The sequence below is a fragment of the Budorcas taxicolor genome, chromosome 1 (assembly GCF_023091745.1).
Source record: "Budorcas taxicolor isolate Tak-1 chromosome 1, Takin1.1, whole genome shotgun sequence".
NCBI classification, from domain to species: Eukaryota; Metazoa; Chordata; class Mammalia; order Artiodactyla; family Bovidae; genus Budorcas; species Budorcas taxicolor.
In genome coordinates, this window is record NC_068910.1 from 1,554,182 (window position 1) to 1,658,189 (window position 104,008).

At 56.1% G+C, this 104,008-nt stretch overlaps 5 protein-coding genes across 7 annotated transcripts in view; 3 read left to right on the forward strand and 2 right to left on the reverse strand.

The window, feature by feature from the left end:
* Positions 1 to 3,180: 3,180 nt before the first annotated feature.
* LOC128044546 (basic proline-rich protein-like) lies at positions 3,181 to 4,035 on the forward strand. Its single transcript, XM_052636826.1, has one exon. The coding sequence runs from the start codon at positions 3,181 to 3,183 to the stop codon at positions 4,033 to 4,035; it is 855 nt and encodes a 284-aa protein (XP_052492786.1).
* A 6,984-nt stretch (positions 4,036 to 11,019) lies between these two features.
* Positions 11,020 to 12,415, forward strand: LOC128047507 (histone H1.10). The gene has a single exon (XM_052639737.1). The coding sequence runs from the start codon at positions 11,348 to 11,350 to the stop codon at positions 11,990 to 11,992; it is 645 nt and encodes a 214-aa protein (XP_052495697.1). The 5' UTR covers positions 11,020 to 11,347; the 3' UTR covers positions 11,993 to 12,415.
* A 7,872-nt stretch (positions 12,416 to 20,287) lies between these two features.
* Positions 20,288 to 33,275, reverse strand: HMCES (5-hydroxymethylcytosine binding, ES cell specific). Of its 2 annotated transcripts, none has more exons than XM_052642756.1 (7): positions 33,262 to 33,275; positions 32,790 to 32,995; positions 27,515 to 27,658; positions 26,721 to 26,846; positions 24,861 to 25,042; positions 22,074 to 22,266; positions 20,288 to 20,906 (listed from the first exon to the last, which is right to left on the reverse strand). In XM_052642756.1, the coding sequence occupies exons 2-7, from the start codon at positions 32,970 to 32,972 to the stop codon at positions 20,670 to 20,672; spliced, it is 1,065 nt and encodes a 354-aa protein (XP_052498716.1). In that variant the 5' UTR covers positions 32,973 to 32,995; positions 33,262 to 33,275; the 3' UTR covers positions 20,288 to 20,669. The 2 variants fall into 2 exon arrangements, with proteins under 2 accessions (XP_052498716.1, XP_052498710.1); XM_052642750.1 differs by lacking the exon at positions 33,262 to 33,275 and adding an exon at positions 33,217 to 33,235.
* A 1,377-nt stretch (positions 33,276 to 34,652) lies between these two features.
* COPG1 (COPI coat complex subunit gamma 1) lies at positions 34,653 to 52,670 on the reverse strand. Its single transcript, XM_052636445.1, has 24 exons — positions 52,541 to 52,670; positions 51,582 to 51,634; positions 50,932 to 51,012; positions 50,621 to 50,692; positions 50,414 to 50,493; positions 49,395 to 49,470; positions 49,201 to 49,293; positions 48,715 to 48,801; positions 47,736 to 47,893; positions 47,511 to 47,644; positions 47,091 to 47,158; positions 46,711 to 46,899; positions 46,013 to 46,108; positions 44,708 to 44,951; positions 44,091 to 44,166; positions 42,916 to 43,019; positions 42,443 to 42,568; positions 42,085 to 42,153; positions 40,303 to 40,445; positions 39,860 to 40,031; positions 39,143 to 39,240; positions 37,363 to 37,501; positions 36,813 to 36,911; positions 34,653 to 35,138 (listed from the first exon to the last, which is right to left on the reverse strand). Exons 1-24 carry the CDS (start codon positions 52,575 to 52,577, stop codon positions 35,008 to 35,010), a joined length of 2,625 nt encoding a protein of 874 aa, XP_052492405.1. The 5' UTR covers positions 52,578 to 52,670; the 3' UTR covers positions 34,653 to 35,007.
* A 49,381-nt stretch (positions 52,671 to 102,051) lies between these two features.
* CNBP (CCHC-type zinc finger nucleic acid binding protein) overlaps positions 102,052 to 104,008 on the forward strand; it is a 9,480-nt gene continuing 7,523 nt past the window's right edge. For both annotated transcript variants that reach the window (XM_052635644.1, XM_052635652.1), the window contains exon 1: positions 102,052 to 102,207. The gene's annotated coding sequence lies outside the window, so the exon portion shown is untranslated. The remainder of the gene's footprint in view (positions 102,208 to 104,008) is intronic.

The following is a 104,008-nucleotide window of genomic DNA, read 5'->3' on the forward strand; positions in this document are numbered from 1 at the left end:
TGATGAGACAGCTGTCACCATACAACGGCACAAAATTGTTTCAAATGAGGTTGAAGACGACTTCAGCGCAGCACTATTCGCGGCGGCCAAGACAAGGACACGGCCTGAACGACCACGGGCAGACGGACAAAGAAGGTGTCATGGGGCTTCCCGGGCGCTCCGGTCGTTGAGCATCCGCCCGCCGACGCAGGGGACACGGTTTCTATCCCTGGTCCAGGAACTACGATCCCACAGGCTGTGGAGTAACCCGGCTCACGCACCACCATTCCGGAAGCCCGGGTGCCTACAGCGTCTGCTCCGCCACGAGGAGCCCCCAGTCGCCGCAAGTGGAGGGCTGCCTGCACAGCAGCCAAGACCCAGCGCAACCAGAACGAAAGACAACTTTCAACCCAAAGGATCCCAACTACGCACGAGCTCTCCTGATCGCCACCCCTCGCTGGCACCCTGCTCGTATTCCGTGGGTCCACTGCCCCTACATGCATCCCACCAGCATTTTCCAATGTGCACAGTCCAATTCTCCAGCTGCGCCTAGTGGCGGCCCCAGCGCACGTGCCTGGCTCCGCGCATGCGCCTGCTTGCGTGAGCCGAGAAGCGTGTGGCTGGAAGCCGGTGCTGCCGGAGCCCTGGCGTGCCTAGAGCTGATGTGGCTGCCCTGCCCGGCTTCCCTCCGACCGCCGGGTTTCCTGGCATCCAGAAGAGACGCGAGTGTCAGCCCGGCCCTCCGCCCTCCTTCCCCCGGCGTTCTCGAGGCGCTGCGGGAGGGGTCCCTGTCACCGGGAACTCGTCACTTTGCTGGAGCTCCAGGGGAAGGAGCCGGTGCTGGAATGCCGTCCCCTACTCAGGGTCTTGTCTAGTCCGTGGGTTAACGGCGAGTCCAGGGAGGAGGAGGGGTGAGGGGTGTAATAAAGCCCCAGCTTTAGGAGAGCAAAGGCCCACTGACCGCAGGAAGCCCGCACAGCTGTCAGCCCAGAAAGGCGCCCTCCCTCTCCCCCCAGTCACGCCTCCACCCCTGGAAGGGCTGTTCGGGGGTCGTCTTGTCCCGGGGCTGCTGGCTTCACCCCCCCCCCCCCCTCCAGGTCCCTTTTGGGACGAGAGGACCCTCCAGCTCTGGCACCCGCTCAGCTTGCCCTGGGCATCGCCGGAGTCCTGTCAGGGGATCGCTTCCCTGCCTCTTTCCCCTGAAAAGAAACCGCTAGAGCATCCTGAAAAGACGATGCACTGTGGCCAAGCGGCGTTTATTCCTGGAATGCATCTGCGAAGTCTGCCAGTGCAGGACGTTTAGAGGGTGAAGATGAAGGCCCAGCGTGACCATCTCAAATGGTGCAGAAAAAGCACTCCAAAGAATTCAACTATGACGTTTCCGCAGGGGACTTCCCTGGGCGCCCAGTGGTCAGGACTCCCGAGCTTCCACCGCAGGGGCCACCTGGTGGGGGAACTAAGATCCCGCCTGCCAACTGGGGCAGTGAAAAATATAATGAATTTCATAAATAAAATTTTTAAAAGTAAGCCAAACTCAGACACACGGAGCAGACTGGATGTTGCCACAGGTAGAGGATGAGGGTGGGTGACGTGGGTGAAGGGTGGAAGGCCTCCAGCTCCTGGGGCTGCAGCGCCCGTGATGGCGACTGGCGTTAGTCACGCTCAGCTAACTGCATATTGCAAAGCTGCTAACGCCACTGAACCAAGCTCTCTTACCTGACACGGAGCAAGCCACACTCCACGGAGATGCCTGAGATGCCGAGGTTTGAGGGTTTATTCAGAAGGTAGCCAAGCATGGAGACAGGAAAATGAACCTCCGGGCAGGCAAGAGGCTGGGGCATGATGGGATCAGGAATAAGAAATAGGGAGAGGTGGTGGGGAACGGCGTCCCATCGTGGGTCTGTGCAGGTGGAACCAGGGCCTGGCGTCTGCACCTTCCAAAGGTCACCCTGTGGACACCCGTGCCGGCCCAGTTGGAGGGGCCGTGGTCCCACAGCTCAGCTCACACCAGGTGCAGCTGAAGCCGAGTTCCTGGAGGACAACTCGCGCAGACGTGTTGTTTAGGCTGAGCTGCGTCGAGGACACGTGGCTCTTTACGCAGCAATGATTACAATGAGCTTGAGGCGTCAAGGCAGGTTACAGGTGAAATGGATTTAACTACAGACTCCATACAGTTTCACAGTGAGGGTAGGTCTTAAAAAGTCCTCATCAGGACAAAAAAAAATCCTGAAACTGTGTACGGTGACGGACTGTGCTGTCTCACAGTACATACAAACATTCAAGTACCTGGTACACTTGAGAGCTTCCCAGGCGGCTCAGCCAGTGGTCAGGAACCCGCCTGCCACTTCAGGAGACGCAGGTTTGATCCCTGGGTCGGGAAGATCCCCTGGAGGAGGGCATGGCAACCCACTCCAGTATTCTCGCCTGGAGGATCCCATGCCAGAGGAGCCTGGCAGGCTGCAGTCCCTGGGGTCACAGAGCCAGACCCGACTTAGTGACTGAACAACAAGCGTTTAACCACAAGAGATTACATACTAAACAAGATCATTTTCCTACTTGTCTTCAGAGTGTTTTGCAGCCCTGAGCCTGCCCTCCGCCTGGCATAGCAGCAGGGGCCGCTATCAGCTGCCCCCTTATGGACCCACCAGGCCTTGCAAACCACCTCATTCACTGGTATTTTCTACCTGGTCAAGTAGGCCTGTATGTTTGTGGACCCTGGGATAGATACAGTTGGTGCTTTTGTCTGTGGTTTTCTTGTGGGGTTTTTGGTTTCCTGGGACAAAATGTGAATAGACAAGCATCCAGACAGAAGAATGGGGAGCAGGGAGAAGGCAGCACAGAGGTGTGGGGGGGGGGGGACCCCCGTGAGGACGCAGCTCTGGTGGCTCACCATCAGGTGAGCCTGTGACGCCCTGCTCCCCGGGGCCCACAGTCCCCACCGGGGCTGGGGGCACGGATTCCCGACTGGCCAAGGCCAGCAGGTGCCGACAGTACGTCCTTGAAGGCAGCACCAGGGAAGGGCGGAGAGGACGGTTGAGAGGTCACTCTGGAAGCCAGCTCTGCCGGCTGGGGTGGCCGCAGGTCAGGTGCGCGCCAGCTGTCACCTGCCCAGGTGCCTGGAGAAGCCAGCCTCCAGCTGGGCCAGCCTCCACTGGGGCTGTGGACATTACGCGTGTGTCTGCGGGGGTGCAGGCGGCAGGGATGTCCTGTGAGGATCGCGCGCTGGTCTCCTGGCCCGAGGAGAGGGGCCCAGGCTGCTCTCTGAGACCGCAGAGCCCGGAGACCGCGGTGGGGGCCGGCAGGACGGCGTCCCAGGCGGCCGGCCCAGGGCGCGGTCTCCGCACGGACCCGCACCGCAGAGCCGCCTCCAGAGCGGCCCTGCACGAGCGACCGCCAGCGAGGGTCCAGATCGCCGGCTCTGGGTCAGCTCCTCTCGCAGAGCGGCTCCCCCGGCGGCCGCGCGAGCCCGCGTCGCCCGGGACCCCCCGAGGCCCCTCCTCCGCCGGCCCCGCCCAGGGCGCGCGCGCCCCCGCGCCGCGGGAGGCCCAACGCCCGCCGGCGTGCCGGTTGGGAGGCGCGCGCGGTCTCCATGGAGACGGCCGCGGGGACGCGCGCCCAACGCCCGCCGGCGTGCCGGTTGGGAGGCGCGCGCGGTCTCCATGGAGACGGCCGCGGGGACGCGCGCCCAACGCCCGCCGGGGCCCGCAGCCCAGACCTCCGGCGCAGATGGAGGCGGGCGGGCGCCAAGGGCCGGGGGCACTTGGGGGAAACGCGGAGGCTGGGCGCCCGCTCCCGCGTCCCTGGGACAGAGACGAGCGTCCCCACCCCGGGGACCCTCCCCCTTCTGTCCCCAGAGGCCTCCGCCGACCGACCCCGGCCGCGGCCGCCACCCTCTCCGGGGGTGATGACTGTGCTTGCCGAGAACCTCCCCGCTGCCCACACGGAAGGCTGCCCCCAAGTCCTCGGAGCCCCCCGCCCAGGGCTCCAGGCCACAAGCGTCCCGCTGGAAAGGCTCCTTCCTCGCTTGGGCCCGCTGCTAGCCCCTCGCAGGCCTAGGGTGTGTGTGTGTGTGTGTGTGTGCGCGCGGCAGCGGGAGATGCCGCCTAGCTCCCTGCACTCTCAAGACAAGCAGCCAGGACTGGGGGCCGAGAGGAGAGGCCGCATCTCGGAACTCCTCCTAGTCAGGGCCCTTTCTCCTCATTGATTCACACAGACTTTTACTGAGCACCTACTGTGTGCCGCCTACAAAGGGTCCGGTGACCCACACGCCAGACAAGCAGAAGCTGGGTGGGGAAGAGAGACTGCAGAAGCTACAGCAGTGACGCGTGCTTTGAAGAACCAACCTGGGAAAGGGAGAGACGGTGGGGGGTGGATGGCCCTACTTCAGATGGGGTGCTCAGGGAGGGCTTCCCGGAGGAGGTGGTATTCACCTGATTGGCAAGAATGGGAGGCGAAGGAGGGCTCACCAGCACTCAAGCCCCAAGTGGAGGGGCGGGTAGGGGCCACGGGGCAGGGCAGGACACCGAGGCAGCACGCTTAGATGTGATTCTAAGTGCCATGGGAAGCCGCCCGAGGGTTTAAGGAGGGATGGGCAGGATCTGATGGGGTCCAGTGGGGGCTCTGAGAAAACGGTGGCTTCTGTGAAGATCTGGCCACAGGGAGGCCCACTCGGAGGCGCTCTCTGTCTTCTGGGGCTGGTAGTGCCTGGCGGACAGGTCCAGGGTGAGCTCAGAGGCCAGGAGACAGCTCGGGCTCTCCCCCGGGTCCCCTCCCGATGTTCCCAAGCTCTGGGGCCTGGCCCCAAAGGACAGCCTTCTCACCCAGACAAGGCGGGCACATGGCCAATGTCCGTCCTCATCCAGGGGACTGGCCTGGCCTCCCCATCCCTTCCCCATCCCCAGCTAACTGGCCAGATGAGAGGTCAGCAAGGGCAAGAGCACTGGACTGGGAATAAGACTTGGAGACAACCCAGAAACCCCGGGTGGGCTTGGCCCCTTCCCTGCACCTGGCACCTCAGCTTCTTCAGGTCCCAGGGGGTCCCTTCCCCTGAACCTATCGAGGATGCTCCCAAAGCATTCAGGGGGTCACCTCCTTCAAGAAGCAGTGGCTGAGAGGGGAGGGGCGGAGGAGGGCTCAGTTTTGGAGAGCTGTGTATGCCAGGCTCTCGAGTTAGGAGGAGGTGTTGTCTCCTGGGCTTTGCTGGCCTCTTCATTTTCAGAAGTGGGTCCCCTTGCACCTAACTTCTGAAACAGCAGTTAGAGCCCCTTCTAGAGTCTCATATTTGAGGCTACACAAGACAGAAGGGTCTTGGGGGCAGATGTTAAAGCAGAAGATAATTTAGCTAAGGAAGACTCAATGAGAAGAAATTGGGATGGCCAGGGTTGAAGGAGCTGGGGTGGGAAGCGGGCTGCGGAAGGGAGGGCAGGTGAGCCGGGGGAATAAAGTCAAAGACGTCAGCAGGGCCTGGATGCTGTGGCCAGGGCGGGCACCCTGAGTGGGAAAGTGACAAGCTCCCACTCTCCTCTTCAAAGGCCTCTGAAGCGGGCGATGGTGGGCAGTGGTGGGCAGGAGGAGGCGCACCCCCAGAAAGTGGCAGTTAGGGAGCTTTCAGGGCAGCTGGGTTGGTTCTAGATCAGGAAAGAAAGTCAGGACCCCCAGGACTGGGCGAGCCGAGCCTGATCGCTCTGAGATGAGCTTCTCTGAGCCTTGCAGGCCCTCGTGCTAACCCTAAGCCTGCCCAGCTTTGACTCCCATTTCATTCATTCAACAAATATTTATTGAGGGCCTACTATGTGTCAGGCCCCGTGCAGCGTGGCTTGAGCGCATCCCTGCTCTCGTGGGGGTGACAGGCACAAGACAGGACAATCTCAGAGAGCAATTAACGGTGTAAAACCAAGTGCTACTGCTAGAATCGGGGTGGTGCCGCTCCTTGAAATGAGGGGAACAGCAAATGCTTTGTTGTCTTCCCCGGCCGGGGGGGCCTTGCCAGTGCGGTCACACTGGAAGATGGTTTCTCTGCTTGTCAGGCTCTGCCCTGGCCCCAGCGCCCCTCCCAGAACAGTGTCTGGATGCGACCTTGCCCCAGCCCCTCGGCCTTGATCCCTCGGGCCCCATGGAGAAGAGATATCAAACTCTACCACGGCCGAGGCCGGACAACAGTTCCGACCTTGGCCTCCCCGGCGCATGGGCCAGCTCACCCCCCAGGAGACCCTGCCGGAGGAGGGAGGCAAACAGGCAAGGGGTCAGCCTCTCCCAGGCCTCCCTGTCCATGGAACACGGCTCGAAGTCCACTCAATGCCACTGTCCCCCCAGAGCCTGCCCCCCTCTGCTGGGCAGCGATCCTCCTGCAGGAGAGGCCCTTCGGGGAGGCAGGGGCAAGCCTCTCCTAGGCCACTGTGCCCACAGATCACGGCTCAAAGGCCACTCGGCGCCATTGTCTTCCCAGAGCCTGCCCCCTTCCCTGCCCCTGGCTGGCAGAGATCCCCACAGGGGAGGCGGGGCTGTGGCTGAAGGAAGAAGGAAGAAGGGGGGGCAGAGCCAGGCTGTGAGGGGGCAGAAAGCCAGGCCATCCAAGCCTCCAAAAGCCTGAATTCGATGGGGGAGCCAGGAAGGCTCGAGGCTGCGGCCAGGTCACCAGGGGTGGCCTGATGGCTGTGCCTGAAATGTGGGGTGGGGATGGAGTTGGGAGACACACGCAGGCCAAGCCAGGTGGACTCACAAGGCCCAGGATGGGTGCTCATGGGGGACGTGGGTTGGGGGGCACACTTGGAAGCCTGCCGGGTCACAGGGCATCAACACTTAAGTGGATCTGTAAGAGTGGTCTGGAGGCTCGTTCTGGGCTGGTGTACAAAGGACAGTCAGGGAGACACATCAGGAACTGACCAGCCTGCCCCGAGGGCACGACCAGACGGGCACAGGCCCCCGGACGCGGACTGGTGTCCAGGGCCGAGACGCGCCCCTCGGCTGTCACCTCACAGCCTTGTTCCCCCAGTCGGGTTTTATACCACAAATAACTTCACTAAGAAAAAGGGCTCTTAAAGGAAAAAGACGTAAAAGGCCTGGAGAAGGCCATGTGGCCGAGCGGGTCCCCAGCTCTGGCAGAGCCGGCTGCGGGAAGCTGGGGGGGACGCTCCAGACACGAGCCTCTGCTCACGTCCAAGCGAACAGCACCACCTGCCAGGCCCCGTGTCAGCTGTCGGCTCCGGGGCTGGGGGGGCACTGTCACTTCGTGCCCCTCATCCACAGGCCCCCCACCCCCGGATGAGCTGGGACCCCAACACATGGCGCCCGGCAGTAGTGGGTCCTTGCACGCTGAACAGCGCCCATCCCTTCTTTACACACTGTCTTCTAAGCACAGCTGCACTTTGGGGGCGTCTGCAGCGGGGAATCGGAGGTGGATGGGCATCGGGGCTCCGGGCTCGCTGCACTGCTCCCTGGGGACAGGGCGTGGTGGCCTCTCAGTCGCTAGTCCTGCCTCAGCAAGGGGCCCGCCCGCTGCTGGCGGGGAGAGGGGAGACCAGAGGCCCCCAGAGCACCCCCATTCAGGGCTTCACAATACACATTTGCATCTTAAAGGCGACCTTTCCCCACCCTTACACCTGGTGAATTCCCCCATTTCCCTTTACATAGTAAAAAGCACCTAAGGCCTCTTACTTCCATTTTAAACCCCAAACCGGGCCAGGCTGGAGCCAGCCTCGCTGTCTAAATCAGTGTGGGAGACAGAGCTTCCTGTCAGCTCCGGAGCCCGCTGGGCCTTCCCACAGGGGCTGCGGCCCCTCAGACCTCTCGGCCTCGCGCCTGGGGCCCCATCCCAGGCTGTCTAACTGTGAGTGTGTGAGTGGATCCCTACAGGGGTGGGGACAGGGCTGGCCCAGGGCCCAGGCAGGTGGCTCGCATGGGGAGTGTGTGGGCAAGCGGGGGTCCAGGCCAAGCCACATGTCTGCTGCAGGGCCGGTCCAGCTGGCGCTCAGAGGGCCCCCTCGCCCCGCTACAAATAGGCAACCTAAGGTCAGATAAGGATAAGTGCTATGAGGAAAATAAAGCGGGGCGGCGGGCCTGGAGGCAGCTCTGAATGGATTCTGGAGGAAAAGGGCCGGCCACCTGGCTGTGCCAAGGCCCCAAGCGGGAGCCCCGGGCGTGGCGAGAGCCTCGAGCGTCGCGGGAGCCCCAGCAAGGAACAAAAAGGCCAGAGCCAGGGGGTGGGGCGGCGGAGGGGCGCGCGGCCCCTGCTCTCTACAAGTGTCGGGGAGGGCGGGATTGCAGGGGAAAGTGGGAGACACAGAAGAGGCACTTCAGACACCCCGGAGGGGAAGGCGGGCGCCGCGGTCTGCTGCTCAGGAGAGAGACATGGGTGTCACCAGCGTATGGGTGGTGTTTGGAGCAGCAGGACCCCAGGACCTGAGGAAGGGGCGGCCGTCCCTGCCAGGCCCTGGCCAACTGCAGAGGCCTTTCCCCACGTTTCGCCATCCTTCCATTGGCCACGGGAGGCCTTCGCCACCTGTCCTGTCCTTACAGGGGGGCAGGCGGCTCCCTGGGAGTGGGGGGTTCACGGGCCACGCCTTCCCGAAGGCATAGGCCCAGTCCTCTGTTTGCTCATCTGTATGCTGAGGTCAGTGAGAGGAAACTACTCCATCCCACCAGCGCCCGAGCCCACCGGGCTGCAGGGGCCTCGGAGCGTGTGCACCACGTCCTCCTGGTGGTCTGGGCTGCGCTGCCTGGCCTGCACGTGTGCACTCTGCTCTGAGTCCTTCGCTCCTCCCGGTACGGCCAGGCCTACCCCTGGCCACAGGGCCTTCCCCCTACTCCTGCTGACCCCCTCCTCGCTGGTCAGGCGCTGGACATCAGCCCACTGTTCCTCAGCCCCCACCCCGCTTCTGCCCCGACCCAGGTCCAATCTGCAGATTTTTTTAAAAAGAGAAATGTGAAATCTGGACTGCATTTTTGTGTGACATGGCCTGATTTTTAAACTTCACCTTTTAAAATACACTGGGCTGAACAGGCAAAGTCCAGGCAGAGGTTCTGAGAAGTCGGACGCTGGCCAGTCAGCTCATTCAACCAGTTTCCTGAGGGGCTGCCCTGGGTAGACAGGTCCTCGGTTCTAGGAATTCTCTCAATCTGCAGGGCCCGGGCGGGTCCCCTCCTCTCTGACGGTTCTTCCTCTGTCTCCAGAGGACAGCCACTGTCTCCTGCCAGCCCACACCCTCCCCTTCCAACCAACGTCCGGCAGTGGAGACAGGGCCCTCATCCAGCCTCGCCTGCAGCTGCAAGCGGCTCCAGATTCTCATTCACAGCCCATCCCCCGCCCCCACAGGAGGAGCAGATTTCAGTCTGGGGTCCCCTCGGGGGCCTCGCCCTCTGTTCTCCCTTGGACCTGAGTCCCTCTCGCCAGTCACCGGGTTGCCTGGGCCAGCTGTCTCCTGGGCGTCCCTGCTCACTCTCCAGCTCCGTGCATCCTGAGGGGCAAGGCGTCTCCACCCCGCAGCTTCTCGCCCTGCACACACCTTGCATCTCTGGAACCCGAGGTCTTCGCTCAAGCCCTGTGTGTCCGCAGGCCCCTGACCACTGCTCCCCATCTCCCCCTGGAATCGGGGCTCCAGGCCGCTGGGCTAGAAGGGGCTCCGCCTCTCCGCAGGAGCCTATGCGGAGACTCCTCTCCTTCTCTCTCCTGCTGCATGTACTCAGTGGCCCCTTTTGTGGCTCCCAGCCCCTGACCTCCCCCATCCGCCTGCGAATCCCAGCAGCCTCACACTTCCCTGGGTCAAAGTCCTCCTCTCCTGGGGCTTATTACAACCGCAGCTTGTTGGAGAGCACGCCGGGCAGGGCAAACGCTGTGGCAGGGGTGCGAAGACCTCTGAGAGGCCGGCGGTTCTGCTCTATGCCCCCACTCCGTCCCGCCAGCCCCTCCTCCATGCTTGGGCCTCAGGAGACTGTAGGGAGCAGGATCGGGCCTAAATCACTCACCCTAAAGAGGATCCACCCTCCTCCTGGAGCGTCTCTACGTGTCTCAGCTTATCCCAAGTGACGGCTCCTTTGGCTTGGAGAAAGATGGTCCGACGCCTCCTCCTCACCCCCAGTACTGGACCCAGCGGCAGGGCCACCAACTGAAACAAGCTTCCGCCTGGTACCCAGAGTGTCCCCGCTCTCAACTGCGCTCCCCACACGAAGGGGGGGGGGGGTGCTGCCCAGAACGAGGAGCCGCTCCCCTCCCTCATCCTCCTTGGGAAATCCTCCCGGGGCCAGCGCCTCCCCTCGCCCCCGCCGGAGCCACCTTGTGGCTTTGGGGTAAGGGTAGAAGCTACTTCGCACCGTAAAATGGGGGCACTTGTAGCATCCGCGGCGGCGGTGGGGGGGAGGGGGGACGCCTAGGGAATGTCCCCAGAGAAGCACCTACAGTCCTCCTCGCCGCCTCCCGCGTGGTGACCTGGGCCCTCGAGGCCTAAGGAGGCCTCGGGTGCGCAAAGGAAGGCGCCTGCATCCGCCCTCCCCTTGCACGCAGGCGGAGACCCCCCTCGAAGCGTCCCGGCTCCTTCCACACTGCCCCAGCCGACCGCGCGAGGGCGTGCCCTGTGTTAGTTCGGACAAATTAAAGCTCGTCCAGCGGGCAGGCCCGGGGTCCCCTGGACGCGATCTGCGCTTGGGGGCCCGTGGAGCACTCTTGGCTGTCGGCTGCGGAGCTCTGGGCTGCGGGGTCTCCCTGGGGGCGCGCGCTATTCGGCCTCAAACGGGGTGCCCCCCTCCTCTCGCGCTCCCTCAGCCTAGGGTGCGCCCCTCCGTTCCCCTCTCGCGAGCCCTCCCTGGGCGCGGGCCGCCTCTCCATCGCGCCGCGGGCTCGGGCCCTGTCCAGGGTGCACAGCGGCGCGCACAGTGGTGCCGGGGAGGCCGGGTCTGGGAAGCCAGCGGCCGGGGAAGGGGCTCCAAGAAGCACAAGTTGGCGCCGGCCCCGGACCAGGCTGTTGTTGTTCTCAACGTGGTCCGCCGCGGAGCCTTAAAAGGGGAGCGCGGCGCCCTCCCCGCCAGAGCGCAGCGCGCACGCCCGGCGAGTTCCGGTGTAGGCAGCGGTGGCGGCAGCTCGCTAGGCCGACTTCCCGGCTCCCAGGCGGTCTTTGCTCTGGCCAGCTCGCGCCGGACTCCAGCGTTCCGATCGCTCCTGCGCCGGCCCCGCTTCCGGTCCCGATTCGGGACCCCCGCTCCGGCCGGCCCGGCCCCCACCCCAGCCCTGCCGCCCGGCCCCAGGCCCGGCCGCGGCCGCTCCCGCCTGGAGCCGCCGCGCGCCCCCAGTCCCCCGGCGCCCCCGCGGCCCCTCGCCTTTCTCTTCCCGGCGCGGCCTCCGGGTTTCCGCGCCCCGCCCGCCACCAACCCGCTCGCCACTATGTCTGTGGAGCTCGAAGAGGCCCTCCCGCTGACGACTGCCGAGGGGGCGGCCAAGAAGGCGGCGAAGGCCGGAGGCTCGGTCGCATTGTCCCCGTCCAAGAAGAGGAAGAATAGCAAAAAGAAGAATCAGCCGGGCAAGTACAGCCAGCTGGTGGTGGAGACCATCCGCCGGCTAGGCGAGCGCAACGGCTCATCGCTGGCCAAGATCTACGCGGAGGCCAAGAAGGTGGCGTGGTTCGACCAGCAAAACGGGCGCACCTACCTCAAGTACTCCATCAAGGCGCTGGTGCAGAACGACACCCTGCTGCAGGTGAAGGGCACCGGCGCCAACGGCTCGTTCAAGCTCAACCGCAAGAAGCTGGAGGGTGGCGGCGGCGAGCGGCGCGGAGCCCCGGCGCCCGCCTCTGCCCCGGCGCCCGCTGCGCACAAGGCCAAGAAGGCGGCCCCGGGCGCGGCCGCCCCGCGACGCGCGGACAAGAAGCCGACTAAGAGCCCACAGCCCGAGAAGCGCTCACACAAGAAGGGCGCCGCTTCCAAGAAGGACAAAGGCAGCAAGGCCAAGAAGGCGGCGGCCGCGGGGGGCAAGAAGGTGAAGAAGGCGGCCAAACCCAGCGTCCCCAAAGTGCCCAAGGGCCGCAAGTGAGCGCGGGGCCCCGGCGCGCACTTTTCCACCCCCCAGTGCACGTAGGTTTTGCGCGGAGCCCGAACCGCCGTGCGCGCTCCGACATCAGTGGGCCCGGGCCCCGCCGGCCTGCCCATCCCCCAACGTGGGAGCGTTTTTTTTTTGTTTCGTTTTTGGTTATTGTTTGCTTTAGATTTTTGAAACGGCCCTGGCGACGCCCTTATTGGCTCTCGCCCTTGGCCCGGGCTGTCGCCTTGGTTACCGGCTCCGGGGCGCCAATGGCCGGGCTGCGCCTGCCCGCCCCGTCCCTGCGCACGAGGACGCCACGGCGGCGCAGCCCTTCCCGCCTCCGGGCGCGCGCCGGATAATGGCGCGGGAGCGCGCGTGGCTTTCCTCTCTCCGGTCTCCATTTTTGGGGCAAAATAAATTGTTTAAACCTTTCAACCGCTCTTGTCGTCTTCGAGTGGAGTAAGGCTGGGCGCGGCCGCCGCGGGGCTTGAACTTGGGCTGGATGGGTAACGGAGGGTCCCTTCCGCGCTGAGTCCGTTAGAGATGCAGGCGGGGAGCTGGGCGGTTCGTCCCAGAAGCTGGCATGGGTTTACCTGGGTAGAAGGGCAGTTTCGCCCCGGGGCTGGGGGAGCAGGGGCTTGGCGAGGGTCTGCTCTCAGTCGCTGCAGGGTGGGTCTTCACAGAGCTGAGTGAACTCGAGTTGAGTGAGGCTCCCTGTTGATGTGATGGACAGCGGACCCAGGCTCACCCACCGTGATGCAAGTAGCGGTCTGAGCAAGGCTGACCCTCCTGGAGCTTGTCAGTCTGCAGCCTACGTGGGATCCAGAGTTAAGGGTAAATGGGCAGGAATGAGACGGCCCGGGGAGGTCCCTACCCGTTTGTGTTCAGCATATGAAATAGTTGTTCGTCTAGTTGGGCAGTAAACAGGCCTATTTTAATGTTTCTATGAAGAGACAATCCTGCAAAACGAGAGAACTCTGGAGCGATGGGGAAGCCAGCGAAGATTCCAGAATAATGCATATATATGTACAGACCAGGCTGACCAAGCCTGGGGCTAGATGAGAGCGCGGAGAATCCTGGTACAGCAAGTTTCCTGAGTGCTGCCTGGCAGCCACTGCCCTCAGGAACAGAGGGAGGAGTAACAGCGCAGACCCTCCGCACGGTGGGCAAGCGGCCACCCAGACCCACTTCACCTCTCCCGGCCCTGCTGGGGGTCCTCACTGCCTCCTGCTGCAGGGAACTGCGGGGCCAGCTGCCAGTGCTGTTGCTCAGCCTTGTCCTGGGCCAAGACAGCTCAGGTGCCGGCCCTGCCCACGCTTTTGCTGGGGGTGGGAGGGAACCACGTCATCCTCTCTGAAGTGACCAGGCCGCTGGGGTGGAGGAGGAATGCTGGACTTGGCAGTGGCTGTCTGGATTCTTGGGAAAAACACCCGCCCTGCCAGCCCAGGTTTTGGCTACAACTTCATCTACTTTGCAGCTCTGATTGGGGGGCAGTGTGCCCAGTACCCTCCTGCAGGGCCACTGTGCCAGAGTGGGCCAGTCCCAAACTGTCTGCAGAGCTAGCCAATAGGCCGCCAGCAGCTAGCAGCCCTGAGAGATCTTGGCCTCCCCAGGGTCCAAGGGATGGTGCTCCTGACCCACTAAACGTGAGCCCTCAGATTCCACCCTCTTTCCCTGAACCAGATGCCACCTGGGCTCACCCCAGCTGTCCAAGTCAGCCTCGGGCTGGGGCCTGGCTCTCTGGCCCTCTCCCAGGTGGCCCGGGGAGGGGGGGGGGGTCGGGGGGAGGGGGGGGGCGGACCGGCAGAGAAGTCTGCCTCTTCTGGCCACGCTCTTCACACCAAGCAGCTTCCCCTTGCAGAGCTCCCCCGACCCAAGCTCCTCCCCTTGCTAACTCCACCCTTTGACAACCGACCTCCAGCTCCACACCCCCAAGTGGGCCTGCAGGCCCGCTGTTCTGCACGGTCTTTCCAGACTTCCGTCCTGAATTAGCTCTGCGCTGCTCACCACCCAGTTCTCCCAGCAGCCTCCAGCTCTGATGCCGCCTCCACCTCTCCTGGCACCCCTTCCCCTCTGCTCTTTGAAGGCTGGGCCCCTGGCTTGTTGCCTTTTCCAGGCTAAGGCCTGTTTCTCCAGGAGCACTGGTGCGCCTCTTGTGATGATAAAAAGCAGTTTCATTTTCTCCCAGGGACAGTCATGCCCCGTGTTGTCCAGCCACAATGCTCTGGGGTCTGGCCCTTCCAGTCCCAAGGGTGGTCACATGGCCGGAGAGCTGGCTGATGCCTCTTGAACCTGTTGCCTGGCCATGATCAGTGAAATGAGTTCTTGACCTCAACGAGTCAATTTGGAAGTAGTGAGAAAGAGGTGCTCTTCCGCCCAGGACCACTAAGGGTAGGGACATTGGGCCAGAGCTGCTGGTGGCCACCCTTGTCAACACACGGAGAAGGCCCACCTGAAAAAGAGGCCAAGGCAGAGAAAGCTGGAGCCAGTACACAGAGAAGCAGATCCCTAAGGATATGAACGCGAGGTCCAGGTCCAGTTGTGCCCGAAGCTGCTTAGACCCGGCTGTTCCAGGAGTCGATGCTTGCTTTTCACATAAGCTAGTCTGACTTGCGTTTCTGTTACCTGCAATCCGGTCTCACTCCTTCAACTCATTTTATCCTCCCATGCCCACATCCTGGACCTTGTCATCCATTCAAACTGCTCTTCCTCAACCCCCCGCCCAGGACCTCCCTGGGTGTCCAACGCAGGAGATGCAGGCTCTCTCGCTGGTCCAGGAAGATTCCGTGCGCCGTGGAGGAGGTGAGCTCGCGGGCCACAGCTGCTGAGCCTGCGCTGTGTAGCCCGAGCCCTGCGCTACAGAGCGGCTCCTGCAACTAGAGGAAGCCTGCGTGGCCGCAGTAAACCCGTGAAGATGGACACGCGCTCTCCCAGGGGCCTTCACTCCACCCACAGGCCCCTCCTCAACTCTGCCCAAGTTGCCTTCAGCCGAGCGTGGCTGGGTCCCACGCCCTGAAGTTGAAGAAACACCCTTTGTGTGCCCGGCACCCTGAGGAAGACTGCAGAGACCTCAGCCTCAAGAGAGCCCTAGAGGGAGGTGTTCCAACACCCACCTCACTGGTGCGGGAGGTCTGTTTTCTGCTCCTGCACAGAGCAGGGGGCGGATCTACTTACTGTGTCTCTTGGACTTGGCTTCAAGCGGCCTCAATTCCAGGCAAACACTGAAGGCACGGGATGCCGCGGGGCCCTGGAGGAGGGCTTCCTGGATGAGGTGAGCGTACTACAGCAAGGAGGCAAGTGACCACGGGCACGGCCACAGCCCAGGCCTACATCCGCCGGGCAGAGGGGCTGGGTGGGGGTGGGGGCCCACAGTGGCCGGGCAGGGCTCTGGACCTGGCTCCACCATGGTCTGATGTCTGGGGCAAGACTGCTCTCTCCAGGCCTCGGTGTCCTCATCTATAAACAGAGCCGAAAGAGGTTCCTTTTGCTCACTCATCTGCTGAGCAGGGCTGTCTGACCCTCTGGCCAGGGTCTCGCGTTTTCCACCACCTCTGGGTGTACGGCCCTCTCTGCCGCGAGGCTGCCTGTGTCCTCTGCCTGGGCTGGGACCTGCCTCTCTGGGAACCTCCTCAGACCTCAGGTCTGCCTCTGTGTTCCGGATCCTGCTTCTCCCTGGGCCCTGGATGGCTCCACAGACGCTGCAAAGGCCCCTTTTAAGGCCAAACTTCCCGAGCAACCCGTAGAATGCGGTCTTGACCCAGTCAACTCCAGCTCAAGCTGTCCTCCGCCAGGACAGGACCTGGTGCTGAGCACAGGACTGAAACCCAAGTCCATGTTGCATCTGACCCTGGCGACGGGGGTATCCTAGCCTGCAGAGCTGAGACTCTTCATCCAGAGGTGAACATGTCCACATCTGGCCCGGGAATCAGGAACCCTGAGAATCCAGGGAGAGCAGACCACCAGCTGCGGCGCCACTTCCCACCGAGGAGGTAAGCGGGCAGCCCGGCAACCACAGCGGCGGCTTCCACCCGAATCCGGCAAGAATCTGCCCATGGCTGCCCCGCAGGGGCAAGTGAGGGCGGCCCTGTGCGGCCCAGCCACATCCGCCATGCAAAGAGATTGCCATTCCCCCCCACAAGGTGGGTGCATGCCAGCCGGAACTAGAGTCTCAAACAGAGGTGCACAGACCCCAGAGCCCTTCTGATGGTGTCCAGGCAACAGGGGGACAGAAGGGAGCCAGAGCTTTCTCAGACACGGCAGAAGCACCTGCAAGTTTCTGAGCTGCTCTCTGGAGGCAGGGAGGGGAGTGGGTTATCCAGGGAGGCTGGCAGGAGGGTCCCCCAGCTGCCTGTGGTCCCACAAGGTGCTTGGTCATCCGAGGCACCTCCTGAGAAGTTTTTATGTGGAGATTACACATTTTGTGTGTGTGTGTGTGAAACCTCTCACTTTCAAAATGTGGGCTTGAAACTGGAACTTTGTGCATTGATGGCAGGAATGTAACGTGATGCAGCTATTGGAAAACAGTATGGAGGGTCCTCAAAAGATCCAACATAGAATTGAGCCGTCAATTTTACTTCCGGGGACACAACCGAAAGAATTGAAAGCAGTGACTCGGAGACCCGCGCAGCCGTGCTCAGGGCAGCACTCACCACCGCAGCCACCCGGCGGGAGCACCCAGGGCCCATCGGTGGCTGACGGATGAACACACCGTGCACTGTTACTCAGCCTTAAAAGGAGGTTCTGACACTGCGACATGGATTAACCTGAAAAACGCTGCGCTCAGTGAAACAAGCCCGTCAAAAAGGGACAAGCATTGCATGATCCCACGTATGCGAGGGCCGACAGGAGCCAAGTTCCCAAAGACAGGAAGGGGGATGGTGGGTGGCAGAGGCTGGGACAGGGACGGGGTCAGAATCTCCGGTTTGCAAGATGGAAAGTCTTCTGGGAGCGGATCCTGGTGATGGCTGCACAACAGTACGAGCCTCTTTCATGCCACTGGAGTGTGCACCGAAACACGGGTGTGACGGCACCCTTACATCCTGTGGGTGTTACCAAAACAAATTCCGTTAACAAAATCCATAGCAAAATAAACTCCTAAGCCAAACAAAATCACGTGTGACGTGGTGTGGCCTGCAGTCCCCACCTGTGTGATCACTCATTTTGATCTCTGCGGGTTGTTCTGGCTGTTTCACGAGACAAGCAGCTTTGGATGGCGGTCTCCTGATGGAACAGGAGGCAGAGGAAAGCCCCGCGGTGGTGACGCCCTCAGCCTGCCGCTGCTGAGGGCCTGCACCCTGGGTGACCAGCTCCCCCCAGAGCCCTGCGCTGTGCACCTCCGGGTATGTGCTTCCCTGTTCTCGCCCAACTTCTCTTGCCTCTCCCAAGTGTTCTCTTTCTCCTGGCCACCTCCATCAGGGGCTAAGAGCAGAGCAGTGAGGCCCTGTCCCAGCACCCCCTCCAGCGCCTCCACTGGGAGTGTTGCCCCTGGAGTCTGCAGCACGGCTCCCTGGAGCCCGGGACCCCTCTCCACAGGAGCATCGCCGTGACAGCGGCAGGTGTTGGCTCTCCCAACAACCAGCACCTGTTGCTGTGGGCTCCTGGGAGTTCAACTGTGAGCACCCACTGTCCTGATTCAGAGATGGACAAACCACACCTCACGGCAGCTTTGTATGTACTGGGGGCCTCCCACGAAGCCCAAGCCAGAGCTCCTTCCCCGAGGACTGAGGCTCTACCCTCCCCCTGGCTGAGGTCAGCCATCGCCCCCTCTGGTCCCCATCACTAACCTACCCTCTGGGCTTTCCCAGTGGAGAGCAGGGTGCTGCCCTCATCCTGCAAGCTGAGACCCAGGCCAGGAGCCCCTCCATCTGCCCCTGTGGGCGGAGTCTCTCCCCTGCCTGGGTCTGTTCCGCTTGGGTGCGCAGAGCTTTTCAGGTACACAGCTTTCCAGGAAGCTGTGAAGCCAGGTGGACTGCACACAAGAGTCGGGGAGCCATCTGTCCACTGCAACAGAAATCTGGAGTCTAGGGGACCCTCTGCTTCCTCTGAGGCCTGGAGCCAAGCCTTGTGCCCGCAGGGAGGGTGGGCTGAGGAGAGCCTGCGGGCTGGGAGCCCAGTGAGGGGTCAGAGAGCCTCAGGCAGGAGCTGGTTGCCCTTCTCCTGAGACTTATTGGCAGAGAGGAGAAAACGGCAGTCCAGCGAAAATCTGGAGAGCGACCTGGCAACGCCTAGAAACGCTGAGGATTCAGACAAGAGGCAACTGCAGAAGGAAATGCCTATGACGCCGTTTACGTAGACCTGAAAATCACAAAACCATGTTCTGATATGAGAATGCGCCTTTAAACATCACATTTATGTCGAGGTTATAAGAACCGGAATGAAAAGCACGCACACTCTGGGAACATCACATGCTGTGTGGTGAAAGCCCCCATCAAACTGCCAACTCCGGAAGAAAAGAGTGCGGAAAACCAAGGAGATTTCCCTCTTGCTGCTCTGCTAAACGAAGGAAACGTGACAAGTCTTCACAGTCGACATTCCCGCACGTTCAGTGTATTTGTAAAGTCTCTCACTCCAAGCAGAAGAGCCCAGAGGAGACGGAAGCCGGAGCAGAGCGCCCGCCCCTCCGCGGGGCCGGCTCCAGGACACCCTCCGCGGCCCCGGAAGAGGAACCGGGGAGCCCGGGCCGCGCGGGCCCCGCCCCCCGGCCCCGCCATTGGCAGGAGCAGCGCCGGGCCCCGCTCTGATTGGCGGCGTTGCGATCCCTGATTTGCATAGACCCGGATCGGGCTGGCGGGCCGGGGCTCGGCGGCGGAGGCGCCGGTCTGCAGCAGCGCCCGGGACACCTGCGCGGCGGGGCGGACGTCCTGGGGGCTCGCCCTGGAGCCGACGGGTCCCTCCGCCTCGGCGCGCCCCACCCCGCGTCGGCGCCCCCCCATCCAGACGCGGCGCCCGGGTGAGCCTGCAGAGCGGCGCGCAACCTGCCTTCGCGGATCCAAGCATCTGGGCGAGGGGCGGCCGGCCACAGCCACACAGAGGGACATCTGCCTGCAGAGCAAACGTGGGGGCGCCGGCCAGGCTGGGCGGGTGGCCGCCTCCGACGCGTGTCCCGGTCCGTGCGCTCCGCACCTGAGCCGGGGCTGGGCTCGCGCCCGACCTGCGCGCCCGCCCCCGCAGCCCCTCCTGCCCGGCAGGCGCTCCGTCTGGTTGCTTTAAGCCAGTGGATTCAGACAACTTCCAGGTATTAAGAGTGAAAAAAGACTCAATAAAGAGCCCCTTAGCCAAGTCTTTATTGTTTACCAAAAAGCAGTTTTGCCAACAAAAACCCCAGCTGCCCCCCTACTTGTGACAAAATCATTCCCCAGGACCGTGGCCAGGAGGAAGCAGATCAGAGTTCTTCCCACCGGCTGCATTTTCTAGACAGGTTATCAAATACAGTTTATTCAGAAAACAAGACAATGTTTTAAGAACCTAACTCCCAAACACTGAAAGAGCCCATAGGCTGAGCAGAATACAGCCTCTGCTGAGAACCGCCAGTAGGGACAGGCTCCGAGGGAGGGCCCACCCGGCCACCCGGCCACCCGGCCACCCGGAGAGGGCTGTGGGCCAGCGCTCCCTCCCCTCCCTCGGAACTGATGGGGGTGGCCCGCGCCTCTTCCCGGGCTGCCTGCCCAGCCCGCCGGGCAGTCCTGGTCGCAGCCAGCACGCACTGCCCGGGGAGGCCGAGACCCTGAACCAACATCGGGCTATGATGGCAGCCAGTCCGCCGCCCGCCAGCCCCCACAAGTGCGACCCGTGATCCCAGCAGGATTGAGCACAGCACTCCCCCAACACACACACACACACCCACACCCACACACACACACACCACATACCACACCACACCACACCACACCACACCAGACACACACAACCACACCACACACAACCACACCACACACACACACGACCCGTGATCCCAGCAGGATTCAGCACAGCACTCCCCCAACACACACACACACACACACACACACCACACCAGACCCACACACACACCCACCCACACACACACACACCCACCACATACCACACCACACCACACCAGACACACACAACCACACCACACACACACACACCCACCACATACCACACCACACCACACCAGACACACACAACCACACCACACACACACGACCCGTGATCCCAGCAGGATTGAGCACAGCACTCCCCCAACACACACACACACACACACACACCACACACCACACACCACACCAGACACACACAACCACACCACACACAACCACACCACACACAACCACACCACACCACACCACACCAGACACACACAACCACACCAGACACACACAACCACACCACACACACACACGACCCGTGATCCCAGCAGGATTCAGCACAGCACCTCTGGGCTTGGAACTCCCCCACCACCACACCAGACACACACACACCACACACACACACACCACACAAACAACCTGTGATCACAGCAGGATTCAGCACAGCACCTCTGGGCTTGGAACTCCCCCCCCGCTACACACACACACACATGACCTGTGATCACACACTATTCACAGCACACCTCGGCCTGGGAACTCCCTCCCACACACACACACACCACACACACCCACACACATGACCTGTGATCACGCGGTATGCAGCGCTGTGCCCCTCGGCCGCGGTCTCCGGAAAGCCTGAGCTACTGCGTGTGAGGCCGCTTGGCCACAGGCTCTTCCTCCTGACCCCGCTTCAGCCATCGCTCCAGGAGGCTGGCGCTGCCTCTCTTGGGGGTTACTGGGCTCTTCTGCAGGAACTGGCTGGACCACTGGGGCGCATCTGACTCTGCCTTTTGGGGTGTTTTGGGCTCTTCCTTTTTGGGTGACTTCGTGGCCAGCCACTGCAGCATCTTCTGGCTGCTGGCACTCACCTTGAGCTCCTAGGAGAAAGCAGCAGCAGCTCAGACCCCCAGCTCGAGCTCCCGGTAAAGTGGGGAAGAGGCGCTGCGTGAGGGACCGACCTGGGCACGAGGAGGGGAGCAGGGTGGGTTCCCAGGGCCGGAAGGGAGAGGGGGCAGCTCGTGGTGGGCGAGACCGGCCACAGAAGATAGCGGGCAGGCTCTCCAAACCGGGGCAGAGGAGGAAGCAAGCGCAGGAGAAAGAGCGTCACTCGGCCTGAGAAGGCCGTGCAGGGAGCAAGCTGGAGGGCGAGCACCCCTCAGACAGAGGCTGGGCGAGAGGGGCCTGCTGCCCCCTGCGCCCGAGCCCAGCACAGGATGCCAGCTCTCCAGAGCGCGAATTCTGCAGAGAAGACGGTGGCAAACGTGGGGGCGGGTCTGGTGCAAAATGAGTATCTATAGTTGCATTTTTTGAGAGACAGGTAACGAAAAGCGCTACCAGGGATACAAGGCTTTGAGAGAACCGAGAGAAAAAGGCTGATGCTGACTGCGAGTGTGAAAACGTAAGAGGCTTTGAGGGAGACAGGGCGGGGGCCGTGGTTCCAGCTGTCCCCGTCCTCTGGCCCCCGAGGAGCAGCTGCCGCCCCCACGCCTCACCCCAGGTGTCGGCGGGGCCAACTGCTGCTCTGGGGCTTATCACCCAGGCCTCTTGTCTGTCCACCTTCCTTTCAAAATACAGCCCCGCGATCCCCGCCAACCCTAAAGCCTGTGCTCCTCACAGGAACGCTCTCCAGTCTCCTGAAGGAGAACGAGGACTGAAATCCCCCCATCCTGGAGCTGGGAAAGCAGAGAAAACAGACGGAAACACATCTCCCATTCGGGTGGCAAGAGACGGTTCTGGTCAGGGCCCCTCTGTCCTTTTCACAGTCACCCTCCAGAGGAGGAGTGCTCAAAGGGGGCTTATCAGACCCACCCGAGCAGCCTCGTGAAGTCACAGAAGGCCCGGCCCAGCCTGAACACGGACAGGCACGCACCGGGCCGACCCGCAGCCCGCTCTGAGGGTCACACCCTGGGCCGCCTTGCTGTGCACAGGGGGACGAACTGTGGGTGCTTTGGATTCAGTGTCTGGCGGTAAAGGTCCCAGGGTGCACTGAGAGGCCCCTCGCAGCAGGCGGAGCTTGGCAGGGACAGTGGGCGTCCGGGCCCTACCTTTCCGGCCAGCAGGTGGAGCGGGAACAGACACTCGGGAGTGTTGTTCCAGGAGCTGTTCACCACGGACGAGACCGGGTGGAAGGCGATGTTCTCCGTGGGGCCGATCAACTTCAGAGCTTCCTGAGCTGAGACCTCACCAAAGTCCAGCCACTTAGAGACCGCCTCCTCGCCATCCAGTATGGCAGGCATCCTGGGGGGTGAGCGCAAGACAGGGGTCGGGGGCACCGGGGGGAGTCTAGTCAGCTGAGGCACAGGCTACCCCCCTCTCCACGCCTGCACCCTGCACGCTGCCCCGTGCCCCCGGGAACAACAGGGCACGGAGCTCAGCACAGGAGAGCCAGCTCAGAGTGTGGTGGCGAAGACCGTGCCCGGTGCTGCAAGTGGGTGCCCTCCTGTGCAAACGCTGCAGACTGGCGACCTTTACGGCGCCCCGGCCTAGACTCCAAGGGGAAACAAAGCCTGGAAAACCTGTCTGTCATGAAGACCCCAGCCTTCCCACCCACGGCAGGCTTATGTAAGGAAGAGCTATTTATAAAACTGTGACCGAAATGGCTCAGAAAAGTGAAGAGGCCTCCCCAGACGACTCCTGGTACCCACAAGACGTTAGGAAAAGAGCTCTTGGTTAGCTTCCAATTTTATGCTCTAGGCCAGTGCAAAGCATGTACACACTTTATTGGGGGATGGTATGGTTGAATTTAGGAGAGAAATGCATGAATGTTACTTTTAATAATTATTGTTGCTTCAACAAATTAAACACATACTTGCTTTACTATTTTATTTTTTGGCTGCACCACACAGCTTGTAGGATCTCAGTTTCTCAGGGATCAAATTTAGGCCCTCAGCAGTGGCGGCATGGAGTCCTAACCGCCGGCCTGCCAGGGAATCTTCCCAGGATATACTTTTAAGCAGTATTTTTAACCCTCTGCCATCTGGATTTACAATGGATGGCACCTTTGCACTGAATCACAACTTCATTGGCAATACTTGGCAGCAGTTTACTTTTCTTAACTGTATAACACAGTGGAACAGAATCTTAGATTTGATGAAATAGGACTTTATTTTAAGGTGAATTAGCAAGACTAGAACTATTATATCCCAGGAAAGCATCATTTCAGACAGAATGCTTAGGACAAAGGGGTTAAAATAGATAACCTAATATGTGCCATACTGGATTCTTCTCAGCAAAACATCATAAAATTACCCCTGAGGGCACTGAGACCTGGCAAAAATCCTGAAATCATCACACAAGTATGTCAGTTCTGCTAATGCTTGTTTTTAAAATGAAAACTTATTCCAGTGGGATTGGCTATTAGACAGCAATTCAAGCATAATGCAAATTTTGCATTTGCTTATACACTGTTTCATCTGTGAGGAAACCCAATGTGAACACAGAACGCGTCACGCTGCTGAGCTGAACCTTGCAAGGGCACGAAGCCTGCGCCTCAGACGCTGCTGGCCGCCTCGGCTCAGCGCACGGTCTCCTCCAAAGTGGCGGTCTGCTCTCACTTTGCCCTTGTAAACGCTTCTGTTCAAAAACCTGCTCGTATAACACCTCAAACACGTCTAAGCTTCCTGGCTCAGACATTCTAAGCAGTGCACGAAAACGGAAAACGTGTAAGTCTTGGGGAGAAGGGTGAAATAATAATAAACCATCTTGAAAGCCAGACTTCCCAGGTGGCTCAGTGGTAAAGAATCCACCTGCCAGTGCAGGAAACGTAGGTTTGATCCCTGGGCTGGGAAGATCCCCTGGAGAAGGAAACGGCAGCCCACTCGGTACTCTTGCCTGGGAAATCCCATGGACACAGGAGCCTGGCGGGTTACAGTCCACAGAGTCGCAAAGAGCTGGACACAACTGACAGACTAAACGACGCTCCTGAAAGCAGGGAGAGAGCATGTGGTATCTCCTGGGCAACAGATACACAGGACCCACAGCAGTGAGGGGGCTGGAGAAAGGAATACCCACGGCCAGGACAGGTGCCAGCAGCGTGGAGAGGCGCACCGACCAGGCTCGAAGGGACAGACGCGGCGGGAAGGTTTCTCAGTATGCCGATAAAGCCAAACAGTGAGAAAAAGGGGGCCTTTCCCACAAAGAGAACGCGCTGTCTGTACACAAAGAGCTTGGCGGCGGGGGGCGCCTCTCAGGCCTCTGACGGCGGTCTGCGCGGCTCCAGGCGGGGGGCTGAAGCTAACTGGGGGAGGCGGCCCATCGCCTCAGTTCGGTTCTGATTAAATATGCATCTACTCTGAAGGCCAGCCTTGAAGGAACAGTTCAAAAGCAGAAGAACACACCCCAGGATTTAAGACCGGAAAAGACAATCACTCCATCACCTTCCTCCCACCACGCCACAGTAAGTCGCAAACTGCGACTCCTCCAGCACAAGCTGACCTCAGGCCTTTCTGAGGTGTGGCGCCATATTCACTGTAGCTTCTTGGTACTTCTTAACCACAGAATGCGCGCATCTGTAGTACGGGTTGTATTAGATTCCTGTTATTTTTTTAACTGGGTCACTGACAAAATGTTTAAGTGTTGTCCCCTTATTCCCACTTTTCTGTAAGTTCTCTGGATTTCACTGTGCAGTTTTGCATAGCGTGGCAACTTCCAGGAACGGGTGTCATGTTAGCCTCACGCAGACTGTACCTGTATCGTGTGAATCAGGCTTCGTTTCCGACTCTCTAAATCTGCGCATGCAGAAACTCTGAATGCCAAAAGCTGCTTGTTTAAACCGAAAGACGACACCCCCGCCCCGAGCCCCTCTGAACGCAGGCGCGGGGCGTGCGGCTTGCCTGTTGTGGATGTCGCTCAGGACTCTGCAGGAGTCCACGGTGATGATGCTGTACGAGTAGAGACCGTCTCCGCCCGCCGGCGGCTCCCAGCAGTCAAAGATCCCGGCCATGGTCAGCGGCCTCCAGTTGTCCCAGACTTTCTCCCAGTCCTCGGGGCTGGACACAGCGCCCACCTGCTCGGACTGGAAGCAAACCCACGGCAGGTCAGGCAGTCCGCGGCCGCCCTCCCCTGCAGGCGACACCACGGCCGTCATCTCAGCACGGAGGCCCTGGACCCGCCGTCAGAGGACCGAGGCTTGGTGGCAGAGCCTCCCCGAGGCAGTAGATTGATGGCCCCGGAATGCTTTCAGCATACGGTCTAACACCTCCCGTGGGCACTCAGGCCTTCCGGGGTCTGGAGCCTCACTACAGCTTTCACGCCCAAGGGGAACGTGTGACCCGCCCAGCTGTCTGTAAACAAAGCCTTCAGGTCGGGGAAGTAACTTTCCTCTTCCTGCCCGAAAGGTCTTTTCTGCCCGAGCTCAACGTGCTAACTCCCACCTGCCTTCAAGATTCAGTTCCCAGCTTCCAAAGGCTGGAGAGTCGCCTCCAGCCTTCCCCTTGACAAGAACAGGTAGAGACTCTCCATAACCGTAACTTTCCTTAAACTCATCAGAGAACGCAGGTCATAGGGCAGCCACTTAGCCTCAACTGTAAAGCAAAGACGGGGTCATCCAAAGGGAGAGGAGACCCTACTGCGGGCTTCCCAGTGGTGACAGGAGGCACACGAGGCCTCCTTTACGCCGCAGCTAAGCGTTCAGATAAAACAGTCATCCAGCTGCTCTCTGCAGAGCGCAGGCTTGCCCGAGAGGGCTGCAGGCGTCCGCACCAGCCTCCGCGGGTGCTCACGAGACAGACAGGGCCCGGGACAGAGGAAGACTCCCTGCCCGGCGTGTCCAGGTGCTCGGGGACAGCAAGAAGCCTCACTCCACCCTTCTCCTCCAAGTGGCACAAAGCTTAAGGAGCCAGGGGAGAAGGGATAAAGCCCCTCACTCCTAAGAGTCAAGGGAAGCCCTGCTAAGGCTGCAAAAGGGCCACAGGAACAGCTCTCTGCTCCCCTGGGGAGCAGCAGGCTCACCGAGAAAGCTCGAGAGCTGGGGCCACAGTTCCGCTTAAGACGAGGCTGAACCGGGACAGCAGACAGCGCTCTGCAGCCTCTGTGGACGAGCAGGCCCCGGGTGACGGGCAGCAGCGGGTGCCTGGGGAGAGCGTCCTGAGGGCTTCAAAGCGTGGGGAGCAGGGCTCTTGAGGAAAACCCTCCGGAAAACCAACCCTCACCCTGAACACAGGGCAACACCAGACAAACAGCTGAAGCGTCTGGTGTGCGACGAAACCCAAGTCCAGGCCAGCTCCCGGCAAGACCAACGGAGCCTAAGGGCAGACACACGTGTCCACGTCCAGCGACAAATATGAGCCGTCTCAGTCTCTCTCCTACCTCCTGTGTCTGGCAACCAGTGAAAAAAAATCTAAGATACACAAAATAGCCAGATGGCCAAGGAACTAAGATACACAGAGATCAACAGGACCAGACTCGGGAGTGAATAAGAAGCAAGAGCGAACTTGAAAACAGATCAGTAAAAACGGCCCTGACTGAGACGCAGGGAAAAGAACGAAGTTTATGAAACACCTGGGAGCTTGGGACAGCGTCACACCAGTCACACGTGTGTAACGAGACTCCCAGAAAGAAGAAATAATGGGACAGAAGGGAAATCTGAATAGACAGTTTATGGCTGAGAATTCAGAAAAAAACAGGAAAGACACCCAACCGAACGTCCGAAAAGCCCGAGAGCCAGACAGAGGACGCGCCGCCGCCGCCGCTACCTGCTCGGTCCTGATCTGCGGGAAGTAGATGAAGTAGGGCTGCCGATGGTTTGAGGCCTGCCGTCGCTGCCACTCGTAGAACCCGTCCGCCAAGACGACACACCGTCTCCCCTTGACCAGAGGCACCTGGGGGAAAGCACGGGCGACCTCAGGGCGGCAGCTCCTCTGCAGGTCGCGTTTCATAGGCATGAAGGCGCCCGTGCACAGGTGTTGGGAAGATTAAATAACGTGCCTAAGAGGAAACAGGCGCTGTGGAGCCAGTCTCCAAAGCTGGCCGCCCCCACAGCGAGCCCCACCCAGCAGGATTCACATGCGATGAGGTGCCCTCCCTCAGTGACCTCAGGCTGGCTCGGTGAAAACCAAGGAACACAGCAGAGGTGATGCTTGGGACTTCCGAGGAAGGGCCATAAAGCCCCGCGGCTGTGCCCACTCCCTGGAGGGTGGGCAAGATGCCGCGTGCGATGCCTGACTGCCCACCCTCACGAGACACGTGGGCAGGCCTCCCACTGTCCCCGCATCCCGGCTGAGGGCGGGACACGTGGGTTAGAAGCCACCTGGACCACCAGCTGTCCTGCGACGCGAGCGCTACCCAAGAATCTCTGGTTGGGCACCACGTGTCCAGCTGGGCCCGGCAGCCCACGGTTGAGTGGGAGGAAAAGCCCCGCTCCGTCCACCGGGGCACGGAGAACAGCACTCTACAGCGCCGAGCGGGGCACAGCCTGGAGCTGCTTCGCAGGCGCCCAAGGCGCCGCAGCTCTGCCCGAGCGCCCGCCGGCACGCGTGCCTTCTCCCACCTTGAAGGACCGCTTCTCCATGATGGTGTCGCTGCGGCAGTTGCTGGTGTTGATCTGCAGCTTGGCAGGGTCCTCTTCCCTGAACCAGAAGGGGACCAAGCCCCAACGCATGGGCGCAATGATCCGCTCGGACGGGTCGGCGTCCTGCCACGAGAAAGGGTGCGGTGCAGCAAGGAGACGGGAGGGGCCCGCGGACGTTACGGAGGGCTGGCGGCACGCCACGTGGAGGAGGGCATGGCCAGCCCCTCCGGCGCTCTCGCCTGGAGAGCCCCGGGGACAGAGGGGCCTGGCGGGCCACAGCCCAAGGGGTCGCGAGAGTCGGACACGCCTGAGCGGCCTGCCCACCACCACCGCCAGTGCCGAAACACAGAGGCGGCGGCTGTGGACAGGGAGAGCTCCTGCCAGCAGTTCTGAAGACTTCTTTCTCACGACGTGCGTGGCTGGCGCTCTCAGGCAGCCGTGCTTATCAGGACGGTGACATTCTGCCCGGGGGGTGGGGGGTACAGAGAGGTTCAGCTCCTTAAGCTGGGAGTCAGTGCCGGCCACAGGAGAGACAGGCTCTGAGGCCCTGCACCTCACGTGGCCCAGCTCTGACAAGGCACACACGACAGGCATCCCACGGAAGGTCCGTGCGAAGACGGGGACACACCGAAGACGTGCCCCATGCCTTGTGAGGCCACACAGACGCTGAGCAACACGGAGCAAGGCGATGCCACGGGCTACGGCCCTGTACGTGGTGCCACAGGCGTGCTGGGAAAGTTCAGCGGACAGTGATCTGTGAGAGGGGGCCAAGCGGTCAGCTCCTTGGGAGGGGCAGAAGGGGGATCGGGTGAGGGGGTTCTCGGATTGGACCCCAAAAGAAGAACAGGACTGGGACAGAGAAGAGATGGGAGGAGGGACCATAGGGGAAATCAGAGGCCGCGCCAAGAATGGGCAGGAAGTGGTTTCGCGCAGCAAGCATATAGCAAGCCTAGGATGCTATTTTTAGGAGGCCCGTTCACAGGGCTGGCCCTCAAGCAGCATGTGAGAGCTTGGCTTTTGAGAGCGCCCCTCTTCCCCTAACTGACTGGGATGGCATCCTATGCCCGCTTCAGGCAGGAAACAGGTTCTTGCTGAGCACCAGCTTTCCTTCTGGGCGTCTGGGAGGCTGCTGCGTGCTGGGCAGAGCGCCCACGTGACCAGCCCCAGCAAACCTGGGGCCTGTGTCTAACGGGTCTCTCTGGGCAGAAACGCTGCACACGAGTTACTACCTCTTTCACTGCTGGAGAAAGAACTTGCTCGGTGTGTCCCCTGCCAGGGAGGGAGAGCAGATTGTAAAGAAGCCTGGGCATGAGCTTCTCCAGATCTCTACTTGCTTCTCTTCCCCTGCTGACCCGACTGTGTATCCCTTCACCGTAATAAACCGTAGCCACGTTACATGCTGCCTTCTAACCAACCTCCAAATGCGAGGGTAGTCTTGGGGCCCCCGCCCTGAACGTACGGTTGCTAAACTTTTCTGGGGTACCTGGCCCCCTGAGAATTTGACGAGACCGACAGATTGAAACGCACACACTATTCTCTCGGTACACACGCTGGGCTGGCACAGGCTGAGCAGCGCGTGCGTGCTGGGCTCTGCTGCAGTGGAACGGTGGGTCTGGTGAGAGAGGGGAGAGGCCTCTACAGCAGATGCGCGCAGACTTCTCTCTGGAAGGCTGAATACTAAGTCTTGCCGACTCTGCAGATGCCACGGTCTCTGGCGCGTTAATAACCACTATGACAGGGGCAGAGCAGCCACAGGCAGCAGGTAAACAGGTGCTGCTGCCCCAGAAAACTCCATGCAGGGAAATGACCAGAGGACCCTGGCTTTCTGCCTCCTGAGACCCTAGACTCCAGGGAAGAGACAAACCGTACCTGCAAGGCCTTGCCCTAATTCCTCACAGGTGAACGAAACAAAAAGGTGTTCTGAGTCACCAGAATGAAATCCACAGAGAGATGCTTCCTGCGTCGAATGAGCATGTGGAGCTAAAACTGAGGAGATGGCGGCCTGGCAGAGGAACAAGCAGGCTCTCCTGCGATGGGCCAGACAGTGGGCATCTGTGGCTTTCTGAGAAAAAAGCTTTCTGCTCTTGCCTGGAGAACCCCAGGGACGGGGGAGCCTGGCGGGCTGCTGTCTATGGGGTTGCACAGAGTCGGACATGACTGAAGCGCCTTAGCAACAGCGGCAGCAGAGCCCATACAGTCTCTGCTGCCGCTCAGCTCAACTCTGGCACCCCTGGCACGTCAGAGCAGCCGGGAGCAAGTGAGCGTGGCTGCCTTCTAATAGAGCTGTCTTATAAACTCAGCGCACAGGACTTGATCGGAAGACCATGGTTTGCTGAGCTCTGGAATAAAGGCAACAATAAGGTCTGGTTAGACGTGTGGCAGGGAGTAGGCACACGCGTGGTAGTTTAATATTTTTCGAGGTTATGACTAAAAAGAATCTGCAAAATCTACATAAAGGTGACTGGTGAAGCCATGAGGATAAAATTTCTTAGAGAGTAAATCAACCATGGGATGAACCTGCGGGAGGTGGTGGGGGGGAGGGGGTGGAGAAAAAGGAAAAAAGAGAAATGAGAGGAAAGTGCAGTCCAAGAAAGAGTATCTAGAAAGGATGGCAGGATGGAAAGAGCTGAGAGCAAGGCGCTCCAAGAGCACAGGAAATCATCTAATAGGATCGTAGGAGGCTTTCCCTTTTTGTTCCAAGCTAATGCATCACTGACTCCATGGACATGTGTTTCAGCAAACTGCAGGAGCTGGTGATGGACAGGGAGGCCTGGCATGCTGCGGTCCATGGGGTCGCAAAGAGTCGGACACGACTGAGCGACTGAACTGAACTGAATGCCCCAACTGTGCTCTTCACAAGATCCCGTCTCATTTCTTTCAAAACCTTGCCTGTATTAACGAGCCAACCCCTCCCCCACACACCACAGAGGCCATGCTTGTCCCACATGCAGTCAGCTTTCGCAAAGTCACTGCGAACAGCAAGTCAGGGAAACCCAAGAGCTGCTCGGGGGAAATACAGAGTTAGGTGGCCAGGAGCCTGTAGTGATGTTTTCATTAACTGGTCCGTATACAACCGTGCCTTCTCTCTATTTCTGTGCACCATATTTAGTATTATGTGTTAGACTTTATTTAACATATATTGTTGGTTCATTAATTTTGAACTCATGACCAAGTCACAGTAACTCATGCCTGAGTGAAGCGTCTGACACACGATGTTCTCTGTAAGGCATGTTACCTCCTTCTTGCTTTTAGGAATCCTCGCCTGCACTTTACCACTACGCCTGGAGACAATTTTAAACAGTGAGATCGCCGGCAAAAAGCACAGAAATGCAAAAAAACCCAGCAATAAACAGACCTCAAGAAAGACATTTGTTTATAGTATAAAAGCCGAAACGAGAAGGTGGAGCTTTGATCTCAGCTGGGAATGTGTATTTGGGAGGCATATTTCACCACTCTATGTCCACAAGGGACTCGAAAGCAACATGAGTATTATTTTGGGGGGTTCCAAAGTAGGCCAGTGATGTTGCTAAACAGTCTACAATGCAGACAGGTCAGCTTCCACAACAAACATTTCACTCAGGGTGTCAGCAGTGCCGAGGCTGGGAAACCGTCCTCTTAGAAATTCCACGCATCGCCTTTTAACTTGAGTCGTTCACTCGACAACTGTAAACCAAACCCAGGTAAGGGGCTGCCCCACGGGGGGACATGATGAATAGAAAGTACTTCTAAGCCAAAATGCTGAGAATACTGCTCAGTATTACTCATCTTCTCCTCTGCCCTCTCGGACCTGTGATCAGAACAGCTGGTAGCACTGGGGTTGGACAGGAAGAAGGGGAAGTAGGGTGCAAATCGGCGGTTTCAAATGCAAATATTACAATCTGAACAGCGCCGGTCTTTGATGATGTGGATTAACAAGCTGAAATGATTCTATTTGGCTTTACGATTCCACAATTTTTCATTTTCACATAAACGAACACTATTTATCAAAATCAGGAAATCTAGTGATCTTTATAAAATTTATGAGAGGTGACGTCAAAACACGACATCAGGAAATGCGCAGCACTCACAGGGGAGGAGGGCTGTGTGTGCTCCGGAGCCCCACCGTCCCATTCCTGGTTCCAGGAAGCATCACCGGAGCGGAAGGGTGGACTGGGCCTTCGTACCAGCTGCCCCTCACCAACTGGGCAACCTGGGACCCCTCACAGTCTTTCTGCACTTGTCTTCACACCTGTTAAGTTTGCTTCCAGCTAACATTCATTCGATAATGACATGGTACAAAGAGAACCGTGGCTAAACACTGAGACGCCACATACAGTCGGTCCTTGTCTACAGACTATGCTTTCTTCTGAAATGTTTTATTTTTTCCTTTCCCAGTCAAGGTTTCCCATAGTATTTATTTTGATTTTCTGCTCATTAAAAAGGTTTTTTAGTTTCAACAGGGAAGTATGCCCCGACTAAAAATGGCTCGAGTAACTATTTCATGTAAATGGCTTCACTCAACCAAAAAAATCAGTTATCTCGTATGTTGATTTCAAAATATGATCTTCCTAACGTAAAGATGAACCTGTTGACTACCACATAAGCACAACACTTCTGAAGAGCACGCAACAGGGACTTCCCTGGGGGTCCAGTGGCTAAGACTCTGTGCTTCCACTACCGGGGGCGCAGGCTCAGTCCCTGGTCACTGAACACTTTCCCTACATGCTGCACGCTGGGGCCTAAAATGTGAAAAAGAAAAAAGTGAGCAACAGGGGTTCAGGCAGCTTCATGAAGTGTCTCCTGCGTTAGGGACCAAACTGAAGAAGGAAACAAGCAGGACTTTAAAACATATCAAAGATATTCAAAATATCTAAGACATGGAGAAACTATCACTCTCCGGAGTGAAGCACTTTTACTACACTGCACGCATACAGACACTCCCCCCTCTCTCTCAGGACATAAAGCAAGGAAGCAAAACATTATAAATCGCTGACCGCTCCAGCACTACAGATGTAGATTCTAGAAACACAAGAAAGCAATGGAACTCTGGAATACCAGACCAAACACCTCTGTTCCTAGCTTCAGTTAGAGATAAAACAGGCAGAAAGGGTAGAAGCTTCCGCGTTCAAGAAACATCAGAGGCGTTGTAGGCTAGTGTTAGCGCTGCCCTAAGCCTAGAGAATCTGATAAGCGGGACTCCTCAGGGGCATAGCGATCCCCTTGCTCCTTCTTTTCTTTAAGATCCCTAAACGACCCAGATCAGGCCGGCGCTCACCTTCTCCAGGTGCAGCCGGGACAGCAGCACCGGGCTGCTGGACCGCGGGCTCTTGTTGTACGAGGGGCAGTACCGGTCGGCGTCCCTCCACTCCGGGAGCCGCTGGTGGCCCTGCCGGTCCCGGTAGGCGCAGGCCCGGGCCAGGACCTCCTTGGGCAGGTGGCAGGACGTCCGGCCGCACATCCTCGGCGCCCCCACCGCGGGCCCTGCGCGCGGGGACGGAAGGAGTCGGACTCGGGCCTCGCCCCACGCGGCCCGCCTCTCCCCAGCCCCGGCCCCGGCCCGCGCGCCCGGCTCCCGGGGACGCCGCCCGCCTCGCGTTCCGGCCCGGCCCGTCGACAGAAGGGAGCCCGCTCCGCCTGGGCCGCCTCCCGCCCAGCCGCGCCGCCGCCCCCAGCCCCGCTCCGCCCGCTCCAGGACCGCTGACCCTGAGAGCCGAGCGCCGCCGCCGCCCGCGCCCGCCGCGACTCACCCGCAGCTCACCCGTCGCTCTCGCGCGCCCGCGCCTGGCCCCGCCCCCAGCGCCCGCCCGGCCCCGCCCCCAGCGCCCGCCCGGCCCCGCCCCCAGCGCCCGCCCGGCCCCGCCCCCAGCGCCCGCCCGGCCCCGCCCCCAGCACCGCCCGGCCCCGCCCCAGCGCCGCCCGGCCCCGCCCCAGCACCGCCCGGCCCCGCCCCAGCACCGCCCGGCCCCGCCCCAGCGCCGCCCGGCCCCGCCCCAGCACCGCCCGGCCCCGCCCCGTGACAGGCTTCGCCCCAGCGCCGCCCGGCCCCGCCCCAGCACCGCCCGGCCCCGCCCCAGCGCCGCCCGGCCCCGCCCCCAGCACCGCCCGGCCCCGCCCCAGCGCCGCCCGGCCCCGCCCCAGCGCCGCATGGCCCCGCCCCAGCGCCCGCCCGGCCCCGCCCCCAGCGCCCGCCCGGCCCCGCCCCAGCGCCGCCCGGCCCCGCCCCAGCGCCCGCCCGGCCCCGCCCCCAGCGCCCGCCCGGCCCCGCCCCCAGCACCGCCCGGCCCCGCCCCAGCGCCGCCCGGCCCCGCCCCAGCGCCGCCCGGCCCCGCCCCAGCGCCGCCCGGCCCCGCCCCGTGACAGGCTTCGCCCCAGCGCCGCCTGGCCCCGCCCCAGCGCCGCCTGGCCCCGCCCCAGCGCCGCCTGGCCCCGCCCCAGCGCCGCCTGGCCCCGCCCCAGCGCCGCCTGGCCCCGCCCCGTGACAGGCTTCGCCCCGCGCGCGCCGGCGGCTCCTCCCGGCCCGCGCTGCGCCCAGGGACTCCCTGGGAACGTGGCTCTCCTGAAAGCGCCCGACAAGGAGACAGTCTCGGGGTCCACGTCCTCCGTGTTGGCCGTGCCCCTGCGGGGTGAACTGCCTGCATGGCTAACCTCGGGGAGGGGCCGGGAAGGGCCCGAATCACGGGTCACTCACACTTCAGTGGGCACCGGAATACTTTGCAAGGCCTCCACCTTTACCCCCACCCCAAATACCAGTCTTTAACGGTCGACGCCAAGGTTTTTAAAAATAGGCAAAACACATGTATTGGCAAAACCACCACACCTGGGTTTAAAAGCCCAGCTGCGGAAACCAGGGCCTTCCGCTCTGCAGGGCTGTTCCTGGAGCCACAGGAGTGCACCCCCACCTCAGACCTTGCACTCGGCCCACCCAGACCCCCAGACCTCACCCATCTCCTACAGGAGGGTGGTTGTGCCCGCCCACGGCTGTCATCCCCTCAGCAAGCCCGTGCTGCTCCCGCTCCGGGGTGTGAGGCACAGGCAGAGGCCAGTGAGAGGGTCCTGCCTCCTGCAGGTACTGTGGCAAAGGGCTACGGGCAGCAGAGAAGACGGACCCCTAAGTACGAGTCTGCAGAAGTAGCAGTCATTCAATAAATACATGCTGATTTATTTGTAGGGATAAGATGATGGTTCAGAAGGGGATAAACTCAGGTGGTGCAAGCGCTTTATTCATTTGCAATGCCCCTTCCCTGGCAGGCAAGGCAGCAAGTTCTAGAATGAGCTAAAATCATGCCGTTTAAAGAGTCACTGTCAGCAGCGGGGTTTGGGGCGGGGGGTCAATTTAAGAAAATGAAAAACACAACAAAAGACCCTCAGTGATTCCTAATTGCTTTTCAATACACAGGCTTGGAAAGGAGCTTCCACTGGGTTCAGGAGGAAGGCGCGACTCCTGCGTAGTGTTCGGGGAAAGGGGAGGACGTGATCCGATGAAAGCTGGCCTCTTAGCCCACAGACGCCAGGACGATGTCCACGGGCAGCTCCTCCGAACTTCTGGCTGTCACCTGCATAGTGACCGTGTCCAAAAGCAGCAGCCGGGAGCGCACCAGGATGTCATGGCCGCCCCGGAACACGCCTGCAGGGGAGGAGAGAAGGCAGGCGCGTAAGGCCGAAGCGGGGCTGCGGGGCTGGGCTGAGGGCAGCGTGCCACAGCTGGCAGAGGCAGCTCTGGGGTGAGACGGGAGCTGTGCGAGGCGCTGGGCACGTCACTGCACCTCTCTGAGCTGCAGCGTCATCAGTGACCTCGGCAGAGATCAGTCTGCATGTCACGCTGCTGACAAGCCCCGATGCACTACTGGACGTGTATGGTTCTGTGCGACATCACCGAGGCTCTCAGACCGCATCGAAGGTCACAGGCCGAGGGAGAGCCCCACCAGGGCAAAATCGCAGTGCAGGCGTCTGCAAAGCCCAGGGGATGGGGTGCCGCACTGCAGGCTTGGGGGCGGCCAGCTGTGAGCGGGGCGCTGGAGCAGAGCCACTTCCTAACCCTGTTTATAAACACTCAGCAAACAGAACTTCCCTTTGCTCATAGTTCCAGGTGCAGCAAGCGCATTGGCTCATTAGCTTTTGGAGAACCAACGGGTCAGAAACATTTACATACGAAATATCTATGTATGGGGCTTGCCCTAAAATAATCTGGGGGTGGAGACCGCATCTGGGTGGAGATGCTCGCTGCTACGGCTGGAGGAGGAGTGCACGGGGGTTCCGTGTGTGTGAGTTTGAAAATTTCCAGAAGTGCTTAAAAACCCCATTCCTATTAGAAAGGAATAGCCAACTCAGTGGAAAATATAGAAATAAATAGAATGCATGCGCTGTTTCACATCAAAGGGTGTGAGAATGACTATGGCAGTTCGCATCTGAGGAGATGCTGAGCGCCAGTCAGTGTACAAGACACGCAAAGTGAAGCCACACGAGACACCATGAACACGCCTAGCACAGACCGCACAGACCGCGCAGACCACACAGGCCGCGCAGGTTGAGAACACGCTGCCCGGTTGGAAGTGTGGGAGAGAAGACACACGATTCCTATGGAAGGCAGCTGGAGATATTTACCGAGATGAAAGATGCACTTTGACCTGGTAAAGCCTTGAGAAACTCACCCTACAAATACCCAGAGTGCACACATCCAAAATAAAGTGCCTAAGCAGACATGTGTGTGCGGGATTGTTCCCTGCAGCGCAGTCTGTAACGGCAGAACACCAGAACCACCTAGGTGTCCCTCAGTCCACGTGCCGGTTCTGAGAGACAGTACTCAGCCATGAGAAACAACCAGAGCTCGGTCTGGGAAGATGTCTGGGAAGACGGGAAAGTTCTGGAGGTGGGTGATGGCGATAGTTGCAAAACAGCGGGAATGTACTTAACGCCGCTGAGCTGATGTGAAAATCACTACATTGGTAAACTTCATGTTATTAAAAAAAGAAAAAAAAGGAAGAGGAAGCTCTCCAAGATGCGCGGTGAAGTAAACACCGAAGTGCAAAGCAGCGTGCCCGCCATCTGCATGTGGCTGCCTGACCCCGCACGGGGCAGCGTGCACGTTCGCTCTCACGCCCTTAGGATCACAGGGAGGTGCTGGCGTCCTGTGCAGTAGCTCACTGGCTGCCCGTGGGCAGGGACACTGACTGGCAGCAAGCACTGGGGGAAGACGGCGCTAGCTGGCCTCCTCATCCCTTGTGATGTTCAGCGCTGCGAGCTCTAAATCCCCGGGTTCCCCAGGGGCACCCAGGCCCTTCCCACGAGAAACGCCACTTACCGGCCAGGAGCAGCGTGTGCGTGTTCTTGTTGTCCGGCACTTTGTCAGACCGCTCACAAGGGTGCATTCCTAAGAACTTGACAATATTGCCCACAGCCTCTGCAGGGAGAAGTCCCAGAGTTATTAACCCACTTAGCTCATCTCCACGTGGTGCTATCACCACTCCCCCAGCCCCAAATTCCACTGTATGCAGCTTTTAATGAGCAGCATCTGAACTGTCCCTTGTGGCTCAGCTGGTAAAGAATCCGCCTGCAGCGTGGAAGACCTGGGTTCGATCCCTGGGTTGGGAAGATCCCCTGGAGAAGGGAAAGGCTACCCTCTCCAGTGTTCTGGCCTGGAGCATTCCATGGCCTGCATCGTTCATGGGGTCGCAAAGCGTCAGACACGACTGAGCGACTTTTTTTATTCTATGTATCTGAACTGTATGCTCTAGACTTGGCCCTGGATCTTTGGGGGACGGGGGCGGGGACGGGGGGGAGGAGGAGCACTTCAACAGTGGCCAAGGGTCTTGAAAGGCAGGCAAACCAGAACCGGCACCCGCAGCATTTACCCTCGAGTGTCTTGATGGTGGACAAGGTGAACGTCTCCTCCTTCTGGAACTCATCCCCCACCTCGTCCCAGGCTGCCTCGAAGTTCAGCTTCATGACCTTCTGGATGTGATCCGCTATTGTGACTTCCAGGTCCTCCAGCTGGGGGGGCGATAGGGGGGTCCTGAGGCACACAGCTCCAGGAGAGACGGCGAGAGCCTCCGCTCCGCTCTGCCCACCCGCCCCTCCCACCGCGCAGGCTCCGAGCGCTGGGCTCCGGGGCCGGGCCCCAGCGGACCGGCGGCCTGTCCTCAGCAGCTCGCGGCCGGGTGGTGGCCCCTCAGCGGGACGCGCCCTCAGACACCGAGCTCCTGGGGGCTCCGGTCCGCTACGTGGAGCAGGGCCGTGTTTGCGTTTAAGCTGTGCACGTTTCCTTATGCTCTGCGCCACCTCTCAAGCATTTATAACGCCCGATATGATGTAAACGTTATGGAAGCACATGTAAGTACAGTGCAAACGCTAAGTAAATAGCTGCCTCGTGTGATAAGCTCAAGTTTTGCTTTTGCGAACTTTCTGGAACCCACTCTATTTTCCGTCTGTTGGCTGGATCCATGGAGGCAGAACCCACAGATACGGAGGGCCCCCTGTCCTCCTCTCGGGGTGTTGGCTGTGAGAGCGCACCCTCCGAAGCCGCCAGTGCCTGACTCGATGGGGCGGGGAGTCGCGGGGGAGGAGTGCTCAGAGGCTGCCCCGAGTCAGCCGGGCCCGCTCTGGACGCGCACCCTGGACCGACTGTGTGGAAAGGCTCCCGCTCATTCGCCAGCAGCTCTCTGCTGAGCCCCTGCTCCTGTGCACGGGGAGGGCGTTCACAGGTAGGACACAGCCCCTGTGGCAGAAGCCGGGCCTCATACCCAGCCCTCCTGGCCTTGGCCGCGCTCACTGCTGGCTCAGGCCTGGACCCGGGAGGACACAAGTGCCCATCGGGTGTGCCCCAGCGACTGCCCCTCTGGCCACGAGGGCCCTGGCCGTCTCCATCCCAGGCTGCCTGTCAGGGTCTGCACTCAGACGGCAGGGAGCCGCCGTGCACCGGGCAAATCAAGAATGACCCTGCCCTCGGCTCCGTGCTAGCCCCGCGAGCTGGAGCCAGAATGGGGCATCTCACTGCGTCAGAAGGTCGCCGACAGATACAAACTGACCCCGTCTCTCTAGAAAGCGACCGACAACAGGAACCAAAAAGCCCTGAAACCGTCCTGCGTCTCTGACCCAATTATCCTACTTGTGGAAAGAAATTGTTAAAAAAATGTTTTTTTAATTATTCTACTTCTAGTCACAAGAAGACAGATCTGAAACACAGGTACAAATTTATACTGAAAGGGGTGTTTAATGTAGCACTCAAAAACAGTGAGAATTTGGAATCACAAATGCCCAATGTTAGTGGAATACAAAGTGAGGTGAATTAGGATATGTCAATAGAAGGGAGTATTGTAAAGTCACTAAGACTTGTGTTTCTGAAGTATTTGTACTGACGGGAAATTACACCCTGGTTCTAAGTGAAACCAACAAGATCTGTAATGTACGTAATGACATCAGACACAGCTTCTCTCCCCGCAGTCATTCCCAAGGGCTACGGGGAACGGTTCCCTGTCTGAGTGTACTTGTTTTTGTATTTCCCAGGTTTTCTTGTGACACTTGAACATGTATTTCTTAAGTTAAAAACAAGAACTCTTTTGTGACGTCTAAACCGAAACCAGCGCAGATGCGTGCAGGCTGGCCGTGAGCCCTGCAGGCCCCGCCGGCGCTTACCACATACTCATCCTCGTAGCCCTCATCGTCCGCCTCCCCGGTGGTGGGGTCGCAGTCCTTGACAGTGAACTTCATCATGCAGCTGAACGTGCAGGCCACTGCGGGAGGGAAGGCACACCGTCGGGGGCCTCTGCGGGTGGGCGGCCTCTGCGGGTGGGCGGCCACAGCCTGCCCTCCAGGCCTCCACCGCACCAGCGGCCCGGGCCAGCCCCAGGGCAGCGGCGTGGGGAGGCAGGAGCGCCCTCAGGCAGGAGCCTGAGGAGCTGCCCTCACGAGGAAAGAGGAGCAAGGGTGGCAGAGACGCTTCAGGCTGGCCACACCCACGAGCCACACAGGCCCGCCGCCCCAGGCCCGGAAAAGCCCCTGCCTCTCTGGGAGGAGTGGACTCGGACGGTCACGTCTGTGCCTCTCTCTGGCTCTTTCACGGCCAAGACAGAGTCCTGCCTGAGGGCCGGGGCTCGGCCTCGCAGCCTGGTGAACTCAGACAAGCTGTTTACCCCATCTCGGTCGCCCTCTCAGACAGAGAGAGCAGTGCTGCCCGCAAGGGTGTGTGAGAAGGAAACGAGCTGCTGTGTGCAAAGCCCCAGGGTGGGCTGGCCGGCCTTCTGCTCTGGACCGACCTCGAGGAGCTGAAGCTCTGACCAGAGACGAACAGCTGGCACACAGGCCGCCCTCCCCACCCCGAACCAGGGGCTCCCGGGAGGCCAGGGGGCTCACCTGCCGTGGGGTCCTCCTTGGGCAGGGCCACCAGCGTGTAGCAGGTCCCGGGCTGGTTGTAGGGCAGGCTCCGGGCGGGCACGTAACACAGCACCTCGTAGGCCTCCGTGGGCTCCATCTGCACCGTGACGTTCTCCAGGGTCTGATCGTTGAGGGTGTTCGTGCAGTCAAACTGGACCAGGGAGCAGAGGGGCCGAGATGCTGAGCCGGGGGTGGGGGCCCCCGAGCTGCAGAGGAGGCGTCGGGAGCCCTGCCTCCCACCCCAGGGCCACCCTGACTCCCAACCCAGGCCCCCTGCCCAGACCCCCTGTCTCCATGTGGACACGCGGGAGCCGCACAGGCCCTGAGTCAAGGACTCGACTCGCAGCAGCTGGAGGCAGACCCGGCATCGTGCCCGGCTCCAGCCACTTGGCATGGGGGCCCCCTGGAGGCCCCCCGCTCACCTGGAAGACCATGTGGTCCACGAAGGTGTGCTTCGTGCAGCGGACGACGTACTCCGTCTCCGACTCGGTGAGGGCCACGGGCTCAGGCGAGGACTTGAAGAGGGGCCCAAGCCCCTGGAACTCGGGCACGGCCGCCAGCTGCTCTGAAACCCATAGGCCGCGCATTCACCCAGCAGCTCAGCGGGGTCTCTGATCAGTCCTCAGGCCTCTCACTCCCGGTTCCCCGACACACCCGAGCACTCCCTCCCTGCTGTCCCACATGGGACGCCAGACCAACCGATGGACGTCAGGCCCACGGCCCGGCCTCATCCATCCAGAGACTCCCTCAAGCTTAGAAGCTCAGCAAGGGTGCTCAGAAGAGGGAGACAGGGAAAGACAAAGAGGAAGCGAACGCTGCTGGCCACGGAACCAGGCAGAAGGACAGACTGCTCTCAGACACGTGGCTGCTGGGACAAGTGGCCCCAAAGGAGAGGGAGCAGATTCAGAGTGTTACAGAACGCCCAGCTCAGAGTGGCCGGCGGGCATCTGGTGCAGGCCAGCTTCCGGCCCTGGTATGCCTGGGAGAATGAGGCACTGGCAACCGGCCTTGCTCTCCCAGCTGTGCTCAGGAGTCACTGCTCCAGAAACACCAGGGGCTGCGGGCATGGCGACAGTGCAGACCCTCAGGCCTCCCCAGACCCGCCCGTCAGAGACCCCCCTCCTGCATCTCGAACAAGCTTCCCCTCGTGACTCTGACGCACACGGATGCCTGAGGACCACTAGTCAAGATCCGTCACTCACCTTCCCGGCTACACTGACCTTCACGTGGAAAAGAACGCTACCTGAGGCGGTATGATACTCTGCCCTAGACTTAGGATTTCAGGGACAGAGGGAGAAGGCAGGCAGTATCATCATTATTCTGCTCTTTCCGCCCATAACGAGGCTGAACTCAGACCTCAGGACAAGGGGTGGAGCAGCGTTGAGTGAAACCACTAAGTTCGTGCTGATCTCTGCCGGCAACAAGAGGGAAGGAACACACAGGGAAAGCCTGCGGGGAGAGCGACGCCAGCCAGCTCAGGGTCCCGGTTCAGCCACACCTGAGAGATGGTGTGTTGGTGGAAGACAGGTTCGGGAGCGGAAAGGACAAGGCGGACTTGAAATGAATCCCACAGTCACCGGGAGCCTGCTAGGAGGAGGCCGGCACCAGCGCAGTGACGGACAGAAAACAGGTCAGAAGCCGCGAGAGCACGCGGCAGGGCAGCAGAGGCGGCGAGTCGGGGTGTCGGGCTGGGGCCACCCGGACGGGAGGCTGCTGCTGGGCCTCGAAGGCAGGAAGCTGGTGGACAACGTGGTCTGCCAACTAGACACACAGCCTCTCCCCTTAGAAACGCGGGAGCAGAGGGACAGACGGAATCCTCACCAAACCCTGCCAGACAAGGTGGCCGGAGCACATTTGGAGCCCGAGACACAGGACTGTGTCGTGCCCTCAGCTCCGCTGAGCAGTGCCAGACGTCCCGAACCGACTGGGCCCAGGGCCTGCAGCACTCAGAACAAGGCCAAAGCGGCTCTAAGCCAGCTGGAGCTGGACTTTAATTGTTTCTGCCCTCCCCCTGGTGCTGTGCAAACTGGGGCAAATCACCGTGTCTCTCTGAACACCCAAATCCTCAGATCCCAAATGGGTGCGCCAACCTCCACTGAGGGTCAAGCACGCTGTCTAAATACCCTCAGAGCCAGCACGCAGGGGAGGCCCGATCTCGGCTCCTGGGGGAAGAGTCGCCGCGGCCTGCGAGCCCCCTCACTCACCCTGGAAGATCTCCTGCCGGGTGGCGGCCACCTTCTCGGGCTGCTTGGCGGCGGTGACCGGGGTGCTTTCTGCGGGAACAAGCACACATAGCTCAGAGATGGCCAGGGCACATGGACCACAGCGCCGTTACTCAGGAAGTGTGATCCCCACCTCCCAGTGTGAAGCACAGAGCACGGGACAGTGCGAGTGTCTGTGTGCAGGGGGCTTCCTCTCCAGGGCAAGAGGCAGGCGGGGTGACTCCCCCCACCCAGCACAGCCCCTTCTACCCTGGGCAGCTGCGGTGGCCTTGCAGGCCAGGCAGACCCTCCAGAGGAGGCCTGGGCCCAAGGGCCTCTGAAGGACACAGGTGCGCCTTACCTGTCCTCTGCTCTGCCATGGGCGCAGTGGCCAGGGGCACGGACTTGAGGTCGAAGGGCTTCTCCGACGGCTCCAGAGTGTACTGCTGCAGTGCCCTCTCCAGACCTGGGATGGACACGGTCAGACCTGGAGGCCAGAGCGAGACGGGGCCGGGGGTCAAGGCTGTAGGACCCTGAGGAAACCAGCGAGACTGCCGAGCCCCGACTTCGCAGGACGCCCTCCTCTGCAGGGCTGTTGCGAGGAGCGAATGGACACGGGACAGGGGCTTGGACACAGCGGGGAGTGCTCAGCAGGTTCCTAGGACTGGCGAGCGGTTCAGCTCTCTGGGCTATTCCCACCCTTGGGGCCCCGGGCCTCCTGAGATGACAGTGATGCCCTGCAGTTGCCAGGGGAGTCCAGCGGAGGGCACGTCGCCCGGGAAGGCCGCAGCTCGGGAAGGGGGCAAGGGGAGTGGTCGGGCGAGGAGGACTCACCGTTCAGGATATAGCCTGCGTTGAGGGCCTTCTGCTTCTGCTCCAGGACGTTGAGGTAGAACGTGGCCCGGTCCCTGACCTCATTGTCGTCATCCATCACACACCTGTGGCCACAACACGGAGCTCCTGACGGGGGCCCATGGGGGGCAGGGGGGCGCTACAGGGCCCCAGCAGAGGGCGGGCAGAGGTGGCAGGGTGCTTCCACCCCCATCACCAGAGGCAGTGCCTGGGTATCAGAGGCACAGGGGTGGCAGTATTCACTCTCCCGGGACCCTCTCCCAGAGCCCACCCAGGGAAGGAGCCACGCGCCTGTATCCGGCAGCACACGTCAAAAAAGACTTGAACGCGACTCCCCAACCCCCTCCTGGGTGCACACCCCAGAGAACTGAAAGCAAGGCATGTGGAGCCTTGTGCACGGATGTTCACAGCAGCACGACCCACGCAAGCCAGGAGCCGGAAATGACCCAGACGCCTCCCCACCGGTGGCCAGACAAGCACACGGGGGCTCTTCACGCCACGCAGCAGTGCCTGCCCATAAAAAGGCATGGAGTGCCGGCACACGTGACTATGCGGGTGAGCCCTGGAAACCCCGTGAAGGAGCCGGACTCGCGAGAGGCGCCACGCTGAACGCCTGCAGGCGCGTGACAAGGTGCGTGCAAAGGCAAATCCACGGCCGGGGGGCTAGCGAGGGGCGGGGCAGGGCCGGGGCAGGGCTCGACTACTCGCCAGTACACGGTTTCTCTGGGGTTGCAGAAGTGTTTTCAAGAATTCCCTGGTAGTCAAGTGGATGGGACTCTGCGTTTCCACCGCAGAGGACCCAGGTTCGATGCCTGCTCAGGGAACTAAGATCCCAGAAGCTGCACAGCGCAGTCAAGAGAAAAGTTCTCAACTTAGATGGCGGTAATGGTTAAACAACTCGGAATGTAACAAACCCATTGTGTGTGCATTTAAGATGGGGACACTGTGCGCATTGCGAGTTATAGCTCAATAAAGCTGCTTCTTAAACAGAAAATACCCCGAGCTAACACCCAGGCAGAGGCGCTTCCGCACAGCACCGTGTTTCACACTTTCCTGTGTCTCCACTGTTTTCCACCATCAATAGCTGTGCATCTTTCTCGCCCTTTCCAGCTACAGGGACGGGGGGCAGCCGCCAGCTGAGGGGACGCCGCACGCACCTCTTCAGCAGCACCAGGATACTGGGCAGCATCTCTTCATTCTGCGCCCCGAACTTGGCCAGAGCACTCACAGCGCCTGCGGGCACAAGGCAAACACGGCTCAGGCCAGGGCTCAGAGCGGGCTGGCCAAGCAGCCTCCAGGCCTTGCTTCTCCTGGGGGAGGTGGCCCTGTCCTTGGGCCCAGCAGCCCTTCTCAGCTCTGACCACCACGGGGCCACGAGAGCTGCCCTTGATCTCTGTATCCTAACGGCCTCAGGGGCAGCGAAGCCTCACCTGACCGCAGATGAGGGAGAGACTGAGCTACAACTGAGGGAGCAAGAACTGCTTGGGGCCCGTCTGTCCAGAGCAGCAAGAGAGGGCAACAGCAGTAAGTCTGAGTGAAATGAGGGGCCGGATGGCCGCACGTGAACATGTACACTCATCGGACAGAGTGTGTTACGTGAGTCACATCTCAAGAAAGCCGCCATGAGAAAGAAAAGTGAAACACTGAGGAGAAAGGAAGGAGGAAGGTGAAGAAAGGAGAAAGGCACAGGACTACGTGCAATGGAACAGGAGGGAGCGCCCGCCGGGGCCGCCCTCAGGCCTGCAGGCCCCGGGCCCGCGCCGCGCCCACGCACCTGCACGGACCTCCGCGTGCTCTAGCACCACGCGGTTGTAGATGAAGCGGATGTACTTGGAGGGGTTGCTGGTCTTGGGCCCCTCCTGGCCCAGCAGGTGCAGGATCCGCGTGGCCAGCACGGTGAACTCGCAGTCCTCGATGAACTCGCACAGGTGGGACAGCCCCGTCTCCTTGCTCTCCGCGTTCTCCTCGATGATGCTGATGATGCAGTCCACGATAGCCCGCTTGTACTCAAAGCCGCCCTGTGGGCCAAGGCCACAGGAAGCTGAGCACCAGGCGTCTGCGGAGCCCGGCGGCAGCCCGGCCCAGCAGCCCAGCCGGAGTCTGCAGGCGAGGGCCTGGCTCCCCCACTGCCACCTCCCTTCTGTGTGAAAGCTAAAGGCTCAGGCTGAATGCTCGCCGGGGCCATTCCAGACTAACTGAAGACGCTTTAATAGAAACCTCTGGGACTTGATTTTCTTCCCACCTTTGAAACAAAGGAAGAATGGGCGATACAAAGACTGGAGGAGTAGAGAGTAGGGGGTTATCGTTAAATGGGAACAGAGTTCAGTTTTGCAGGATGAGAAAGTTCTGGAAATCAACTGCACTCCTGTGTGAAGGTATTTAACAATACTGAACAATATACAAGGTGATGAATTCTACTGTGACAGTCACTCGGTCTTTGTGACCCCATGGACATCAGTCCATGGAATTCTCCAGGCCAGAATACTGGAGTGGGCAGCCTTTCTCTTCTGCAGGGGATCTTCCCAACCCAGGGATCGAACCCAGATCTCCCGCACTGCAGGCAGATTCTTTACCAGCTGAGCCACCAGGGAAGCCCAAGAACACTGGAGTGGGTAACCTATCCCTTCTCCAGCGGATCTTCCCGACCGAGGAATCGAACCGGGGTCTCCTGCATAGCAGGCGGATTCTTTACCAGCTGAGTTACATGGGAAGCCCTTGATGAATTCTATGTTGTGTGTATTTTATGACAGCGGTCTCCAACCTTTTCGGCACCAAGGACCGATTTTTGTGGGAAAATTTTTTTTATGAAACATTGCAATGGCTAGAATATTTCTATACTAGGTGACACCAGACAGACCGTTATTCATCTTCTGCTTAAGCATCGCCTTGGGCATCTGCTGAGTCCATATGGCCAGGGGGGCACGTCGTCAGTTACGACTGTAACCACAGTGACTGGGGCATGTTTGCACTGCCTGCACACAAGGAGCCAAACAGGCTGCGGGCACCAGAAGCCAGCCAGCTAACAGGTGGCTCCAGGCCCACCTGCCCGGGAGCCAGCAGCCAGGCGACCCACGCTTACCTCTTCCCGCAGCATGGAGAACAGGAAGTTCATGAGCACGGTGTGCTTGCGGGGGTACTTCTGACACAGCGCACTGATGGCCTGCACGACCACGACCTGTGCCAGAGACAGGTGTGAGCCGCGGCCCAGTCCCGAGGGCGGCTCCTCCAGTCCCTGGGGCCAGTAGAGCCCCTCCTCAGGTGGGGCCGGGCCGCGGCGCGGCAGGCCAGGGGCCGAGGGGACCTCCGAGCCCCCCCGGGCAGAGCAGCGAGCACTGCGGTCCAAGGCCCCGATCCACACTGTGGGTGGGTCCCCCCCCCCCCCCCCGTCTGCTCGTCTACTCAGAGCTCAGGGCAAGCGTACACATGCCCTGGCTGGCCCTTCCCAGGTCCTCCCGGGCGGCTCCCCCGGGAACTGCTGCCCTGAGAGTCTCCTCGCTGCACCAGCATGTGGGACAATCCTGTCCACTCCGGAGTCAGCTCCCATGGTCCCGCCCCAGAAAGCGAGCTCCGAGGGCAGGCCGGCGTGCGCACCGCTCTGCTCGCCCCTCCAGACTCTGCCCAGCACAAGACAGCGCGCACACGGCACGCAACAAAGGGCTTGACAGGCCTGGAGCTGCCCGCCTCGCCGACGGAGGCCGGGAGCAGCGCCTTGCACAGCGCCACAGCGAGGCCCGAGGCAGCCCCCAGCCCGCCCCGCGGCGGGCGCAGCCTGTGCACCTTGAACTCGTCCGAGATCTCGGACATGAAGGAGGAGATCTGCTTCATGAGGCGGTCGATGCTGCCCTCGCTGCCTGTCTTGAGCAGCGTGGTGATGGCCAGCGTGGCGATGCTGCGGTTCGCGTCTGTCACGAGGTTCTCCAGGTCCAGGTTGCAGGCCGTCACCGCGGACGGGTGCTTCATGGCCACCTGTCCGGGAGCAAACAGGTGACAACACGGACGGGCCATGGGAGGCCTCCCACTGTTCTGCTGGCCTTTCAGGTGGGCTCACGCCAGCACCCAGGGGATAGAGGCCAGCGCGGGCTGCACCTCCTGCCGCGGGGGCCCCCGCCCCCAGCCCTGTCGGAAGGCCGGCCCCACTCTGTCCACTGCGAACTCACCTTGTTAAGGGTGCGGACGGCGGCGTAACGGAGGGCGGCCTTAGGCGAGCTGCAGAAGAGCTGGAGCACTGCGGGGGGAGACGCCGGTGAGGGCTGCCCCCGCGCGGCAGCCAGGAAACCCAGGGGCCCCGGAAGGGGCAGGGGCAGGGCACCGGGCACAGTTCGGGGACCAGGGCTCAGAGACTGTTCAGACCCAAATCCCCCACTCACCTATTCCCCAACTGGCATGGCCACCCCAAATGAGGAGAGCGCACCTGTCCACCCCAGGCAGGGCCTCGCCCCTGGGAGACCCAGCTACACGGGGCAGGAGGGGGGCGGGGCCTGGGCCCCTGAGCTGGGCGGGGGGCAGGGCCTGGGCCCCTGAGCTGGGTGGAGGCGGGGCCTGGGCCCCTGAGCTGGCCGGGGGCGGGGCCTGGGCACCTGAGACAGCTGGGGCCAGCTCCTTGGCGCTGCACCCGGGCAGGTTGACAATGGCTGAGGCGGCCTCGTACACCACCATCTCGTGCTTATTGCGCAGGCAGCTCTCGATGAAGTCGAACAGGGGGCTGTCACGGCTGCAACGACAGGCGGCAAGAGGACACTGGGGGGCCGCCTGGGGGCTGGGCGAGGGCTCGGGGGGGCATGCGGCGGGCGCGGTGCCACTACCTGCCGTCCTCGTCCTCCAGCTGCCGGCTGGCCACTCGAATCATCATGCAGTAGGCGAAGGGGGATTTGAGGCCGTGCCGTGTGAACTTGCTGATCATCTTGCTGACGGCCAGGCGGTCGTTCTTCCGCACGTGGTACAGGAGCCCCAGCGCGTGGTACTGGGGGGTTGCAGAGCAGTGCGAGTGAGGCCTGAGGCCACGGGGCCCGCTCCCCACCTCTGGGGTGGGCACGGAGCCCAGGTGTGGGCCACACCCACCGAGCCACCTGGGACTCTGCAGGCCTCCATCCCCCGACCCCGCCAGGCGCCGCGCAGACGGAGGAACTGGAGACCAGGGGTCTCCGCCCAGAAAGAGGAAGCGGGAGCCGGCCTGGGCTGAGGACATGTCGGGGGCCATGCAGATGGGTGCCCTTACAGCAGGCCCTCGGCCCGCCGGCCCTGCCCCAGGATGCGTGGCTGCTGCTGCGAAGCCAGCAGGGGGAGGGGAGGCACACAGACCATCCCCTCTGCCCTCCGGAATCCTTACTAGGGTGGCGCTCAGGGCCTTTTACGTGGGAAGAAGCCTCTGTGATCCTGGAGGGTTTGAGGGGCCAGAGTGGGCCCTGGAAACGAGATCCAGCACTAAGACGTGGGGAGAGGGAACAGATGCCCACACAGGGGGCCTGCAGGTCTGGGCAGGAGGGCACAGGCTCCCACTGAACCCTCACCAGGCACCAGGGAGATGGCATCACACACCCAAAATAATACTCGCTGGTTTTTAAACCACGCCAGTATTTTAGCATGAGCCCATCAAGTCTGTACACCAACTCTCCCTGCAAGAGATGACCTGAATTCTTTTCCTCAAACCCCCAAGTCTCCCCACCACGAGATAAGGACTGAAGCCTGCTCCGGCCAGGGGCCGCCAGGACCTCCGTGATGAAAGCCCATCCTGCTGGCCAGCGCCTGAGTATTTTCAGCATCCCTGCCCCGTTCGAGGCTCACCTGGACCATGATGTTGTCACTGGACGCGGCCTCCTGGGCCTCATTCACCCAGCGCTTGACCACGTCGAAGCTGCACTTGAGCAGGTGCTGTGGGGCACAGGGCATGCTGAGCGGGGCGGGCAGGACACCCTGCTGTCGGGGTCCTCCGAGAGGGCGCAGACTCAGCACGGCTCCCACCCTCACTCCTCCTGCCCTGGCGGACTTCCTGCCAGGCTCAAATCCCCAAAACCTGTCACCCCAGGGCATGGGTCAAGGCCGCCAACTGGGCCCTCAATCCACCCAGAGTCCCCTGGGCACTCTTCACAGAGCAGGGGGTGGGACTCTCACAACTGGGGCCACACAGCTTCGGTTTTCCTTGTGAAAGCGATCTTTGATGTCTCCTCAGCCTCCCGAGCAGCCCCAGCCCCAGCCCCTGCCCCTGCCCCCGCCCCCGCCCCGCCCCACCCAGGCCCCGCCCCAGCCCCGCCCCAGCCCGAGGCTACACACCAGCGAAGACACGAGAGCGGAGCTGGAGACACTGGGCACCTTGTCCACGATGGCCTGCTTCATGTAGCGCTCGATGGCCTGCAGCATGGTGCTCTGTGGGGGCGCAGGCGACAGGATGTGGGGCGGAGGCCCGGAGGAGGGGAGCAGGTGTGCGCCCTGGGGACCCCGCGCCCCTCCCCAATCGGGGCACTCACGTCCGTGATCTGGCACAGGGCGCGCACGGCCGGGCCCCGGTAGCTGTCCTCCTTGCCGGTCATGTCTTTGGTCAGGCTGCAGGGACACGGCACAGGCCTCACGCGGGGGCCGGGCCTACTCCCACACCCCACTCACCCCAACCAGGTCAGCAGGCCCGTCTCCATTATTAACGGGTGTCCGCTCTGGGCTCTTAACCCTTCATCAAGAGATCTCCATGAAACTCCACACTGCCCGGGTCACTGCCCTGCTGCGACGGCAATATCCCCAGCGGGGCTTCCTGCTGCTCTCCCTGTCCAGGGGTCGCGGAGAAGCCCCAGACTGCCCCCAGGTCCTGGCAGCTTCGCTCCACCCACCCCACCTTTGTCCTGCTCTGCCTGCCTTGCCCTGCAGGACTCCACTCCCCCAGTTCCAGGAGGCCTTTCCTGACCCAGATTCAAGCTGGCGGTCCTCCTGCCCTGCTCTCACAGCCGTCACACACCCCCCCTAGTGCCGGTCTGTGGGGTTACCTCCCGGGAAGCTCTGGGGCTGCGGGAGCCATGTCTGCCACACTCTCTAAGTGAACCTACACACGCGTGTGTAGCAAACCCCCTCACGGCGTCGAGGAGAAGCACGCGAATGGAGCCCGGGGATGGCCCGGAGCCGAATGCCTCCCGAGCACAGCAGTCCTTCGTGGGAAAGTCTGCCTGTGGGCTTCGTACACCCCACCGCCCCCCCGTCCCCGTCACTTCTTCCTGGGCTCTCCTGGGAAGAGCCGGAGTCGCCATGGAAGCTCCGGGCTGCCTCAGCGGACCAAGAGGAAGCAGGGAAGGGACGGTTTGTGCCTAACTCCAGGCCAGAGAATTACAAGCAGAACCGCCCCCCCTGGAGGCGCCATGGCTGGGCAGAGTAACTGAAGGAGAGGGCGAGGAGAGAGCAAAGGAGGCAAGGGCGCTGGCAACACGTGGCCGAGGACTGAGCGGCGGGAGCTCGGAGAGGACGGGCTCGGCGTGGGTGCGGCCATCAGGGACCTGGGACTCGCCTGCTGGTCACGATGATGACGTCCTCTGCGATGCACGACATCTCTTTGATGGTCAAGTAGCACATCCGGCGGAGGGTGGGCTGGGCAGGAGAGGAGAGAGCCCGGTGACCCCCGGCTCAGCCGGACACAGGGGCCGCCTCTGACGGGGGCCCTCCCACCACCCTGAGAGCTGTCCCCCCGGAGGAGGGCAGGGGTGGCGGCACTTACGTCATTGGACTGGAAGAGTTTGGTCATGGCGAAGAAGGCCTCGGTCGCTTCCGTGGTCCCCAGGTGCTCCCCCTGTTGCAATTCAGAAAGAAGCCTCAGCTTGGGACAGAAAGGCCGGAAGGCTCTTCCTGCTAAGACAGCCCAGGTCGGAGCCTCAGACCCAGCCGAGGCTGCATCAAGGGCAGCACCTCAGAGTGGGACCGTGAGGGCACCCGGAGATGGGCCGCTGGCTGCAACCACACAGGGGCTGTGCCCCTGCCCCCAACACACCCCAGTACCATTTTCCGCACCCCCAAGCCTCACCCTGTTACCTGGTTTATGAGGTAAAGGATCTTGGTAAGGATGTGGGCACATTTCCGAGGGTTGATGGGCGTTTCGTTAAACACACGGGCCTGAGAAGAAGTGATCAAGGATATTTACCTTCTGGCTGAGTTTACTTCCCTTCCGTGACTGTCCTCAAGCACTTCAGAGATCTGAGCAGGCCCAGGGTAAAGAAATACACTTGTCCTGCCTTATTTTCACATGAAAGGAGCTTTGTTTTCCTTTTTTCTTTAAATTCATCTATTAACAACTCCTGAAATCCTCCCTAGATATTACCTGGAGATGTGCTGACTTAGAGACTAATGAACACTCAGTAAAGGCTTTTTTTTGGTGGGGGCGGCTCACACCCTGTGGCCTGCATGCAGGATCTTAGTTCTGAAAACAGGGCTGGAGCCAGTGCCGAAGTGCAAGCGCAGAGCCCTACCCACTGGACCGCCAGAGAAACCCTCAAAGCTTATTAATTAACTGGCAGGAGAAACAAAGACGAAGAAAAGGATCAGCATGATGAATTCCCCATCTTTCCACGACCAGATTTCTCCCCTAATGTCCTACAAACCAGCACTCTGAATGTGCTGGCGTTTCCATCACACTGACTGTGATCATTCTCAGTGGAAGACCCAGGGGAGCAAAGGACACTTGCCTCCTGCAGCACCGCACTCTTCTCGAGGTGCTGGAACGGGTTGGAGCCTCCACCTTCCATGAGAGAAGAGACGGGACTGAGCAGACGTTGTGACCCTGAATTTCAAAACTCTCCCAGTTGTAGACGATGGAGAAAGACGTCCCTATGGCTCGGAGGTTCAAGCTCCAGCTGCTCTGAACAGCAGTCAAAGCTCTGCAGGCTGCCAGTAGATCCTGCCAGCCTCCTCCAGGGAGCTCCCCTGCCCCCAAACCACTAACTCGCAGTCACCCAGCAGCCCTGGTACAGTGTTCGTGTGCTTCTCAGAGTGTCCTTTCATTCATTTATGCAACTGGTACCTAGCTGAGCCCCTACTGCGTGAGGGACCACCTTCTCCAGTGACTAGGGTTTCTGCACACAGCAGAAATCACACTTGTAATTAATGACACACTTGAGTATCTGACTGACGTCTGTTTCCTCCACTCCGCTGCAACCATTCTTATATTCTCAGCTTGCTCACGAGCGCGTCTCACTAGCTCTGCTGCAGAGTCAGGGCGCAGAGCAACCTGGCACGCACCGGGACCTCGAAACGTTTGCTGGATAAATGAACCGGAGTCAGGGTTCTCAAGCACCGATCCGGGCACTACCGACTAGGCCGCCCCAGCACGGGCGCAGCCCCAGGGAATCCCCAGAGGACCACCGGGTCTGGCCCCCTCCCCTGACAGGCGGGGAAGCAGAGGCCCAGAGGCGCAGACCCGCCCAAGGTCACCCAGCGAATCGCGGCCCGAGCTGCCGGGTGAGGGGCAGCGGAGCCCGCTCGGGCGCTCCGCGGCCGGCCGCGGATGGGCGCTGCACCTTCGCTCACGTCCCCGGGGCCTCCCGGGGCCTCGCGTCCAGACGGAGGTCCGGGAGGAGGCCTCCCGGGGAGGGCGCGGAGGGCTTGCGCGGGAGCCCGGCCTCCCCCAGGGCCTCGGCCCTCTCACCCGATTCCTCGTCCTTCTTGTCGAACTTCTTCAGCATGGCGGCGTCGCTGCGGGAGCCGAGCGGCAGCCGAGGACGGACGCGGCGGCCGGCGGCGGCGGTTCCGCGCGGGCTCCTTCCGGCCGGCCACGTCGCCCGGCGCCGCGCGCAGGCGCACTCCGCGCCCGGCGCACGCGCACCCGGCGCCCTCCGCGCCCGGCGCACGCGCACCCGGCGCACTCCGCTCCCGGCGCCCTCCGCGCGCAGGCGCCCTCCGCGCCCGGCGCACGCGCACCCGGCGCACTCCGCTCCCGGCGCCCTCCGCGCGCAGGCGCCATCCGCGCGCAGGCGCCCTCCGCGCGCGGCGCACGCGCACCCGGCGCACTCCGCGCCCGGCGCACGCGCACCCGGCGCCCTCCGCGCGCAGGCGCCCTCCGCGCGCAGGCGCCCTCCGCGCGCAGGCGCCCTCCGCGCGCAGGCGCACGCGCACCCGGGCCGCGCCGCCGCGCGAGGCGCTACCCCCGTGCGGGCTGCGGGCGGCGGGGCCTGCGCCGCCGGGCCGCGCGCTCCCGTCCGCGCCGCCGCCCGCGCCCCGCGGGGCCCCGCGGGAGTCTGGGCGGGCGCTTCGGCGGCAGCCGCGCGCTTCCCGGGGCCCCCGATCGGGTCGGCGCCCCCGGCGGCCTCGCCAGCCGCGCCCGCGCCGGCCTGCCCTGCCCGCTGGCGGCGCCCGGCACCTGTGGCACGCTCTCCCGCGCCGGGCAGTGTGGGCGCCCGGGAGGCGCCCCGTGGGCGGCTGCGTGCCCGGACGCCCGCCGCTCGCCGCCGCCCGGCGCTCCCGGCGCGCAATGTCGGGGGCGCGGCTCGGCGTTCCGCTCTGGGAACGCGCGGGCGCCGGTGGAGCGCCCGCTGCACGCGCCGCCGGGCGCTGGGGGCGGGCAGGGACGCGAAGGGGACACGGGCGTCGCCCAGGGCCACCCCCGCGGAGCCGGGAGGCCACCCCGAGGCCGAGGTGAGTCCGGGCGCCGGCAGGGCCCCAGGGGCGCGGGGACCCGGGGAAGCGCACGGCCGCGCCCCCGGGCGCTGGCTCTGCGAGGGCCGAGGCCGCGGTCGGGGGGCCGCAGGGGGCCGGGGCCGTGGGTCTTGCGCCGTCGGGAGATAAGGCAGGAGTCAGAAAGATGCGCCAAGCCTTTAACCAGTAACTCCACCCCTTGCCCCGAGGAAATCCGAAAGAAGAAATTAAGTTGCTCGCTGCGGCGCTTTGCGGCAAGAAAATTGGAAGCATGGAAACATCCTAAACGTCCAGCAATAAGGGGGTGGTTAACAGAATTGTGGGGCACCCATTGGTTGAAAGATTCCACATCCCTATATAAAGGGATATTTCTGATGGCTTGGGAGGCAGCAATCCAAACTTCTTAAACAAAATGAGACATTAACAGGGAAAAGCAGACTGTAAAAGTCGCCTTAATTCAGTTGAAAGAAGAACCCCTCTTGGTTAAAAACCAGGAAAGAACCCCAGGGATTTGCGTCGTTGGGTTAAGACCATGAAATACGGATAAGTTATGTAGAGTAAAATACAAATAAATACAGAATACCGTTTTATGTTATGATATTAGTTCTATAGAATTATATACTACTACTACTACTAAGTCGCTTCAGTTGTGTCCGACTCTGTGCGACCCCATAGATGGCAGCCCACCAAGCTCCCCCATCCCTGGGATTCTCAAGGCAAGAACGCTGGAGTGGTTTGCCGTTTCCTTCTCCAAGGTATGAAAGTGAAAAGCGAAAGTGAAGTCGCTCAGTTGTGTCCGACCCTCAGCGACCCCATGGACTGCAGCCTTCCAGGCTCCTCCGTCCATGGGATTTTCCAGGCAAGAGTACTGGAGTGGGGTGCCATTGCCTTCTCCAATAGAATTATATACCAAGGGCAATTTTGATAACACCTCATTTTTACAATGAGAATGGTGGGTTGTGACTCCAACCCTGAGTATGAGGTCGTATATCATTGTGGGGGTTTTACTGCTTTTAAACAGTAATGTACATTCTTTGGATAATTGCTAAATCCTTTGTAGAAACACAGGGTATGGGGAAGTACAGAGGAAATTAGGGAAATCTGAGTAAGATTTGTGGGTTGAGCCAATATCAGTGTTATCCTAGTTGTGGTATGCTCTCTCTCTCTCTTTTTAAATTTTTTTAATTAATTTCGCTAGTTAAAAAAAATTGAGATGTAATCCACATGCGTTAAAATTCATTCTTTGGGACTTCTGTGGTGGTCCAGTGGCCAAGTCTCCCAGCTCCCGATGCAGGGGGCCCGGATGTGACCCCTGATCAGGGAACTAGATCCCACGTGCTGAAGCTAGGAATTCACAGGCTGCAACTAAAAGATCCTGCGTGCCGCAGTGAAGATGGGAGATCCCGCGTGCTGCAGCTGAGAGCCGAGCAGCCAAATAAACATAAACGTTTTTTAAAAAAACAACTCTTCTGTAAGTGTAGAATTTGGTGGTTTGTAATAAATTTTAAAACATTGGGCCTCCATTACCACTAATTCCAGAGCATTCTCATTATCCCTCAAAGAAATCCATCTCCTTTAGCAGTCACTCTCCATTTCTCATTCCCTTCCCCCCAACCATTACCCTCCTTTCTGTCTCTGTGGATTTGCATGTTTGGGTATTTCATGGAAATAGGATCATAGAACATGTGGCCTTTTGTGTGTCTGGCTTCTTAGCATAATGTTTTCAAGGTTCATGTCATAGTATGAATCAATATTTCATTCTTTATTGCTGAATAATATTCCATTTAGGGACACACACGCACACACACACACACTCACACGCACAGAGACACATACAGACACACACAGAGACACAGACACACACACACACATTTTGTTTACTTAACTTTCACCAGTTAGTGAGCGCTTGGGTTGTTTGCGTTTCTGGCTCCCCAGTAATGCTGCTGGGAAGGTTTCTGTACAAGTCTTTGTGTGGCATATGTTTCCGTTTCTCTTGAGTACAAATGCTGTGTGGTGGTAACTATTTTCCCTAGCTGCCTGATTTCCAGAGCATCTGCTCCCCCTGTGTTTTCCCACCAGCAGTGTGTTAAAGGTTTCAATTTCTCCAGGTCCTCACTTACACTTACTCTCTTTTTTATTACTAGTCACCTTAGTGAATGTGAACTGGGATTTCACTGTGGTTTTCATTTCATTTCCCCGATGGTTAATGATGTTGAACATCATTTCTGGTACTTTTGGCTGTTAGTACATCTCCTTTGAAAAAATGTTTACTCAAATACCTTGTCCATTTTTAAGTTGAGTTATTTATCTTTTTATCATAGACTTACGAGTTCTTTATAACCCCAGCTAGACCCTTATCAGGTATATGGTTGACAAACTGTCATAGCAACACCCTTATCAGGTCTATGGTTGACATATACTCTCGTTCGTTCCGTGGTTGTCTTTTTACCGTCTTTACAGTGTACTTGGAAGCACAAGCATGTTTTACTGTGATGAGATGCAATTTATTCACTTGTTGCTTACGTTTCTACTGTCTTTCTTATACATAAATCATTGCTTGATCCAAGGTCATGAAGATTCACCCATATGTTGCCAAGAATGTTATAGTTTTACCTCTTACAATTAGGCCTTTGGCCCATTCTGAGTCAGTTTGTGTATAACGTGTGAGCCGGGGTCCAGCCTCATTCTTTCGCATGCATCCAGTTGTCCCAACACCGTTTGTTGAAGACCGTTCTTTCTCAACCACAAATGTATGGGTTTATTTCTGAACTCTCGTTTCTATTCCACTGATCTTAGTTTTGCAAGATCTTACCATTGGGGGAAATTGGGCAAAGGGCATGAAAGGTCTTTCTGTATTATATGTTACAGTCGATAGTGAGCATACAGTTATCTTAACACAAATTTACTTTAAAAAGGCAGATATTATTTTCATGATAACGTTCTCACCACCACCACCACCCTGACACCACACCCCACCCCAAATAAAATAACTGGTCTGTGTTGAGAATTTCCCCAGCCTTCCTCGGTGGTCCCTGTTCTTCACCACTAGGTGGCACCAACTCTCTCTTTGTTCAGAAGCTACCGCTGGAGGAGGCAGTGCCAGGACTTCTTGCCAAGAGCAGGGCCCTTTGCCAGGCCCTGGCTGCCACCATCATGATTCAGGGCAGTCCTGGCCGCCCTGACTGTGCCGAGATAACAGGGACACTCAAGGCTGCCTCTGCTTCGGGCTGCTTGTCACTTTGTGAGATGAGCTCTCCCCACGTCTCCTCTGCTCAGGCTTCGAGAGCGTTCCTTCACTCACTCATTTGCCGTTCAGTCGGCCACTTGTGTGCAGCTCTTTGCAACCCCGTGGACTGCAGCACGCCAGGCTTCCCTGTCCTTCACTGTATCCCAGATTTTGCTCAAACTCATGTCCACCGATGATCACATAATGCTCATGAACACAGCCGGTACTCTATCCAGGTAAGTCATTGTTAGTCATAAAAATTAGACCTTTGGGGAATTTCCTGACAGTCCAGTGGTTAAGACTTGGCAAAATCACTGCTGAGGGCCCAGGTTCAGTTCCTGGTCAGGAAACTAAGGTCCCACAAGCTTCGTGGTGTGTGTGGGGGTGGAGAAGGCCAAAATAACTCTAAAATATTGGATTTTTCAAGGATGTGATAAAGAATATAACCACCTCACACACCTTTGTAAACTATAAAGGACTACTCTTTAATAAGCTACGATTATTCCTGGAGCTAGGAGATCCCAAAGAAAGTTCAAAGTAAATATCATTGTGCCTTTATAGTCATAAAAAGGAATCTCAGAGAGGCTTGTGTACAGCGCTGAGGTACACGGTAGAGAATCCGCCTGCAACGCACGAGACCCTGGTTTGATCCCTGGGTGGGGAAGGTCCCCTGGAGGAGGGCACGGCAATCCACTCCAGTGTTCTTGCCTGGAGAATCCCCGAGGACGGAGGAGCCTGCCGAGCTACTGTCCACGGGGTCGCAGAGAGCTGGGCAGCCGAGCGACCAGCGTACAGGGCGTGTGGAGGCTACGTGGCTGTGGCTCCCCGTCTGCACTGCCGCATGCTACCCGGTCGTGAGTAAACCACAGCAGACCCATCTGTTTTCTTATTGCTCGGCATTTACATTGTTTCCAGCCTTTTTTTTTTTTAAATCACCAAGAATAAATGCTACTGTGAACATTCTTGTCAAGGCTATGGTTTTTCCTGTGGTCATGTATGGATGTGAGAGTTGGTCTGTGAAGAAGGCTGAGCACCGAAGAATCGATGCTTTTGAACTGTGGTGTTGGAGAAGACTCCTGAGAGTCCCTTGGACTGCAAGGAGATCCAACCAGTCCATTCTGAAGGAGATCAGCCCTGGGATTTCTTTGGACGGAATGATGCTAAAGCTGAAACTCCAGTACTCTGGCCACCTCATGCGAAGAGTTGACTCATTGGAAAAGACTCTGATGCTGGGAGGGATTGGGGGCAGGAGGAGAAGGGGACGACCGAGGATGAGATGGCTGGATGGCATCACGGACTCGATGGACATGAGTCTGAGTGAACTGCGGGAGTTGGTGATGGACAGGGAGGCCTGGCGTGCTCCGATTCATGGGGTCACAGAGTCAGACACGACTGAGCGACTGAACTGAATGATTAGTGATTTTGAGCATCTTCTCAGGTGCCTGTTGGCCATCCTGGCATTTTCTTTGGAGAAATGTCTGTTTAGACCTTCTGCCCATGTTTCGGTTGAGCTGTTTGGGTTTTTGTTGTTACACTATGTTGAACGACACAGATTTATGTTTTCTTCCAAAGATTTAAAATTTTGCCTTTCGCATTTATGTTCTGACTTCATTATACGTTTTTTAATGGTGTGAGGTAAGGAGTTGATTTTGGTTTTTTTTCCACTTGGATAATCAGTTGACCAGCACAGTTCACTGAATAATCCTTTCCTTCCACACTGACTTGCAATGCCATTTCTACCTCATGTCAGACTCCCGTCTATAGCCCGTGCGGCCTGTGGATCTGTTTCCGAGCTCCCATGCCGTATCGTCAGTCTCTCTACTCCCGTTTATAGCCCGTGCGGCCCGTGGGTCTGTTTCCGAGCTCCCACGCCCTATCATCGTCTGTCTCTCTACTCCCGTCTATAGCCCGTGCGGCCCGTGGGTCTGTTTCCGAGCTCCCACGCCCTATCATCGTCTGTCTCTCTACTCCCGTCTATAGCCCGTGCGGCCCGTGGGTCTGTTTCCGAGCTCCCACGCCCTATCATCGTCAGTCTCTCTACTCCCGTCTATAGCCCGTGCGGCCCGTGGGTCTGTTTCCGAGCTCCCACGCCCTATCATCGTCAGTCTCTCTACTCCCGTCTATAGCCCGTGCGGCCCGTGGGTCTGTTTCCGAGCTCCCACGCCCTATCATCGTCAGTCTCTCTACTCCCGTCTATAGCCCGTGCGGCCCGTGGGTCTGTTTCCGAGCTCCCATGCCGTATCGTCGTCTGTCTGCCCCTCTGTTGGTTTCGCATTGTCTTAATCATCACAGTCTTAGGTTAAGTGTTCACATTAGTATCTTGGAGGGTGAATCCTTCCGTCTTATTTTTGGAGCATGGCTTGACTTTTTTTTTTTTGGCCTTTATTCCTGCATAGAAATCCTCTAAATAAAGCTTGTTTCATAGACAAACCTGTGGGATCTTAATCAGAGTTGAATTAAATCTGCAGGTCAGCTTGAACACTCTCGTGTAACCGTCGCTGTGTTCCACCTTTTTAAAGTTAACCTTAGCACTTGAGCGTCCCCGCCGATGGCTCTGACGGGTGCCAGGTAGTTATGATCTGCGCAAGCTGTCTAATTTAATTCTCACAGTCCCCATTTCCCGAGTTCACCAAGCCTTGCAGGATTTGATGATTTGCCAAAGCTCGCTTAGGGGAGGCAGCAGAAGAGCCAGAGTTTGAGCCCGTCTATCTGACCCACAGCTCTGGCTTTACTGCTCAGGGTTTAACTGGCTCCAGTCTCTCCACGTGTAAGCGACACATGATGAGTGTCTCTGGTGTACATTTTGCCCCCGTTCCCAGAAAGTTCATGCCACTTCTACTTCCCCAGCTTGTTCCAGTGTCAACATTTACAGTCGGAACCCACGGTGAATAGCAAGCCAGAGAAACCGACGCTTCCTGAGCCGCTTCTTAACGCCAGACAGCACTAGGTCATTCTCTCGTGTTATCTCATTTGATCCTCACAGCACCACCGGGAAACTGAGGCTCAGAGAGACACACCCATTTGCTCAAGATCTCACAGCAGGCGAGGGACACAGAGGAGCCCGAGGGGGACGTCCAGAGGCTGCCCCTCACCTGGGAGTGAAATGCAGACTCCTCCCTGCAGCCTGTGAGGCCCTAACGCCCTGCGTCCCGCCCTGCTCCCGCCTCTCCGGGATTCTCCCTGTTCCCCCCACTCTCTGTGGCCCTGCCCTGCAGGCAAGGCCTCTGCCCAGCTCGCGCCCACAGTGTGTAAGTGGCTGCGCTCCCCCGTGCGGTCGGCTAAAAGGCCACCTCCTCAGAGAGGCGTTCCAAACCTCTGTAGCTGAAGTCCCGCCGCCTCTCTTTTCCATGGAGTTGTTCGGCTTTCTCATGGCAGTTTCTCACTGTCTGGGTTGATCATTTGTAGTAAAAGTTCTCCAAAAGGGAAAAATAATAGGATGTGTTAGCGTGTGTGTGTAGACAGACAGGGAGGTTGAGGCTCATTGTAAGGAACTGGCTCAGGCACTTATGGGAGTGGGCGGGCCCCAAGACCTGCCAGGTGCTCAGCAGCCTGGAGCCCCAGGGGAGCCGATGACTTGGTTCCAGCCCAAGTCCAAAGGTCTGAGGAGCAGGGGAGCTGATGGTGTGGTTTCTGTCTGAACACTGGCAGCCTCAAGACTCAGGAAGAGCGGACATTTCAGTTTGAGGACGAAGGCAGAGAAAAAGCCAATATCTTAGTTGGAAAGGCTGTCAGGCAGGTGTAGCTCCCTCTTATTCAGTGAATTTTTTTTTAAAAAACACAAGCCTTCAACTGATTGGGCGAGGCCCACCCACATTGAGGAGAGCCATCTTCTTTACCCAGTCTGGTGTTTAAAATGTAATCTCATGCAAAGCACCATCACAGACACACCAAGGTGATGAGTGAGCAGATATCCAGGTGCCCCATGGCCAGTCAAGTTGACGTATAAAGTTACCATCACACTTGTTGACTGTCTCTCTCTACCTTCAGCTGCTAAGGCAAGTCTGGCATGTTCCTGGCGCACAGTAGGGGCTCAGTAAATAGCAGTGGAATGAATGAATGACAGCCCAGATTCCCGCCCTGCTCTGAGCAACTCCGTGTTGATTCTTTCTCTGCAGTAAGACTCTCCTTCAGATTGATCCCTCGGTTGACTGAAAAGAAAAAAAAAATAACATCTGAAGTCAAACGAACGTCCACGTGCAAAAGCTTGGTATTGGTTTTGTGTGATGAAAGCGCCCAGGACTGGGAGTGTCAGGCAGTTCAGCTTCTTCTGGACCCCCTTGGTGCCCAGGAAAACAAGAGTTAACACCCACCCTGCTCGTCTCTGGATGCCCAGCTGTAAGCCTGAGAGGCCTACAGCGTGGCTTCAGGCTTCCCGAGAGATGGTTTTCCCGTCCTTGCAAGGCAGGAGGAGAAGCAGCCGTCTGCAGGCTCACCCTCCAGGAGGGGCAGCAGGGCTGGGTCCTTCCACGGCTCACCAGGAGCTGGCGACAGTGAAGAGAAAGGGTTGGGAACATCTCCACCTGCCCGCAGACTGGAGGACAGCGCGAGAATAGTGACAGGTCAGTGAACGGACAGGGAGTGTCTGTCAGGAGCTCCCTGAGGCCCGTGCCCACCTCGCGGGGCCCGCTGGCCCCTGGCTGTGCCTGGCTGCGCAGACTCTGTAGTCAGAAAGGCCCCGGGACAAGTCTGCCTTCGCACGAGCTGCCGAAACACTCGCGTGGCATCATGGAGTGCTCGCAAGTCACATTCATGCACAGGGATTCAGTGCAGACCCCTCTCTGGAGGGTGACCCTGCTGTGGCTTGTGAAGGGCCTGGGACTTGGAAACCCCAGGAAGTTCAGCCGCTGGGGCTGCTGTGTCTTCCTGACCGTCGTTAGGAACCTGCTGGACATTGTGCTCTGCTCAGAAAGGACGTGACCGAAGGCTGGTGGCCGAGGAGGGAGGGCGTGGGCCGCACTGCCTGAGACACAGACGATGGCCCAGGCCTGCTGCAGAGCCACCGCGCTTTCCGCGTGGCCAGCGCTTTCCCACGTTAAACACGTGAAGAGAGTGAGCCCTCCCTGGACCACTCCTCCCTACATGTCTCTCTGCTCCAGGGAAGACTGTAGACAGCCTACAGAACGCGCACGGGTGACTCCCCAGACGTGCCCTTGTTCCAGTCTCCACCTCTTTGCCGCCAGCCTCGCCGCTGCGCCCCTTCCACGGGGTCTTGTCCTGCCCAAGGCCCCCAGCTCTGGCGCTCTGACGGCCCCGGGACCTTGTGTTCAAGCTCTCTGGCTCAGCCTTTCCACACCATTAGAAACCAGTAGCCAGCCTGCTCTTGGGAGCCACACAATGCGATGGCGTATTACTTACCACTGCACAAAAGTCACCCCGAAACTTAGCTGCCTAAAGTGACACCGTTCAATGAGACACCAGCTTGTGCCCTTAGGATGGGAGCATCGAAAGAACAGACCAGCTAGCGCTGGTGAGGGTGTGGAGGAACTGGGGCCCTTGTGCTCCTTTGGTGGAAACAGGAGAAGGAAGACATGCAGAGGCCTCCCCCCAACTCAGCATAGAGTCTCCATTCGATCCAGCAACTCCCTCTCTAGTGCAGACCCAGAAAAGTGGAGAGCGGGGTCTCAAAGGCATGTTTGGAGATCAGTCAGACTCTTGTCCGTTGCGTCGGTGATGCCGTCCAGCCATCTCATCCTCTGTCGCCCCTTCTCCTCCTGCCCTCAGTCTTTCCCAGTGTCAGGCAATATTACTCAGCCTTAAAACAGAGGAAGTTCTGATACACCTTGCCACTTGGATGGGCCTGGAGGATCTCGCACTCACTGAAATGAAGCAGTCGCAAAGGACGGCTACAGTCTGATTCCACGTCCAGAGGCACCTAAAGCCATCACAGCCACCGAGACACAAAGCGGGACGGTGGTTTCAGGGTCTGGGGAGAGGCGGGGAGTTACTGCTCAGTGTCTGCAGGAGTCCGGTTGTGAAGAGAAGGCGCCCCGGGCGACTGTCCCATGGCCTTGTGCCGGTAGCCGCCAGCGCCGGACAGCTCGCCTCAGGTAGCTGGGACGGCCCGTTTACGCTGCGCCCTTTGTACCGCAACGGTTCTGTGTTTTAGACCCCTTTCTTGCCTCACAGTTTCTGTGGCTAGGAATCTGGACCTAGCTCAGCCGCGTGGTCTGCCTCAGGGTCTCTGACGAGGCTTCACAGGGGCAGGGGTCTCATCTGAAGGCTGAAGAAAGGTCTCTATTGCCAGGGTTCGCTCCACTGTCAGCCGTCGGCTCGAGGGTGTCCTTCATTTGTAGGCTTTGGCCAGAGGCTGCCCTCAGGCCCTTGCCACGCGGGCCTGTCCACGTGTCAGCACGCTTCTTCAGAGTGTGCACACCACACAGGGCGGTATAGCAAGACGGCGCGTGAGGTGGAAGTCAGCATGTTCCCAGCCTGACCGCAGGTGTGATGGGACCTCGCCTTTGTCACGTCCGAGGAGGGAGGGTCGAGTGATCAGGCCCAGCCCACGTTCAGAGGGTCTGCACAACGGCTGGCCTGGCTGACCTCTGCTCTTCTAGTCATCGTTCACGTTAAGTCGCTTCAGTCCTGTCGGACTCTGCGACCCTGTGGACCTGCAGCCCACCGGGCCCCTCTGTCCATGGGATTCTCCAGGCAAGAATACTGGAGTGGGTTGCCGTGCCGTGCCCTTCTCCAGGGCATCTTCCCGACCCAGGGATCCTGCCCACGTTTCCTGTGTCGCCGGCACTGCCTGGCGGGCTCTTCACCATTGGCGTCACCCTGGGAGCCCTCCCTCTGTCCATGGTGCCACCCAGTTGCGTCACCTGGAGCCTGAGCTCCAGCCTCGAGTCCTTCCTTCCCCTTCTCCACATCCAGGCCCTCTGCAGGCTTCTTGTTCTCTCCAGCAAATACACCCAGAGCTCCTATTTATGGGCCGGACTGCATGCCTGGCTTCTGGCTCAGCAGTAACCCAGACAGGCTCCCTGCCCTCCTCATGCCCCAGGCTTGTCGAGGCCATGGTTTTAAACTTGTTTCCTTAGCTGTAAAGTTAGAATTGTGTAAATGGTCACCAAGTGAGCTAGTATGAAGTCACACGCTTTGAGCAGCGTCTTAGCACACAGTAAAGGCCCAGCAAGTCTTAGCTGTGATTTTCGGAGAAAGTGGGGACACCTGTGAGTGAGAACACAGGAGGATGCCCTGGAAGGGGACAGCGAGGGCGCGGCCGCCTCTCCCAGGCGGGCGGGGAAGGCTTCTCCGAGGGGCACATCTTACATGAAACTGGAGGAGCCGGAGGCGCCTGGCAGGCGAGCACAAGCAGTGCAGGGGCCAAGCTGGCGCTGGGGAGGGCTTGGGCGGCCAGGTGGGCAGAGGACGGAGGGCCTTCGCAGATAGGTTTCGGAAGCAGACGGGTAAGGAATCCACCTGCCAGTGCCGGAGGCACAAGAGACTCGGGGTCAACCGCTGGGGAGGCAAGGTCCCCTGGAGATGGAAATGGCAGCCCACCCCAGTGTTGCTGCCTGGAGAAGCCCTTGGACAGAGGGGCCTGGCGGGCTGCAGACCATGGGGTCTCACAGAGCTGGGCGTGGCTGAGCAGCTGGGCACACACACCTGGGCGCGGCAGGGGAAGGAACCGACCAGGAGATGCTGTGTTTCTGGCTCTAATTAGCTCAGTTGGTAGAGAACCCGCCTGCCGTGCGAGAGACCCTGGTTTGATGCCTGGGTCGGGAAGATCTGCTGGGGAAGGGATGGCTACCTGCTCCAGAATTCTTGGCCTTCCCTGTGGCTCAGCTGGTGAAGAATCTGCCTACAGTGTGGGAGGCTCAGTCCTCGGGTTGGGAAGATCCCCTGGAGAGGGAAAGGCTGCCCACTCCAGTATTCTGGCCTTGAGAATTCCGTGGACTGTATAGTCCGTGGGGCCGCAAAGAATCAGACACAACTGAGCGACTTTCACTTTAACTTTCCACCACTGCCACGTGGGAGCCAGGAAACCCCTGATTTGGGCGAGATGCCCCATGAAGAGGCCACCAGCTCCTGGCCATGTGGCTGGTGAGTCAGCCCTGTCCCTTCCTCCTGGTCTCCCTCTCTGCAGGAGAGTGGCCTCACCCACAGCAACCTTCTCCAGTCCCTCCCTGGCATGCCCGTGGCTGCCTAGTCAGATCAGAGGTCAGCAGATGCCTGTTGACGCAGGGAGCCGGGAGGGGCCCCAGCAGGCCCTACTCCGGCTGGTCAAGCAGTCTTCCTGCGTCCACACCTCTCACCCTGCTCTGTCCTTACAAGAGGCCATCTGTGGTGCGTGGTGATGGGGACCAGGCCCTTGGAGTCAAGTGGAACCTGCATCCAGTTCAGATACATGACTTAAGCTCTGGGACCCTAGACGTTTTGTCTGTGGAAGAAACGTTTCCTGTTTAGTTGGTGTGTTGGAGGTGTCCAGGACTACCCTCAGCCTCAGTGACTTGGTAGAAAGACTCATAATTCAGGAAAGCTGTTCAGCTCATGGTTGCGGTTCACTCTAGTAGAAGAGTAGAGGTTAAAATCAGGAAAGGAAAGCGTATACAGAGCAGAGCGCAGGAGCTCCCAGGTGTGGCGGTCCGGCTGTGCTGACCACGGGAGACCTGCCGATGGCGCTCAGTTCTCCCGGCGACTGTGTGTGACAGCGCGCACAGGTGTGGCCAGCGGGGACTCTCATCCAGTCCCCCGTGTCCAGGGTTTGTGTGGAAGGGCAGTCTCGTAAGCAGAGAGCACCCCCATGGCTGACCACCGATACACGGTCTCCGTTGCGTGCACGCGTGCTAAATCACTTCAGCGGTGCACAACTCTTGGCGACCTACGGACCGTGGCCCGTCAGGCTCCTTTGTCGGTGGACTTCTCCCGGCAAGAATGCTGTAGTGGGTTGCCGTGCCGCCTCCAGGGGATCTTCTCGACCCAGGGACTGAACCCAGGTCTCTTGTGTCTCCTGCACTGCAGGCGGATTCTTTGCCGCTGAGCCACCATGGTCTTCATTACCATCCCCCAGCCACGGCCCCAGGCTACCTCACATGGTTGGCATCAGCTGTCTGGGGTGGCCCTGGGCCCCAGGCACACAGAGGCACTCTTCCCATGTGGACACTGCAAGGGCCTGCATGCTGCCCCCCAGGAGCCAGGCCAGGGCCCGTCCTCGCTGTGGGACAGGCAGGGTGTGGACCTCCCAAGCGTGCTGAGCTCTCTCTTTACTGCACACTTGATCTGGACATTTAACACGTGTCCCAGTCAGGGTTCAGCCAGGAAAACTGAAACCACTGTAGGTATTTAGAACAAACAATTTAATAAAAGGAGATTGTCTCACGGGATCGAAGACCTGGGGAGCGACACAGGAGGCAGGGAGCCCAGGAACTGGCGGCGGCAACCGCAGGCCTCTCCAGACTGACCCAGGCCTGGGGGCTGCCTCGTGGGCCGGGGGCACGCAGGGAGAGCTGTCGGCTCACACCGACCCCCAGCAGAGGGAGCGGGGCGGTGGCGGGGGGGGGAAGAACCCGGGTTCTTCCCCGTCCCGCCTGCCCTGCCCCCTCTGGCACTTCCCAGGGCGGGGGCTCCCCAGGAAATGACTCCGACTCCCGTTTACTCAGGGCCTGTTTCGAGGTGCCTGACAGCGCGCCAGCCACGGTCACCCACCCCACCCGGTGTGGCCCTGCCCGAGAGCTGCCCTGCAAGCAGATACTGCCTCTGCTCTATAGGGATGACAGCGATGAGGGGCAGATAAAGGAAAACAGCCTGTCGGGCGGGCCGGAGCCAGGGGGTGGAGGAAAGGAGGCAGGGCTGCAGGGAGGCAGAGACACTGTGCGGAAGCCTTCCCGGCCGGGAGGCGCCCGCAGCCAGCAGAGGGGAGCCAGGCGCTCCTTCAGCACACTCGTCCAGCCAGGAGTCCCCGGCCTGAGCCCTACTTCCTGTCTCAGTCCGGCGGTCCCACCCACATTGCCCCCTGGGAGGGCCTGGGTTCCTTCACCGCAGAAATCGTTTGCAGTGAATCTTTTGTTTCCCCCTCGTGCTTGGCTCGTGGCTACAGTTTGTTTTGTCTCTCAAAGACCTGCTCGATTCCGTTTTTCATGCCGTTTCCACACTGCTGAGGGGCATGTCGGCCTGGGACTTGCGCACACACAGGCAGCTCAGCACTGGCGCTCAGAATCCAGGAACCACGGCGCTCCCATAAATGGTTTTAAACCCGGTGCTGAAGCCCAGCAGCTCCACGCCTTTGCCTGGCCTCGGGGATCAGAAAGCCCTCCTGTTACCTCCTCCCACACTTGGCCTTGCACCCTGGCCAGCTAGCCTGTGCTCCCAGATAAGAAGTGCAGAGAAAGGCAGGCTCTTTCCCCCAAGCCCCATGTGCAAAGACTGCGTCTCACGCTGGTGCTTTTCTAGGTGTGACAGTGCTGTGGTGGTTGGATAGGAGCACTGAAAGTGCCTCCACATCTTTGAGGAGAACACACACACTCACACTCACATGCGAACTGAATATGGCAACTCAGTAATTACTAGATCTTTTTAGTCTGTGCATTTGACTTTTTTAATGATAAAAACAATTCCCCTTCCTTCCTTAAAAAATTTTAATGTATTCATTTTTAACTGTAAAATTAATTGACTCTTTTTTTGCTTTCAAACCACCAATCATAACTTCTAATCTGAGATAAACTGTGTTGTCACTTTGGATTTACTTTATTCCGTCCAAGAGGGAAAAATAAGGGGAAAAAATAAGGCTTTCTACTTAAATGCAGGTTTTAAGGCAGTATAGAGTAGGGTTTGTCTCTTGTCTTTTAAGACATGAATGAAGGTCAAGGTTAGGCAGACCTACCCTGTTCTCTCGCTCTCTCTCCTGGAGAGCAGCTGGTGCGGGGCGAAGGGTCCAGGAGGGAAGGCCCAGGGAGAGGGCGGCAACCTGGCCGCAGCGTCTGCAGGAGGCTCACCCGGGCAGGCCCAGCTGCCACAGCCTTGCACAAGCTGTGTAGTCGGGAACAAGGCGTGGGATGGACCCACTGATGCCTCTGGCATGACCTTAAAGATTGTGGAGGAAGCGACCAGCACCTTCTCCATCACACACTTAAGTAGCGCAGAGATTAGCATGGCGAGTTCAATAAGCTGCTCAACGAACTGTGGACTGACGCGTGTGGGATGCGGGGCGAAGTGCAGAAGCGAAGCTAGCCGTGTTGCGGCCCTTGGCCACCTCGGTTTCTGAGCTGTGGACTCACACAGCCATTCAAAATGGAAAGGAAGCTGGCGTTTCAGCTACTTATTGCTAAAGTCAGCATGTCAAACTTGCTTGAAACGTGACTGCATATTTCCTCTGGCTCTGCACTCTGGGCTGGGCTCAGCTGGGTGGTTCTTCCACCCTGCCAGGTGTCTTCTGGGGTGGAAGGTTCCAAAGAGCATCTTCACCCAGATTTGTGGGGCGTCAGCTGAGGTGGCTGGAACAGGGGGATGACTGGCACACTTGTGCCTCCATGCCGTCACAGCAGCTGGACCTCGTCACAGTGACTCGGGACTTCAAGAGGCAGCATCCCAAGAGGACAGACCCAGCATTCAAGTCTGTACCAGGCTCTGTGCCCAGCACATCTTCTACCATCCCGTCGGCCAAAGCAGGTTAGTTACGTGTCCAGTCCCGGAATTTACCTGTGAGGAAGAGGGCGGGCTGACAGTGGAGACCACCAATGCATGGACCCCCGCAGCCAGGAAGAGCCCTCATACAGCAGCGTGTAAGCCGCCGTGGGCCGCCCAGGATGGAGCTCTCCTTCCGGTTAGGAAGACGCCAGCAGCGCGTAAGCTGCCGTGGGCCGCCCAGGATGGAGCTCTCCTTCCCGTTAGGGAGACGCCATGAAGGATCTCAGTCAGTCATTCATTCAACATGCATTTCTCGGGAGTGCAGATGCTGGGGATTGGTATGGACGAGACAGGTGAGCTCTTGCTTCTGAGGCTATCAGGTAGTCCATATGCAGGTAAGACCGTTTCCCATGACGACCAGCACTGTAAAGAAAACAGCATAGCAGGGCAGAGAGTGGGCAGAGGTCGAGGGTGGGTGCTGTAGCTGCAGGGATCAGGACAGGCGCTCCTTGAAGCAGGAAGCTGAGCTGAGACTTAAGCGAGAGGGCACCGGCCTCGTGGAGATCCAGCTGCAGATGTTCTAGGAGGAGGGAACCAAGGGCGGAGGAAGGGGGCAGGAATGCACCTTGACCAAGTCTCAGCTCGGCGTGTTTCAGGGATAGCAGACTAGGGCATCTGGAGTAGCAGAAAAGGGAGGCAAGGTTCGAGGGAGCAGGCCGGGCCTCGCCGCGCCTCTGAATGCACCCAAAAGTATGACGCGCATCGGGAGCCGTGACCTGCAGTTCCTTGCCCATCGTCCTGCCCCTTCCCGGCCCTCCCCTGCATTTCCAGATCCATTCTGAGAAGCTATCAAGCTCTGGGGGCTGCCAGAAGGTCGGGGGGTGGGGCGCTCAGAAGGAAGTTAAAAAATATCCTAGCGTTGGAGGCTAACTCCCTTGCTCCGGACACTGGGAGGCAGTGCGCAAACCTCCCACCGCCACCATCGTACACACAGACAAGCCGTCTTGACACAGACTCCAGGGCGCTGTTGCCCATTTCTAATTATAACCGACATTTGTTTTCACATACATCATCCCACGTTTTCCCTTCGTCCAGCCAGAGCCAGTCCGTCCAAGGAAGCAAACATTTGAGCAACCTTTGCGCTAAATCTCATGCTCAGCAGCCCTGTGCATCTGGTTAGCCTTCCCCCAAGCCTGTGCAGGTTTTAACTTCTTATCTCCATCTCTCTGTGGAGGATGTAGGCTCAGGGTCACACAGGAAACAGCGGAGCTGCAATTCCAGCCTGAGGCCTTTGAGCCCGAGTCACAGGCTCCACCCCCTGCAGCTCCTGCAGGCTGCTTAGCCAGGCCTGCCCTGGGCAGGTGGCCAGGTTGCGCATTCTCCCAGAGCTCCATCTCCATACAAGGGCCTCCATGAGCCGGAGATGAGAAGAAGGATTGAAAGAAAATGCTTATCGTATTACTTTGAATTTTGGCTTCCTTAGTCAAGCCAGTACACCTGGAGTACACCCTGAGCAGATAGGTGTCTATAGAGGGAATTTTACACAATGTGTATAAAAACTTCCCTGTGTATCTACCGTGCTTTTTCAAATGAGCAATTGGATCTATTATTTTCAATGTAGATGTTGTTTACTGGAAACGGTTGCTAGAGATTAAAGAAAAAAACTATTCAACGTCTTATTTGAAAATGTAACTAAGATATTTTAAAATAACCTTTTCCAAAATATCCTGGCGGTGCAGTGGTTAGAACACAGTTAACCCTTTCCCTGCCAGGCCCCGGGTCAGTCCCTGGGTGGGGAACGAAGATCCCACAGACTGTGTGGCACTGTCAAAAATCAAACAAACTCATCCTTTTTCCTGACTTTAAAATGCATCTATACTTTCCAAAAGGAAATACACGTATCTCCATCCGTATATATACGCACACGTAGTTACTTTTATGTGTAATTCTGTAGTCACCTTTAGCCCTATTAAAAATGCAATGTGTGTGTTTTGAAAGTGTTAATTATCTACACATTTAAAATATCAAAATTTGGAACCCTGACTTGATATTCCTTCCTATTAGAAGGTCAGCAGTGGCTAGAGCCTCTCACACCCGAGAGGCCCCTGGTCCAGCTGATTTAAACCATATCAAGTCTAGGATTGCGTTTGTTTTTTTGAATTGCAGGGCAAGTGACTTGCTTGGGTCATGCTCAATCTGCAGTCTGTGTTTAGACATGGCGCAAACATCCCCCGAGAACTCGGAGGAGACTGCCAGGGAAGGCCTGGGCCTCCTTCCCAGAACAGCCTGCTTCAGACCAGCTCGGTGTCTCCTCTACGCGTCCCAGCGACCCCCTGCCATAGGTGGGGCTGGAACCCAGCAGGATTGACCCTCACTGAGAGGGAATATGGATCACAGCCTCCCCGCCACCCCATTTGCTTTCCAAAGGTCAGCGGCTTGAGATCATGTGTTTTAGGGATTTCCCAGTCAGCTAGTATTTGAAAGATGTTTATATTGAAAAAAGAAGATAGAGGCTCTGGCAACTAGGAAAACACAGAATAAAAGTTTTCCCTGGACTCTTTTTTTTTTTAATTTTTATTAAAGAAAATCGATTTTGAAACTAACAATGTTGCGTTAGTTTCAGGCGTACAACAAAGTGATTGAGCTATACATGCATAAATCTGGTTTTCCCAGATTCTTTTCTCTTGTAGATTATTACAAGATATTGAGCAGAGTTTCCTGTGCTGCACAGTAGGTCCTTGTCGGTTATCTGCCATATATATAGCGTGGATGTGTTACTCCCAAAGTCCTTATTTATCCCTCCCTCCACTTTCCCCTTTGGCAACCATACACTGGCTTTCTATGTCTGTGGGTCTATATCTGTTTTGTGTATAAATTCAGTTGCATTATTGTTTTGGGAGGGTGGTTACACAAACCGGTGATGTCATGGGCTATTTGTCCTTGTCTGACTGACTCCACTCGGTGTGGCCCTCTGAGTCTATCCATGCCACTGCAGATGGCTTTGCCCTGCTCTTTATTTGCAGTTTTTGCAATAATAGTCAAGGAAATAGGGATTAGACACCTCAGACACCTCAGCCTTCTTCTTTCTAGTCCTTGTCCTTACAGGGGTTTATGTTGACAAAGCTGATAACATTTGTGTTGTCTTTTCACCTAAGGTCAATAATTCCATAAAAGAGTACGTCGCTTCTCAGAGACGAAGGGTTACTTTTTATTCTAAGGTGTTGTAATATTACATACAGTTTGGGGAAAGAGAAAAAAATTATTCATAAACCTGCCGTCCTTACTGAACCACTTCAATTTTTGCATTTTCTGTCTCTGCTTTGTTCACTGCATCTGTATTTTGCATGTTTTATATAATAGAACTATTCTGGTTATTGCCCACAAGCATTCACAGGTTTATAAAAAAAATGTATACTCCCACGCTCCACAAAACTCTTAAAAACCTGTTTTGAGTTCTCCTTACAAATCCTTATCCACGTGCATATTTCATTTTTTCCACTAGTAATAAAAGCATGAATTCAATGTATTGTTTTTATCCTATTTTATATTATAAAACACTTAGTGATTCCCTGTACTCTGTATTACTTTTTGCTTAAACTTTGTTTAAGACTTGAAAGAATTACAAAAGTAATTCATGCTGATTTTTACAACTGAAATAATTCAAACTTTTGTGAAAGGAAAATCATATACGCCCTACGCCCTACTCCAGTCCCATCCCCTGAAGTAATAAATGCTAACAGCCTAGTGTGCTCAACACATATTTTTCCTGTCTTTCAGATATACATACCATATTTTAAAATATATGCTTTTTTTTTTACAAAAATAGAATACTATACACATATCGTGACAACTTGCCTTTTTTTTTAAACCATGATGTACATATTCCTCAAGACCAGAAGATACTAACTTACTCTTTCAGGTGGGTTTATTTTACGTTAAGGATGCGTCGTGATTTATTCGTTTAGCTCCCTGATGATGAATATTTCCGTCATCCATAGTTCATTATCTCTAAGAAATGTTGCGATAAAACGTCCATCGGCATAAGCTCTTCTGTACGGGTACTTTCACATCTGTAGGCCTGCTTACCCAAAATGGGATTTGAAAGATAAAGAAACATATATTTTTGTATTTTAAAATTTTAAATCAACTTTTTGCAGCCGTCATGGCCATGCGCTGAAATGCTCCCATTTAACTGTAGCGTCAGTGAGGTTTGATGAGTATAGTCAGCAGTGTCACCACCAACACAACTCAGGCACAAACCTTTCCAGCTCCTGAAACGGCCCCTCTCGCACCTCTGCAGGCGTGCCCCCCGCCCCCCCCCCCCCCCCCCCCCACCGACCCCGCCACTGCCCAGGAGGGTTTCCCCTTCCTGGAACTCCACGTACCTGGGATTCCCCTGCGTGTCGCGCCCAGCTCTGGCTTGTCCACTTGGCCCAACATCCTGGACATTCATCCGCCTCGTAGCTCATGTCAGAAGTTTCTTCCTCTTTGCTGTCAAGTGTGGTTTTCAGAGAGGCAAGTTCCTTTCCGGAAAAGTCGCCGCTGGCCGCGTTCCTACCAGCAATGAGCAGGAATGTCTCTCTCCGAATCTCTACAGGCCCCGGGTGTTACTCTTTTCGGGTTTTGCTAGCTCCTCAGATGAAAGTGAGGCTGTTGCTGCTGCCTGAGTTTGCATTTCCTTGCGTGCCGAGAGTGTGCGTCTTTTATTTTCATTTGTTTGTTTATGGCTGTGCTGGGTCCTGTTGCGGGGAGCTGCCGCGTGAGCCTCTCTGCTGTTGCGGGGCGCGGGCTCTGGGGCGCTCGCTCTGCAGCAGAGGCGGCACGTGGGCTCGGCGTGGGGCTGGGGCTTCAGAGCGCAGGCTCCGCAGTGGTGCCGCAGGGTCCTGTCGGTCCCCAGCATGTGGGATCTGCCCAGATCAGGGTATGGCCCACGCCTCCTGCACTGGCAGGAGGTTTCTTCACCGCTGAGCCACCAGGGAAGCTCTGGGGTTGTGCTTCTCGCATTTTCTCTTCTATGGGTTGTCTGTCAGACCACTGACTCATTTTCCTATTGGATTTTAATTTGTAGAAACTCTTCGTTTACTAAAGATCTTAACTTTTGTTGCAGATAGTATCATTTTTTCTTGCTCTGCCCTTTGTCTTCTAACTTTTCAAAGTGTTTTTTGTCTCAGAACTTAGAATGTAAGTAGTCCAATATGCTGTCTTTGCTTTTATAGCTTCTGGATTCCCTGAGAAGCATAATCTCTATGTACTGTCGTGTTCTGCTCCTTCACTTACGATGTAAGCATTTCCCGTGTGAGCGCTTAGTCACTCAGTCATGTCCGACTCTTTGCGACCCTGTGGGCTGTAGCCCGCCAGGCTCCTCTGTCCATGGGATTTCCCAGGCAAGAGTACTGGCGTGGGTTGTCATGCCCTCCTGCAGGGGACTTTCCTAGCTCGGGGACTGAACCCGCATCTCCTGCAGCTCCTGTGGTGCCAGCAGACTCTGTACTGCTGAGCCGGCGGGAAAGCCCTTCTTGTGTATTACCGCCTGCACAGCTGGGATCGTCAAGGCGGCACTCCGTCACACCCAGAGATAGCCCATGAAGTAATTACAGCTATTCTTCGCTTGGATGCTTGATGTAATTATTAATTAATAATTTTTAGTTTAATTACTTTGAATAATTTCCCAAGAGTCATGTCCTAGGTTTTGAAGGTATTTTGTAATTTTTTTTTTGGCTGCACTGCACAGCTTGTGGGATCCTACTTCCCTGATCCGGGATCGAACCCACACCCGTGACAGTGAAAACGCAGAGCCTAACCACCAGACTGCCAGGGAATTCTATATTATGTGATTCTAAAAATATGTCAGTAATCTAGAGAAATACTCCAGGCCAAAATACTGGAGCAGGTAGCCTGGGTCGGGAAGGTCTCCAGCAGATCTTCCCAAGTCAGGAATCAAACCAGGGCCTCCAGCAGTGCAGGCGAATTCTTTACCAACTGAGGCATCAGGGAAGCCCAGCAGGAATACCAGCACGGCATCTTGAGTGGTCTCACTCTCTGAGGGTACACCGCGGCCTGTGACAGACACGGAGGTTCAAGGCGTGACGCACCAGCCCCGAGTGTGCCTAGAAGCCCTGCTTCCTGGTTTGTGTCAGAACAAACCCCCAGTGATACCTGCTCTGTGCGCCCCTGCACCGCATCTGGGGGTCCCGTCTCTCCCCTTTCCCTACCTCCACGTCCCCTCTACAGCTGCCTAGAGAAGCTGGGGGCTGAGCGGTGGAGCCACGCCTGGGTCCCAGCTCTGACCTGACCGGAAGCCTGGTCCTCTGGCTGTATCCGTGAATAACGTTTGCACAGCACAGATCCCTTCCCCGTTTACAAAGGCCCTTTCTCAGACTTTGATGTCGGAATCCCCCTCTGCTTTTCTCAGCCCAGTGAATGCCTTCTCACTCTTCAAGAGGCAGGAAGACATCTCCCCCTCCCAGCAGCATCCCCTCACTCTCTCGGGATGGTCTTAGCACTTGCACTGTGTTTCACCGCAGTCTCCCTGACTGCACCCAGCCTCTACCCACCACTGTGGGTTTCCCTGAGGAGTGCAGAAGTGTGTTGCAGGTGGAGCCTGGGGCTGGGTCTGTGGCAAAGTGAGATTAATGAGGGGCAGAGTGGAGATGTGTGGTGGAGCTGGGAAGGCTGACAGGGGCTGGGCCGCTGGGATCCTTGCTTGCCAGGCGGCAGGCTGGGCATTGTCTCCTGGTCAGTGTGGACCCAGTGGAGGGCTGGAATGTGACTCGACTTGGGTGAGTGGTGGCCGTCTGCAGGCTGGTGACAGTGAGGGCCTAGCAGAGGCAGCTGAGAAGAAAGAAAAGGAAGGGGCTGAATTCCAGAGAAAACCTGGATTTTGAAACAGTGAGTCTTGGCCACTTGGTGTCCACGCGGCTGTACCCGCCCAGGCCCCAGCTTGTTTAGGCAGCGGCAGAGAGGGCGTAGGGGTGGGGAGGGGAGGGGCAGGACTCCGAGATGAGGTGTGGGGGGTGCACAGAGAGGGCACCACTGTCTGGGGTGGTTTCTCCCACAAACCGGGAAGCAGGGGTTCCAGGCGCACCCGGGGCTGATGAGCGGTCCCTTGAACTGCCACTCTTCAGGAATGCCTGGACTGATGTCTCCCTTGAGGACTTCCCCCAACAGCCCGCGTGGGGTGCATCCACAGTCTGGGGTGGGCGTGGCGGCGGGGGGTTGGGGAGGTCAGCAGTTGAGAGGAGAGGCAGGCTCTGGGGCTGGTCTGCCTGGGCTGATGAGTGGCCCAGCGCTCGATGTCTGTCTGAGTGCTTTTCAGCTTCAAAGTGAGAGGAGCGTTGATGCCGTGTGAAGGAGTAAGAGCTGAGGAAGGCAGAGTGCTGGGCCCAGAAGGAGCTCCTGGTAAGTATAAACTGTCGTGGGCGTTATAATACCGCAGCTTGGCCCAGAGAAGGGTGTGCTCGAGTTGGCCTGGAGCAGCCCTAAGAGGCAGAGAAGGGTGGGGGAGGCAGGGCGCCCGCCCCAGCGGCACCGATGCAGAGGGCCCAGGGGCCGGCTTGCAGGCGAGGAGAGGACGCCGCAGACTCGCAACCTGTGGAGCTTGGCTCTTCTCCTTTGTGGCCAGCTCCCAAATATTCATTAACTGAATGAATGCTCCCAAAATATTTTTTAAATATTTGGAAAATTTTTTTGATTCTTTAAAGCTTTAAGAATTTTTGTCTCATTTTTAGGTTACTTTGCATTCACAGTCATTACGAAATACCGGCTACATCCGTTGTGTCTACAGTGAAATACCGGCCACATCCGCTGTGTCTGCAGTGAAATACCGGCCACATCCGCTGTGTCTGCAGTGAAATACCGGCCACATCCGCTGTGTCTGCAGTGAAATACCGCCCACATCCGCTGTGTCTGCAGTGAAATACCGGCCACATCCGCTGTGTCTGCAGTGAAATACCGGCACATCCGCTGTGTGTACAGTACATCCTTGAGCCTGTCTTACGTGCAGCAGTTTGTTACTGCCCACTCCCCCTATATTGCCCCTCCCCCAGATTATTTTTTTATTTAAAAGTTCGTGTTACAAAATTACCTACATTGATGAAAGAACCTTCAGACAGCAGACATTGTCCAAGCTGCTCAGTGAGCTGAGCCACAGCCACACCACTGCTCTGGCAGCACCGAAACAGAAGCCGAGGCAGCCTTCCCAGGTCCCGCACGTTCACCGTAAACGTGTCCACCCTGACACAAGGTGCGCAAGTACCTGATCTTCCCAAGCTTCCTGTTACGCAGATCTCTGTGGGGTAGGCGCGGAGGCCCTCCCTGGTCCTGTGACGTCTAGTGTCCCGTTAGGGGGCCCTTCCCCAGCTGCCCAGGCCTTTGACTGCTGCGGGGTGGACCCAGGCCAGGGCCTCCCCCACCTCCAGAGCTGGAGCCTGGAGGACAGCCTGCCTCTCTGGGCAGAGATGCCACCACGCGGGGCCCCCATGCTTCGTGCAGCTGTGGCATGAGGGCTCCGTGAACACGGCAGGTCCTGGGGACGGCGGCGCTCGCCGGGCTCTGCGGAGGGCCTGAGGAGCGTGCAGACGGCAGCCCCCTTGTGCTGCGCTGAGTGGGTCCACCCCCGGATAAGGCAGCGCCCCATGGGCTAGTGATCGCTAAGATCCTGTGCCCTGTGAGACTCCCTGGGGTCCAGTGGGTGACTCTGGGTTCCCGGTTCAGGGTGCCCAGGCTGGATCCCTGGTCAGGGACCGAGATCCCACATGCCACAAGTAACAGATAACACACGATGCAAGGAAGAGCTGGTGCAGGCAGTAAGCACGTGTTGAGAAGAGAGCCTCTGCCTGCCCCAGGCACAGACCCATTCGACACATATTAGCCACAAGGAAGAAAGGCACAGTCTCATAATCCCACCACTGCATTCTGAAGAGGTTATATGTGTTGTGCTGTATGTATAAGTTGTTATGTCTTACAGATATGTGCAAAGACGTTTTGAAAAAAATTAAAACTATAGCAATAAAAATGAGATAAAACTACACATACTGTTATATACCTTATTTTTTACTTAAACATAAATTAATCGGTATATTTCTGGGCTTGTCATTTATTAACGAGGTGGTTTTGACCATGTTCCTTCACTCCCTGAGCTTCAGCATTCTCATCTATAAACAGCATGTATTTTATCACAGTTATATTATGAGGGTTAAATGAGGTAATACACATGGAGTACATAATTAGGGTTCAGTAAATGTCAGTTACTGTTCAGTTCAGTCGCTCAGTCGTGTCCGACTCTGTGACCCCACGGACTGCAGCACACCAGGCCTCCCTGTCCATCACCAGCTCCCGGAGTTTACTCAAACTCATGTCCATTGACTCAATGATGCCACCCAACCATCTCATCCTCTGTTGTCCCTTTCTCCTTCCACCTTCAATCTTTCCCAGCATCAAGGTCTTTTCCAGTGAGTCAGTTCTTTGCATTGGTGGCCAAAGTATTGGAGTTTCAGCTTCAGGTGAAACTATTACTAATTACTATTAAGTCATTAAATATTCTTCCTCAAAAGTCTAACTGGCCGTATAGCAAGCATCCTACTGTATCAATAACGCTATCTGCGTTTCAGTAGCTCAGTCATGTCCAGCTCCTTGCAGCCCCGCGGACTGCAGCCTGCCAGGCTCCTTTGTCCTTGGGGATTCTCCAGGCAGGAATACTGGAGTGGATTGCCATGCCCCTCTTCAGGGTTCTTCCCGACACAGGGATTGAACCCAGGTCTCCCACATTGCAGGTGGATTCGTTACTGTTTGAGCTACCCGGGAAGCTTTTATTGAAAACACTGACATCTGTTAAATAAATATATAGGTTTATATAAGATAAACATACTTGTGTGTTATATTATACATTATTTATATATGTGGTAAATGTCTGGCATGCGAATTGATATAATAGCATGTATATATACTGCTGTATGTTTCCAAGTATGCTGTTATATCAGTACAGATGTATATGGTCTATATATGTTTAAATATATGTAAAACCTATTCCTTAAGATATGTAGATTGTTTTCTTTTTCACTATTGTAAACCATAACCTCAGTCTTCTTTGGACTGCTGTAACTACCTGGCTGGTTTAAACAGCAGGCTTTTTTTTTCTCATCGTTCTGGAGGCTGACAACCCAAGGTCACGGTTCCGGCAGAGCTGGTTTGCAGACAGCTCTCCTCTCACTGTGCTCTCAGATGGCAGAAAGGGAACCTGCTCACTCTCTGACTTCTTCTTATAAAGGCACTAATCCTCTTTAAGAGGGCACCACCCTTCTGAGCTGATTACCTTCTAAAGTTTCCACAGCCCAATATTCGTAGTATCACCTTGCTGATTAGAGTTGCAGTGTGAATTTTGAGAGGGCACAAACATGCAGCCTGTAACAACCATCCTCACTGAACGTGCTCATAAGTCAGCAGTTGTGCACATCACTGAATATTTCATTAGGATAACACCCAGAAGTATCCATCTCAGGCTGTGTTGCCCTGGGGCACGTGGGATCTTAGTTTCCCGACCAGGAATCGAACCTGCTCTTCCTGCATTGCAAGGTGGATTCTTAACCACTGGACCCACGGAAGCCCCAGCTTCAGCCACTCCTGGACGCTCACCGAGGGGAGCTGCGCCGCAGCTGTGACTGGAGGCACGCCGTGCTGCAGCCGGGAGCCGCACTGGCGCTTTGTCGTCACCGTGTAGTGTCCCGCCGCCACACCTGTCTGGCTGACCCCTCCTAGTTGCTTCTACGTTCAGCGATGCATCACAACACCCAGATTCCCTCCAGCGTCTCAGCCTTGGCGTTTGTGGGCGAACAGTAGAAAGAGCAACTGGTGTTACCTCTGGGTAGTTTCTCTAGGAAAATCCGAATACTGTAATGAGCGCTGAAATTATTGCGTAACTCAGCCTCAAAACTCTTAACTTGGGTGCATGAAATTTTTTTTTTTCATTTATGTCTCAAGAAACCATAAAGGCTGCCCCAGGTGCCCTGATGGGAATAAAATCATCAGCTGAAAATGACAGGAAAACGTTCTCCTTTGAAGAAAGTTGCTTCTGTCTCGCTGTATTTTGTGCCTGAGTTTACTCCCATAGCCTGGAACTCAAAACAGTCTTGGAGATCCCCGTCCGGCCCTCTCCTTTTACAGACGAGGAAACAGGCGCAGTGGCTGGTCCGCGGTCACTCTGTTAGCTGGTGGCAGAGGAGACCCGGGGCCTCTGTCCTCTTGGCGCCAAGTCCACTGGCCTTTCTGTGCCCCAGCCTGCCTCTGCTCTCGCTCTCCTGCCTCTCAGGGTTCATAAGATTTCCAAGCAGAGAAGCCAGGGAGCCCGGATGACTCAGAGCTGAGGCCTTGGCGGGGGCCGGTGGAGCAGCGAGGAGCCCGGAAAGCAGAGGAGGGCCGCGCCCACCAGGTGGGCGTGCGCTGTGAGTTCCGCAAAGCTCTGCTGCCGCTGAGGGGCTTCCGCTTGCTTGCTTTTGCTCGCTTGTTCATTTCGGTGTGGAAAGACAGATATGTATAATTGGCCATCCTCACTGTTTTAAATTGTGCCGTTCAGTGGCGTTAATCACAGCGTCGTGCAACCATCAGCACTGCCTACTTCTGAGACTTTTCCGTCGCCCCAGACAGAAACTCTGTCCCATGAAGCAATAGCTCCCCTCTCTGCCTTGCTCCCAGCCCTCAGTAACCTTCCATCCACTTGGTGCCTCTGTGAATTGCCTAAGACAGACAGTTCGTGCACGTGGAATCGTGTGGTATTTGTTTCTCGTGTCAGCCTATTTCATTTATGAATGTTTGGAAGATTCGCCTGTGTCAGCGAGCGCATCAGAGCTCCATCTGTGTGTGTGCTCGTGCTGAATATACCATGCTTTTGTTTTTATTTTGGTAAAATACACAGAATATAAAATTTGCCACTTAACCATTTGTTGAGTGCTCAGTGGGTGGTGTTAAGTACATTCATGTGGTTGTCTAACCGTCACCGGTCCATCTGAAGAATTTTTTCATCCTTCCAAACTAAGATTCTGTCCCCATTAAACACACTTCCCCCACCTCTGCCACTTCTCCAGCCCCTGCCAACCCCATCCTACTGTCTGTCTATAAAATTGACTCCTCTTGGGACCGCATCTCAGTGAAGTCAGCCAGGGTTTGTTCTTTTGTGACAGCTTATTTCACTGAGCATAATGTCTTTTAGGGCCTTCCCTTGTGGCTCAGCTGGTAAAGAAATCGGCCTGCAACATGGGAGACCTGGGTTCGATCCCTAGGTTGGAAAGATCCCTGGAGAAGGGAACGACTACCCACTCCAGTGTTCTGACCTGGAGAATTTCATGGACTGTATAGTCCATGGGGTCACTAAGGGTCTGACACAGCTGAGCAACTTTGACTTTTAAGGGCTTTAAACGCCTTTTTAAAGCGCCTTTCGCTTTTAGTGTCTTCTGAGGTTCATCCGTGTTGCAGCCTGTGCCAGAATCGCTCATTTTTCAGGCAGAATATTGGTTTACCCGTTGTCTGCCCTCTCTCGCTCTTTACTGTTCAGCCATGGCTGGATATTTGGGTGGCGTCCACCCCTTGGCTACTGTGAATAGTGCTGCTCTGAACAGTTGATGTCAGGTATCCATTCAGCTCCCTGCTTTTACTAGTTTGGGGTATATACCAGAGTGGAATTGCTGGATCGTAAGGTAATTCTATGTTCAGTTCTTTGAGGAGCCAGCAAAGTGTTTCCACGGTGACTGCACCATTTCACGTTCCCACCAGCGGTACACAGTGGCTCCGGCTCCTTTCCGTCCTTGTAAGCACTTCCTTTTCTGTTTTCGTTCCTGTTTTACGGCTGAGTAACATTCCGTTGAGTGTCTATATCACTGTTTACTTATTCATCATCTGTTGATGGACACTTGGGTCTTTTCCACCTTTTGGCTGCTGCGAACAGTTCTCCAATGAGCACTGGCCTACACGTGTTTATTTTGAGTGTTTTCAATTGCTTGGGTATATGCCTCAGAATGGAATGCCCAGGTCATACAGTAGTTCTATGTTTAACTTTTTGAGGACCATCAAACGGTTTTCCACAGTGGCCGCACCATTTTACATTCCCAGGGATATTGTACAAGGGCTCCTCCAAGGTTGGGAGCAAGGCTGGAAGAAAATAACCTTCCCCAAGCCGCCTCCCTCCTTGCCTGCTGTCGTATTTTTCAGGGGTTAGGAAATCACTCCTCCTGTGTGAACTGCTTATTTCTGGGCTACTTCAATGCCATACCTGAGGGTTTCTTTTCTTTTCGGTGTCAGTATTTAATTCTGACACCGAATATTCTGACACCAAGTCAATAGGATCGCCTTTCTCCTTAAGCCGAATGCAACCCACTGTATCAGTTCAGTTCAGTTCAGTCGCTCAGTCGTGTCCGACTCCGCGACCCCATGAATCGCAGCACGCCAGGCCTCCCTGTCCATCACCATCTCCCAGAGTTCACTCAGACTCATAAAATTGTTCAAAAAAAAAATTGCTCTGCAAAACAGATCCCCCTCTCCCAGCACGTTTCTGTCTTGTATTTTTTCTCCTGCTTGCATCTGGGGGAAGGGTTGGCGTCCTGGCTCCGTGACCAGCAGCCAATCCGTGAAGTTTTCTGAGCTTGTTGCTTTGTGGAGAATGTCAGATGTGAAATCTGAGTTCCTGTTTTCAGAAGACTGTCTTGATACTTGGAGTAGAAGAACTTGATTACATACTGTATTTTCGCAAGACTTGCGATATTTTCAGCTTCCGTGTTGCCCCACAGCGTGTGGATCTTCCTGAACCAAGGATTGAACCCGCGTTCCCTGCATGGGCAGGCAGATTCCTGCCCACTGCGCAGCCAGGGGAATCACTCATTTTCAACTAATAGTGTTTATTTTGTCTTGAATTTCCCTGCTATGGTGGATGTTGATAAAACCATCAAGGCAGCTTTTATTTGTTGCAATTTATACACTTGGAGGCAGTCTTTTCAGTTCGGTCAAAACCAGTAAATACCAGGCAGTTTTATATCCATAAGGACATTTTTACATATTCTTCGTAATAGTATAAATATGTATAATATATACATATATATATGGACTGCAAGCACATTTTAAAGGTGATAATGTAAGAAAGCAGTGGTTTTTGGTTGGATATTTTCCCTAGCGCACCAGCAGTTAGTTATTGCTTTGACTTTTTGGTTTGATAAATTTACAATAGGAAGAGGTGATAAAATTACCATATTTAGAAAATATCATATGAAAAAAGTATATACAGTAGAATTTTAAGTTATGAGAATAAATCATTCGCTATTTGATACATTGTCATTTTCCTATAGACTGGAAATTTCCTTGCCTCAATTAATGCTCACCTTTCATAAAGATTTGTATAATGCGGTACAAACCCCAACTGACTAATATATTAGTTGCCTTGTCCTAGATTAGGAGGGCCTGAGATATTTTGTTTATGGATGCTGCCAACTCATTTGTATCTTTCTGGGAAGCACAGTTGCAGGGCACAGGCTGAGAATCTCCGAGCCTGCCTGATAAAGTCAAATCTCTAAAAGCGGACAACGTGTGCGGTTGCTCTGATTCAGCACAATTTAGATTCTCTTTTGGCAACGAAATAGTAATAACGCTAAATAATGCTCTGCCACTTCCCAGCCACGGTCAATAGAGAGGTTTGAGCTCCGTGAGCAAATGATCATCCTTGCAAAGGCAGCAGCGTCTGGAGACGCTGGCTGGTTGTGCTATCTTTGGGCCAGCTTTGCACAGCACGTTCATTTGCTAAATCAGGACTGATTTGTACTGTTAAAGTTTTAATTTGAAACAAAATGGAGAAATAAAAATCCAGATAGAGATGTAAAAATAAAGGAAATTCTGCCAGTCACAAGAAGACAAGTGCTGTGTGACCCACTTTCATGAGGCCCCTAGAGCAGTCAAATCCATGGAGACAGAAAGCAGGGTGGCGGGGTGGGGGCTTCCTGGCGGAGGTGGGGAGGCGGTATGTAGTAGGGGCAGAGGCTCAGTGTGGGGGGATGAGAAAGCTCTGGAGGCGGATGGCGGTGATGGCTGCAGAGCGGTGGCAGTGGACTTGATACCGCTCAACTGTGCGCTGGAAAACGGTCGAGAAGGTAAATTTTACTTAGGTATATTTTACCCCAAAAAATTCAAAAGGAGAATGTAGTCCAAATCCCCGGAGCTTGGTACATTTAGGCCCTGGCTCATTAAACAGAAATCTGCTTAGTTTTCCTTTACTGAACACTGAGCCTTTAAATTTAAATGGTATAAATCAGCTTAAAGCATAGGGAGGTGGAGATTTGGACTTTTTTGTTTTTTTTTTTTTTTGATGATTAAACCTTCCAGATTAGAGTTACAGTCGGGCTTGGCTCAGATGCTGCCGATTCAGTGATGTTAGCACTCAGGGCGGAGACTCTTCTGTGTGGCACGGGGTGGGAACGTGGTCCCAGCCTGCTCCCAGGCCACGTGGGATTAAAGTAGCAATGAGTAACAGGGAGACCTGGAAAGCCCCTCAGTATTTGGAGATTAAACAACACACTTCTAAATAGCACATGGATTAAAGAGGTCTCAGAGAAACATTTAAATCTTCTGAATATACAAAGAATTCTTAAAACTCAACTGTAAGAAAAAAGAACAACTCGATTTAAAAATGACCCAACAGCTGAATAGGCACCTCACCAAAGAGTATGTAGAGCTGGCAGTGGTGAAGGGATGCTCAGTGTCGTGTGTCATCAGGGGACTGCGGACTGAAACAGCGGGCAGAGGACTTCCCCGGCGGGCCAGAGGGCCAGCCCCTGCCTCGCCATTCAGGGGACGTGGGTTTGATCCCTGGTCTGGGAACACTCCACGTGCCATGGGGCCACTAGGCATGTGCTGCCACAACGCCTGAGCCCTCTTGCCTAGAACCCGTGCCCCGCAACCTGAGAAGCCGCCGCGACGAGCAGTCTGTGCCTTGTGACGATGAGTGTCCCCTGCCCTCCACGCCTAAGAACGCCTGCATGCAGCAGCGAAGACCCGGCGCGGCTAGAAATGATGCGCTGATAAATAATGCTCCCACTCTGATGAGATACCACTGCACACCTGTCAGAATGGCCACAAAGCAAAGACTGACTCCGCTGGCCAGGATGTGGAGCGGCACGGATTCTCACGCGTTGCTCGTGGGAAGGCAGTTTGGCAGATTCTTGCAGAACTGAACGTCCTCTTCCCATACGATCCAGCAGCGAGTCATGCGCCCCGGTATTTCCCCAAAGGAGTTGAAAACATATGTCAACAGAAGAACCTACACACAGACATTTATAGCATATTTATTTATAATTGCCAAAACTCGGAAGCAACCGTACATCGTTCAGTAAGCAAATGGATACACAAACCGTGGTACATTCAGGCCACAAAAGAGTGTTATTCGGCACTAAAAAGCAATGAGCTGTCAAGCCGTGAAAAGCTGTGAAGAAAAAGGAAATGCGTGTGATCAAGTGAAAGAAGCCAGTCTGGAAAAGCTACAGAACCTAAGATTTCGACTCTACGGCACTCGGGAAAGGCGGAACCAGGGCAGAGAGACCGGAAACGCGGGACCGGGAGAGAGTGACCGGAAATGCGGAACCGGGAGAGAGTGACCGGAAATGCGGAACCAAGAGACGGTGACCGGAAACTCGGAACCAGGGGAGAGTGACCGGAAACGCGGGACCAGGGGAGAGTGACCGGAAACGCGGGACCGGGAGAGAGTGACCGGAAATGCGGAACCAGGGGAGAGTGACCGGAAACGCGGGACCAGGGGAGAGTGACCGGAAACGCGGAACCGGGAGAGAGTGACCGGAAATGCGGAGCCAGGGGAGAGACCGGAAACGCGGAACCAGGGGAGAGTGACCGGAAACGCGGAACCAGGGGAGAGTGACCGGAAACGCGGAACCAGGGCAGAGAGACCGGAAACGCGGGACCAGGGGAGAGTGACCGGAAACGCGGAACCGGGAGAGAGTGACCGGAAATGCGGAACCAAGAGACGGTGACCGGAAACTCGGAACCAGGGGAGAGTGACCGGAAACGCGGAACCGGGAGAGAGTGACCGGAAATGCGGAACCAAGAGACGGTGACCGGAAACTCGGAACCAGGGCAGAGAGACCGGAAACGCGGAACCAGGGGAGAGAGACCGGAAACGCGGGACCAGGGGAGAGAGACCGGAAACGCGGAACCGGGAGAGAGTGACCGGAAACGCGGAACCGGGAGAGAGTGACCGGAAATGCGGAACCAAGAGACGGTGACCGGAAACTCGGAACCAGGGGAGAGTGACCGGAAACGCGGGACCAGGGGAGAGTGACCGGAAACGCGGGACCGGGAGAGAGTGACCGGAAATGCGGAGCCAGGGGAGAGACCGGAAACGCGGAACCAGGGGAGAGTGACCGGAAACGCGGAACCGGGAGAGAGTGACCGGAAATGCGGAACCAGGGGAGAGACCGGAAACGCGGAACCAGGGGAGAGTGACCGGAAGCGCGGAACCAGGGGCGAGAGACCGGAAACGCGGAACCGGGAGAGAGTGACCGGAAGCGCGGAACCAGGGGCGAGAGACCGGAAACGCGGAACCGGGAGAGAGTGACCGGAAACGCGGAACCAGGGGAGAGTGACCGGAAACGCGGGACCAGGGGAGAGTGACCGGAAATGCGGAGCCAGGGGAGAGACCGGAAACGCGGGACCAGGGGAGAGTGACCGGAAACGCGGAACCGGGAGAGAGTGACCGGAAACGCGGAACCAGGAGAGAGAGACCGGAAACGCGGAACCAGGAGAGAGAGACCGGAAACGCGGAACCGGGAGAGAGTGACCGGAAACGCGGGACCAGGGGAGAGTGACCGGAAACGCGGAACCGGGAGAGAGTGACCGGAAACGCGGAACCAGGAGAGAGAGACCGGAAACGCGGAACCAGGAGAGAGAGACCGGAAACGCGGAACCAGGAGAGAGACCGGAAACGCGGGACCAGGGGAGAGAGACCGGAAACGCGGAACCAGGGGAGAGTGACCGGAAACGCGGAACCGGGAGAGAGTGACCGGAAATGCGGAACCAGGGGAGAGACCGGAAACGCGGAACCGGGGGAGAGTGACCGGAAACGCGGAACCAGGAGAGAGTGACCGGAAATGCGGAACCAGGGGAGAGAGACCGGAAACGCGGAACCGGGAGAGAGTGACCGGAAACACGGAACCGGGAGAGAGTGACCGGAAACGCAGAACCAAGAGACGGTGACCGGAAACGCGGAACCAGGAGAGAGACCGGAAACTCGGAACCGGGGGAGAGAGACCGGAAACTCGGAACCAGGGGAGAGTGACCGGAAACGCGGAACCGGGAGACAGTGACCGGAAACGCGGAACCAGGGGAGAGTGACCGGAAACGCGGAACCAGGGGAGAGTGACCGGAAACGCGGGACCAGGGGAGAGAGACCGGAAACGCGGAACCAGGGGACGGTGACCGGAAACGCGGAACCGGGAGAGAGTGACCGGAAACGCGGAACCAGGGGAGAGACCGGAAACGCGGAACCATGGGCGAGAGACCGGAAACGCGGAACCAGGGGAGAGAGACCGGAAACGCGGAACCAGGGGACGGTGACCGGAAACGCGGAACCAGGGGAGAGTGACCGGAAACGCGGAACCGGGGGAGAGAGACGAGTGCCGGCTGCTGGGTAAGATTTCGACTCTATGGCGCTCCGGAAAAGGCAAAACCTGAAGAGTGAAATGAGTGCCGGCTGCTGGGATTTCCGGGGCAGGGATGGGGGAAGTCTGTACTCGCTACTCAGACTTACTCTGAACCTAAAGCTGCCCTAAAGAGAAGCAGCCGCCGCCTGCATTTAGTTAACGGTGATGGTTGCATGGCTCTGAGAAAGCACTAACACCCAGTGAATTGTATACTATAAACGGGTGGCTTTTATGGCATATCTGGATGTTAAAAATGGCTCCATTCTTCCCACTTTATTCTCATAAGTCTTCAATTGATGGTAAGAGTGAATGAGATGGCAAGTCTTGAGGTATTTTGCCAAAATGATTGACCACAAATGTTGAAGAATCAGTGCTTTGTCACAAAGAGTAAAAATGACCGGGTGCAATCTCCTTGTGGGGTCCTTGGTTGTTTTCTGATGTTGTAATACTCAGAACAAACAAACGGATAGCGCTTCACAGTGTAAACAGTGCTTCTGACATAGATCATTCTAAAGTCAACCCTCCGGTGAGCTAAGTGTCAGCGTTCCCTTGAAAAACCTTTTGTATTGACATCAGTTCTGGATATTCCACGTTGCTTGCTGTATCATCATTGCAAAGGCAGCATAAAACCCATGCCGGTGACGTCACCGGAATGATGCTGGAAGGGACCCGGGAACAGGAAAGGCCTGTGGAAGATGCCTTGTCTTAGCAACTTTCTAGTGAGGTCTGAGAAATGCTGGCTCTGAGGCCCGTGGGCAGTTGGGCAACCTCCGCAGGGCTGCGTCGGGGGACAATAAAGCCCTTGTTCACCCAGTGAGGTCCACTGCCAGGCGCTGCTTCTGTAAACCGCAGTTCCATCTTGCCTCCCCTTGACCTTGGAGGGTCTACAGTTTAGAATCCTGTAATGAAACTAACACTTGCTTTTTCAAAAACTCCCTCTGACTTGACTTTTCAGATTTCCTTTCTTCTCCCTCCTTGCAGATCTTAAACTGCAGTTTTATTGTTTATGTCCTTATGTAACAGGGCTGTGTGTGAACATACGTCCCTGTGTAAACCCAACTGTCCTTCATAGAAGAATGTGCAGAGGTCTTAAAAGATTGTGGAAAGAAAAAGTAGGTAAGAGTCTGTGGTTAATACGTGGAGAACCTTGAGGAGACTGTATTTGTCAGCCTCTATGGACTCCACCACGAAGGGTTTAACGGGGTCTCCAAGAGGGACCCGTGGAAGAAACTCTGGAAGAGCTAAGACCACTGGCGAACGTCCCCTGACCTCTGCAGCGGAGGGGCCTGTGGGCTCTGTCCAGTGGGCCACGACCTGAGTGTCCTGGGACGATGATAGACTGGGAAAGGGGGTGTGAGAACAGCACAAAGGAGAAAAGCAAAGACAAACCTCTGCCTGCAGTGGCGTCTCAGATCCCCTCGAGGCAGAAACACCCTTGGGGCTTCCACCACTGTGCTATTCTTCCAATCTTCCGGTCATGAAAGGTGTGTGAGGTGCGCGCACACGCACTCGCACGCACACGCACACACAGTCCGACTGTTACTCTGCACTTGAGATGCTGCCTGTGTCAAAAAGACCTGCCCCCCACACTGAATTTTTCAAGCATGCACTGCATTCGGGGGTGGACCTCTCTGCAGCCGCTTCTGTGAGCGCTGCCCTCCCTGGCCCCGCGCAGCAGCCCCGCAGCCGGCTGTCCTCCAGTGGCGGCTCAGGGCTTCCTGGGGCTCCCACACTGGGCCCACTGACACGCCCCTGATGTCCATCTGTCCCTGTGACTGTTCACGCATGTGTACTTCCTCTCCTCCTCTGCTCTCATTTAGGCTTCCCTGGCGCTCAGATGGTAGCGAATCCGCCTGCAGTGGGGGAGGCCCAGGTTTGATCCCTGGGTCGGGAAGATCCTCTGGAGAAGGGAATGGCAACTGACTTCAGTGTTCTTGTCTGGAGAATCCCATGGACAGAGGAGCCTGGTGGGCTACAGTCCATGGGGTCGCAGAGAGGCGGACACGAATGAGCAGCCGACACACACCATCTGCCCCCATTTCCTGCATCGTATTTTTAGGGTGACTCACATTTTATTCTTATTTTAAGAGGGAGCTTTCAGAAGCAACCTAAGTGTCTTTTGGCAGATGATTGGATAAGGAAATTATGTACCTATAAACAACAGAATGTTATTCACGTGTAAAAAAGAGAAGGAGATCCTGCCATTTGTAATAACATGGATGGGCCTTGAGGGCATTAGGCTCAGTGAAATAAACCATAGAAAGATAGTTCCTGTGTGAGCTCTCCTATGTAGAGCTAAAAAAGAAATGAGCTCATAGAAACAGAGAACACACTGGGGGTTGCTGGGTGTGCGGGGAGTGGCTCAGTGAAAATCAGTGAAGCTGGTCAAAAGGTACAAACTTCCAATTATAAAGTAAAGGCCCTGGGAACACAACAGATAGCATGTTGAACACAGTTACAGAGGCGTGTGTGTTCAGGCGTGTGTTGCTCTTTGCAACCCCACGGATCACAGCCCACCAGGCTTCTCTGTCCATGGGATTTTTCAGGCAAGAATACTGGAATGGGTTGCCATCTCCTCTTATAGGGGATCTTCCCGACCCAGGGATTGAACCCACTTCTCCCACATGCAGAGCCATCGGAGAAACCCTGTAGTTAATGATACTCCATCGCATATTTGAAAGTTGTTGAGAGAATGTCTTTTTTTTTTTGGGGGGCTGTGCCGTGTGGCATGTGGGATCTTAGTTCCCCAACCAGGGATGGAACCTGCACCCTTTAACCACTGGACCACCGCTACGGGGGCGGGGGGTCCTGATAAGTCTTTTTTTTTTTTAATTGACGTATAATTGATTTACTATCTTGTGTCAGTTTCAAGTATATAGTAAAGTGATTCCGTTATACATACACACGTCTCTACTTTTTTCCGACTTTTCTCCCATACAGGTTATTACTAAGTTTTGATGATAGTTCCCTGTGCTGTGCAGTAGGTCCTCCTTGGCTGTCTATTGTATATAAATAGTAGTGCGTGTATGTTAATCCCAAACTTCTTCAAAGTCTCATCACACACACAAAGAACGAGTCACTGTGTGGTGATGGATGCTAACTAGACCTTTGACTTTTGTGGTGGCCATTTTCTGATATATGCAAACATCGAATCATATGATATACACCTGAAAGCACTATAATTCTGTATGTCAGTTATCTCTGTAAACACAATGTGCAGAGTCCGCAACTTTCTCTCAGGTGGTTTTGCCAGAAAATAAAATATGTGTGTGTGCCTGAAAAAGACAAAAAGAGCAGACTCTGCCACACAAGTGAGGAAGCACGCTACCTTGCATATTATCACAGTAAAACGATAGCACCCAGGATGGCCACTTGACCTAGGCGCCCCTCATTCCGGAAGGTTAGGTGGTGTCACAGGGGAGCTAAATGCTGGTAAGCACCAAACTGAGACTTCTCTTTGGTGCTGGAAGGATTGAAAAGGGCTTGAGAGCAGGTTTTATTACCACACGACTCAATTGCAGTCGATGCCCTGCCACGTACCACGTGAAAGCATCCAGGCATCTCGACTATGAAAAGCAGTAGGTCACGGTGCTAATGCCTCCTACTTAAATATCCAGATCCTGGGACCTCCCTGGTGGCCCAGTGGCTAAGACGTCGTGCTCCACATGCCCCAGTGAAGATAGAGGACCCCGTGTGCCGAAAGGAAGACCCAGCACAGCCGAATAAACAAGTCAGCCAGCTACTGTCATTTAGGGAGGCCATGCTAGAATCTGTGAGGCTTCTAAACCTCATAGGTTCACAGAATAAGATGGCAGCTAAGTAATGGAGCAAAGGTGGAACTGCCCAGCAGAGCGAGGTACATGATCCTCTCACACTAGATTCCTACTGAAGTTTTATTATTTTATGAAGTACTGTGTAAATGAGGTTATTATTATCCTAGCATACTAAATGACATCCTAGCCCCTGGTGGAATGGGCTGGTCAGACTTGAAGAGAGAAGGAAGCGGCCCTGTTTGACTCAGGAAGTCCCGAGGAAACTAGATGTGGTTGGGGCGTGTCCAGAAAGAAGAAGTCCGGAACCAGAGGGATGATCCAATTTGCCACCCATTTCAGTTGGGTCCAGAGCCGTCTCTGAGTGCTGTGCCCCCAAAGCAAACTTCATTTTGGATAAATCGTCAGCATCAGTAGCTTTTAGAATCAGTTTTAGTCCCCTGAGAACTCTTATTGCATCAAATGAGGAAACCAACCCCTAAACAAAGAGAAAAATTACTTCCGATCACTCTTCAAGTGCAATAGAAATACTATGATTACTTATTCAAGTGTCCAAAATATTTCCGTTCTTTGTAATAAATCAGTGTAGAAAAAAATTCTATGACGTGTGAGGCCAAAAATAACTGATCTTAATCCCAGTTTACCTTGATAAAACATGGTAGAATTTGCAAAGCATTTTTGTATATTTCATCTCTTTGATCTTCACCACAGACCTTTGAGTGGGTTTCCCAGGTGGCGCTAGTGGTAAAGAGTCTGCGTCCAATGGAGACCCAGGTTCGATCCCTGTGTCAGGAAGATCCCCTGGAGGAGGGCATGGCAACCCACTCCAGTATTCTTGCCTGGAGAATCCCGTGCACAGAGGAGCCTGCGGGCTGCAGTCCATGGGGTTGCAAAGAGTTGTACTGAGCATGATGTGCATAAGGGAAACTAGTGAAGATAATTTCGGTCAGTGAATGCTTTACAGGGTGATTTACTGAAGGGCAAGCTGACTTTGGAATTGTTGACCCGGCTCTGCAGACCACTGCGCTGGGGGTACTGCGCCCCAGCCAGGACTCCAGTGCAGACGGGAGACTGCTCGCTGAGCTCAGAAGGAGAGTGCAGGCTGTGCCAGCTCGTCTAGTGCACAGCTTCACGGCCAGGACTGCAGGGGCACGGCCTCTGCTCCTGCCAGGGCAGGAAGAGTAAGAGGCTGAGCGATGAGACGGTTAGGAAAGGGCCCCCTGGCACCTGAGATCGCACTGGCCTGGGCTTGTCCAGAAGCTGTTTCCCCCATCAGGGTCACTTGGAGAGCACTGGCCGTACCAGCGCCATCAGCGTTCTCGGTGGCTGGCTGGAGGGTGAGTCAGGACTCTAAGCTGGCTGCAGCGCTGGGGAGAACGGCAGCATGCGGAAGGAAGTACATCGTGAAGTCAGCACTTTCCCAGGGCAGGTCGAGACGCTGCAAAGCAGGGTTTTGTGACGCAACGTGCGTCCCAATGCCTCCTCTGAATGAGACCAAAACGTAAAGATGCCTGGCGTTTGCCCTGCAGCAGGCAGAGGCTGTGATGCTCGCTGCCGTTAAAGCGTATTCTTGGCATATAATGGAGGCAAAGGAGATGCTACAGAGCATGGGGGGGCGGGGGGGCGGCGTGTAGCCGTCTCCCCAAACTCAGTGCAGGCAGCCTGAACCAAACCTGTCTGTCCTTTCATCAGCATCCAAATCCATGCTTCAGAGGCTCTTTCTCAATTCCCAGTCTTTACATCACGTTGAGAAACAGTGATCACCGAACTGTCAACAAAGATGACCTGGTGTGACTGACAAAGGACTGGCATACAGAAAATAGAATTCTTTCAAGTCTATCAGAGAAGGGCCCCAAGAAAACAGCAAAAATGAGCGGACTCAGCCATTCTCACAGGAGGAAACTTGAATAGCCTGCAAACACATGGAGGGTGTTCAGCCTCACTGAGATGGGGAAACACCATATGAAGAGGGCAGCAGCCTGGGTGAAAATGACGTGCACACAAAGACCTTTTCACAAATCTTCGCAGCAGCTTTATTTGTGATGGTCAGAGATTGTGTAAGCAGAAGAGTCGGAGGGTCTCTGGAGAAAGGGAAGCAGACCTGGCTTTGCTGACATAAAGGAAGCCATTTTTGGCCGAAGCCGCGTTGTGATCGAGTCCTGACCACGGTAACTGCCCGTGAACAGGCCCCAGCGATTGAGCATCTTCAGGGAAGTGAGAGGAAGCAGCAAGAAAGAGAAGGCAGTCGAGAAACACTAGTTCAGGAATAAGACAGCCCTAGTTCCTCCTAGGGGATAGGCATCACAGTCTGATTTGTGTCTTCGAGTTCTGCTTGAACTCAGTGTTGCAGCCCTTCAGCTCTTAATGGCAGAGACAGGTACACAGACCTACACGTAAGACACGCATATACAACACACACGTACAGAGTCCAAAAAAACTGAGGAAAGCTGAACAGAATCAGTGGATTTTGTGGCTTCAGTATCTGGTTGCGATACTGTATTGTACTTTTGCAAGATGTTACCATTAGGAGAAACCGGGGAAAGAGTACATCTGATCTGTCTGTATTATTTCTTTCAACCACATGCGAATCTACAATGATCTCAATGAAAGCAAACGAGAGACCTTAGGTTTCACCCATCAGATTGGCAAAAATCAAACCATCTCACAATATAGAGTCTCGGCAATGATCGAGAAACGCGGCACCCATATCCTCTGTGACTGGGAGTATCGTTTGGTGTGTTCACTTTGAGAGTCATGGCAGGCAACCTGCGAAGTGTAAATACAGCCTGTTCTCTATCAACACCTCTCCCTGGGTCTGTATGCCCTACAGAAGCCCTCCCTCATGTGCCCCAGGAGACCTGTACACGCGGTGGTTTTTACAACATTGTATAAAAGAGTGGGAATAGCATGCGTACCCTCCATTAGGGAAATGGACATGGATGAATCCCTGGTGTCAGGCTTCCCTGGTGGCTTAGATGGTAAAGAATCGGCCCACAATGTGGGAGAGCTGCGTTTGATCCCTGGGTTGGGAAGATTCCCCTGAAGGATGGCACGGCAAAAACAACAGAATGATCTCTGTTCGCTTCCAAGCGTACGATTCATATCGCAGAAATCCACATCAGTGCCCCAACAGTTAATGCCAAAGAAGCTGAAGTTGAATAGTTCTGTGGAAACATACGAGACCTTCTAGAACTAACACCAAAAAAAGAAAGAAAGAAAGAAAGAAAGATGTCCTTCTCATCATAGGGAACTGGAATGCAAAAGAGCAGTCAAGAGATATCTGGAGTAATGGGCAAGGTCGGCCTTCGGGTGCCAAATAAAGCAGGGCAAAGCCTAACAGCTTTGCCAAGAGAACACACTGGTCATAGCAGACACCCTCTTCCAACAACACAGGAGATGACCCTATACATGGACGTCACCAGACGGTCAATATAGAAATCAGATTGATTAATATTCTTTGCAGTCAAAGATGGAGAAGCTATATACAGTCAGCATAGAGCTGACGGTGGCTCAGATCATGAACTCATTGTTGGAAAATTCAGACTTGAAGAAAGTAAGGAAAACCACTAGGTCGTTCAGGTATGACCTAAATCAAATCCTTACGATTATATAGTGAAAGTGACAAATAGATTCAAGGGATTATATCTGATAGATAAGAGTGTCTGAAGATCTGTGGACGGAGGTTCATAGCACTGTGCAGGAGGCGATGAGCAAAACCATCCCCAAGAAGAAGGAATGCAGAAAGGCAGAATGGGTCTGAGGAGACCTTACAAATAGCTGAGAAAAGAAGGGAAGTGAAAGGCAAAAGAGAAAAGGAAAGATATACCCATCTGAATGCAGACTCCATCTGAATGCAGAGTTCCAAAGAACAGCAAGGAGAGATAAGATCTTCCTAAGTGATCAATGCAAAGAAATAGAGGAAAACAATAGAATGGGAAAGACTAGAGATCTCTTCAAGAAAATTAGAGATACCAAGGGAAGGTTTCATGCAAAGAGGGGCACAATAAAGGACAGAAATGGTATGGACCTAACAGAAGCAGAAGAAATCGCAAGAATACACAGAAGAATTATACAAAAAAGATCTTCATGACCCAGATAACCACGACGGGTGTGATCACTCACCTAGAGCCAGACATCCTGGAATGCGAAGTCAAGTGGGCCTTAGGAACATCATTACAAACAAAGTTAGTGAACGTGATAGAATTCCAGCTGAGCTATTCAAAATCCTAAAAGATGATGCTGTTAAAGTGCTGCACTCAATATGCCATCAATTCTGGAAAACTCAGCAGTGGCTGCAGGACTGGAAAAGGTCAGTTTTCATTCCAATCCCAAAGAAAGGCAATGCCAAAGCATGTTCAAACTACCACACAATTGCACTCATTTCACATGATAGCAAAGTAATGCTCAAAATTCTCCAACCCAGGCGTCAACAGTACATGAACCAAAAACTTCCAGATGTTCAAGCTGGCTTTAGAAAAGGCAGAGGAACCAGAGATCAAAATGCCAACATCCACTGGATCATAGAAAAAGCAAGAGAGCTCCAGAAAAACATCTACTTCTGTTTCATTGATTACGCCAAAGCCTTTGACTGTGTGGATCACAACAAACTGCGGAAAATTCTTAAAGAGATGGGAACACCAGACCACCTTCCCTGTCTCCTGAGAAATCTGTATGCAGGTTTAGAAGCAACAGTTAGAACCGGACATGGCACAAAGGACTGGTTCCAAACTGGGAAAGGAGTACATCAAGGCTGTATATTGTCACTCTGCTTATTTAACTTATAGGCAGAGCACATCATGCGAAATGCTGGGCTGGATGAAGCACAAGCTGGAATCAAGATTGCAGGGAGAAATATCAGTAACCTCAGATATGCCAAAGAATTGATGCTTTGGAACTGTGGTGTTGGAGAAGACTCTTGAGAGTCCCTTGGACTTCAAGGAGATCCAACCAGTCCATCCTAAAGGAGATCAGTCCTGGGTGTTCATTAGAAGGACTGATGCTGAAGCTGAAACTTCAATACTTTGGCCACCTCATGCGAGGAGTTGACTCATTGGAAAAGACTCTGATGCTGGGAGGGATTGGGGGCAGGAGGAGAAGGGGACGACAGAGGATGAGATGGCTGGATGGCATCACGGACTCGATGGACGTGAGTCTGAGTGAACTGCGGGAGTTGGTGATGGACAGGGAGGCCTGGCGTGCTGTGATTCACGGGGTCGCAGAGTCGGACGCGACTGAGCGCCTGAACTGGACTGAACTGGCGGTCCAGTAGTCACGTCTCCATGCTTCCAAAGCAACAGGCCTGGGGTTGATTCCTGGCCTGGGAGCTAAAATCCTACGTGGTGTGGGTATGACCACAAAAAGAATTTTTTAAATCAATGTTTTCACATTAAAAATGTACTTTGGGAAGTGTAGTTGATTTACAAGGCCGTATGGCGCAGTGGTTCCGTCGCCCATGCATCCTCTCCCACGTTCTTTTCCATCCTGGCCTTTCGCAGAGCGCTGGCGATGCTGCTCTGCGCTGTGTGTGAGCCTCCCCGGTGGTTCCAGCAGCAGAGAGCCCGCCTGCAGTGCAGGGTCCCGGGAGGACCTTGCCGTCGGCCTCTCTGCCTGTGCCGCCCCGACCTCCCAGTCCGTGCCTCCCTCAGCCCCTGCCCCTTGGCAGCCACAGGTCTGTCCTGTGTGTCTGTGAGCCTGTCTGTTTTGTGCATAAGTTCACTTGGGTCATAGTTTAGATTCTACATATAAGTGATATCATATGGTATTTGTCTTTCTCTTTCTGACTGACTTCACTGATGCGATGCTCTCTGGATTCATCCATGTGGCTGCAAATGGCATTATTTCATTCCTTTTTTATGACTGAAAATCATTAATATACTTGCAGGAACTCTGTGCAACTCTGTTGGTCTCCTCTCAATTTAAATTTAAAATGAGAAGACTAGACTAAATACTCTAGGATTAGGCTAAATGTCCTTTTAGATTTTTTATCCTGATTTAGCCAATTATTTAGTGTGTGTGTGTGCTAAGTCACTTCAGTCATCTGTGACACTTTGAGACCTCATGGACTGTAGCCCACCAGGCTCCTCCATCCATGGGATTTCCCAGGCAAGAAGACTGGAGTGGGTTGTCATTTCCTTCTCCAAATTATATAGTAGTTTTTTTAAAATTTAACCTTTAAAAATCACTTGCATTATTTTTATAGATTATGAGAACTACATGATCCAGTGTTAAACTGTATAACACTCTCTCAAAACACAACTGAAGACATCCTGTAAAATACTCTTTGGAAGCAATTTAAACACACCATTATCTTGCTATTCACTCCCTATTTCAAAGTTTAACTAAATAATGTGGATGCTTGATACGAAATTCAGTTCAGTCGCTCAGGCGTGTCCAACTCTGTGACTCCGTGGACCGCAGCATGCCAGGCCTCCCTGTCCGTCACCAACTCCCAGAGTTCGCTCAAACTCATGTCCATCCAGTTGGTGATGCCATCCAACCATCTCATCCTCTGTCATCCCCTTCTCCTCCTGCTTTCAATCTTGCCCAGCATCAGGGTCTTTTCTCATGAGTCAGTTCTTTACATTAGGAGGCCAAAGTAATGGAGTTTCAGCTTCAGCATCAGTCCTTCCAATGAATATTCAGGACTGATTTCCTTTAGGACTGACTGGTTTGATCTCCTTGCAGTCTAAGGGGCTTTCAAGAGTCTTCTCCAACACCACAGTTCTAAAGCATCAATTCTTAGATGCTCAGCTTTCTTTATAGTCCAGCTCTCACATCCATAATGACTACTGGGAAACCATAGCTTTGACCAGACGGACCTTTGTTGACAAAATAACGTCTGTGCTTTTTAATGTGCTGTCTAGGTTGGACATAGCTTTTCTTCCAAGGAGCAAGCAGCTTTTGATATCATGGCTGCAGTCACCATCTGCAGTGATTTTGGAGCCCCCAAAATAAAGTCTGACACTGTTTCCACTGTTTCCCTATCTATTTGCCATGAAGTGATGGGACCGGATGCCATGATCTTTGTTTTTTAAATGTTGAGTTTTAAGCCAGCTTTTTCACTGTCCTCTTTCACTTTCATCAAGAGGCTCTTCAGCTCTTCTTTGCTTTCTGCCATAAGGGTGGTGTTATCTGCGTATCTGAGGTTATTGACATTTTTTTCTGTGGCCATGGCTGAGTTTTCCACATTTGCTCGCATATTGACTGCAGCGCTTTAACAGCATTATCTTTTAGGATTTGAAATAGCTCAGCTGGAATTTAGGATTTTAAATAGCTCAGCTGGAACACCTCCACTAGCTTTGTTTGTTGTGATGCTTCCTAAGGCCCACTTGACTTCACACTCTGAGATGTCTGGCTCTAGGTGAGTGAGCTCACCATTGAGGTTATCTGGGTCACGGAGATCTTTTATGTGCAGTTCTTCTGTGTATCCTCGCCGCCTCTCCCCTTCTGCTCCTGTTAGGTCCTGACCGTCTCTGTCCGTTATTGACGTGAAATTACTTTTTCTAAGTACCTACACCTACTTTTCTTTTAGGAAGGAAAAAAAAAAACAAAAAACAATGGAGGTTTTATTTTGAAACTTTTAAAACTCGTTTGCAAATAAAGTTTTTCTTTCACCAGTTAGTTTGCAGAAGGAGAGGCCGTGTCATTGTTAAGGTCACAGAGGAGGAAGCCAGCCAGTGGAAAGCTCTCTAAACTGTTAGTATTTCGTATTTTCCTTGCCATCACCTGCCCTCCCCTACTCTGTCACTTTAAGAAGTCTATGGGAAATTGTAGGATTGGGTCTCAATAACTACGGAGGCCAGAAGCTTTGTGTGAAGCACTCCGGCTGCCTCTGTTTGAAGGCAGCCCAGTTATTTATTTGCTCTGTGACCTTGCTCAGATTATATTCTCTGGACTAATTTCCCCATAGGGATAATAAAAGTACTTATCTCAAGGGGGTTTTGTGAAAAATTACAGAGGTTATAAACGATGCCTGGCATCGAGTCAGTACTCTATAATGATAATAACAGTAATAACAATAATGACTGATAATACTTTACAAGGAATTACTTTATGCCAGGCACTGTTGTTATAACAGGGGCTTCTCAAGTGGCACGAGTGATAAGTTACCTGCCTGCCAGTGCAGGAGACATCGGAGACATGGGTTTGATTCCTGGGTCGGGAAGATCCCCTTGAGGAGGCCATGGCAACCCCACTCCAGTATTCTTGCCTGGAGAATTCCACGGACAGAGGAGCCTGGTGGGCCACAGTCCATAGGGTGGCAAAGAGTCTGGACATGAGTGAAGTGACTTAGCAAACATCCACACATGTTCTAAGAACTCTCTATGTTAACTATTAGGTATGATTAGTACTATATAGCTGACTCCTATTTCAGGATCAAAAGCTGACATGAGAAGTGGAAACGATTCATTCTCCTCAACCTTAGCTGCATACTTCAAGTAAAGTTATTTCCCTGTTGGCAGGGAAAACAAGACATAGAAGGGTTTAGAAGGACAGACACAGTATCATCTCCATTTAACCACAGGATCTAGGGCTTGTGCTAGGAACAGTTCGGCATTTTAAGCGGAAATGAGGAGTTGGCAGTTATTGCGGCTCGACTGGCATTCCTTTGAAGGAATCCTGAATCATGCTGAATCACAGCATCTTAGCTGGTCCTCTCTGAGGACACTTAATACTTTCTTTTGGCCCTTGTCATCCTGCAAGATATTCAAGGGCACGGTCTGTCTCATCTCACCTGTGTAACCCCTGCAGAGATGAGTACAATACCTTGGGGAAGCCTGGACATGGGAGGGCAGGAAGGGATAAAGCAGATTTCCAGGGGAGGGAAATACAGAAAACTCTTCAAATACAGGTGGCAGTTTATCTTTTAAGTGGGGTGGCCTTTTCTTTCCTTTGTTTTCAAACATCACTAATGAACAGGTATACCCAGGGGCATATCCATGCAACAATAGTCGCTTCATCCCAGACCTTCTCGGCCACAGTCAGATTGACTTAGGACCAGACTGGCTCTATTAAAAATCATCATTATAGAAAACTGGATGCCAAGTAGAAAAGAGCCATTAGCTGCTCCTCCCAGAGCCAAAGAACAAAGGCCACATGATGTCTCCTCTCCTTAAGTCTCCTAAAACATGTGGAAGAACATCATGTCCAGTATCTTTATTTCACACCCACCTTTGAAAAAAAATATTAGGAACATTCAGTCCTTGTGTAATGAATATTTTATGCAGCACATTGATTGGAATGGTGAACCAAAATCGAGTCAGAAAATACTAATTTCTGGTTCCTGTGACAATTTTAACTCATCTCCTAGTGTGGCATGGAGGCTTTCAGGCTGGACTTCCTACAAAGCCTCCTGTGTTACACTGACTCACTGGTAGGCCTTAGGAAATCACTAGGTAAGTGTCTGTGGTTACCACACTACAACTTACCTCAAGATGTTATAAAGAGTAATCAATTAGGGAGGGGAAACTGAAGCTGTGCAAGCTTCTTGGTGATAAAACTATGTAAGCACAAAATGCTTTTATTTTGGGGGGCTCCAAAATCACTGCAGATGGTGACTGCAGCCATGAAATTAAAAGACGGTTACTCCTTGGAAGAAAAGTTATGACCAACCTAGATAGCATATTGAAAAGCAGAGACATTACTTTGCCAACAAAGGTCCGTCTAGTCAAGGCTACGGTTTTTCCAGTGGTCATGTGTGGATGTGAGAGTTGGACTGTGAAGAAAGCTGAGTGCCGAAGAATTGATGCTTTTGAACTGTGGTGTTGGAGAAGACTGTTGAGAGTCCCTTGGACTGCAAGGAGAATCAGCCCTGGAATTTCTTTGGAGGGAATGATGCTGAAGCTGAAACTCCAGTACTTTTGCCACCTCATGCAAAGAGTTGACTCTGATGCTAGGAGGGATTGGGGGCAGGAGGAGAAGGGGACGAGAGAGGATGAGAAGGCTGGATGGCATCTCGGACTCGACGGACGTGAGTCTGAGTGAACTCCGGGAGTTGGTGATGGACAGGGAGGCCTGGCGTGCTGCGATTCATGGGGTTGCAGAGTCGGACACGACTGAGCGGCTGAACTGAACTGAAGCACAAAGTACCATTGCATTATGGGTAACTCGGTGCAGAAAGTGCCGGGCAGTTCAACCGTTATTAGACACTGGACATTTTCAGTGACTTTTAAAATATTTTAAATTGTCTTGATTAACACAAGTTAAAATCATGGGTCCTTAAAATAGTCCATCCACTCCAATAATTGCTCCCAGCTCTGCTAAGTGCTTTGCAGTGATCGATTTGAACCAGGTTTAAGCCTCTCAGCACCCGAGCTCTTAACCACACTGCTGCGCTACCTCCTCACCACGTGCTGGAAGAAGCCATACAGCCGTGGTACTAGGATTCAGTGAGGTGCCTACAGTCACCTGCGGATGGAACGAACTATCTTGCAAACAAGGCCTGGTCACCCCAGTTTTCACATCTTAATAGACACAAGCACTCACTTTCCAAGAGTAAGACAGTCATTAAAAGAATGGAAAGTACACCCCCGGGCTGTAACAGCCAACCCGGGCCGCAGGCAGACCTCCAGAGCACACCGAGTTTAGTGTGAGACTGCGGTCATTTTAGGGCCTTTTCGGGCTTCAAGAGACTGGAACTCGTCCATTTTTCTCCTCATGTTTTTAATGAAAGCCTTTCCAAAATGAGACACCAAGGTCTGTCACTGCTCACTTTACATCGAACAGTTTCACTTGATTTCACCGTGACAGCGTGTCTGCGCTACGTTCACTGTCTCTTGGAGAACCCCTGAAGGCCTGCAGGGACGGTGACACCCCGGGCCGCGGGGGCCGTCACGCGTCACGTGCTCCCCGGGTGACAAGGGGTGTTGGGGCGGCGGTGCCTCCCCCGCGCCCGCTCCCCCGGGGCGGGACGTTTATCCGGGAGGGGCTGTGAGGCGGGACCGGCAGCCCGGTTCCCCCCAGCCGAGTGGCCCCGGCAGCGCCCGGCTCCGGCGGCGCTGAGCCCGACCCCGGCAGGAGGCCTCGGGACCCCACGAGCACAGAAAGCCGCTCCCGGAGCCCCTGGCCGCCGCCGCCGCCACGGCCGCCAGGAGGGTCGTCGAGCCGGAACTCCGAGCGGCCGGACAGAGGCCCGGCCTCGAGGCGGGAAGGCCGCGCGCAAGGCCCGGCGGGAAGGGCCGCGCACGCCGGGTGGGGAGCCCCGCCCCCAGCGCCGCGTCGGGCGCGGCGGCCCGCCTCGCGGGCGGCCCTGATTGGACGGCCGAGCCGCGCGCGCTGATTGGCCGCGTGGGCGAGGCGGCGGCGAGCCGTGCGCAGCGGCGTGTGCGGGGCCGTGTGCAGACCCGCGTGTGGCGCAGGCAGGGTCCCTGAAAATAAACAGCCGCCGCTTCGCGAGCTGCCCTCCCGGTCTGCGCCTGAGTCTCGGCCGCTGCGGGCCCCTGCGACGCGGAAGGTGAGGCCGCGAGCGGGCCGGGGACCGCGGCGCGGGGGGAGGCCGCGGGCGGAGGGCCGGGCCCGGGCGGCGACGATGGCGGCCGCGCTCCGGCCTGCTCCGCTGCTGCGTCAGGCGGGAAGCAGGCCGCCGCCTCCCGGGCCCGGCCTGCGCCCCACGGCCGGGTGCCCCCGCGCTCTGCCCGCCGCCCGGGACGCGGGGCCGCCTCGCTGGGGCCTCCGGGACCCGGCCGCGCCCGGGCCGCAGCCCGGCGGCGTGCGAGGCCGCGCGTCCTTGGGACTGAGGCGGGGGCTCCGGGCCGCGGGGCGGGGGTGGCTCGGCGGGAAGGTGCGGGGAGGGGGCCGTGTGGGGGGGGCGCGGGGCGGCGGGCGGCCGGGGCCGGGCCTGGCGGGCCACGTGCCAAAGGGCTCTTCGGGCCCAGGAGGGGCCTCAGAGAAACTGTCCGCTCAGGGCGGGAGACACCCCGCCGGAAAGCCCGTGCGGCTTCGGGCCTCGGTCTCGGTGCTCCACGGCAGCTTCAGGATTCTTGGATTTTTATCGTCATGGACGTGCTAAGTTACTGGTCTTAGGTTGCACTTCGGGAAAGGGCAGATAAGGCTCGTTTTGCTGGAATCAGCACGACTTTTAAGTTCCAGAGGCCTCTAGAAAAAAACCCATTATCGGCAAAACACATGAATCGGCCAAACTTCCAAAATCATGGCAGCAGCAGTAACCTTTGCATCATCTCCCGGGTAGATGAATGCAATTTAAAAACGAGGCGAGATGATGAGTTAACCAATCTCCATTTGGTTTTTCCAAACGTGGAAACCTATTTTAGTAAAGGCATAATGGCCCACATTTGGGTTCGGGTGTTGATTTTATTATGGATAAGGCTTGTGCTTATTGCCACATGTTAACCACATGGCCTCAGCCACAGGACACTTCCAAAGGAAGTGACTGCATCTGGTCCTGGGGGTCCTAGGAAAAGAAAACATTGCTTGGTTTTCATCTGTGACTTCAGATAGTATGTTTCAGGCATTGTTCAGAAGGACCCACGAAAAGTATAAGGTAAATAAGCCAAGAGTCTGGATTAGCGTGCCTCCCCCCCCCCCTTTTTTTTTTCTTTATAGAAGGATTGAATTTCATCCTTATCTTGTACCCCCAAAAGACAAGTTTTTAAGAAAATATTCCCCCCCCCCCTTTTTCTTGTTGTTTGACTCACTTTTTTGGAGAGAAACATAACTAGTTAATTTCTGCCTCAGTGAATTAACCTTAATTTAAATTAACAACTTTTTATTCTTTTGCTCAACCCCTATTACTTGAATGTAAGGTCTTGAGGGTCTTAAAGAGATGAATAAGAGGTTGTTCCTACCTCTAAGACTTTTTTTTCTCCCTGCAACGCAACTACTTTCAAATACTTAAAAATTGCTGTGGTCATGGCTCAATCAAATGCCTACCAAGTGCCACGTTCATAGTTTGGTGCTGTTTTAGTTTGTAGAGCCTGATTCTTGTTGAGGAGGAGCTCCATGTACTGAAATATAAAAGGGATAATTCATTATATTCCCAAGGGCTGAATAAAGAACTTAGTTTTTTCCAAGTTGTAACTCTTGGCAACAATTAAAAAAAAAACAACAAGGTATATATTTATATAGTTATCTCATGTCACAGAGAACTTGGGTTAGGTTTTTCTTAGCAACCAAAGGTCCACAGTCCTTTTCCTGTTGATAACAAACTAGGTATTTTAAATGTGCCGTTTAAGGGGCATTTATTACACTTATATTTGAACATCTGGAACAGGCAGAATATCTTTTTTAAGGCACTA

Coding starts and splice junctions, on each gene's coding strand:
- LOC128044546 (XM_052636826.1), top strand. CDS start 3,181: ATGTCCTGTGAGGATCGCGCGCTGGTCTCCTGGCCCGAGGAGAGGGGC.
- LOC128047507 (XM_052639737.1), top strand. CDS start 11,348: ATGTCTGTGGAGCTCGAAGAGGCCCTCCCGCTGACGACTGCCGAGGGG.
- HMCES (XM_052642756.1), bottom strand. CDS start 32,972: ATGTGCGGCCGGACGTCCTGCCACCTGCCCAAGGAGGTCCTGGCCCGG. Junction 27,659..32,789: donor CCCGGCTGCACCTGGAGAAG/GTGAGCGCCGGC, acceptor TTCTCGTGGCAG/GACGCCGACCCGTCCGAGCG. Junction 22,267..24,860: donor CTGAGCGACATCCACAACAG/GCAAGCCGCACG, acceptor CTCACCCCCCAG/GATGCCTGCCATACTGGATG.
- COPG1 (XM_052636445.1), bottom strand. CDS start 52,577: ATGCTGAAGAAGTTCGACAAGAAGGACGAGGAATCGG. Junction 50,494..50,620: donor AACTCTTCCAGTCCAATGAC/GTAAGTGCCGCC, acceptor TCTCCTGCCCAG/CCCACCCTCCGCCGGATGTG. Junction 49,471..50,413: donor GTCATCATCGTGACCAGCAG/GCGAGTCCCAGG, acceptor GTGTCCCTGCAG/CCTGACCAAAGACATGACCG.